Here is a 144179-nt window from a genome sequence, read left to right as displayed (position 1 = left end):
ACTTGCATTTTCGGTGAGCGATTGAAATTGAAATGACGCAAAGAAACACAAAAAGACAAACTTTGGATAACATCGCACTGAAGGTTTATGCGACTCTACTCTACAGTTTGTTACAATACATTTTGTTATGTAATTTTAATAACTCATTTATGATTCAATGTATCAGTAATTCCTCATCTTTATTTTGTAAAACACTGCTAATAATTAGTTATTTTCTAAGTTTAACAGTAGAACTGCTTCAAGATTTGATGTAGGATCCACTGAAAAAGGATGTGCGTTGTTTTTTTTATGTTCACTTGTAAGTTAAGTCGTACTAAACATTTAAATATTAGTTTTGTTAAAGTTAGTATTCGTAAATACGTTTTCCATTGTCATTAACACAGAATAAACAAAGTACTTTATCAATAATATACGATTGATGATAAAAGTAACACGTTGTTCTAGTTACAGTATATGGGCTTTCGCACTAAATTATTTTTATTCAGGTTGACGAATGGAGAACTTTTGTATTATATCAAAATAGAAAAATTTAACCTACAAATTACCACTTAATGATTGAACTTTGATGGAATATATAACTTAACTAATAAATGTACTTTGTCCCCATTTCACGGTGGGTATGGTTGTCCTGCGAGAGAACGTACTGTGCTGGTGATTTGGTCCTGACGGGTGCTGGTGGGTCCTGATTCTGTGCTGGTGGGTTTGTTTACATTGTATCAGAACGGCAATAAAACGACTGTTTTGTTGCTTAATTTTTCTCTGATGTGTCATAAGTACCATGCAAAAGTATATTACAACAATATTATATTGCAAAAGTCGTGCAAGTTCGTTAAACGGAATTGTCCTGACGCTGTGCTGGTGATAAGAAAAACGGTCCTGGTTCTGTGCTCCTATGTCCTGGTTCTGTGCTTTTATATTTTAGTTAAAAGTGGCATATATTCAAGATCATTGATACTGTACTGTTATTGACTTATTAGCTGTTGTCTGCTTTCTTGAAATTGACATTGTTGTGAATCTGTTTAGGTACCAGTCTTGTATTACAACTCCAATTTCCGGTGCATGTCAAAACATGGAGGGAAACAAAATAGTGCATTTTTTTCTGAATTTTTTTCTGAACTCAATTTTTTCTGTTTGATTATAGATTTATGCTGAATTGAAACATATATATAGACTTTAAAAAAAATCTTGCATCTTTTGGGGATATCAATCCAGGAAAGTGGAAGGATATCATGTTTACTGGAAGTGGTGCGGCCTAGTAAAAATAGCAAACAGAAAGTAGAAAAAAAATGTTTTGACTTCAGGATTGCGTAACTTTTTATTCTTCGTGGCAACACCCTCTTTTTTTCGATTAAATCACAATTTCACATTAGTACATGCATGATATGATCATGAATTTTTTTTTCTATGTAGCATTTTATATTTTTTTATTTTCAAAGATCAGCTGTTTAACATGTAAGCCTATGGAGCAGTCAATTACAAGACTGCAACCTTTACTGTTATTATGAGAGAAAAAATACACCTATTTTTAAAATATTTTTTTTAAACTAACTTTTATCTTATTTATTGGCCTGTTAATGGAACCCTTCTTGCCCCCTTTTAAGATAAGACAATATGTTTACGATTTTCAGGATTACGATCATTTTGCAAGATCACCAAAATAGTTGTAATTTATACAATGCTTATATAAAGTAGATGATGTGGTATGTTTGTTGTCAACGGACAAATTTCCATAAGAAAGCAAAGGAAGTATGTGTTAACAACCATACGCCATCGTACGTCCTTCAACATTAACCCATAAAATAAAAATGTAAAAGGTTTTGCATAGAAATGGAGAGCCAAAAAATATAGAACAAAGGACTTTCTGAGCGTTTGAATCATGTCTTTAGCAGCTTAAAACACATTAGTTTGTGAAAACTTGAGTGCTGACTATAAGAATGACAATAGTAATGCGAGTTTGTTTGTTTGGTGTTTTTTTTAGGGGGAGGGATGGGGATAAGTTAGAGCGAGGTTACAGTGAAAGCTTGGAATAGTTTCCCGTAAGATTTAAAAGTTGTATTGTAAAAGAAAAAAATGTATCTTATAGCTATTAAGAATCACTTGCTGTAAGATTTTTCCAACAAATTTGTTTTTGTCGAAACGGTTATCAGGTTTTTTTATTTTAAAAAGTTCGATAGAACACTTAAAAAAAATCACTATTTTATGAAAGGGCAGGCTAGAATATGTCAGAGAATGAAGACGAGATAACCTAGAGAACACTTATAAAATTAAGATTTCTTAGCTTTTTTCATTTCAAAATAAATATTTTTGATAAAGAATTACGGGGGAGGAAGTGAACAATGTGTCCTTCTTTTCTATATATATATTTTTCATGGATAAAAATAAAATGTGCCTTGATTATAATTGAAAATGAGTAAATGGAAAAAATACCCAACTAAAATACACTTTTATTTTAATATTGGTAATATCACTAAGCTTTTAAGTTTTGTGTGTTAAACACACCATCTCTGTAGTATTGACTCCTTACTAAGATATTTCACTTCATTCATTTTTTTCTGCATTTTTTTATATTGTGAATTCATAGAATTATTATGTTAAATTTTATTTAAAAAAAACCTGAATCTAAAGCCAGATATATCAAACATTTTTGTTTCCATCTGTCCGTTTTCAGGACTTTAACATTCAACAATAACACGCCTGGAATGTAAAATGCGTACTCGGCTGTCTGTAATAGACCATTTTTAAACACCTCAGGCTTCTAAAAAAACAAAGATGCAAATTAAGCACTTATATCAATATTTTATCTTTTCGTGTACGGTTTATGACCCCTCATGTGGCCTGTCAATTCCGAAATGTGCAAACTGCAATAGTATCAAAACAGCACAGACAATGAATAATAGAGATATAATTTTGTACATATATCAAGGGGAAACTTCTTGCATTTTTAATTTTTAGCATTATTATTTATAGTTCATTATTGTATTTAGTAGAAAAAGAGAATTTAGTGAAAATAAAATCACTATTTTTGTAGAAAATTCGCAGACCTTTGTACAGAGATTTTTGTTATGTTTAGCATGGGATCAACACAATGGTTCATTACCGAGTAAAAAAAAAAAATGTCTATCTACCTTGCACATTTCAGAAAATTCAGATCAGGTAACAAACTGGTTTCAGCAACATTTATAAGCAATTTAAGATTGTGACCCTCACAGTTTCCATTCACCACAAATATTCTCGTTACAACGAATCATTTTAAATACCAAAATACTGTTGCATGCAGCCTTTTGTTTATCTATTAATATGTGTATACGGATAAAGTTATGAAAGGCAGAAGGGTCATCGGGGTGAGGAGTCCATGTCATCTGAAATAAATGCTAAGCATAGATCTAGAAAACGACATATAATCATGACATTAGAAAAAGTCTCTTCTTTTCGACTTTTTTTCCAACAAATTGACACATGACATGAATTATATAGTATTGTGGAATTTTTAACTTATTATAGATACTAAATATTGTTATCTGATATTGGACTGAAGATGTTGCTCTTTTATGTTATTATGTAATACAAGTTCAGATCATTTGAAAACACATATTAAACAGCCAAATGGATGCACAAGAGTTAAAATAGGAGTCATAGATCCTGTTGGCAACAATTATCTGGCTAATTTTATTGATTTTGTATCATTTGTTTCAAATATGACCAACTTCTTATCCAAAATCACCAGCACCGTATCAGGACCCACCAGCACAATGACAGGACCCACCAGCACAGTATCAGGACATGAATAAATTGAGAAAATGCTTAATTTCAATAAATTGCAATGTTTTTTCACAAAATTGTTTTGTCGTGTGGCTTGCGGTATAGAAAGCGGACTCTATGAGCATTTTTGTTTTATTTTTTCAGTTCGAGATTTTCTGAAAATGAGCATTTTTGAGTTACGCTTACTGAAACAGTTTAGAGGGTCATTTTTTTAATGGTTTATATATGAACCCATAAGAAACGAAATTAAAAAATCTCAACTGTTTTCTTCCATTTTTTATGAGTGAAAACGTCAAAAATCATCATTTTCGTCTTTGTTTACATTTTTTCATTGATCACCAGCACCCGTCAGGACCGAATCACCAGCACAGTACGTTCTCTCGCAGGACAACCATACCCACCGTGAAATGGGGACAAAGTACATTTATTAGTTAAGTTATATATTCCATCAAAGTTCAATCATTAAGTGGTAATTTGTAGGTTAAATTTTTCTATTTTGATATAATACAAAAGTTCTCCATTCGTCAACCTGAATAAAAATAATTTAGTGCGAAAGCCCATATACTGTAACTAGAACAACGTGTTACTTTTATCATCAATCGTATATTATTGATAAAGTACTTTGTTTATTCTGTGTTAATGACAATGGAAAACGTATTTACGAATACTAACTTTAACAAAACTAATATTTAAATGTTTAGTACGACTTAACTTACAAGTGAACATAAAAAAAACAACGCACATCCTTTTTCAGTGGATCCTACATCAAATCTTGAAGCAGTTCTACTGTTAAACTTAGAAAATAACTAATTATTAGCAGTGTTTTACAAAATAAAGATGAGGAATTACTGATACATTGAATCATAAATGAGTTATTAAAATTACATAACAAAATGTATTGTAACAAACTGTAGAGTAGAGTCGCATAAACCTTCAGTGCGATGTTATCCAAAGTTTGTCTTTTTGTGTTTCTTTGCGTCATTTCAATTTCAATCGCTCACCGAAAATGCAAGTAATTATTTTCTTATGATTGTAGTAAACAATAGCTGGGGTAATGTTTTAAATTGATTAATTTTTAATTGAAAAATATGTGAATATCACCTTCGTTTATGTACAAGTTAAGCAGATTAATGGATCTATAATATTATTTATCGGTTAAATATAGAAAACATTTTGATATACCCTGCCGCGGTAGAAGGTCAGTTTTTGTTTTTCGATTTGTGTTCATGTTGCAATCTTCCGTTCAGTATCAGGTAATGTTTTGTTAAGGATCAGTTTTTTACCAAAGATATGTACTTATATAAGCTTGATTATTTTTCATTTCTTGTTAGTATTATGTGAAATTTAATAAAAGAGGGGCGAAAGATAAAAGAGGGACATTAAACACATAGATCGAAACATAAACTTACAACACCATGGCCAAAAAACGAAAAAGACAAACAGACAAATAATAGTACATAAGACACAACTTAGAAAACTTAAGACTAAGATTCACGAATCCCCTCTTTCTCACTGGGGATGATATCAGCTGCTCCGGAAGGTTAAGCTTATCGTGCTCAACATGTGGCACCCGTTGTTTTGCTTATGTTATTACAAACCCGGTAAATAATCTAATTCGGTAGGTTTTCAACTGACCCTCATTGTCAATTTCTAGAGAGGCAGACTTACCTATATCTGTTGTTACTTTTAACTCTAGTTATATAAGATAGATACGTTCAACATAGTCACCAAATTTTGAATTATTTAGTGAGATAACATCATCTATATATCGGCAAGTAAAGATAAAGGATATTGTTAACTTCTTATCTTTCTTTCTAATAGTTCCTGTATGAAGTCAGCCTCATAATAATAAAGAAACAAGTCAGCAAGAAAAGGGTCACAACTGTTTCCCATTGGAATGCCGACAATCTTTTGAAAAACACATCCTCCAAACGTAACAGATATGTTGTCAATCAATAAATCAAGCATCTTGATTATGTCAGTTTCATATATTTTTTTGTTTGAATCAGAGGGATTCTATACAAAGAAGGATTCATCCCTCCTTCAGATAAGATACTTGTATCTACGTTGGTCTTTCATTTTTATTAAACAAAGCAATAACAACTCTTTCAATTTCTCTTTTAGTTTGGAATGGGGAATACTTGTGTAAAGTGAAGAAAAATCAAATTTTAAAATAAGGGGTTTTGTACATGTTTTGTGGTTCACTGGTCTTTGAAATATTGAAATGCGTCTTATGTAGACCAAGTTTTAAGCCTTTGATAACTAGAATACGAAAAGGATTAGTGTCCTTGTTTCTATTCAATACATAATTCTTTTCTGGAGAAAAGTTTACAAGCATACGTCGGCCTACTTATTATGTCAAAAAACTAATTATATAAGTGCTTGTTATCAGTTGCTACAATCATTCTTAAACACTAAATAGTAATTGACGTTTGTTTTGTTACTTGTTTTTTTGTTTTTATCTTCTATGTCGGAAATAAAATTGCCACACACCGTTCTTTTATTCATGCTCCTTTTACCATTTCACTGATCGAGACAAGAACTGAAGACTTTACAAACTAATTTTGCATATTATTTATATAATTTTATAACAATATATATATTTTCTGTAGGTAGAATACGAAGGTGTATTCGAAATTGTAAAAGACGCTTTCCTTCGGGTTTGTATATTACACATAGTTCTTATATAAGAATTTTTAAAAAAACATATGAAGATTATAAACTAGATATTGGAAGATGTGGTGTGAGTGCTAATGAGACAACTCTCTATCCAAATAACAATTTAAAAAAAAAGTAAACCATTTTAGGTCAATGTACGGCCTTCAACGCGGAACCTTGGCTCACACCGAACAACAAGCTATAAAGGACCTTAAAATTATTAGTGTAAAACCATTCAAACGGGAAAACCAACGGCCTAATTTCTATAAATAACGTGAAACGAGAAACAAGTATAAATACAAGTACAAACGACAACTACTGTACTTTAGATTCCTGACTTAGGACAGGTGCACACATTTGCAGCGGGATTAAACGTTTTAATGGATCAAAACCCTCTCCCTTTTTCTGAAACAATAGCATTACATCACAACATAGAAAACCACACGATAAAATATCAATTGGCAGGCTTAATTCAATTAAAAAAAAACGTAAATTAATACACTATGAACGAATAAATTTGATCGGCGATATCTGAATACGAATGCACAGTTAATAAAATAGAATAAAACATTCAAGGCCAAAAAGAAGTACATAAATAGAAAATCAAAAAATCTTAAATCTAATTTTCAAAAGTTTGAATACACACTCAACTGCAATCTTGTTTCATATCTCATTGTTAGAACAAATCCTTCTTCTCCAACACACTTTGACAGCTAAATTCGAATAAGGTTTGGCCACCCATGGCCAACTGCGATGATTCACTCGTTACTCTTATGAAGACAAATTCTTGTTTGGTCACCAAAACATCTGCAAAGAGATCTTTTTAGAGAAGTTTTTTACAACCACTAATACGATGCACATGTTTGTAAACGAGTTTTTACGAAGGTATCAATAGTTCAGTCGTCAGAACACCTTTTTTAAAAATGAAAATATCGTTGAAATGGTAATTTTATGTAAATTTCATCTGATTTGTTAAATGTTTAGAAAAGTTTATTTTTCTATGAGGCAAATTTTAGATTGCCTTAATTTTTACTGATACAAGTTCATCATTTCCAATACTCTTTTTAATCATTTTTTATGTTCCTTTCCAACTAAATGCAAGTAAAACAAACCAGATAATAAGCATTATATATTTGGTTAATTCTTGCAACTTAAAATCACCAACTGGGTCGATACAAGTGCAGAGAAACTTTGACCTGAGAGTATCAATAGCCTAGTAGTCAGCACTCTAGTAATGTTATTGGACATCTTTCGGTCATTTCGTTATATGTAAACATCGTTATACAAACCCAAAAACTGAACAGAAACTCCATTCAATAGGAAAAAAACATTTTTTTGTTTAAATGAATTATGTATTCCTTCAAATTGCCCATCTGTTACATTGACGTTGTGTATTGTTCGAATTTTCGCAACTTCTATAAGATAACACACATTCACCATGTTCACACTTAAAGTCGTGAACTATTTTTGTTATGATTTCATTTGAAAGGGAACTCGAGAATATTTGTTTCGTGTGAAAAATGCAGCTGTTGTTTTGTTCAACCGATTTTATAGGTCAAAAGGAGTTGTTGCTTTAAGAACTGTCTCATCCACTTACAAGATTAATAATGGTTTTGATCAAGTCGTCATTTATACATTTAACACAAGCAACTTAAAAGTTATACATTTGTCTTAAAAATAAAACGCTTGTTTAAATTCTATGTATATTTCCGTTCACTTGGTGTTTTATTTATCAGTAGTTTATTTCAGGGCCTTTAATAAAATTGAAAGTTGCATGATCTTCAAAACTTATAAGAATATTATGAAAAAAAAAACATTTGCAATAACCAATTCATAATTAAACGTGGTTTAATTTTTAAGAATAACTACTTGATGTCTTAAAAAATTATGGAAACTCAGAAATGTTTTTCATTTTTGTATTAGTCAAATTGAAGTTGCGATAGTCAACACTTTGAATTTTATAGTTGTTAACTTTGAATTTTATACTAGTATATATGATTGCATTTTCTTTATTTCTATATTAAAGGTTTTCTTATGTATAAATATATTCTCACGTATCTGGTGCTCATATTAAACTATTGTTTTGATTCGAATGTTTATGAGTAAAATAATGACGAAGACAATTTTAAACAAAACATTAAAAAAAATATATGTATTCAGCGTACACTGATTAATAAAATTGAGAATGGAAAATATGTCATAGAGACAACGACTGACCAGAAGCAAATAAAAATCGAAGTCCACTTATGGGTCGTTTAAAACAACGAGAAAATCACCACACCTGAAGACTGAATATATGAATTTCGATCTTGAATAATGGGATTTTGGTGATAATGAAAATTAATAGGTTTGTCATATTAAAAAAACATTTAACATATTCCTTTAATAATTTATTGCAGGACCAGACCGGAATGAATGCATTGATATATGTGGTACGTTCATTTTTAACTCACTATACGACAAAAGCTATTGGCTGTGCTAATTCGTTCGTAAGTGGCATTAATTGTATGCATATTAAAAAATCAGAAAGGAAAACCACTATGACGCAATTAGCATCTTGTAATTGACGTGTTTGACATACTAAAGCCAACAATTACACATTGTTTATGACAATATCTAAAGGAAAGTTTAGCATAATTCCATGCTTTGAAATTGTGCAAGAAGTGTTATGTCACGAATCGTATACGCAAGACACAATTCAAAAACATAAAATTGATTTATCTGACAATTTATATCTTGTGAACATTTGAGTTTCTATTTCAAGGTTCAAATGGACAAACAAAAAATGCATTATCCTGTCTTCGTAAGAAATCTTGAACGTTAGTGTGAATCGTTGAAAATATTTTCAAACATATATGTTTATAATGAATAGTACCAACAAGTTCCAAGAGTACATCGATCTACCACTCATTCAAAACTAAAAGACAAGTTGAAAAGATGATCCTGCTTTATGTATACAAAAAACAAGAATTGTCAACGTAAACACAAGTGTCTTATCGTAGTCAAGGATAAATTGTACTTCGTAAAAAATTAATATTATTCAAACAAAAAATTATCTGAAACCAGCATTATGCTGTTTTTTTTATTGACATTTGTTACGTTTGAAGGATACGTTTATCAACTTAAAATCAACAATTCAATGTAAATCTATTGAGCTCCTCTTCTTGCCGTCTTTTTCTTTTATTTATATTTAGAATGACTCAATACAGGAACTTCGTAGGTAGAAAAAAGAAACGGTAAGCTGTTTCCCCTAATTTCACTGTCCGCTATATAGATGATGTTCGTTCACTATATAATGCAAAACGCCATAACGAGGTGGTTGACCGTGGTGTAATATTCGTTTAAAAATTACCGCGATAATGAACACATTGTCGTATCTAAAATGATGTACCCCTTTCCCCGAATGCGACCTACCGAATTAGATTTATCACTGTGTTTGTATTAACAAAAGCAACACGACATATGTCACATGGATAGCAGGATTTGCTTACCCTTGCGGAGCTTCTGATATCACCGCAAAAACTCAGTCTTCAGTTTCTTATGTTGTTTGTGTGTACTGTTGTTTGTCTGTTTGTTTGTTTGTCTGATTCTTTTATTAAGCCAAGGCGTAATAAGTTCATTTCTGGTTTTCTTTACAGAGTTTACAATATGTATTTGTATTTAACATCACTGATTATGATCAGATCGACAATTATATGTATACATAAGTTAACTAATTTGGTTGATACTATAAATAATGTTGGTGAAAAAGGCAAAACAGTATTGAAAACGTCTAAAATTTCACTGAACTCATTTATAGCATTTTTTCCCATACTATGACATTAAAGTAATTTGTTTTTGGGCCATATCTAAACATATTCTTTTTTAATTTAAGACATTTTACAGGATGTTATTCCGAAGTGAATGTATAAATTAATAATTAGCGAACAGACTAAACGATGTCTCTATGGAATGTAAAAATTCTTTAATTTTACAGGGATGACTGGATGTAAACTTCCAGACGGAAGTACCATCGCAGTAAGTGATCATTTGTTTCTTTCCTTTTTCATTCCTTTTTAAGTTCCTATGGGATGGAAATGAAAGAAGATATCTTCCTATATCTATACATATGAGATATATTTTGGATGTTTATTCAACTGATATATGAATGGAAGAAGTGATTGTGCCAAGTGCAAAAAGAAAATGTTTTATTTGCAGAATATCTCTTGATTTGTCATGCTTTATAAGCTGTAAAGATTCAATTTTGTCTAGCTTTTAAACACATGTTGGGACTTGCATTGTATCTGTCGTGAACAGTGTAGTAGGGAAAGAAGACTTTTACCTTTACAAACAATCAAGTCCGTGCACATTTGCGTTTATTCATAAATTTTTTTGAACCAATCTTTCGATATATATTCTTTTCTATCTTTTAATATGCTCTTCAACTTTATACTTCTTTGGCTTTATAAATATTTTAATATAATCGTCACTGATGAGTCTTATGTAGACGAAAAGCGCGTCTGACGTATTGAATTATAATCCTGGTACCTTTGATAACTATTAAGAGCAACTGATTTTTATGAGTTTGTGTTATGTCCAAAAGCAATTTAACCATGCTTGAAAATATTTACAAATGTAAGTCCTGAAACAAAGGGTACTTGTATGCTGTGTGGCATGTGCGAGTTGTAATTTAAATGAAGAATGAACTTTTAAACCAAATATAATATTTTGGAAATCTACATATTTAATTGTATTTAAAAACCAATCTTTCTTTACGCTTACACTCCGTGACTTATTTATTTAAAATCGGCCCCATTTTGTTAAAGTCCATGTTTCTCGATATTTAGATTCCTGTGTAGTTATTAGTGGAATGTTGAATGTCTTTGGCTTGTTTTTCCTATGCTTATAACATTTGCAATTCACATGAACTCAACACACAGCATCTCAGGACACTAAAGCTTAAAAATGATAACCAAAGATACATTGTTCCAGTTTTATAAAATACAAGAAAAATATAGACAGTATTGATAGACAAGTATATGTTCTCGTGAAAAGGCGGAGCATTTGGCATCGGTAATCATTTTTCTCTTTGCTAAGAATTTATTCATTAATCCAACGAAATCCCAAATTTTAACTGCGTTTGAAGTACGCTCCAATTCGATTCTGTTAACGTTGATACTATTTTCGCATAGTCAGTGTTAAAAACAACATTATTTGCATAAGCGATAGTTAGTTTAATAACTAAAAATTCGTATTTTTATGCCGGTACCAAAGTACTGTCTACTGGTCTGATGAAAACTATTTCGAGTACCTGTATGCTGAATCTTCCGGAGAAATTGTAATTGAATAAATCATTGAAAGTTTTCCCTTCTATTTTACTACCTAGTTTGAGGCGATTCTAAGTTTTGTAATTAAAAAAGTTATTTGAATATTTTCTAAAATATCAAAAATTAACCTCTTATATTATATACAGTATTTGTTTCATAGTGTTGCTGTCATTTTGGCGAATGCTTTCGTTTTTAGAAGGAGAAATGTTTCCCTTATCTTTAAAATCACCGTCACCTAACCCATGTAAATTATACAGATAAAACCTAACTGTAACCTGTCGCATTCAACTTTGTACTTGTTTGACTTTATAACTATTTTGATATGAGCGTCACTGATGAGTCCTATGTAGGCGAAACGCGTTTTTGGCGTACTAAATTATAATCCTTGTACCTTTGATTACTTTTAAAATATAAAGGTTGGCAAAAGATCTCCTCCGGCACCAGTTTGTGGACAATGTGTCAAATGTGTAAGCGATGGTAACTTAGTGTTGACAACTTGTATGGAATGCATAAAGGGACAAAACAGAGTGTGCGAACTGATGCCACCATCTGGACCCTACTTTTGTATATGTATACCTAACTACAGTGACGAGGATGAAGAGGGAATTTGTACTGAAGGTAAAAAGATTTTCATTAGATTTTATACAATTTTGTCATATGTATATGAATAAATAGAAAGAAGCCAAAAATCAAAAGAATATGTGTTTAACAGATTCAATGGTTTGAAGTGAGTAACTTAACTGTCTTTCATAAGTATATAACGGTTGTTATCCTCACAGAAAGAATTTGTTAAAGGTTTTCCTAATTTGTTTACAATTTTTTAAAACAGAATGAAAGAGCGACGTCCCGTTTTAAATTTTCATCGGCGTTTGATATTCTTGCGATTTTATGTTTTACTATATGGAAACAATCTTCCAAACTCAATTTGGAAATAGCAGGACATGCAACAGGACATGCCTGCCGTTTAATTGTCTTTGTCTTTGTTTTTGTTATTTAGTCTTACGTGTAGACCAAAGGTTACGTTTTACAGGTGTCAAGTACAGCTAAACTTTCCTATCAAACCTTTGTACCTACGAAATAATCTGTTAAAGGATTCAAGAATAGTTTTACATACATGACGTTCATCATTACTTTTAAACCAAAAAAGAAAAAGCAACAATCAGACTTGAAAATTCGTCTCTTTTATTGTTATTATTTGAATTAATATTTTGACTACACAATACAACTACAGCTTTCAAAATCATAAAAGAGGGGTGAAAGATACCAGAGGAACAGACAAACTCAGAGATCGAAAGTAAACTGACAGTGGTGATGTATACTTTAAACAAAATAAATTTTATGTTTGCCACTTCTATAACTACAAACTTTTAATTCAGATATCCCTTCCTAGCATGAATATTGTAAAATAAATGGATAAACCTAACACCTTAAAAGATAGGAACTGACGTATCAATTCGTGTGACAAGATCATACTATTCTCTTAAAAGAAAACAAGAAACAAAGAAACAGTGTTTCTTTGTATGGAACCCATATGTTTTGTTTTACATTATATTTAGTTTTTAAAAATGAAGAAACATTTTTAAATTGTTTTTTCCAATCTCACGTTTAGCTTTAGAGCTTACATCCTTTTCATTTCAGGTACAGTGTGATTAAAAAAAGTACAGATTTGATTAACACTAACGAAAGGCGTACAGTGGTGTCAACCGAACTTGTTGTCTTGTTGTCGATAATGTTGATATAATGTATAAAAAAAAAATCTTTAAAAAATGTAGATCAATCATATCATAATTGATAAGAAAAAATTATGTATCTTAAAACCTTATGCAGAAAGAATATGAATTAATGAAACGATGTTATTTTCCTTAAACAAACACGTTAAACTTTGATAACTATTTAAACGTATATCAAAACACTACCTAGTATATAAAACAACACAGAACAGATCATTTGAACTCATGTATCATGGTTAGTGAATCTATAATATTACCTCACTTAGTGAAAATAGAACACCCAGTTATACATTGAAAGGATCGCGAAAAATATTGAAAGGTTCAACACACCATGCCAACTATTAATATTTGATCCTCATGATGAAATAGTTCCACAAACATAGACAACAAACAACACTTTTTTTTCATCTTACGTTCGCTTGATGTATTTGAGCTTTTGATTTTGCCATTTGATAAAGGACTTTCTGTTTTAAATGTGAATTTGAATTCGGTGTGTTTGCTATTCTAATTTCATCGATTTATCAGATTTCATTGGTAAACTACCTTTGTTTAAACATTTTGAAAAAAAATTCACAAAGCATTTTTGACTTGTGTTTACAGGTGTACATGTATAATGTTTTGAAATAAAATTAGATAAAACACTTAACTGATTCCACTTCAAGATGGACAAAAATGTTTATTTTATGTATTTCATTTTATAAGCCTATATTATGAAGCATTAATTTTGAATTTCGAACAAAGTTGAAGAATACGCTTTTCGGCGGCATATATGAAAGTTGTATGCAGTAAGAACTGAACCTGAACATTCTGGGTCAGTCTCGGAATTCTTTTAAACTGAGTTTCACTGTGCGTGTTGCTATATGTTTCTCTGTTGTACATTGACTGGATGAATAGGGGAGGGTAGAGATCTCACTAAACATGTATAACCTCGCCGCATTTTGCGCATGTCTTAAGTCAGGAGCCTCTGCATTTTGATAGACTTTTTTTTTAACTTTTAGTTCATTATATGTTTTTTTCATTGTGACTATAAAAAAGAAGATGTGCTATGATTGCCAATGAGACAATTCTTCACAAGATACCAAATGACACATATATAAACAATTTTAGGTCACCGTACGGCCTTCAACAATGAGATACACCCATCCCGCTTAGTCAGTTATAAAGGCCCCGAAATTACAATATAAATGAAGCCCATTTTTACTTAACTAGTACACAATTTGATTTACGGGCCAGCTGAGGAACACCTCCTGGTACGGGATTATCTCGTTAAGTTGCAGACCAATAGGTGGCTCCGGCTCTTTGGTCAAGTTGTTGCCCCTTTGGCAGTTTCCTCATTTCAATTCTAAGTTTAATAGACACAATAATGTATGAATCATTTATTTATAAAGAGATGCAAGAGTAAACACAAAAAAATATAATGTAGAACAGTATAAATGTATAGAGTACATGTAAATAAATCCATAAAAATCTTAAGTTGTGATATTTCCATTTAAATGGTATAAACACTATAAGAGCGTACGCTTCGCTGTCATAAGCAGGTAATGTCAGTGTTGTAGGTTACAAATATGTTTAAATAAAAGATGGTACCAAGAGGACAATAAAATTAATGAAAAACTCAAGACAGACAACATTAACTTAAAGAGAAAATGATCAATCAACGTTCCAGAAATTATTCAACGAAACATAGTATCAAAAGCACTTGATGTTCATTGAAATTTTTATGGATGAATTATTACAGTGACGGTACTAATTTTTCTGTACCTGATGCGCGTTTGGACAATACAGAGATATAAGAAGATGTGGTATAAGTGTCAATGAAACACCTCTTCATCCAAGTCACAATTTATAAAAGTAAACCACTATAGGTCAAAGTGCAGTCTCCAACACGGAGCCTTGGCTCACATCGAACAACAAATTATAAAGGGCCCTTAAAATAACAAGTGTTAAAGCATTCAAACGGGAAAACAAACGGTCTAATCTATATAAAAAAAAAACGAGAAACATTTATGAACCACATCATCAAACGACAACTACTGTAAATCGGTTTCCTGACTTAGGATAGTTGAAACAATTGTTGCGAGTTTAAACGTTTTTTATTAATAGGTACCAACCTACACCCTTATCTGAAACAATAGTCAAACATCACAACATAGAAAGACACACAATCAAATATGAATTAAAATAACTTAAACCAATCAAAAAACATTATTTACACAAGTGAACATGCACTTAACGAATACATTTTATCTTTGATATAATGTAAAATACAAAATCAATCGTATTATATATGTCAGCTTGTTTTGAGACTGCTTGCAATTGAATTTACTATATTAAGACGTAATAATAATGACTTTCCCTCTTGAATCTATCCTAAGCGCAATTCTTAAATATAGATTTTAAAGTGTGATAACAATGATATTGAAATGTTTCATGTGATCTTTTATTTCTTCTTTATGATATAGAATTATAGTTCGTTAGTTCGTCAAAACTCTTCCCATGATTTCAACACTGCCCTAGGTATGATGCGTGATTCATGCATTGCTGTTTTCCTGTATCATTTACGTTTGTTTCTGTTTTGAACGAGAGTCAAAACTAGCGTCACTATTGTGTGTATATGTATGTCTTTTTAAACGTCGAACAAACAAAATATAGAAACAGAAACATATTGTGATAAGAATTAGTATTCCTATAAGAACAATGGGTATAACCCAGTTTAAAGAAACTTCCTTACTTCCCGTTTTAATATCATTTATTGGTTTATCAAAAGCTGAAGTAGTCTGTTGGTGCAACAGACGTAGTTGTTGGATCAGCTGGTGTGGTTATTAATGGTTCAGGTCTACTTAGGGTGCAATCAACAGTTTTTTTCTATGACGTCACATTTTGAGGGACCATGCATAAGTGACCCTTAGTGATGGACTGATTTATAAAGATACTTGTTTAAAATTAGATATCACTGGAATCACAATTTTCTCCAGTTTATAAGGAAATAAAAATAATGTGTACTTTTAATACATTAAAAACAATACATCCAATGAACATGGGGAAAAAAGGTCTAATTTTAACAGAAAAAACTTGAAACCAGGTCATGTGCACAGCCATGAAGACATGATCCATGCACATTTTCATAATCAAAAGTGTATGAAGGTAGGTTTTTACCTCGCCTTTCAAAAAAATCTTGTTTCAGGGTACGGTTTCCTGCTCCGAAAAGAGCTACAGTGGCTGCAAATAAGTTTTCAATTTTCACTGCCAAAAAAAAAGGATGTTTACCGTGTTGTCTCCCCTCAAAACATGTAAAGTTAATATAATTTTTTAAATTATTTCAATCATTCAACCTGTTTTAATTGAAAGCTAATAAGCTAATTTTTACAATCATATACAAAAAAAAATGATACTTTTGCACCAATTGAGTTAATAAACAGGGGTTTCCCTCCATGGTTATTTTCAGTCGGGGAATAACCCCTAGTTTTTTGTTTTTTTACGAAACTGTTTATAGCACCCTTAGCTCAGTTGGGGTATTTGTTTGTTCTGCTGGTGTAGTTTTTGTTTAATCTGGAGTTGTTGTCAGTGCTGGAGATGCGGTTGTAATTTCAACAGACATTTTAAGTGTACCCATTATTTCAGTGTATGTATAACTTGGCATTTGTTCAACTGAAGAAGTAATTAGTTCAGATTTTGTCGTTAGAACAACTGGAGTTGTTGTTGATTTGACAGAAGGGGTTGATCGTTCAAATATTGTTGTAACAACTAGCGCAGGAACTGGTTCGACATAAGTGGTTGTTGAGTCCACTGTTGCTGTCGTCGTTTGACTTAAGGTTGTTGATTGTTTTTTAATGATATTTACATTTTTAAACAATTGGCTATAATTAAACACATATTTCCGAGTAGATTTCTTGTAAATATAACAAATGAGAGGGAGTTCAGTTTTATCAAAATATCCAGGATTTTGGTCTTTAACAGAATAGTCGTTAAAAATACCGGCAATAGTTACAAAATCAAAACCTTTATTTTAACATACTTTATTTTAATAAAATGTTTTTTATAATCTTCAGGGCGATCAATTTTTGGAAACAGTTTAGAATAACAATATGCAAGCATACTCAATACTAATTATTTTATAATCAATGAAAATATACACAAAATTTTTATTTTGTTAAAAATCCTCGAAATACATGTACGCATAAATCAAACTTATATTGTTCATTTATAGGAATATGTGGACACAAACAAAAGGAGACAAAATGACTTGGTTTTCAGTAATATTTTTTTTAATAAATATATATATGATTTATAATTTATTTCTTTATAATTAAAATATTAGTTCATGAGCATATCATATTGTAAATAGTAATATCTTGATAGATTTTGCGGTAACGATACATGGAAATCAATTACTTTGATCGACCGGACTTCGATCTGAGTCTTTGTTATATACTTAACGAACAATATTTTTTGCCAATGATTTAAGATATACTATACGCTGAATGTATAATGCCTTCCAACCAGAAATCAATTTTCCTATGAAAACATGACACACAGTTGGTGCGAGTATGTAATACGAAAAGGGAAACTGTTGTTTGGGAAATATAAATCAGTATGTTTATGATGAAGCTAAGGTGTCCGTCAAATAATATTCTATTGTCAGTTCGTTTTTTTTTTGTCAAATTGTGTTGATATCGTTGTTTCTTTACATAAAGGATGCTTCATGTTAAACTTTGTACTTTATTTGGCCTTTTTAACTCTTTTTGATTCGAGCGTCAATGATAAGTCTTTTTTGTAGACGAAACGCGCGTCTGGCGTACATACACAAATAAGTCCTCGTATCTATGATGAATTTATTTGAATCGATGGAGATGCAATTACATTAAAGGCAATATTTTTTTCTGAATCAGATGCACATTTTGACAATTTTTGGGCCAACATATTTATCAAATGGAAATTATTTAATCAGTCCTCGTAAATGTCGCAAATATCCTTTTAATAAGATCCACTATGCGTCGCTAGGTAAACTCATTTTGCGACAGTAAAATCAATTTACATAAAGGCCAAGCTTGAAATACAGTACAGTTATCTCCTAGTTACTTTTGAAAAATCAAAAATCTGTTTATCTTTTGGAATATCATTACATTATTAATTCATGCTTGAACAAATATTGCGACCTTTGCTGGATCCAGTTTCATGATTAAACCATTGACGCTATTTAAGAAAAATATGCTTATTTCAAGGGTAATAATTTATTCTTATACGATACAGTTATGAAAACTCTCAGGCTCACATCATGTCGATACAAGATACTCTTATACAAGTTGTGCTTTTTATGACTGTTTATTACATATCATCACTAAATCTGTTGGGTATGTAGTTATTATTAAGACTTATACATTTTTAGAAATATGATTGGTTAAAAGCGTCCGCGTGGAAACCTTGTATATTTCATATAAGGTTAGTAGGGAGGCGGGGCTTATTTCATACACGGTTAGTAGTGGTGTTATGTCCCTTCATAAAAAAACAAAACGGTACTGAGAAAATCTAAAAGGTTTCAACAGACGTAGAAATTGATGATTAAGATAGAAATAAATTCATAAAACACATTTGAACCTATCAACTTGTTATTGTTGGCATCTGTTTTTGTAGGATCGATGGAAGTAGTTTCTTTAATGCTACCAGTATTAACGACTTGCTCATTTTGATAGGTCACTGGTCTAAATTTCTTAACTTCGTACTTTATGTGGCCTTTCAATTTTATTTTGATTCTAGTGTCCCTGATGAGTCTTTTGAAGACTAAACGCGCGTCTGGCGTGAATTTGTTTTAGTCCTGGTATCTATGATGAGTTTATTTCACACGTTCAGATAGTCGGTAAGATAAATTCGTTAAGGGATATAATATAGGGGGTTAGTAAATTTCATATGGGGATTCGAGCTTTGCTCTCACCCATATGAAATTTACCTACCCCATATATACCGTATTAGGTCACTAGCACACTATGTAACAAATAATATTTTGACCTGGACGAACATGATTTATTTTTTATCAGTTATAATTTGATATCCATTCGTTTGATGTGTTTGAGCTTTTGACTTTCCTTAATGAATTTTCCACAGTTCAGTATTTTTGTGATTGTGCCTTTTGGTACTATGTGCTCCAGAAATGTAAGCAGAATTGACGAGTTCCGTACTTACACTTTGATTCTAAAATAATAAATCCCGATAAAGGCTTGCCGTAGCTCACGTTATTTAGAGTGTTTTAGAAATTGTTCAACTTTGTTTTTCCTTTAAAATGTTTAGTAAAAGCGTCACATATTTTACTTTCTTCTCATTCGTTTAATTTTCTAGACTTACCTCGTCTAAAACTGAATCTGATAATGTTTGACAGACACCTCCACATTCATCATACCTTGTTTTGGTGGACCATCTACATTTTACTATGTCGCTGTCATCGTCGTGAACTGTAAAATATTCAGGATGATGATAGAATTATTATATTACTGAAATATTTATATCTTTTGGTAGTGTCTGTACCAAGTCAGGAAAATGACAGTTGTTATCCATTCGTTTGATGTGTTTGGACTTTTGATTTTGCCTTTTGATTTTTGATTTTCCTTTTTGAATTTTCCTCGGAGTTTCGTATTTTTGTGTTTTTACTTTTTATATAGCAGATCAATTGATATACCTATCCGGTTAAAACAATAAATCAAAAATATTTTTGCTGATAGATTTTTATCATTATCAACGTTTTTGACTCGTGGTATTGTTTGTTGACACAATACTTATTTTGAATTCCCCATTACTTAAATTTGACTATGCTCCTGTCCTTTCTCCGAAATACAAAATTGCAATTTTGTCTAAGATCGTAATTGGATCATTTGTTTAGAACATTGGAGCTAATTTCAGGCAATTTTAAAATGTAACCTTACCTGGTATCTGTATTGAATGATAGCAGCAATGCTTCATTCTAGTAATAAGTTTCATCGCTGATATTGGAGAGGAAATACTTTTTCCTGTATCACTCCGTACTGTTAGGTTTGCTGTCGCTCTCAATGACTGCTTGTTCCCGCCTCCAACTAAATCTGTCCAGCCAAAACTTCTATAACTGCTATTGTAAGACAAGGAAACAAAATATAAACAGAATATCCATACCAGTTAAAATACGAAACTCTTTTGCCTCGCATCTTTTAACTTATAAAAACACTTTTATCTATATATATATATATATATATACAGATGTTACTAAAATACTGTTTGGTAAATAAATAAAATCCGACATCCTTCAGTAGAGAAATATTAAAAGATCATCAACTAATAGAAAAAGGCCCCGACATGATAAAGTGCAAAATAATTCAAATAAGAATTTTAACGGCTTGCCCTTAAAGTTCACACGATTCATTCATATTTGTGTGATTTGTCTTTTCCTACTCGATTTACGAGGTTTGAAAAGCGGCAAAAAGTAAAATTACCAAAAAGAACTCTGAGAAAAATTTAAAACGGAAAGTCTCCAATCAAATGGCAAAATCAAAAGATAAAACACATCAAACCAATAGACAACAGCTGTCATATTCATAACTTAGTACAGGCATTTTCTTATGTAGAAAATTGTGGATTGAACCTGGTTTTATAGCAAATACATTTCTCAGTTGTATGACAGTCGCATCAAAATCCATTATATTAACAACGATGCGTGAACAAAACAGACATAGTAGGTAAAATTGTCCAAAAAAGGGTTTCGGCAGTCGCTTTTTTATGTACAAAAACAATATTCGAGAACAAATATAGAAGACAACTATCGCGACCAACGACAAACATTAAACTACATGCTCTTGACTTAGGACAAACACATCCAGTAAATGGCGCCTAAATTTCAAACTTGACCACTTCACTGTCCGAATAAACCATTGTGTACTTGAACAGATAAAAGCGGATATGTTCCATTACCGTAGATTGTGTCCAATGTTCTTATATACACAGTCACGGACTTCGATTACTGTGGATTCTTTTATTTTAGTGGGTACTAAATTTCGGGGATGAAGGAACAATTATATGTTCGTGGATATCAGATTTCGTGGTTTTGCCAAAAACTGCATAGAAAATATGACTATCGTTGAACATTTAATTTCGTGTTTGAAATGTACCCACGAAATCAACGAAAATAGGTATCCAACGAATAATAATGAATCCAGATTATCATCAGATTTTTAAATGACAGAAGCAACACTACGGATGCCAGTTTTGGAGCAGAAATCACAATAACTTATTCGAAATATGAGCACAATACTTTGTATTTTCTGTGAAGTGTTTATTAACAAATTCTGTCTTCCAAATTAATAGGGTATTTCTGGAAGGATTTTGTTGATCTACAAAAAAACAATTGTTGATCAAAATCGAAATTTTGATTTTGCTCAGACTGTTTATTTTCATTTATAATATGTATGTCGTTTCATATCTTTACCTCTATATGTCTCTTGGAATTTTCTGCATTGTTCTGTAAATGAAAAATAACCCACACGCTCATTTTGTTATAAAATGTTGATATCATAATGGAATAAAATGTAAAAAAAAAATAAACCCGAAGTGAAATATATTGGAAGCAGGAAATGAGTAAACAACTGTACGTTCATCACATGACCAATCCTCATCAACGCTGTAGTATGTACAGTACTAAAACATATGTGTTGATATAGTACTATAACATCCATATAAGCATACCGATGGATCTCCACCAGAGAGCAAAGAAGATCTGGTTGCTGCATCACAATAAAAAATATCACTAAATGATCTGCGAAAGGCTAATCGATAATATTTTAACCTTGAATTTGAAAACAAAATTGACATACATTACATGTTATAAAGCTACATCTGACAGATATTTCCCAAAGCTTCTTGATAATAGTCGTCTCCTATTATGAAATACTAAGGTTTGTATTATTTTTGATCGGTTAGGCCATCAAATGTTTGATATTCGTTCGAGACTACGATCTAGACTTTTACTCCTGGCGCGTAGTTCGTTAAAGGTAAAAGGTAGAGTGTTTTTAAAATTAAAAGTTTCTATTTGTTTTTCTATTTTCAACACAAAAACAGATTATTTCAAGGTGGGATAAGAGCTTACAAATAAGTTTAGTTCGCCTCATACTTTATGGACTTGTCACAAACCAGAAGCTGTAATTAAGTGGTTTTTGTTGCCTGTACTGATTATCGTTGATGGTTTCGTCATAATTCGGTCTGATTATGTCCATCAATTACAAAAGTATGCTTCTTTGACTTCAGAAATAGAAAATCACATCAATTGTTTTGCGTATCGTTTTTTTTTTTAATCTAACTATAATTTGAATCTTTAAAACCAAGAAGTTTACATATTTCATTGTGTAGATACATGGATCCAACGTGCTATATATATATCTCAATAACTGTTATCTACAACTACATGATGTCACTCATATAAATAGAATAAAATAACCTGACTGCCAAAAGATTTACAAGTTATACTACCATCCCTAACAGTTCTAATAGCACACAATACTAGCGTAATGAGGAAGACTTTATAATTCTTCATCAGACACTTATATGCATTGCACCGATATGCTCCATTAAAACGTTGAAATTTATTTGGGCTTACATTTTCACCCAATATAAACGTTATACCTTGTGCGTTTGGAATCGATTTTTCATTAATGTTTTGCCGTTTCAATAATTCCATCATGCCTCTCCTAAACTAATGTTTTAGACTGTACATATATTTTATAAGATTATTATGAAGGTGTTAAACTTTTCAAACGTATTACTTGACATTTGATAAAACGATAAGGATCAAAACGTATCGTTCGTTGCAACAAATCTGTCAAGTTTATTGAATGAATGAATGAATGAATTCTTTATTTGCAAAGCAGTAGTTACATGCTATAGCAACACAAACATATTTACATTGTGACACACAATAAACAACAGAGAACAATTTCATAAGATAGTACAATAGAAAAATTATCAACTTATTAAATGTGATCTAATCTGCCAGGCAGATTTCAAATAATTACATAATTTTCCAACTAAAGATCTAGATTTGGTTTGATACAAATACATAAGTTTTGTCACATTTGGCCATGAACAGTAATAATTTGGTAAAAACTGCAGTCGTTCATGCCTATACGCAGGACACACTAGAGTAAAATGGTACTCATCTTCAACACTTTTCATATTACAGCAAGTACATAATCTGTTTTCTCTTAGTATATTTGTATAACGGCCTATCTCAACATTTAACTTCATAGTACCACTACGTAGCTTTGTGAAAAAATGTGAATTATAGTTATAATCTACGTAATCTTCAAAACAAAAATCTAATTTTAAAATTCTGTACATGGTAAGTTTCTCACAGTCCTGCATAGATGCAGACCAGCTTTGAATATATTGATCTTTTAATCTAGTTTTTATTACATCTAATGATATATTCATACCAGACTGCTGGTACCATACAAAGTTTAAACCAATACTAAACAATAGGTCACGAACATTAGAAACCCAATTAGTTTTACCAGTATTTGCATCTCTGAGTAACAATATATAGATATCATACACAATAAGTGGTTTATGAGTTACAATTTTTAACCAGTATTTTAAAACTTTTTGTTTTCTTATTACATACATTGGCAAACGCCCTAGTTCGCCATATAAAAATACATTTGGCGTACTTTTACCCAGTTTCAAAATAGATCGACAAAAACGGTTATGAATAATTTCAACATCATTTCCACGATGGAAACCCCAAATTTCCGAGGCATAATTTATCACAGACGCAACCATACTATCGAACAAATCACATTTCTTTTTCTTCGTCAAGTATAAACCATTTGTAGAATTATTCAGAGCTGCCAAAGATCGTGAACCTTGTAAGGCTAATCTCTTCTGTGTTTTTAAAAATTTTCCATTACATTGTATCAGCATACCAAGATATATATACGAATCGACAATTTCTAGTTCTTCGTTGTTATAGAAAAATTTTGCAGTTACGGGTTGCCAGCCATTTTTGAATACAACAACTTTCGTTTTGTTAATATTCACTTCTATATTCCATTTATTACAATAAATAAGTAGTTTATCAAGTAGTTCCTGTAGAATTTCAGGAGATTTCCCAAATAATATAGTATCGTCTGCAAATAGTATTAAGTATATCAGAACTTCATTAATGTTAACTATGTCAGCTGAAGGACTGATGTTCATGTCTTCAATCAAGTCATTTATAAAAAATAAAAACAGTAAAGGTGATAAGGGCTCCCCTTGTTTTACACCAAGAAAATTTTCGAATGAGTCGGACAGTAAATCGGCAGTTTTGACACGCATTTTTACAGATGAATATACTGATCTAACCATAGTTACAAATTTTGAGCTAACACCACTCCGTAATAGTTTATAAATGAGAATCCTCCTGCTAATTTTGTCGAACGCTTTACAGAAATCCACAAACGAACAATAAAGTTTTTGTTTATTTTGAAGTGTATGCGAAATTATTCCAAATAAAATAAATATAGCGTCTACAGTTGACTTGCCGGGTCTAAATCCAAATTGGTTATCGATTAATATGTCTTCTTCTTCGGACCAACTGAGTAAACGATTTGTCAAAATAGTAGTATAAAGTTTCGATAAAACACTGATCAATACAATCGGACGATAATTATTAGGATCGGATAGATCACCTCTCTTTGGGACAGCAACTACTAGACATTCTGACCATGAATCTGGGTATATTCCCGAACTATAAATGTAATTAAACAGAGTCTTTAATATTGGCGCAAATACGTCAGGACATGCAGAAAACATTTCACTTATTAGTCCATCGTTACCTGAACTTTTACCGGACTTCATTTTTTTTATTGATGCTACTACTTCGTCTTCAGTTATATCAGAGTCTAATTGTGTAACATTTATATCGCCAAATACCGTATTGTCTATGAGATTACGAACTTCTTCACATAGATCCTCCGAATTGTCTCCTAGTATTGACTCAAAATGTTTCATCATGGTTTCGTTATCAATTTTACACTTGTTGTTCACTTTTCGTTTTAACGACGACCAGAACTTTCGCGGTTCGGTACTAGCTAAGTCGCAAAGTTCGATACCTTTTTGACGTTTGTATTTAAATTGTGCTTTTCGTTTCATTTTATTATAGTTGTTTCGTGAAATAACGTATGCCTTTCGGTTGACGTCTGACGGGTGATGTTGGAAAAAGTTTCTAGCCACATGAAAATCTTTACGTGCAATCGCACAATTGTTATCAAACCACTCGTTGTTAGGCCTAACTTTGATTTCATCTTGGTGTATTAACACAGATCTACCAAAAACTTTATTAGCACTATCAAATAAGATGTTTGTAATTTCCTTAACAGCATGATTTAAGTTATTTTCATTGGTAATGTTACTCACTATAGACAATAAATTATTTTGTTCTTGTAGTATAATATCTATATATTCTTTAGATCTTTTTATATCCCACTTTATGTAATTGCGAATCTTTGGAAACGATAACTCCGGTCTGAAATTTCGAAATTCAAGTTCAAATAATAATGGAGCGTGATCAGAAAATTCGTTGAAATTCAGCACATCAAAATTCTTAATAAGTTTATAATCGCTAGGTGAAACAAGTAGGTAGTCGTTGACACTCCTGCCATTCATTGTACAAAATGTAAATTTTCCAACACAATTTCCGAGTCTTCCATTAGCAATAGTAAGTTCTGTATTATAACATAACTGTAAAAGTTTTCGACCAAATGCGTTCACGGTTTTGTCTACGGAGTGCCTTTTCGGAACAATCGGGGTTTCCACGTGGTCTACACTTTCTAAATACAGATCTAAGTTATCATTTGATAAAACATCATCAATTTCACCAATACGACTATTTAGGTCGCCACACACTAAAAATGAACCCTTTTCTTTATACTCTAAACAAATACGTTCTATAATATCATAAAAATCAACATCACATTTGTTATAAAAGTTTGATTTTTCATGTGGAATATAAGAAAAACATATGTAGATGTCATTTGCAGTATTAAAAAATTCATGATTTAGTTTAATTACAACAATACCACATTCTATCTCCCTATCTATAGAAATACCATCTGATAACTTTGTTTTACAAAAAATAGCTAATCCACCTTCACTTCGAGTACCAATTTTAACATTTCTATTCAAACATATAAGTTTCACAAAACCTTCTATTTCTATAATATTTTTCTCTTGTAACCAAGTTTCACATAAAAACAAAATTTCGTAAGTATTTACAAAATTCAAAAAACCATTGTCTTCATAACAAGAATTTAAACCATGTACATTCCAACTTAAACATTTTAAATTGCTCAATTGTTCCCTGTGATGCCCCTATGGGACATACTCTTTACCACCCACAAAAAGTTTGTCCTTCACAAAATATGCCTTGATATCCCTAGAGCGCAGTTCCTTCAGCAATGGTAATTTTTCTTTTCTACGTTTTTGTATTTCTAACGGTAATTGTTCAGAAATTCCAAAAGGTGAATCTTTCAAATTCTTTGAACTTTTCTTTACAAGATCCCGCATCTCAAAATTTGCAAACTTTACCAGGATTGGTCTCTTTTTTTCAGCTTTTTTTCCTAATCTGAACGAATCAAGTATTGTAATTTTATCTGCAGGGTTTTCAATTTTTAAGTATTTACTACAAAATTCAAAAACCACATCCGCACACAGGTCTGTTTCATTTTCCGGAATATTGTAAAATATAAGATTATTTCTCATAGAACTCATATGGACATCAGTTAACTCATTTTGTAACCTGTCATTTTCCTTTTTTACTTGGTCTATTGTTTTGCTTAACTTTTCATCATTCACATGGTTGTTTTTTAACTTCTTTGCTAATTTGTCAACTTCAGTTTTAATATTTGATATAGAGGTTTTTTGCGTTTCAAATTCGTTACTGATATACTGTGTACTGGACTCGATCTGGCAAAAACGGTCGTCTAATGCCTTTGTTGTGTTTTCTAATTTTGTCACTTTTGAATTCAAATGGTCTAACTTATTTTCAAATCTATCTATTCTACTGAATAGTTCGTCTACCCATGGTGGTCTTTGTTGCATGGTGGAAAACATTTGGGGCGAGACGTGTTGCATAGGCATAGCAATCATTCCAGTATTTTGCTCTTTGATAAATATATCTATACAGTTCGATGACAAAAGGTCTCTTTGATTTCGGTGATTATATCAGTTTCTGTTGCAATGGTATATTTTCATTAATCAGTGAAGGTCAAAAGTAGATTTGTACTTTTTACAACTAGAAACTTCTATTACTAGTACCCATAGTCAGTGCCACACTCTGAACATGATTTATGATATATCTTCTTCAATTTTTGTAAGAAATAACCAAGACTTCAACTACCTTAAGCAAAGTTAAACTAAGTTGAATATTCCGTGTTGGTCCCTTTTGGTATTATATCTCCTCATATTGTTCTCTAGTACTTATACATGATACGATTTCCACCAAAGTGGTTTTTTTCATTTTCCACCCATTTCAGGATAAAATATGGTCAAAATATAAATGAATAATTGTCAATATTCGGTATGATGAAATCAAGAAAAGCTCGTCACCCACATGTAAGTTATTTGTTATTTTTATTTCTTTTGACACGGACATTTTAGCAGAGATTTTATGCAGGCAAACATATAATACCTTATTTTCCCTAAATCGACACCTGTTTTTCCTGTTATCCTAAATTGATAATTACTTCTACAAACAGATTGATAATTTATTATATAATTGAAAAAAAAACACGTTGTCTACATACAGTCTCATACTCACCAGAAAAACACATTCGAGCACTAAATCTTGTACAGCATATTTTTTTACCAAATTGAATATTAAATTTGGTATATTCAAAAGACTCAACAAATTTAACTTGTAAAGAAATATCGTATCACACTCGATACAATTGTAGAATTTAAATCTTTGTTTAAGCATTTATTAGAAACTATTTTTATTTTAAATTTATATTGGGACATATCATTAGATGAAAACTGGTCTAACAATCTTCTAATAATTCAGGGGAAAAAAACAGTAATTTATAGGGTTAGAAATTAAGATCATCATTTACAGATTTCCGTATATTTTACTTACAATAACTTTATTTTATTTTTTTAGTCTTCGCAATTTTTTTTCTCGTTTTGCATGATTTTAAAAGTGTTTTTTTTGTGTTGTTTTTTTACTTTTGGGGGACTTTCATGCAGCAGTAGGGTAGCAATATTAACCAACAGCTTGACTATATAAAGGCAACAGTAGTTTACTGATGTTCCAAAATCATAAATCAGTTGAGAGAAAACAAATCCGGGATACACACTTAAACCGAGACAACACATTTTAAAACTAAAAGAAGAAAGGATAGGAAAAACAGTAACACTGAAGTGCAACAACAACAAACGTCAATTTACACAGAGTCGTACTATTTGACTGCCATATTCTGACTTGGAACCGGACATTTAAGAAAAATGGTGAGTGGAACCTGGTTAAATTACTAGCTTTTACATATTACCTTGCTTGATGTCAGTATGTTATAAATTTGATATGAAAATGATCCTTAACAGCGAGAAAAAAATTGTATTTTCAATATCATTATTTATTTACATTTGTAGTAAATTATTTCAACAAACAGTCATGAATATCAACCCAAATATTTAGACAGTTGACATTCATGACTCCGCAAATGATGGTTAAATGACTAGCTTTTACATATTACCTTGCTTGATGTCAGTATGTTATAAATTTGATATGAAAATGATCCTTAACAGCGAGAAAAAAATTGTATTCTCAATATCATTATTTATTTACATTTGTAGTAAATTATTTCAACAAACAGTCATGAATATCAACCCAAATATTTAGACAGTTGACATTCATGACTCCGCAAATGATGGTTTGATAATATACTTATATTGTATCTACGTTGTCGACTCTTTTAGATACTCTTCACTGTAAAGCATTTCTGTTTTGATAAAATCGTCAGACTTTGTATACATTTCCACAATTGTAACAAATTTGGATGTAGATTAAGATCAAGCTTTCCTCTATTCTAGGCTTATGATGTGGGGTTAGATTTTTCGATCGACTATGAAAAATCTAAAAAATTCTGAACTCCGAGGAAAATTCAAAATAAAAAGTCCCTGATCAAATGTCAAAATCAAAAGCCTAAAAATTCAAACAAATGAATAACAACTGTTTTATTCCTGACTAGGCACAGGCATTTTCTAATTCAGAAAATTGTGGATTAATGCTGTTTGTATAACCATATAAACCTCGCATCTCTCTCTCTCTATGACGATTGCATAAAATTCAAAAGGTAAACAAAGGTAGTCAAATTTGCGATAGAATCTTTATCCCTAAAAGAAATAATTTGTAAACAAAGAAACAACAAAAGGTCATCTAGACACAGCACATTACGAAAGTCAAAAATACACATATTTTCCATTGGAAATTACTCTATGATGGGATGCATAAGTACAAAGTCGTCGTTAGGATTTTGTTTAAGATTGATATGCAATTGCATTTACAAACGAATTTTATGCTATATTCACCGCAAACGAGGTTATACAAGACATTCAGGTAAAAATGTTCAGGTGGATCTCACGTGATTCAGATTGACAAGATACTCACGTGGAACTATCCATGAATTTCACGTGAACTTTACAAAAAATTGAAAAACAAATATTTCTTGAGATTTTAATTTCTAGTACATCAAATAATTTAGATGTTATTTGAACGACATTTTTTTTTTTAAATCATGTGAATTTCACGTAAAACAAATAGTTTCATAAGAGACCAACATATATTTAAATTTACATGAAATTTATTTGAGTGTAATTCGCCTATGAAATGGTATCAAAAAACATACAGGATGATCGTATTTTCTGTTTAAAATCATGATGATGTGAATCATACCAGTCACTCGAAAACAAATGGACAATAAAAACCAGAAGTTGATGCAAAAGGACAACAAAACAGAAAAGACGTACAGTCAAACAACAGTTCACAAATCATTCTACTGAAACCGACGACGATAAGATATGTACACCGAAATCATTGAAATTATAATTATCAATTTGATTCTCATAATTTTGTTTTTATATCTTCAATCATTAGATATAACCATAATTGCTTCTTGTTTTGAATCCATTTTCAGGCGTGATACTATTTTCGAATCCATATCTCAAAGTTTGATAGTAGTCAGTTGGCGGAATTATAACTAGAATAAAACAAAACGTTTTTACCATCCTTCTACTGTGTGCACACTTCACTGTTTGATGTGATATCATTGATTGTCACAACTCTTCCATGATTTCAACTCCGCGTCTGGTATAATGTCCGTTTCATTCATTGAAGTGGTACTGTACGAGTGTATTTCATTATTATTTGTTACTGTATTTAATGAAGGTGTGTAATAGATAGGGTCGTCGTTCTGGTTTCTTCTGTTTCTTCTTGAAACCCTTAATAACATATAGATACAGGAACATAAGAAAATCAGCATTATAGTTCCACAAACAACAATGACTATAATCCAGTCTGTTGTTAGTACAGGTGGGGTTGGTGTCACAGTTGTTGGAACAGTTGATATGGGCGTTGGTTCACAGAAAACTGTTGTTTGTTCCTTAATTAAAGGCGTTGCAGTTGTTGTTGCTTTTTCATTTTTAGTTGTTGTAATAGAACCTTAAATATGAATATATACGAGTTAAAAAAGTATCAATAAGTTTGAAGGTTTATTTATAAGTAATGTAATTCTTTATATGATGTAACAACGTGTGCATTAGTATGTTATCTTGAAGCTTTCATTCTATATACATGTTTATAAATATTAGAATAAAAAATCAGAACGCTACTAAACTGTTAACTGGTTTTTTTTAACATATAATTTATAAAATTGCCCTTAAAATGATAAAGATATTTAATTTTATTAAAGTGCAAAATTGTAACAAAGGGAACTGTGCCAAAGTAGTTAATTTTAATGTGTAGTTTAGGAGTCACCACCAACAGACGTACTCAGAGCAAATAGGGTTAAACGCAATTTTTTTCGAAAGCCAACATTGCGTGTGTATTGCCTCAACCTGATTACTATATAAGAATACATCTTAAAAGCGGGGAAAACGCCCGCTCCTCTACATGCAGTTTCTCCGTTTTCATGTGTATATTTTTTTATCCGTACTTAATTTAGATTTGTTGACAAGTCAATATCATATTGTCTTTATAATGCAATCAAGACAATACTTTTTGGAATTTTGGATCTTCAATGCTCTTCTTCTTTAAACTTGTTTAGTTTTATAAGTAATTTGATATGAGCGTCACTGATGAGTCTTATGTAGACAAAACGTGCATCCGGTGTACTGAATTATATTCCTGGTACCTTTGATAACTATTAACACCACTCGGTCGATGCCAATGCTGGTGGAAGTTTCGTCCCCGAGGGTATCTCCAGCCCAGTATTCAGCACTTCGGTGTTGACATGAATATCAATTATGGGGTCATTTTCATAAATTTCCTGTATACAAAACTTTGAATTTATCGCAAAACTAAGGATTTTCTTATCCCAGGAATAAATAACCTTAGTCGTATTTGGCACGACTTCATTGAATTTTGGATCTTCAATGCTCTTCAACTTTGTACTTGTTTGGCTTTATAACTATTTTTATATGAACGTCACTGATGAGTCTTATGAAGACGAAACACGTGTCTGGCGTACTAAATTATAATCCTGGTACCTTTGATAACTAATTTTACCCATCAGGTATTTTGATAATAAAAAAAACTTAATGTTTTTTTCATAATTAGATATGTTAGCATAAGAAATATAAATTAAGTGCGTCAGAAGCGCTGTTCTAGATATGTATTTATCAGCACAGAACCCTCAAGCCAAAACATTTAAATGAATGGGTATTGAATTTTCTTCCTAGAAAAAAAGACCTGTAACATATAAAGCTAGGTTCACACTGCCGATCAGATCATCTCGATCAAGCCCAATCAAGCCAAATTACGTGATCGGGAGACTAGTTTGACTCAATCGAAAAGAATGTTTGAGATAGTATACATTGCTCGTCATCGAACTGACTTTCTATCCGAAAGTTTTTGACATGTCAAAAACATTCGAGTAAGGATCGAGAAGCAAGTCCCTCGAGAAGGGATTGAGAATCGTCTAGTAGCGATCGAATTGCATGGAATAGATTTTAATACACATCACACACGTTTCTGAGACACAGTTAAGGTAAACGTACGATCTTAAATCTAGATGTAAATATCGATGTGTTAAGCTATTTTCAAACATGAGGTTTTTTCTCTCATTCAGATGAAAAGTCATACAAATGAATCTCATTTCCCTCTCAATTTGCATTTTCATTCAATTCTCAATCGATTAATTTCTGCCATTTGACAATTCAAATTGACAGAAAACACCCGGTATACCTAAATATGATAAAAATGGTAAAACTTTAAAAGGAATAATTCTTTTACCCACTTTTAATCCAATATGTTTTTAAAATAATTAGATACCCTGCATTTATCATGCTTTTTAATAGCATTATATAATCTAAAAGCTCAGAAACCACCTTCGTAAGTTATTGAAAACTATCATGTTGCATTTGCAATAGTTATTAGGTAACAGGATTATTATTTAGTACACCAAACGCGCGTCTTGTCTACATAAGACTCATCAGTGACTCTTATTTCAATATATTTATGGAGCCAAACAAGTACATAGTTGAAGAACATTGTGGATCCCGAATTCCAAAAAAGTTGTGCCAAATACGGCTATGGTAATCTATGCCTGGGATAAGATAATCTTTAGTTTTTCAAAAATTCAAAGTTTTGTAAACAGAAAATTTATACAAATGACCACGTTATTGATATTCATGTCAACACTGAAGTGTTGATAACGAGGCTGGTGATATCATCGGGAACTAAACGTCGACCAGCAGTGGCATCGACCCAGTGGTGTAAATAGTTATAAAAGGTACGTCAGACGCGCGTTTCTTCTACATTAGACTCATCCGTGACGCTCATATCAAAATATTTATAAAGCCAAAAAAGTACAAAGTCGAAAAGCATTGTGGATCCAAATTCCAAAAAGTTGTGCCAAATACGGCTATGGTAACTTATGCCTGGAATAAAAAAAAATCCTTAGTTTTTCGAAAAATTCAAAGTTTTGTAAACAGGAAATTTATAAAAAAAAAAAAGACCACATTATTAATATTCATGTCAACACCAAGGTGTTGACTACTGGGCTGGTGATACACTCAGCGACGAAACTTCCACCAGCAGTGGCATCGACCCGGTGGTTTAAATAGTTATCAAAGGTATCAGGATTATAATTTAGTAGGCCAGATGCGCGTCTGGTCTACACACGACTCATCAGTGCCGTTCATATCAAAATATTTATAAAACCAAACAAATAAAAAGTTGTTTTTGTGTAAAATATCTAATACTCATACATACCAATTACTACAAGCGTGACACATGTTTGGTCAGATGATTGTCTGTAAAAGATTTGTCATAAAATTCAACGATAAAAGTTCTACTTGTTTGTATATCTATATTTCATCTCAGCAAATGATTTCAAAAGTTTTTTTCTATTGAACTACAAATACGATAACATATTTACCTGTATACTTTTTAAAAAATTACCAAAGGTGTAAACGGGAAAGATCAAAACACAAAGAACCATCATCTAATTAAAAGAAAAATATCAATGTCTGATGTCAAAGTCTTGAGGGACAAACAATGTGATATAGAACCAGTATGGATGTATTAGTAACATGCCTTGATAGAAATTATGCAATATTTACATTTAAAGGTTACAATTAAACACGGTTATGAAAACTTACGGTCCTTCGTCCTATCGATTTGATGTGCTTAAAAAGATTTTAATACTCATGCTTGCTCATACTAATTGTGACATCTAAATCCGTAGGGTGTGATAAGATTGATATCTTATTCTGGGAAATACATCGTTTGTTCGTTTTTATTAGGATTGAAACAGATTTCGATAACTGCTCTTAAATTGGGTACTTACAGTGGGTTTTTTTTTGGAAGTCTTTTTTGTTTTGTTTTTGTTTTATGCTTCTTGCCTATCAATTGAATACTACAGTGTGTTGTGCTGTATACATTTGTCACAGGTAAGTGGACGATTGAACGCCCGTAAACATATATAACATTATCATATTCTATATGTGCCTTTCCAAATTCTGCAGTTCTAAATCCAGTTGTTGTCGTTGGTTTTTGTCTTTCATGTTTGTTTTTCGTTACATGTTATACCATTTATGATTTATTATACTTCATGCATTCTGCTTTTCGTTTCATACTAACCCGTTACTGTCAATTGCTGTGTAGCAAAATATGTGGCTCCCTATTTGATCCTCAGTTGGTATCCACTTTACTATGACGAACCATTCCCTTCCAGTATCACCAAATACCTTTAAATTGGATTTCAACATCCCTATAGGAGAAACAGTTTCGATTTCAATAATCCTAAAATGATAAATGAAAATGATTTGTAGGGGAAAAAATAAGCCAATTATTTAAAGAACAATACATGTTCGTCATGTTCGCTATAAAGTTTATGTCCAAAAATGATTCTCTTAGTGACTGAAATACCGTATCATTCAACGCCATTATTACAGTATAACTCAAACATACAAACCACGAAATGCAGCTATCGCCTGTTTCACTCCCTTGCTAATTATATATACTCATATGTGTGGCATTACAAGAAACAACGCAACGGGGATACTTGTTTTACATTGGAACTTTAGTGGGCAAAATCTTGTCTTGCTATTTATGTTTGCTGGACAGACCTTCTGTTTATATATATTACAGTTTTCAAGATTGTAGGAAAAAGGGAAAACAACTAGGTTCAAACTTTGATATAGAGGCAATAGCTCCTACAAGAATGAATTGAAAATTTCAATCATAAAAACATATAAGTAGTTATTCATTTTAGTTTGCTTGTTAGTTCATGTGTTTACATTTTTGCTTTGTCTAAGATTGTTATCATTTAAACGAGGGAAAACCATCGTAATTAGTTATCAAAGATACCAGGATTATAATTTAGTACGCCAGACGCGCGTTTCGTCTTCATAAGACTCATCAGTGACGCTCATATCAAAATATTTAAAAAGCCAAACAAGTCAAAGTTGAAGAGTATTGAGGATCCAAAATTCCAAAAAGTTGTGCACAAAATACGGCTAAGGTAATCTATACCTGGAATAAGAAAATCCTTAGTTTTTCGAAAATTCAAAGTTTTTTAAACAGGAAATTTATATAAAAAAGACCACATTATTGATATTCATGTCAACATAGAGGTGTTGACTCCTGGCCTGGTGATACCCTCGGGGACGTTACGTCGACCAGCAGTGGCATCGACTCAGTGGTGTAAATAGTTATCAAAGATACCAGGATTATAATTTAGTACACCAGACGCGCGTCTCGTCTACATAAGACTTATCATTGACGCTCAAATTAAGATATTTATAAAGCCAAACAAGTCAAAGTTGAAGAGCATTGAGGATCCAAATATCCAAAAAAGTCTTGCCAAATACGGCTAAGGTAATCTATACCTGGGATAAGAAAATAAGTCAACGTCGTAATTAAAGGGCAATCACAGGTATAAGAAGTCCACTGATGATTTCGATCATTTTGCTTTATGTATTAACCTCATTTTGATGATTTTTTGAACGGTAAACAGTTTCTCTCTGTCTTCTAATGTTTTCACCAAAACGCATACAAATATGTTAAATCGTCGTTTGAGATCATTAACGCGTATGATTTGTTGAGTGGCTATGTCTTCCATCTTCACTATTTTTTATTTTTCTCTATCTTTTAAAGGGTTTCTTTTTAGCTACTTACGTTTTCACAAAACAAAATGCAGAAATGAGCCATACGGTGGCTTACAGTTTTAAACTTCTTTAAGGTGGTGTCTGGTGAGAAGTTGTTTCATTGGCAATAAAACACCACCTTCTTATTTATATAAACATCATCATGAACAAAACTCGTATGAACAGTCTTCTGGTGAGTTCGGCCGTGTTATCTAGTTTTAGACCTTCAATGGCAGCTCATGTTTTTTGTTGTCAATTTTTCTATATTTACTTTAGTTTCTGATATAATCACAAAAAGTGTTAAAAAAAGGCTGCAATGGGAAATGACATATATACAGTTGATTGAAAATTTCATGAATATTTCAAGAATTTTAACTTGTTTGTAGATCTTTAATTTCCGTGCAATTTTTGTCATTGATCTATCATAGTTCTCATATGACAATAGACTACCAGTTTCTCCTCGAGTCAGAAGTATGATGATATTGCGATTTTAGATCTCAAACCCCCAGTTTACAATGATCGATTGCTGCGATTATTGTAGCAGACAACGAAGTCGGAGAATAATGCTGAACTCTGTTCATATTTTGTGAAGTCACAGTATAAAGTATTTCTCTCATATGAATAAAAGAAACACTGTTCTTGGTTTTCTAGTCTAGTGTGGAAATAAGTAAGTTACTTCATGCCTACTAATTGTCTCAAGAATACCTCAACGTTGTTCAAGAATTTTTAAAAGGAAGTAAATGTTTTAGTATGGTGAATAATGGAAGCCACTGGAAAATACTAGATTTCAAATATCGACGATATATGATAAAACTGTTTTATCCTTTTGTGCAAACAAAAACATATCAATCTCCAATGTAAATTTTGAAAGTCCATAAAACCTTACAAAACCAAAAGCTCAACCCTATAAACCATTCATGGGGCAACTGGAAAACGACTATCATATTTATGATTTGGTACCTGAATTTTCCAAAGAAACAGGACGATAAATAATGGCAACAGTAGTATACCGCTGTTTAAAACTCGTAAATCTATGGACAAAAAATACAATCGGGGCAACAAACCAAAACCGTGTGAAACGCATTAATTATAAGAGGAGAACAACGACAGAATATTAAAATGTAACACACACAGAAACGACTAAGCATTAAACAAAATCCTATTAGAATAACATATATAACATTAAAACCAAATACATGAATTTGGGAAAGATAAGTACCGTGACACGACTTATAGTGATGTGAATTTTGATTAATAAACCTGATTTATATATACTGAAACCTCCCACATGTATGATCAATGTTTATAATTCATAAGTAGAGGATTCGATACTAAAACGAGATACTTTTTGTTAAATGTAAAAAAAATACGCACACTGATGTGTTTGTTGCACTCTTTGCTATCATGATTTCACATAAAGTTGAATACAGGCTGATTGGAATATTTGTTCCATCGATAAAGTTTGTTTTTATAAGTACCGGTCGGTCTTTACAAAAACCATTCGATGTAAATACTTGGATAAGAAACTGCAACGGCACACTGCTTAACGGTATCATATCATTGGATACAGCAAAATCTTCTAGTTGTACTGCAACTGCATACCAGCCTATGCTTTTGGTAGCATTGTAATGTAAAATACAAGAGATCTAATAAAAAATAACAAATTATATCAAACTTTATACTAAAAACGGGCCTAATAAAAATGAGCCCAGTACTTAGGCAAAATAGTCTGTTTCATGTCATTTACAATACATAAAGTTTTTTAATGTGATTACATCCCTTAGTGGGGCACATTCATCTGTTCGTTTATGGTAATAATTTTAAGAAACACACACATTCGATATGATATCGTCTTTTACATAACAAAACAATTGAGAAGTTACTAAACAATGATGGAATATTTGATTTCGAGAAAACAAAATTATCGTCTTTATTTTTTTTTTTACTAGGACGAATCTCACTTCCAAATTGATTCTAAATGTACCGTTTTAACTGACTCAATGAGATGAGTTTTCACACTAATTTGTTGGGAACGTGTTTGTACGTTGTTCGAAATAATGATTTTAAAAGATTTCTAATATCATTAAACAGTATTCTTCTCAAGTTTAATGTTTTCCAAAATCTGATAATTTGTAGAGATCTTTAAAGGGGCACCAGCTGCTCAAATTTGATTTATAACAATGAAAAACATGTGTCCAAATTATAAAGAGAATAAGAAGCTTCGTTTTGTGTATTTTATACCGGCGTCACACATCAGCGTATAGCTCCGACGTACGCAGGGCGTTGTAAAAAATCATGTACGCTACCAATACGCTATTAATTTTGGATGCATTCAACTTGTCAATCATATCTGTATCGTGTGTACAACGAGCTTTAAGCGTACGAGAAGCGTACATACGCGTGTATCGGGAGTTCAAGTAACGCATAGCGTTTGTCTGACGTAGATGGAATGTACGCTACGAAGAAAAAAAATGGCCCCTGACCGTACTTGAGACGCGTCCCGGTCGTATCTGGGACGATAATCTGTGCTGTCTTGGGTGTTTAATAATGGGTTGTTTGTCACACATTGGCATATAGACCGGCGTGCACCAGACGTACAGAGAAAATTTACAAAGTCGGTATACGTTATTTACATGCCAGTGGAACGCTAAGCAATCGTTAAACGCGTGTTGCATTAGTTTTAAGTACGTCGAAATGCAAAGATACTCGCTTGGTGAACGCTATAACTCCAGGACATTTTTATGTAGCTTAAAAAATTTCATTAAGCTCAAGCGTTTGTCTAGCGTATACCTTCATGCTACAAGCACGCAATACATACGCTTCAAGCGAGTAAAAACGTTAAAGATAAGTTATTTGTAGCGTATGTATTACGTGCGTGTAGCCTACAGATACACTCTTTACAAACGCTTGAGCTAGATAACAACTTTCATGCTGCATTAAAATTTCTTAGAGTTATAGCGTTCACCAATCGTATTTAGCATTTAGTAAAAATACTTATCAAATGTACTATGATTATAATATAAGACACCAGACGCGCGTTTCGTCTACATAGTACTCATCAATGACGCTCAGATCAAAACAGTTAATAAGCCAAAAAAGTACAACTTGAAGAACATTGACGACCCAAAATTCCCAAAAAGTTGTGCCAAATACGGCTAAGGTAATCTATTCCTGGGATAAGAAATTTCTTTGCTTTTCGGAAAAAATTAATATTTTGTCAACAGGAAATTAAAATGATCATATAATTGATATTCATAAAAAACATATGAAGTATTCATTAGAAGTCAATAATAACGTTATACATGTATTTAGATCAATATTTATTTTTCATTTTGAATACATTTTAAATGTATAAAAACTTGTCGCTCTGCGTCCAAAAAAATAAAAATCCGTAGCTTTTGTAGCCCCAGAGATACGATAATAAGTCTATAAATGTTTAAATGTTAAAGGGTAAAAATATACGTAATATAAAAAAGAAGATGTGGTATGATTGCCAATGAGACAGCAATCCAAAAAAGACCAAAATGACACAAACATTAACAACTATAGGTAATCGTACGGCCTTCAACAATGAGCAAAGCCCATATTTTGTTTTGCTTTTAACTGCAATTTCTCAACAACAGTTTTCCCTCAACTGTAATTTACTAACAGCCCATCACCATTCAATTTGACTCTACGTTACCATTCTATTTAAGCAATGTGAAGTCAAAATCAAAGAGCAATGACCCAACTCAGGTTATCAGTTCTATTCAATTCAAATATTTATTGCCATATAAACTTAGACTATTTACCGGATTTGTTATCACATAAGCAACACGACGAATGCCACATGTGGAGCAGGATCTGCTTACCCTTCCGAAGCACCTGAGATTACCCCTGGTTTTGGTGGAGTTCGTGTTGTTCTTTCTTTAGTTTTCTATGTTGTGTCATGTGCACTATTGTTTGTCTGTTTGTCTTTTTCATAATAAGCCATGGCGTTGTCAGTTTATTTTAGATTTATGAGTTTGACTGTCCCTTTGGTATCTTTCGTCCCTCTTTTAAACATTAAGTTTGTGAAAAATTGAAAATAATTAGACACTATAACTAACTGTATACATAAACATTTAATTACAGTAAAAAGTCCAGTGTCGACTGTCCTCAGTTCTGATGACTTTTAGATGAATTTTAATGAATTTTAATGAATTTTAATGAATTTTATTTATTTGTGATGGTGTCGATGGATTTAGTATAAAAGTCACCCTTTTTTTATTCGACAAATCTTTAAAAGAAAAGCATAATTCCAAATTGTCAAAACAATTGTTTCTTAGTTCCCTATTTAATTTACAATCTTAACGATTCTTATATAAAAAAAGTTTACTTTTTTTCATCAATGCTTTGCATCTTATAATGAATAAAATTTTCAATGCAATTTGTATAGCTTGTTTTTATACAACCTTCATATGAATAAAATTGAGAATGGAAATGGGGAATGTGTCAAAGAGACAACAACCCGACCAAAATAAAAAAACACAACAGCAGAAGGTCACCAACAGGTCTTCAATGTAGCGAGAAATATTTATCAAGTATTTATTCTTAGGGACTATAATCTTGTTGTATTTGTGTTATATCTATGCTAAGTTAACGAACAAAACGTCGGAGTTAAACGACGCCCAATGCTGTTCTTGAAATTCCGGAAGACAATACAATTAATATAATTTAATTTTGCATTCCTAAGATCGTATTGCTGTGTTGTAAGATCATTGCTATCCTACTTAGATTCTAATGCATTTTAATAGTAAATATAAGATTATCTGTATCCAAATTTATGTTCGCGAAATTCGTTTATGGTGTATTTAATTTAATTTGGTAAATGTTGTCATTGTTTCATGTGTTTTAAGACATAATTCTCAGTTCTATAATACGTGGAAAAAACTATGCAAAATTGTTTTTCATCACGGCGATTCTTGTTTTGCCATTAAATGCGAGGTTTGGCTAGCAGCAAAACCAGGTTCAACCAACCACCTTTTTTCTTGAAATGTCCTGTACCAAGCTAAGCAAATAGCAGTGCGTTTTTAGTGTTCGTTGCATTGTCGTTTATGTATTTGTTTGCACTTCAATATTTCTGTTGTTTCGTAGTTTTCCTTCTACAGTTGATGGGTTTACCTCAAGTTAAGTTTCTAACCCGGATTTATTTTCTCTCAATTGATTTATGACTTTCGAACAGCGGTATCCTTCTGTTGCTTTTATTTGACAAGTTGTTTTATTATTACAAAAATGCATTGCTATATTCCCTTGAATTTGTTCCTCTGATCAATTAGGATAAAGTCCTGAAATGTTGATAAATTACGGAATTTAACAATAGTTTCCCAACATTTCCACGTGCGCATAACATTAAAATTTCAGTGATTGATTAAAAAAGAAGAACAGATTAATTATAGAGAAAAATGGTAAATTTTACATTTTAAACAATGATTAACAAATCGATAGATATTTTTTTATGGACTGACGAATAAATGCATATGTATATGAAACAAAACATTTACAGTATGATTAATGAGTTGTAAATAAAATTGAGAATGGAAATGGGGAATGTGTCAAAGAGACAACAACCCGACCAAAATAAAAAACAACAGCAGAAGGTCACCAACAGGTCTTCAATGTAGCGAGAAATTCCCGCACCCGGAGGCGTCCTTCAGCTGGCCCCTAAACAAATATATACTAGTTCAGTGATAATGAACGCCATACTAATTTCCAAATTGTACACAAGAAACTAATATAAAAATAATACAAGACTAACAAAGGCCAGAGGCTCCTGACTTGGGACAGGCGCAAAAATGCGGCGGGGTTAAACATGTTTGTGAGATCTCAACCCTCCCCCTATACCTCTAACCAATGTAGAAAAATTAAAAGCATAACAATACGCACATTAAAATTCAGTTCAAGAGAAGTCCGAGTCTGATGTCAGAAGATGTAACCAAAGAAAATAAACAAAAAGACAATAATACATAAATAACAACAGTCTACTAGCAGTTAACTGACATGCCAGCACCAGACTTCAATTAAACTGACTGAAAGATTATGATTTCATCATATGAACCTCAGGCACAATTCTTCCCGTTAGGGGTTTAGTATTATACCATCATAACATGATATAATGAATATTTTCAGTGTAGAGTCGTGCAAATATTTGTGTCTCATGCGCATTTTTCTAGACTTACCTCGTCTAAAACTGAATCTGATAATGTTTGACAGACACCTCCACATTCATCATACCTTGTTTTGGTAGACCATCTACATTTTACTTTGTCGCCGTCATCGTCTTGAACTGTAAATTATACAAGTTGAAATATAATCATATTACTGCGATATTATCTCCTTTGTTAGTGTTATATGGCAGATCACCTGACATAAATATCTATCCATTTGAAGGAGATATCATTATTAATTTATTCTTATTTACTTATACATTTTTATTATAACTAGTTTTGTTGAATGATTTGCGTTAGCGTTGAAAAAAGGGGGGACGAAAGATACCAGAGGTACAGTCAAACTCATAAATCGAAAATAAACTGACAACGCCATGGCTAAAAATCAAAAGGACAAACAGACAAACAATAGTACACATGACACAACATAGAAAACTAAAGAATAAACAACACGCCCCCAGCAAAAACTAGGGGTGATATCAGGTGCTCCGGAAGGGAAGACAGATCCTGCTCCACATGTGGCACCCGTCATATTGCTTATGTGATAACAAAAACAGTAAATAATCTAATTCGGTAAGTCACATTCATGAAAACGAATGGGATTGTAGTTACGACGTTAGGAACATATCCGATAAAGCACTTGATTCTTGCTATTGTTTGTTAAAACTTTAAAAATTTTATTAAGCTACTCTGTTTATCGTTTCCAATAAACACGTTGGTAAAAACAAATAATAGTTCCGTAGTGTTAAAATATGTAAAGATTAAACGTCAATTACTAACAAAATATACGTTTATTTATAGGTATTTGATTTATATGGGGTCACTGCAATCTACATTTCAATGTATAACTTCCCCTGACTACTGTAGTAAATTGTCGGTATAATCTCTGTTAAAACATACTTTACATACACGATCAAAATGATTAAGTGCTGTTTACTCAGCTGAACACAAGATCTGCAGATGGCTGGCGTTACAATAAAAAAATGTTTATATCGATACAGCCTCCTATCGGTTTCTCTTACAAGTCAAATACTAAACATTTTCAGACTTTAACATACTATACTAATGTTTAATATGTAAGGCTTCGTGTTGAATGAGCTACTTTGACCTATAATGGTTTACTTTTATAAATTGTTATTTGGATGGAGAGTTGTTTCATTGACACTCATACCACAACTTTCCATATCTAATCATATAATCAATTGTCTTTGTTTTGTGGCCATACACGTGTGCTGTAATGGGTGTTTAAAAGCACATTAAAAAAACTCCCATAAATGAACATGGTCACAGTTAAAATGATATTGTCATTGGCTCGTTTGTCTTTTTTTTTTCTTTTACAGTAAAGAAATCTTACAAACCAGTGCTCAAAATGTTATCTACATGAATTTGAGCAATACACTGTTAAGGGGGAGTGATCAAGCTAACCATTTTTCAACTTTAATGGACAACCCTACCTGGTGGCTAAATCATGACTTTTTGGAAAGAGAAATTTTTATTTTTTAATTTGTGCCTGGTCGTTGAATTCAAATATGGTGCAACTTTTTTTTAAATAATGTAAAAAAAAAGGGGAATTTATGCTAGCAACAATAAGAATATAGAAGATGGAACAACAATAGACTCTCAATTAATTTTTTTACATCGCATGTTCTTGTAAAGATATATTTCTTAATTGAACGGCTCTTTTAAAAACGAATGGAAATCAATTTGATGTTTTGCTTTTATGTATTTTTATTGCCAGTCACAAATATTTCACAAAGCAATTAAATCACATCCGTTCAATGATTGACTAAAGGTTTAGCGTATATTCTAGCTCTATGAACTTTTAAGCTTTATATGCCTTTGCCTTAAAAAAGCACACATCGGAAAGAGTAGTTGCATGTGGTATTTAAACAAACAAAGGGCATCGTTTTCGTCGTCGTCTGCTTCGAATATTGTTCGGTGAATTAAATTATTTTTACAACCATCAGACCCTTCGCATGAACACATAATTGGTATATGCAGAGTTCTGTTTGTTGTATACACAGTTTTTATTGCAAGCTATTTTTCTCTCTTGCGCAAATACGTACGAACAAGGTCTTGAAGGAAATCTGTTGACATAGGTACCTCAATGAAAAGTGAGAGCAAACGGTTTTCACCCTCTTGACAACCAGAGTTCTTGGAAAGACGGATAACTGGTTGATCAATATACGAGTTCATCCAAACTTGCATTTGAAGCATTCCACATGGGATGTGCTGTTAAAACAAATTTTCACATGCGGGAATTCTAACAAGACTGGCATTCTTTGTGTCGTCAAATTTCACCCTTAGTTTGTTTAGATCATCATGACGGTTCCTGCACTTTCTCATTGGTTCATACATTGACGCGATCAGTGCATTGCCAATGGTATCGACGAATTCCTGATCTCCCGCTTTAAAACTTATTGGAAGAGGGTATCACCAGATCAGCAGTCAGCACTTTTGTGTTTACATTAATATCAATTTTATAGTAATTTTTATAAATTTACCTTTTGCAAAAGTATTAATTATTCGAAAAAATAAGGATTTTCTTACCCCAGACAAAGATTACTTTATTCGTATTTGACTCAACTTTGGAGAATTTTGGTCCTCAATGCTCTTTAACTTTATACTTGTTTGGCTTTATAACTATTTTGATCTGAGCGTCACTGAAGAATCTTATAAAGACGAAACACACTTCTGGCGTATCAAATTATAAGCCTGGTGCCTTTATCATAACTTGAAGATTGAAAGAAGAGCAAATTTTCTCTTCAAGGAGGTGCATTATATCAGATTTCCAACACTTCCACATGGTACCATCATCATGGAATAGAGCTGAAGGTATTGGACCATTAGGATATGCCAAGATCATGACTACAGTTATATTCTCACGAACATTAGCAAGAACTAAAGCACGATGAACTAATTTTACTGGGTTTATGTGGGCATTAAAAAAGTCACATGATTTACATTTAAGGTCTTGGTCGTATCATCAAAAGTATTGAGAGAGACCTCGAAATAGGACTGTAGAAGGCATGGGTTTCAGACTCATTAAAGCAGCCTTCCACAAAAGATTTAACCATTTGGGTGCCACGTTAAAGAGATTTAAGAAGAGAATCCTGAACATCTATTGAGGCTTGCATCTCTGTAGAAATATTAATCAATGACTAAGGATGATTCGCAACGTTATATGGATCGGTTATATCTAAATGCGTATACCCTATCAGATGCATTCTTCTTGTCTCGTTTCATGGCTGTTGGCATGCTTTCTTCGTGTTTAGTTTCTGCATCTATGGCTAATCCCGATCTTGATCTCATTTTGTCTACATAAGACTCGTCATTGACGCTCGTATCAAAATTTTATAAAGTCAAACAAGAACAAAGTTGAAGAGCATTGATCAAAGATGTAAATAAATTGCAATGTCGCTAGGCTTGGCATCTATAACTGGAGCATAGGCTACAGACAAAATTTCAGATTTTGCCTCTTTTAAGAACCGGTCCAAAATGGAATATTTGTTTATTTCTGTCAAAAAATGGAATCGAATCTAAGTTCTGTCTCACAATTTTCCCATAAACATCAGAATAACGCGAAGGTCCATATCGTTCTGTTGGCCTGTCGAAAGGAAAACTTGCCATAAGATTGGTATTAGAATTATTCAACGTCAAAGATCTTTCTAGCCCCCGTTTAACCTAGATGGAACTTATATAGGAGTTTGATGATTCGTTCTGATACTGAAATAAAGCTCTAGCCTTGGAATGAAAGGTATTTGTACCATCGATTGTTTCATTTAGGTTAATGTTTTCTTATCCCTCTTGTATAATACGATCAACTTTTATAAAAAGAGCAATGTCTTGGATTATGTCTATTTCCAAAAAGTTCTATATCAACGTACTTTAGAGTAGGATGCACAAAAACGAGGAAAATTGGAAATTGCAATAAAAATTTAAGAGCCAAACTCATGGTGTAATTGTAATGCCAAAGCAAAATGATATTGGGTAAACAGGTTTTTGTTTAAAGCAAGTATGCATTCTGTTATTTCCAGAACCTTTCGAAGTTTGTCGACAGGAAGTTCAGAAGCATTACTAAAATCTGTCCATGAGCATCAGCATAACGAGGAGTTCGATATCATATTCATTGCACTATAATTCAAAGTTAAATATCCTCATTGAAGTTAATTTGTTTGAAATACTGACTTGGAATGGATTCAAAACTTTATAATAGGAAGTTTTATAACATTTTGATTCCGAAAATCATGAATTTATCGATGTAATATAAATTTATAAATGTCGTAACAACTTCGTTAAAATAATACAGAGAGTGCTTTCGTTAAACTGAGTGAAAATGGAGGAAAAAAAAGATACAAATTAAGGAATACTAGTTTAACAATATGAACAAACAATTAAACTTTGTGTAAAATACAAAATCATATATCAAAAGACAAAAAAAAAATAAAGTAACAAAATTCAAATTTTTTTCCACTGTTGAAGTTTAAAAAAATTTCCAAATTTCTTTTTTCTTTCCATTTTATAAAACAATTGCACCGCAGAAAATGTCTACGACTGGGCTAAAAAGTTAGCTTAAGGGATTTGGTTTGCAAAATAATAGTCTTTAGCCTGCAGATATGCCGGTCCATGAAAGTCATCAAATAAGCCCCGTTTTCTTGATCTGTCGCTCCACTAGTTTACTTTATGGCAAATATGCTTTGGGACAGGACACTTTTTTAAACCCTTGTTTTTTATTTATCCAAAACCGTTATTTTTTTCTCCTTTTTATTTCAATTATTTACTTGTTTTTTTCTATGAATATACTAAATATTATATGTATCTTCTCGTTAATATCATGAACGTATATCATTACATATGTAAATGCAAGACAAAAGTGTATTTATATCCTTCACAACGATGTTTACTGTACCGTTTTTATGATTCTGGTCCTGCCTGAAACAAAATGTACATGATAAAAAAAAGAAAAAGGTTTATTACCATATGAACATTGATATATCAATGTACACTATTGTATTTGTTTTAACCAAATACATTGTAATAGTTTGTGATTTTTTGTTTGTTATTGCTATGCTATGTTGCCCATTAAAGACCTTTAATCTGAATATGAATATTCTCTTATTTTATATGATTTAAACATATTTTATTTATTAATATATGGAAATATTGAGCATCAGGCAAAGTCTATAAAAGCTATTTCCATATTACATGTACAAGGTATGAATAAAATATCAGCAACTCTATTTAAAATAATATAATATAGTCGAACATACATGCTACTGATGGCTGATGGCGTTGTCAGTTTATTTTCAATTTATGAGTTTGAATGTTCCTCTGGTATCTTTCGTCCCTCTGTTATCAGCGCACACAAGCAAATATATGTTTACAGTGTAAATTACTAAATATAAATAAAATTAAGAATATATATTGAGAATAGGTCGCAGAGAGAACAACCCGACCAATGATCAGTATATTTCTGAGCAGATTTAAAAACAGCTATATGGATATCATTTGAAAATAATCTGTATCCAAAAAGATATAAGTCCATAATTATGCCAACATGCTTTATACCTTTAAGCATTTTTTGTCTACTAGTGCAATCTGTGTCGTACATCATTTTTTTTGGGCACATAAAAAAGATTTTTTATTATTCTTATTTACTATTATCATTAAATTATACTAACACAAAAATTTCCTGTTTCAAAATACCTTTAAGCATTTTTTGTCTACTAGTGTCAATCTGTAGCATTTAAAAAAGACTAGGCAAAGAAACTTTTTTCATTTTGATTTGTTCTTTAAAAATACAAACAGTTAATATAGAGTTATGATTAGTTATAAATGAATCGTTTTCATTTTATCATGTTCATCTTGTCTTTTTACCCCAAGATTATAACATTTTCACATAACACGTACCATTTTGAAAAGCGTTACAAATTTCAAATAAGAATCGGAATGTGCAAAGACATTCATGAAAAGCAAGGAGGTTGCAGGTAATAAGTGATTTTAAACAGACAAAGTAATTACTTTATAACCCCGCTATTTCTGAAGGTACAATTATGAGAATAATGAATTGCTTATTATACTAAATTTAAATCCTGGAATCTCAGATTACTTTATTTATTATGGATAAACATCACAATTAAAATATCTCACCACTTTCGTTGAAAATTTTGGGGTATTTAGTTGCAAACATGCGCAAACATGAAACTACATACACCGTAAGGTTCTCAAGAATGATAAGCGATTACTGCTCCATTCTGGCAACCATTTAGCTGCTCACTGTACGTAACCATCAGATTGTTAGAAACCAAGCAAGACAACTTGAGACTACTAGCAATTACTGAAATGCCAGCTCCAGACCTCATTTAAACCGATCGACAAATTCTATCTTCATCATGAAATTCAACCACAATCCTAGATCTGTTAATGTTTTACAAAATACACAAGAACAAACCCAAACTAGCTCTTTGTTAAAACCCCTTGATATTTATATGTTGATTATAGTCTTTTTGCTAAGTTTCTCCTGTTTCCTATTCCAACATCGTCCTGAATATGCATGAAATATTTGCCACTGAACGTTAAGCAATCAACAATCAATCAATCCTATTCCAACATCGGAATCAGATTTATTTTAACCCGAGTTTTACTGTGCGTATTGCAGAGTGTTTTTTATTCCATATTTGCTAGAGGTAGACGGGCTTAACTCCGCCGCCATTTATCTACTAGTATATTATTTATACTGTACTTTTTGTTCGTTATTCTCTCTCCCGTAATCCTGATCAAGACCCTTGTCTACAAAACATATTACTAGTATATGGAACAGTTCCATTATGGGCAGGGTAATTATACTATATTTATTTTTAAGCATAATTTTACAGAACCTGGTATATGTATAGAATATTGACACCCATGCTTCATTCTTGTAATAGGCTTCATAGCAGATATTGGAGATGAATTTATTTGTCCTGTATCCATTCGTACTGTTAAGTTTGCTGCCGTTCTCATTGACCAACCGCTCCCGCCTTCAGCCAAAGGTATCCACGCACTACTTATATACCTGCAAAAGTAAGTAGAAAACACAATAGAATAATTCTAATTTTAAGGAGTCACATAATGCCTACGCGAGTTAACTGATTAGAAATCAATGGAACGTGTTTATCACATACTATTAGTAAAGAGAGCTTCTAAATGGTCGAATGAAGTGTTTGCCAAACTGATTATCATCCAACCAAACTTTTCCTGTTAATTGCATCGTTCAAATTTCTTGATTTTGTTTTATTATTTTCTCGACTGGTCAAAGTAAAAGTAAAAATTGTAAAAATTTTAGAAAAATTCAACTAGCAAATCTATTTTAGTGTTCATTTGAAAATCGAAACATTGTTGTTTTGCATCACTGTGTGAACCATTAAAATGTTGAGTATATACCGGCAAGAATCTTCAGAATATCAAACGTAGAGAAGATATTATACGGAAAATGAGAATGCGGATCAGGATTGGTATTCCGGAGTCGATCAGTTAATATTTTGCTACATGATCGCAGTGTAAAATAAGAGCTGATAGTAAAAACTGATAATGCATTCCCATTGAAATACCTGCGTTGTACACAAATACTCCCCCCTAGCATCTTATGTTTGGTGTATATATTATATTCATTCGTTTATTTACATAATATACGAAATAAATATTCCCTTATGCGTAAGCACAGTGCTGACTGATATGTAGTTATAAGATATTCATGTGTTCGTATGGGTCTTGAAAGTTAACTTGACTTCCACAAAACAAAAACCAACAAACAGGTATATAACGTCAACATTTTATGAACCCTCAGTACCTTGTAAATTTGAATTTAAATTATCAATTTATGCGTAACTCTCGCAAATATATTTACAAAGAAGTATTCTGGATGATATTACGTGTTGTACATTTGCATAGCCATTGACAACACGTATGTGCTACTCACCATGGCAACCATCCAATTTTCTCGTAAACCTATTACCGAATGTTACTCGTCATTTAGGTTTAATTGCAGCAACACGACGTTTTTGTGGAATGTGTGTTTTTCAATATACTTTTGTTCCTAGTGTTTCCATACTTTTTGATGCCAATTTCTACCAAATGTGACGAAAAAGGTTAAATTTGAATGGTGTTTCTTAATCTATATGATCTATCGGGAAGGTTCTGTCAGTATACAGATAGAAATAATTGTTGATCGATCGAAATCGAAATTGAAGTTCTGCTCTAACTATTACTATTACTTTTTGTACATTGAATGTCACCACAATTTTGGATCCTCAATGCTCTTCCACTTCGTACTTGTTTGGCTTTATAAATATTTTGATGTGAGCGTCACTGATGAGTCTTATGTAGACGAAACGCGCGTCTGGCGTACTAAATTATAATCCTGGTACCTTTGATAACTATTTACACCACTGGGTCGATGCCACTGCTGGTGGACGTTTCGTCCCCGAGGGTATCACCAGCCCAGTAGTCAGCACTTCGGTGTTGACATGAATATCAATTATGTGGTCATTTTTATAAATTTCCTGAATTTTAAAACTTTGAATTTTCGAAAAAATTAGGATTTTCTTATCCCAGGAATAGATTACCCTTAGCCGTATTTGGCATAACTCTTTGGAATTTTGGATTCTCAATGATCTTCAACTTTGACTTGTTTGGCTTTTTAAATATTGAGCGTCACTGATGAGTCTTATGTTGACAAAACGCGCGTCTGGCGTACTAAATTATAATCCTGGTACCTTTGATACCTATTACCACATTTTTACTTCGTTGAGTTTTCTTTGTTGTTAGTTTGTTTTCTCATTGAAGAATGACCAGCATTTTTTTTAGATTTGCATTGATGATATGACATATGAACAAAAATGTAAAAAATTAATACCCGAAGTGATATATATTAGAAGTTGAAACAGGAAATTTATAAACAACAGTGTGTTCCCCACTTGACCAATCCTCATCAGCGCTGAAGTCTGTACAGTAATAAGACATACTAGGAACTATATTGCCGGAACATCCGTACAAGCATTGTAATGCCTCTTCTCCTGGTAGCAAAGAAGATATGGTTGCTGCATCACAATAAAAGTTACTACTGAATGATCTCCGAAAGGCTAATCGGTATGATATTTTAACCTGGAATTTAACAAAATATAAACGTAAATAATGCTTTTTATTGTAGTTTTGGTGTACGGCCAGTAATTTCAGACAGCCGGTCAATTTCAATCGATATGGTCAGTGCTTGTACGTTTTATTCTAAACAACAGGTTACGATTTTCTTTCGTGAATTTGACTATTCCAAGATAAAGGTCCTGACTGGAAGGTCGGTATTGGTGAAAAATAAAGTGTGCAAAAAATTTACAATTTCATTTTTCAATTTTCAACTTTTAATTTAGGTTTGGATGAGAGCCCACCGACATGTAGAACCCATCTCATTCTTTATGCAACTAGCACAATCCAGAAGCTGTAATACAATGGTTGTTAACAGTTTCAGATTATATATTATTTGTTATAATTGACAATGTTGAGTTTTTTCACGTCTGATTTGTTTCACAATTTAGCATGTCAGCATTTTATAGCTGACTAAACGATATTGGTATTGCTTATTGTTCAAATCTTATTTAAACACTTTTTTAGTGTTGCCTCATTAATAAAGCATTTTCCCTGTATAATTTTATAATGATTGAAAATAAATTCGTGGAACTTAAGTTTTATTGAATTAAGAATAACACGATAAAAACTACTTTTTGCAAAGTGTAATCGAGTTCTGATATTCACTTGTAACTGTTTATACCCTAATATAACCTTACTTAATTGAAAACCTCACTATGAAAAAGGGACAAAAGATACCAGAGGGACAGTCAAACTCATAAATCGAGAATAAACTAAAATATGAACATACAGGAAACGTTATCACGTTAGTGCTTCTTCATCAAACTGTGACACAAAAACTTAAACATGTTTATTCGAATAGCGTAGCATTACAAGTTTCACAAAAACAGAATAGTAAAACCCTAATATCCCACGCTTAAGATTTGTTTAAGCCAAACGCATGTTCCGTTTTATGAAAAATTACCAGTGATGTTTGAATAAGAATTGTAATTTATATGTAATTCCGTCCATTAGTCAAGAAATGTTGTTTCCATGACTTAGGAAATTGAAAAACACATTACCCTTTCGCTTTTTTGTATTTATTATTTTTTTAAATTTATATAGAGAATATAAATTAGAGACTTTATGAAAAATGTAATCGTCTATAAAAACCAAGAAGTTTACATTTTTCATCGAGTCGAACCATTTATCCAATTTACGATATATATCGCAATAAGAGATATCTTTGACTACATATTACCATATTTGATCGTTCATATAATTAAAATAAAATTACCTGATTGCCAAAAGGTTTCCAAGTTATGATACCACCCCTAAAGTGTGAACATATTACAGTTCTAAAAGAACACAATACTAGTGTAATGAGGAAAATCTTATAAACCTCCATCAGGTACATATATGCATTGCACTTGTAAGTTCTAATAAATCATTGAAATGTGTTTTGGTTAACTTTTTCATCTTTTGTAAACACGACCCAATCCGTGTTCGTCGCGAAGCGATATTTTAGATAACATTTTGCCGTGTATAGTATTTTGAGATATCTCTCTTAAACAAACTTGAGTAAACGTTATGCTGTACATATATATTGTAGTTTATCTGATCAATTATAAAGGTGTTGCACCTTTCAGACTTTATAATTGACGTTTGATAAAGTGAATAGAACCACAACTTACATACAAGGAATGTAATCATACAAAAAATGTTCGTTAAATGCTATATCAATCATTTCAACATTGCTCTTTGATATAATATGACTGTTTAGCTCGTGGACAAACACATAGTGAATCCCTTGCTTTAAAAGGTCATGGTGAAGTTATCAGAAACTTCTTTCCAGTTTCGATTATAGTTTCTGTTATTAACTCAGGGAAAAAATTGACTGAATGTAGACCAACACGTTTGAATTTCAATCCTTATTAAACTACAAGTTTCATCAAAAATGATTTTCAACAAATTGCTTTTTCGCGAGTTCGTCATAAATTGTGTTTTAATTTTCATCCGCATCGTTTTTGTTAACACTTTATCGTAATAGTATTGTGTTTCCTGGGTGAATGACACAGTGTTGACTGCTGTACCTCAATTTTGACAATTTTACCTATTATGTTTGTTTTGTTCACGCAACGTTGTAAATATAATGGAATTTGATGCGACTGTCATACAAGTGAGAGATTTGAGGCTATAAAACCAGGTTCAATCCACCATTTTCTGAAATTGAAAATGCCTGTACCAATTCCAGAATATGACAGTTGATGTCCATTCGTTTGATGTATTTTATCATTTTATTTTGCCATTTGATTAGGGACTTTCCTTTTGGAATTTTCCTCGGAGTTCAGTATGCTTGTGATTTTACTTTTTTCTTATAGTAGGGTGCCCAAATCAACGAATTTGATCCATTTGCTTTAACGGAAAATCACACCGCTATATTTTATATCATTGGAAAGAGGAGAACAAGCCTCGCCGAAATACCGTTGTCGTCGTTGTCTGCCGTGGTCGGTCACGTTTTTTTTTTAAATCAGGGTCAAAGGTCAAAGCAAAAATTACAGAAAAATGCACAGTCATATTCATATGGCTTGTTTATCTTACATATTTGCGTTTGGAGCAAAATAAAAACCAATAATTTATAGAAACATATATTTTGTATCTGCATTTAAAACTTATTTCATATTTTTGTCTCCAAAAATTACATTAGATTGACTTCTTTGCATTAAGGGTGCAAATTTAAAATTTTCAAACAGCTTTTAAATAACAGCGACCTAGACCTATTTCAATTTCTAAATTTTATTTTTTTTATTCAATTCAATACAAGTAAGATCTTAAGATGGAGTGAAGATTTTATTACATATTGTTTAAAGTAGAGACACAAGGAGGAAGTTTGACAAGGGAGGATTTCATAGAAAAATACTGCCTCAAACATGGGAAAACTGGTTCCCGGTACATTATTGCATCTCCAAGCTGAAAGACATGGGAACCAGATCAAATATTTTTAATATGAACTTCTTTCATAATGATGTTTATGCACACAAAGCTTCCATCGAATCTGATGACCCCCCTTGTGGACTGTTTTGCATGGTTTTATGGGAGACTGGGTGGAAAATGTTTGTTGTTGATCTGCGGTTTGCATGTTTTGTCGACTATTATATTATTTGTATGTGCGTTTATTTCTTTTTTTAATTGATTTAATTTTTTCAAAATACATAATGAATAATCATGAAAGTATACAAAGGTTTATAAATTATTCTTTACAGTGCAGATAATCCAATTTCAGATAATTATGATTAAGTTATTTGTTACAATATGTGCGTTTCTTTCTTATGAATATTCTTGAGTTAGTTTGTGTTGTACTTCTGACACTTTGTGTTTTAGCAATAATTTTTTTAACATTTTCATAAAAAAGTATGTTTGGCTAGCCATTAAACCAGATTCTACCCACCATTTATTCTTAAAAGGTCATTTACCAAGTCAGGAATATGGCAGTTGTTATTAAATAGTTGATATGTGAGTTGACGGTTTATTTTTTGGTTTACTTCGGTGTTCCTGTTGTTCCTTTGTTTTCCTCTTACAGTTGATGTGTTTCTTTCGGTTTTGGTTTGTGACTCGGATTTGTTTTCTCTCCGTCGATTTACTGAACAATAGAATACTACTCTTGCCTTTATTGACCCCTCATGAAAAGTTTCGATACAAAACCAAAAGGCGACATTTAGTTCACTTTTATTTTTAAGCAATAGACAGTTGTGTTCTGTCGATATGATTATATTGGAGTCAATCATCGTTCAGTTCTTGATATCGACTCATCTGAAAATGAATAAGATTTTGTTTCTGCAAGTCTGAGAATAAATAAACAAGCATACAATGTTGCAATCCACTAAAAATGTACATAAACTTTAATTCAACTAAATACAAAACAAAAGCGTGAACAATATACATGATAATAGTTGACCGACTAATGTCTGATGAACATTGAAGGACACTTATCTGTACCCAGTCAGGAATTTGACAGTTGTTATCCATTCCTTTAATGTGTTTTAGATTTTGATTTTGACATTCAATAAGGAACTTTCCGTTTTAAAATTTACTTTTGAGATCGAAATAAATGACTCTGTCAGACTTTTTCTTTGACAAGAAAAATATAAAAATAATCATAAAATTAGGTTTAACCCAAAAAAAAAATTTCGTAAAATGTCCTGTACCAAGTTAGGAATAAGGCAATTTATCAAATACATCGTTTGTATTGTTTTGGGGTTTGTTTTTGTTACATTTCAGTGTTCCTGATTCCTCTTATGTATTATTTATAACCCGGATTTGTTTTTTTAATCGATTTAATATGACTTTTGAACAGCGGTATACTACTGTTGCCTTTATTTATATACCACTAATGACTTACATTACGTATGAGTGGGACAGTTATGTGATGTGACTTCTACATGTTGTTGTAAGTCTTTGAAGAGATGGAACTCACAAGTGATGGCCTGAAAATATGTCATATAGTTATTAAAATCAAATACAAAAACATTGCAGTTTGCAAAAATGCTTTGTCTTTTGCATCAATAATATTGTTTATTGATTTAATAGTACAGACATTGATATTAAGTGCCAGTCTTTGCAGGAATCAAGCAATTTATCAAAACATGATATGAAAAAACCCACCGAGCTAATCATGCTATTTAATACTAACCATCAACCTAAGTTAAAAATTGTTAGTCTTTCGTGTGTGTGTGTCTGGTAATGTCAAATAACTTGGTTAGAAAATTGGTTAGAATGATAGCAAATTACAGAGTTATCTCCCCTTATTCGTTAATTTCTAATGCATTTCAACCAAATTGTATCTTCTATTACCAGAACAGAAAACGGAAATGAATGTTATTTTTGTGCATAACTACATATTATGAACTGAAATCAATGTCAAATTGGGTGGGTTTTTTTGGTCATGTTTTCACCACTGCCTGATTCTTAAGCAGACTGGCACTTAAATACAAAAAGAAAAAACTATATAGAGAAGTAAGCAAAATATAATATTCAGTCTTCGATAAGATATATATAGATTCTTACATTGATACCAGTGGATTATCGGATTTATTCAATCGAGATAGTTAAATTATCAATTTTAAAGTTCGAGCCGCCTCGGCGAGTACTTTAAAATTTATAATTTAACTATCGAGATTGGATAAATCCGATAATCCACGAGTAACTATGTAAGAATTTGTTTCTCTAATGATTAAAAAGACATTTTCTTTCTTTGTTTATCGAAAATCCCCTTCGAGTGCCTTTCACATTGCACGAAGTTGTCAATTTCATTAACACCTGTTATTATATTTTGGTTCATCCAGTCAGCCAAAAGGTCATGACCCTTAAAATCATCCAATGATCTTCTGAGATCACCAGCAACCACACGTTGATTAAATTTTTTTATACAATGGGTTCGAAAAGGGATAATTTTCCATAGAATTAGAGAAGCTATTATTAACTCATATATGGAAATGGCATGATACATATTTTGATTTGTAAATGTTAAATACAACTCGTTTATGGAAATTGCATGATACATATTTTGATTTGTGAATGTTAAATACAACTCGTATATGGAAATTGCATGATACATATTTTGATTTGTGAATGTTAAATACAACTCGTATATGGAAATGGCATGATACATATTTTGATTTGTGAATGTTTAGTACAGATGACGTGTTTCTAAAACTTTTATCAGTGAGATAATTAAATAACTTTTGACATTACAGGTATATACTACCAAAGAATTGTAACCTGACAAGGTGAAATTAAAAGTAACTTATTTATCACAAATTATGGTAAATAAAATCTACATTTAAAGATATGGATCTACAACAAAAAGACTTTTTGCTTTTTGTTCTTCTTAATGCATGTTTACTATTATCATAAAAATATTTCAGTGTTTTAACCATATTTTGATATGGTTATCTTGGTGTACAAAACAAAATCCCTTACAAACAGTCAGGTAAACTGTCATAGTGTTAAAATATAAAAAATGTCTTTTAGTTGATCCATAACTTCTGTGATAGCTATATAAACAGTCATACTAATAATTCCTACAAAATATCTGCTGCAAGACTTTCACTTCTAATTAATAAGTAAGGTGTCTGTATTATATTTTTTCACAGTGAAATAACAATTTCTTTTAGATTGAATACATTAACAATCTTACCTTGTGATTAACATGTTCTACTGTTGCATTAAATCTGTAATTATACCCTGCAACAACCTGGAAGAGCAACATTTTTTTTAAATATTGCAATTTAAGATACATTTAACTAATATATCAAATCCAAAAGTAAAAAAATGTCGGCTTGAATGCATGCAATTATGATGAATACTTTTGAAATTCCCCTTTAAAATCGAAGTTGAAATGCTTTTTCCAGGGCCTATATGATCTGTCTCTTCATGTTCGTACTTTATTTGGCCTTTTTAACTTTTTTGGATTCGAGCGTCACTGATGATTCTTTTGTAGACGAACTGCGCGTCTGGCGTAAATTCAAAATTTAACCCAGGTATCTACGATGAGTTTATTTATCCCACATTTCACTTTTTACCTTTTTACACGGAAAACTAAACGATAGAATTTGAAGAACAAATATGTGAAGATATCCCTTTATATAGTCTTTTATCAGAACGATGGGGCTCACAGGATTTGTTTACTTGCTACGCACTAGGTAACTTGCTTAACTTTTTTTTTATGAAAATTAGATCATTAGAGCTTTTTTCCTTTCTTTAGTTTTATTAGAATGAAATTTCAAATTCATCACATTTATCTCTCTATGTTTATCCGATTTACCTTAAGCTCCGACGCGTTTCGCTCAGTCGTTCAGAATTTGGCGTCAACCGTACCAGAAGAAGACTGTTCGAGTAGCCATGTCGACAAAAGTGTATATATAAAATGCTTATTTTCAGGTAAATAAACTCATCATAGATACCAGGACTAAATTTTGTGTATACGCCAGACGCGCGCCTCGCCCACAAAAGACCAACCAGTGACGCTCGAATCCAAAAAAAGTTAAAAAGGCCAAATAATGTACGAAGTTGAAGAGCATTTAGAACCAAAATTCCCAAAATTTTTGCCAAATACAGCTAGGGCAATCTATGCCTGAGGTATAAAAGTCCTTTAAAATCACTTTAAGTTTTATGAAACAATGTATAGAAAATAGGAAATACAAAATCATATGAATAAAAGACTATGCGCTTCATTATTAGCATTTGGTATTAAAAAAAAACCCACATATATGACAGAAAACAACGCGAAGGCAACATTTGTTATTAAAATGTTGTCATTTAAAAAGAGAATATAACTATACTGTACCTGTTCGAGAATGGGGTCCATTGGAATAACATTATGCACTGCAAAATTTTCAGATTCTAGTTTACTTTTGCATGCTAGGAGAATATCAACCCCTAAATGACCTCTAAATGTGTGCCATCCGCCTGGCAGTGAGGGTTGACAGACAACCATTCCTAAAACACCCAATAAGATAATTTTGATCATCTTCAATTCAATTGTAAGTAACGTTCTTATGAACTTTCAGAATTTTAATAGTATGCAAAACTAGTGATTTGTCGCGATTTATATATACAATGATAAGGACTAACAATGACGTTTAACCTTTTGTCTGTACAAGTATGAATAAACAAAGAATGTCTTATCTCAAATCATTGTTCAATGTCGTAAGAAGTAGTGCCATTGTGCAATATCTATGGAAGTACAAACATTAGTCATATCTGTTTAATAAAAATAACACTCGAATGCCGTTACAACAGCACACATAACATTTGAGACACACAATGCATTACTCAATTATGTTTAATACGATAAATATTTCAAAAATGTATTCTCTCAACACGTGGTTATAATCGTCGTATCAATTCAGTTGACTGTTAATTACTTGCACCACATTTCTACACAATGTGTAGGAAACCGAAGCTGTCTTTTACCCGGATTTCTAAATTTCTGATTGAAAATATGTAAACAATGGAAATATTTGTTTCTGTAACGAAAAAGATGAATATAAAAGATATTTAATGCATGATTAAAGGCAGCAGTGGTATAACGCTGTTTATGGTCATATGTCGATTAATGTAGCGTTTACACAGTGCCGGTTTTTGGCCCCCGTTTATTATCAGACAGCGTTAAAACCCGAAAAGAGGGAAAATTAGGATTACTATCCTTAATGATCTGGAATGTCCTATCATTGCCTGAACGCTTTAGTATAGCAGAAAGGTCAGCCTATCATCCTTGACAGTTAAGCTAGGGTCACACATTCACGATTGTAACTGCAATCCTTGACAGGACTATCCCCGATGAAATTTGTCAAAAGTCTGATCAAGAGCCTGTGAATCATGGCTGGAAATTCAATCACATAGTTTTTTTCCGTTTGAAATATTTTACACTTGTTAATTAGAGGTCCTTTATAGATTGCTGTTTTGAGTGAGCCAATGACAAGGCTCCTTGCTTAATGTCATACTTTGACCTAGCATTGTTTACTTTTTACACATTGTGACTTGCGTTGAGAGATGTATCATTGTCACTCATACCACTTCTTCGTATTTATATAACAGATTAATGTGACAATAATTGGGATCGAGCAGCCAAAACTTTGTAAAACATGTAATTCAAAAATACAACATTACTGACTCATAAATTCAAACAAACATACAATTGAATCTAACGTAGACGCCAACAAAAAAGGTGTTGTAGTTGATAATAAATTGACAAAGACGTCAACAAATTAAGTGAAATATAAATACAAGGGCAAACACTTCGAATCTATAACTGAAAACAAATTTCTGAAGTAGACAATGATTATTTATCTATTGGGCCTTGGCACTTTACGATGAACATTTGGGGAATACAAAAAACCCTGGCTCATTATTTGTTTTAGCTCAGTTAAATAGAGAATTTTTTTTTTCATATGTACCACCTTTGGTAAGTATTTATTATGATGATACATTTGCGCATCTGTTTTCATTCTATGAACAACAAATTTATTTATTTTGTATAAAATATTTCCGTACTCCCAACAACAAAAATTATTACATTGTTAATATAATTGTCTTTTTTACATTTTAACATTTCCCTTTTTCATTAAATAATATTGTATTTTTATTGTGTCATAGATCAACATTTATTGGTTCAGTGTATGTTTACTGGTTATTGATTATGTGTCTTTTTGATTGAGTTTAGCCATTTTCATTGATATTTTAAAGAGTGCCTTTCAATGTGGTGTTGCTTCGAGTTAGGGTGGCGCCTGTTAAACTTTAAACCCGCTGTATTTGTTTGTAGCTGTCCCAAGTCATAAACCTAGTGTTCAGTGGTTGTGTTTTGTTAATGTGGTTCATAAACGTTTCTCGTTTCTCGTTTTTTAAATAGATTGGACCGTTGTTTGGGTGGTTTTTTTTTCTTCATTGTTTTACACTAGTCAATTTTGAGCCCTTTAAAACTTGCTGTTCAGTGTGAGCAAAGCCTTCGTGTTGAAGGCTGATAGTGTACTTTGACCAATAATTGTTTACGTTTTACACATTATTTCTTGGATGGAGAGTTGTCTCGTTGGCATTCTTTCTTGAATGGAGAGATTTCTCATTGTCACTTATAACACGTCTTTTATTTCTACTTAGTAGTAGCTGCAAGCTCTTTAATATAGTAAGAATTAAGAAATGTATACTCCATATACGGGTGAAATTGCTATTTTGCTTCTTAGGAGCGAATGTTTGAAATCGTATTCTTTGTCACAGATTTGTTTCTGATATGACCACTATTGTCTAATTCGTTGCAAATATCTAGAATGGTGCATAGTAGAAGCTGTGGTATCTTTAATTTCTAGTTCAGAAACTCAAACGAAAGTTGTAGACGAACGCTATCTGGCAAATCATATTATAAAACTGGTATTTTTGATGAGATTTTACAACCACTGTGTCGATGCACTACCAAATTATCAGCCTAGTATCTTTGATAAAAAATGTGTTTGCTTGGTTAATTATATTTTGAACGACAAGGGAGGTCAAACTGAACATTTTTGTTTGTTTTCGTCACTTGAAATTTCTAGCGATTAATTATCAAAGTAGGTTATATATTTGTACACTTTTTAATTGTGAAATGGATGTTGACCAAGAACGCTTGAACTTCATTGAATTCCTGGTCCCGTCTTTTCATATAAACGTGTCTCACAACTACGCATCGAAAGTTATAAATTTCCATATCAAAATCCACATAGTTTTTCATTCCATGCTCTTTGTTCATGTCATCTTTAGTAAGGCATCATATTTGTCAATATTTTATAAAGATATCGACAATATAATGCCAAACCATGTTAACATAGGCATAGAGCTTGATGCAAAATAATTAATTCTTGATTTATGTAGTCTACACTTCATTTGTCCTCAGTGTCATTTATCATTTTGTAAGTTGTTATTGTGCTGGTAACAATCTAACTGTGTCAAATACTGGCTTACTACTGTGATGTTACATTTAGGTCTTTTAGCTCTTTTACTTACCATCAAGCTCGTGCAAGTAACATGCACTAGAATGTTGATAATAAGTTCATTAATACGATAAATGATACAAACTTTTGAGGATAATTTGCCCAAGATTTAAACTAATATTAAAAATTATCAATACTCAATGTTTTTATATTCAATACAATACTTTTTTCTTATTTTGCTGATTTTATTGCTCTTCAACTTTGAATTTGATTTAGCATTCCATCTGTTTTCATTTTAGCGTCGGTATTGATCCTTGTGTTGCCAAAACGCGTCAAGATTCTTTATTTCTTAAACACCATAAAGATACAATGGTACAAAGAAGTTCATCAAAAGTCATACAACATAACACAAACACACATGACAAGATGAGATGAAAATATAAAAAAAAAACAAAAAAAACAGTACAGTAAAGAAGAGTGGTGATTAACCAGGAAGACTCACTTGAAAATTTATAACCCTGATAAATTTGCACAGCTTTTTTAACTTATTTTTTTACGTCTGACGTACCAAATGAAGTATAAGCCTGGTAATTGTTGATGAGTGTTTTACAGTCGATGTCACTACTGTATGAGTTTCAGCACCCAGTGTATCACAAGCCTTGTTGTATTGAAATTAAACACTTTTGTTGATTCATGTATAAATTTGTAGTTTACAGAAAATTGAATTATTAAAACACTAAGAATTAGGTCCCCATGCATAGATATTTATATTAAGATGGACTCGTTATTTTGAAACTTTTAATATGTTTAAAGGTAAAAGAGAATATAATATGAAGTAAAGATATGTCTTAATGGTATATAAAATGATATTATCTTTTCCAAAATTACATGTATGTATATTTATTGGTTCTGTCAGCAAGTATTGCATCTATATTCAAATAGATAGAATTTGAATTTCATACAGCTTCACGTTTACTGAGAGTTTTAATATTGTATAGATCACAACAGCGAGATTTCAGCATACTTTAAAAGAACAGTTAACATCGATAGACACGTTTTACTAACTGAATCGGTCAATCTAGGCTCATTCCGTTTTAGGGAAAGTAAAATAACAAAAATACTCCAAGAAAAATTCAAAACGGAACGTTAATATCAAATTTCAAAATCAAAAGCTCAAATTAACACATCAAACGGATGAAAAACAACTGTCATGTTCCTGACTTGGTGCAGGCATTTCCTCATGTTGAAAATGTTGGATTAAATCTGGTTAAATAGATATCTAAACCTCTCACTTGTGACTTTTCCCCAAGAAAACAATTAAAAGAGTCCTTAATCTTTACAAATATCTACAAATTGCCCAATTGCTTATATAGAGCTCGAGCCGGTGTATACCAAGGGGTCTTTTAAATCATAAGATATTTGTATACAAATGGACAATAGTATTACACCAAAACGATTCAAAGCACAAAAACACTAACGACACAACATACACCTCTAGGAGTACTCGCAGTTACTTAAATCTAGCGAAAAGCAATACATCAGCACAAATGGGGATAATGACTGGGTATGTTTTCTTTTCCCAGCCTACGATGGTATTGGCGTTATTTTGTTCGGTTGTTGCATTTAAAATTGGGATCAAGATAGAGAAAACGAAAAAAAAAAATCTTTCAAGAACAATAACATAAATTTATTTCTTTGTATTTTCTTCAACGTATTTGGACTGTTGTACTTAATAATGTATAAAACTTGATCGTAAAGTCAGAATGTAAAACAAAGGTAAATGTTTATTCCATGATTTTGGCGTCTTCCATTTGTTTTCTGAAACGAAAAAAAGGGTAAATTATTATTACAAAATAAGTTTATTGAATCTTTAATTTTGTCCAACTTACTAAATCGGAAAATCTATCATAATGAATCGATTGGAATTAAACTTTCAAGTAAAGCATGTTTCTTATTTAAATGCACATTAAAAAAAATTAACATAAAATCATGAGTAATCAATTTAACTATTCAACTAAATCATTTTTAAGAAATGATATAAACTAGACAATGATTATTTTGAATTACAAGAAAATTACCCTTCCCAAAACAAACTGATATTCCGTAGCTGTTAAGCAATAACACATGTATATTAAAAACGCCTTAGTCGTGGCGCTTCTTCGTCATCAAACACACTGTATCCAGACTAATTTATAGATTGTTTGCAGTTTAGCGTCATTTTCTTTATAAGTCTGTATTAGCCTAGTACTAGAACATAATCGAGAAAAAAAAATCGTTGTTTTATTAAACATTCTTGAACTATGTGCCTACTTAATAATTTTAACGTTTGTGTCAAATAAAGGCAACAACAGTATACCGCTCTTAACTGAAAAATCTTATATGTACATGTATTGAGAGAAAACAAATTCGGATAACAAATTAAAACCAAGTTTACATCAACTATAAGAGGAAAACAACAGGAACAAAAACAAATGTCAACATACATAGAAATGAACTAGTTCACTCGTATTTCTGACTTGGTATAGGACATTTTAGGGTGAGTTCAACCTGGTTTTATGACTAGCCAAACATTCCGCTTATAAAGTTCGTATTTTAGTTATACCGATGTACTTACTTATTTCATGGTACATGTGGTGGTATATCTGGGTGTTTCCCAGGCAACATCGATAACTGAACAATGGAAATGCACCTGCAAAATGAAACAAATGTAATGTGTATCAAGAAGGTTACACATCTTATTTTCTGAGTTTGAATATCTTTTCTAATTTCGATTGGAAAAATTAAAGCGATGTGTTTAATATCGACAATGAAGTCGAATTTCGAACGTAACAGAGGGGATTTGTATTCGTGCACACATACATCATTATCATTCTTATCGCCATTTCAAATATTATCAATGTTTTATATTTTCATTTGTAAGAGTTTTGTAGAATATGTGCATGTCGAAAATTAATTATATGACGTGTCCTTTTCATTTTCATCGGAGATCATATAAAATCTAAATCAAAAAGGTTTAAACACCGTTTATTTCAGATATCTCGTTAATCTGATAACTCGAACATCACGAAAGTGTCCACAAAATAACGAATCATAAATAATAAAAAAAAACATTTAAATAGCGTAATACAAGCAAACATATTCAGCTTGTCTGAAAACAGTTAAGGCATCATCTTTTAAACTGTATATTTCACTTGCTAAGGTGTTTTTTTTTCTTTCTAAAACCAAAAGGTGCCATCATTATATAAACAAGAGTTGAAAGATTTTTTAAATACTTTTGCCTCGTACATCACTTAAGAGACATTGATTGTCAAAATGCGCAGCTGGTGAAGAAAATTGATACCCTTTATGTTATAGGAACAAAATGCCAATGGCGGTTCAAGAATATATTTGATACTCACTGTTTGTGCACCGTCAGCTGGTGGGCATTCTGTTAGTGTGGCGTGATAATGCTCTTTTGTGTTTTTACATGCGCTTGCTTCTTTGAATGAGACATCGAATGTATATTTCAATCCTCTAATAACCTATAAGGGATCAATTTCACACTATACTGACATTGAATACGATCTCAACAAATTGATGAAGAGAAACTGTTGAATTTATCATATTAAAAATACATTAGCTGTGTTCACGTATTTGTATAAGAGAATCTATGTGGTCTGGTTGTCAATTACACATATATCCACCCGATTCCAGAGTGGCGTGGATGTAAGCAAATATAATTGTTCACCGTACGATCTTCAATAAAGAGCAGAACCCACACCGTATAATGTCAAATATTTTAAGACCTCTATCTGACGATGTATTGTTGTCAGAGATTTGTCTTTCGTTTTCACTGACTAGTGACCGATCGTATAACTACGCGGACAGTATTGAGTGCAAAACAACATTCCTTATTGCTTGATATAAATTCATTTCTTCAATGTACTAAAAAAAAATACATATTTTTAGAACGTAAATTAATTACATGAAAATTTGCTGTCGTTAGAAATATTTATAATTAAAAAATCATTACTTTCTATGCACGTTCAGAAAAATTGTGTAAACGCATGCGGAAGAATATCTCAAACCTTTTGCGGAAAAATATGAATGCCTACTCAAATCCAATCTATGAGTAAAATAGAATTATTACAGAAGAATGTCAACCATGCATTTGCACTTCACTTTTATTAGAATAGTAGAATAGAATGATAAACACATTAATGAAAATTATTTATCCATGTTACTGTAATATACAAATATTAATATGATATATAACAACAAACCAGAGTAAACTGATTTGTATCACTACAATTTAATAGTTATTACAGTGAGGTTGAATTCCCGGCTATCTCAGAAAAAATTTCTTTACATTAACCTCACTTTCGGGTGTAGAGATGTGATTTTTTCTGAGACAAGTGTGTGTGTGACCATCCACAAGAACTTGCAGTCACCTATGTTCAGTACATCAGTACTTTGATTTAACCTTGACTCGGGTGTATACTTCTGAGGAGCCAAACATTTCAAGAATTAATTTTTTTTTCTTAACCTGATTTTTGGGTTTATGTGACTGTAAAAAACGGCCCATTGAAAGTACCTAATTTTGATGATTTTCCCATTTTTCATCAATTTTACCCATTTTTGGGCTATTACTGTGGAAAGTCACATTTCCACAATTAAACTTTTTTTTCATACTTTTCATAAAGATGAAATGGACCGTCCTGAATAAATTAAACTTAAAAAAACTATAGGTAGGTGTTAATATAAGAAAGGTTTATCATATTTCAATGCTTTTGTGGTCAAATATCATGCTTTTTATTTTGTAAATTTGTGATTTTTCTCTGTTTTAAACACAAGATGCATATTATCTCAACTTCTTTGTTTTAAATGATTGAAAAAATAAATATCTAAGAAGTTTGAAAAGAAAAAAGTGATCTGGGATTTGCTTGTTTCTGGTAAAATCCTTTGTTGTACCCTATACTCATTTTCACAATTTTTTTGCTAGAATTGTGAAGATTTCAGTGATTTAGCATGACTTAAAAATGCTAGTACCCGATATATGTGCACTGTATTGTCAAAAACAGCCCATATTTATGTAGCAGAAGCATTCTTCTGTCCAATAAATAACTAAAAGTTTACTGTTTAACAATTTTGTAAAACTGCTATATTTTGGGGCCAAAAAGGGATCCTACCGGACCTACTCCTTTGAAAAATTAATTACTCAAAAACTGCTTATTTTAAATACATAATTGTTTCACAGAGTTAAGTTTGCTAATGCTATTTGTTAAATTCGTTGTTATTTTCCACTTGCATCACTGTGATCACATGTTTTGGAAATAATTCCAAAACAAGATTTCAACGAGACTAAAACGTCAGAAGAATACATCCTTAATAAGAATAAGCTGATATAATTTATCTAATACTTAAAATGTTACCTGTTTAGTTGCATGAGTGACCTGGAATGTGGTCAAATGCATCATATTGTTTGACATCATATTAACACTTTTACTGGCGTCCTGGACAGCTGCCATGAGTCCTGCATCGCTGGAATCAACATGTCCTACACCTCCTGGAAGGATACTTCCCATATTAAATCCATAAATGGACCCAACTAGAGCTAAAACTATGATCATCTGCATCCTTAGTATCTTAAATTCCTTCTGTAGTAAATGGCCTGTAAATAAGTCCTTTCTATGTTATATAGCCACTAAGTTAAGGCGCCACCTATGTGATTTAATGATAAAATTCCAGCTGTGACTAGAACGATGTCACAGGAAAACCACTTCTTATCTAAAGTTTCGAAATAAATTTAGTCAGATTTGTCCGAAATCTGTCACAAAATACTGGTCCGTGACATAAATGTAGGACACGTTTTCATTTCCCTCGCAATGGAAACTCCAATTAAAAATTTATCAAGTAACAGTTCATCAAAATGTCTAATCAAGCTGACTTTAAATGGCATGTTTTGACCAAGCTGGGCAATTGATAGTTGTAGAATTCGTGTATGTCCAGTTCATTAATTAATTGTTATTACAATATGTCACCATCAGATGGCCTACATGTAAAAATGTACTTGTAGTTGTAGTTACATGTGAATTAATTAATTGTAAACTAAAACAAACATTTCCATTCTCAATTTTATTAAATTAAGGTTATTTTTATGAGTTTCTAGATATATATTTCCTGGTTTTTTTTCAATTTAGTAAACATACTAAGAATGTATAAGTACGTCTGAACCAGTGACAACTCTACGACAAATTGATGCAAGGCGATTGGGTTCCACGATATCTCAATAGCAGGAGTTCGAATGCCGGTCAGGGAAGAACAAATTTTTTCTATCACATTACAAATTGTTGACGTACGTTGTTGGGCTGTAATTTATTCGAACTATACAATATATTATATATTTAAGTCCCTCGTATTGGCACAAGCCACATCTCAGTGATCAGTGACAACGAACAAGTAAATAGCAGAGAAAAAAATCAAAATATAATATTTGAAAAAATGAAAAAAAATGTTGGAATTCACTTAAAGACACAACAAGCTCCATATTACGACTATTTATAAACAAAGAAGATGTGGCCAGTATGATTGCCATTGAGACAACTCTCCACAAAGACCAAATGACCAAGCAATAAACAACTACAAGCCACCGTACGGCTTCAACAATGAGCAAAGCCGATACATCAAAGTCTGCTATAAAAGGCCCCCAAATGACAATGTAAAACAATTCAAACGAGAAAACCAACGGCCTGATAAAAATTTATGTACAAAAAAATGAACGTAAAACAGATATGTAATACATAAACAAGCAACAACAATTACAGGCTCCTGACTTGGGACATGAACATACATACAGCATGTGGAGCAAAAAGGCAGTACTATACATGTACCGTAGTTAAAACAAGGGGGTAAACAACAGGTATTTGGTTTAAATTTAAGTCTAAGCATTAAAACCCTGATACTGAGTAAGCAAGTTTTAGTTTTATAAAACGATATAATAAATCTATCTCAGCATCTGTATAAAAAAGTGTTCACCATACAGTTGCGAAAATATTAGACCGCAGGCACTGATTATTTTAAAATAACTGTCGCAGGATAAATGGGACACCAATATAACATCGACTTGGGATGAGGAATAAGTCATCATAAACCTATAAACTAGTCGTGGTAACGTGTGTGGGCCATTCAGTCTGCATTAAATGAGTCGTCCAATGTATATATACTAGTACTTTATTATATAATCTGCAAGTATACAAATTGTAAAGTTTACAATTATGTTCCAATAAATATGAACAATATATTTGACTGAAATATTTGCATGCAACGGAGCTTTATTCTGACCTTAACTTATATACCAAAATTCGGCTTTCAAGCCATACTGAATTCTATACATGAAATACTAAAATAACTTTACTTTAATTGAAACATTTTAAACGTAGCTAAAAGAATAAATAAATTTACAAATACCTGCAGCGGGGACTTTAGTCTGCCGCCTCCCTGATTGTAATAATGACCGGTGACTAAATCGAAAAGTGAAATTGTATTAATATATATATATGGTTAGTATTGCCGTGCTTTGAGCTCATGCATAACTCATGCTATTTGAATATAAACATATATCATTTGAATAATAATAAAGAATCGCTTTAACTTTCTATTGTACTAATTTAAATAATCCGAGTACGTAAAGCAATATATAGTTTACAAAGCGATAGTTTATTTCAAAATACGCAGCGCAAAACTATTGTCGTCAATCGTTAAGAAACATGAATATGAAATATGAATATGAATCGATATGAATGGGAAACATAACACTGAAAACACAAAATGGATAAATATATCCGGTGACAAAACAAAATATGCATTTTGATCGAGGACAATGTCTTTCATCATTATTTGTTTTAATTTACTAAACTTATACAATTTTGAAATCTGAAATGTAAAAGTGCAACAACACTTGAGATGTAGCATCGTACATATCTCCACAAAACAGTTCGGTGTGAGCCAAGGCTCCGTGTTGAAGGCCGTACTTTAACCTATCATGGTTTACTTTTTAAATTGTTATTTGGATGGAGAGTTGTCTCATTGTCACTCACACCACATCTTCCTATATCTAAGCAATGATTGGTTATTTTTTAAGGAAAAAACAATGTTGTTATGAAATAGTATTATATTCTTCTACCGGGCGCTAATTTTCTTTTCCGGGCGCTAATTTTCCTTTTCCTGGCGCTTTTCTTTTCCGCGGGCGCTTTTTCTTTTCCCGGGCGCTCCCGGGCGCATTTAGTAGGACTGTTTTTTCCAGCAGGTTATTTAAATTAAATCTAAACATCAAAGAAAGCTTTTTAGGATAATACATCATCTCTGATTTGATGACCATAAATATGCTCCATCCTTGATTTTCATTCTGTGGTGAATCCTGCCATTTTCTATTCTTAAAATATAATTTAAAGGGAGTAAATCGAATTTATTACCTTCAAAAGATGAGAAAAACACAAACAAGGAGTTAGACATTGGTTGGATAAGATTATGTCTTGCAGTGGCAAGTATTAAATGCGTATCATGACAAGAATATATAAATATGATGTATTTGATGAAGTATGTTGTAGACAGATATGCGGAATCGGAATATTACACGTAAATGGGACTCTAGTGGTTTTGTACAAAATTCAATTCTGTCATAACAAAATCTTTTTTGTCTTACAAAACTATGTGATACAGACTTGTTTTATGAGAAATTCAATTTAGTGATGACAAATTTCAGTTTTGTAGACAAAATTCATTTTTGTCATGACAAAACGGTTAATTTTGCCAAAAAGGTATGCAAATATATACTTAGGTAGCAACCATTTGATTTTTATGGGGGGGGGGGGGACCGGATAGAGTGAAAAATAAAAAGGAAGGACAGAGATTACAACTAAAAAAAATGCAGGACAATATTTTTCATCCTAGCCCCCCCCCCCCCCCCCCCCCCCATAAAAATCAAATGGTAGCTCCCTTATTTGCATACAAAACTGACTTTTGTTACCTGAAATGGAAATTGAAACACAAAAGTCAATTGTGTGAGACTGAGACTACTATAACACATATGTTATAGTAGTCTCAGTGTGAGACAAGATTCAATTTTGTGAGACTAAATTGACCCCTGTGAGACAAAATTTGATCAGCAATTTAAATTATGAATAACCGTACCATGACATCCGTATGTTTTGTTTGTTTTTATTTTTATATTAATATATGCCTATCCAGAGACATAATTATAGTAACTAAGTATAGCAGCTGAATATGACGTCATGAACAATAAAAAAGGAGGGTAACTTTATTTGACTTTAACGGTCATTTGGTGCTTTAATCGGAACTGTGTACAGGGTTGTAGATATCTATTTTTGTTCACTATTCTGAATATGGCGGGAAATGTAAATGATACAAATTGAAGATGAATCAGATTGAGAATCACGAAACAGAAGAAAATGCAAACTTAAACGTATTTGTAGAATACAAAGGTACCATATTTACATAAGTGGGATTTGTCCAATCGATTGAACAACCACAAAAGTTCGAGCACTCAAAAGTATTTTAATTATGTAGAATTTTATCAGGGAACACTCTTATGAAGTTATGTTCTTATTAATGTTCGATTATTGCTCTTACTTTTACTTCCACCATCAATAAACTAATTATTTTGTCTTGTATTTTTGATGCACATTATGGCAACTTCTGCTACATATATGTAACCGGAGAGCAAGAATTTCATTACAAAATTGCTTGTCTCAACCGGGACTCGAACCCGGGACTTCTGTGTTACAAGGCAGCACGCTTACCAACTGAGCTAAAGAAGTACTTCCTTAGCTCAACCGCTTACGGCTGACTAAGTATCTAATAAGTTTTCTAAGGGAAGCAACCCCGTCACACTTCCCCCACCTCAAGAGTCATTACACTCTATAATGAGGGTAACACGAATTACCGAATAACAGTGTTATTATCCGAATAACTCATGTAATTACCGAATAACTCTTCAAATATTAATATTAACACATTTAAGTGACTTTTAAACATATATTATTGAATAAAATTATAATAGAAGTGTATTTTATAACCTAAAAATAATTTAAAAGTTGCAGGTAAGTTAATATTGATCATTATAAAATTATGGATATCGGTGTGTACTTCCAAGATGGCGACCAAGGAAAACGGAAGAGATGAAGAAAAGAAAGATTGCATATATGCCTTCAAAGGAAAACCCTATGAAAATATAGTATTAAATAATTTACTGTATATACTTTCAGGAAGTCGGTCAGTTGGCTTATTAACAAAGTTAGGAAATGAACTGAACTATTTTCTCAATGACTCCACGTGCAATGTATTTTGTTTAAGAAGAGGGTTTTTTTTAACATCGAATGACTAAAATAATCCAAAAGTTCTTACATATTTTTTTAATTTACAAATTAGAATTTGCCAGAAGAAAGCTTTTTTTAACAGGAAAACTCAAATTAACTTTATTAAAATACCTTTTTAAAATAATTTTTTATTTTAAATAATCAAAAATTATTGGTGAAACATTGAACATTATTACCCTTTGACAGAAAACTAACATAGGATGTACATATTGTATATAGTTGTAAATATTTATTTTATTCTATTTTTCATTATTATAATTATTGGTGTTGGTAATGCAGCCTTGGTATACCAAGACAGTCACAAGCCTGTTTAATGCAGAGTGTCCATACTGTAATATAATTTCATTATCTCTTAATGATTAATTATGTAATGGGCATGTGTCAGTAAACAACAACCGAATTAACAATCTAACAGAAGTGTGAGGTAATGATTATTTTGTTTATTGGAACTAATTAACTCATTATCACTATAAAATTATTCAATGTATGAAAATAAATAAAAGTAGCAATAAATGATGTACTGGTTAAATTTTCAAATCCTTTCTGAAAAACAATTATTAGACAATTCTCTGTACATGTATATACAGTAAATTATTTAATACTATATTTTCATAGGGTTTTCCTTTGAAGGCATATATGCAATCTTTCTTTTATTCATTCCTTACGATTTCCTTGGTCGCCATCTTGAAAGTACACACCGATATCCATAATTTTATAATGGTCCGAGAACACAATTAATTCGTAGTGCATTTCTTTTAGAACATAAATGAAAATAAAAAAAATCCCACCTGCGCTTTCTCAAAGAAACTTTTACAGTGTGTTGTACTACTTTTGGGACAAATTATATCAAAATTATAGAAAACTTCATCGCCTCTAACTCAAAATATGGACAATTTTATGTTTAGGGCGTCTTGAAATCTTTTGACAGCTTCCGAAGTGCTCATTTTCAACCTTTTTCAGCTGGGCCAAATCACTACTTTCCTTTAAAATTCTGGACCCAAATTTTTTTACAGTGTAATTTTATCCCCCTACTTGCAATTTGAGGCATTAAACATGGAGAAATAAATTTGGAAGAGGTATAAAAATTAATGGCAAGTAACCCACTGTCAACACTAGGGACTATATTAGGTTATAAAATACACTTCTATTATAATTTTATCCAATAATATATGTTTAAAAGTCACTTAAATGTGTTAATATTGATATTTAAAGAGTTATTCGGTAATTACATGAGTTATTCGGATAATAACACTGTTATTCGGTAATTCGAGGTACCGCTATAATGATTATCTTTTCATCTTTTTTATATTAATTTATATTTTAACCTGGCTAGGTAATTCTTCTAACCATGGGTTATTATTGTTGGGCGCCAATGTAACCGGAGAGCACAAATTTCATTACAAAATTGCTTGTCTCCATCGGGACCTCTGTGTTACAAGGCAGCGCACTAACCGACTAAGCTAAAGAAGTACTTCCTTAGCTCAACCGCTTACGGCTGACTAAGTATCTACTAAGTTTTTCTAAGGGAAGCAACCCCCTCACATATATATAGTAGACTCCAAGTCTTGACCAAGTAAATACTAATATTTATTATACAACTCAAACAATCGAACTACAGTTACAGAATGATCATAATCCTTATAAAAGCCTTATTAAACTATGTGCAGATAATAAACCTGTGTGTGGTCGTCGAAATGATAAATACATAGAAACTGTCACAGTATCAATTATCCTCGCATGTAACTGTTTATATTAATGTCACTACAGTACACACATGTAAATGTTTAAGATAAAATATGTAAAAGATTTTGTGCTATAAACATGATAAATCTATACTGTTGACTCATATTTACGACCGTCTTATGTTTTCGACCGAATTCTACTTTCACTCCCTGTATGCTGTGCATGCCTGCATGACCACATTCAGCTGCTATACTTGGTAACAATAGCAAATGATACTACGTGTTGTGAAGATTTTTCAAATAAAGTTATTATAATTAAGTCTTTACGTTTATTTTATTTGATATCACATTTTTGTGCCCTGTCACTAATACTAGGTTTACTTTCCAATAGAATCGGTCTAAAATAAACAAATTTTCTAAACTTATGGCAGAGGTCTTTTTGCATGCAAAGTTAACTTTAAGGTCATTAAGTCACATGACTGTCAGGTGGTTAGTTGTAATACTTAAAGTTAGTTTGAATACAGAAATATGCATGCTCCTTGCTGCATTTTAACGAAAAAAAAAAAATATCAGTTAATTTTTATTTACAGAAAAAAACAGTCTGTCAGTGGAAATTATAGACAATACTTGCCAACCCAGTGTCAGATCCAGGGGAGGGGTTCCGGGTTGGAAACCCAAACTTTTATTTGCCAATCAATGCATTTGAATGGGGACATATAGTTGGTTTTAGATAGGTCACTATTTGTCCACCATTACTGGACTTCCTAAAGGTTCCTGTAAAATTTTGAAGTCATGAAAAAATCTTATGTCACAATGGTGATGAAGGAGAAGTTATTGTTGTATAAAGTGCATACAAAATGTACAGATTAAGTGTAGCTGACAGACTTTGAACATTAGTCATACTGAGACTCTTAAATCATTCTTGCTTTGAACCATTAAACTCAATTTGTCAAACAAAATCAGTATCCAGATTTTTCACCCAATAAATCCAGAATTCCTGGAATTTCTAAATTTACAACCTGGAAATCAGGATGAAACTCGCTCTCCAAAAAGGAGATTAATATATATATATTGTAAACTGCACATTCATCATAGTTCTAAAGTGGGAACTTTGATAAGTTAATATTCAAAGTACAACATTAAAGAAAGTTTCCTGTCAAAATGTCTTATGTTTAATATTAATTGTATTTACAAGTAAAATTTGTACCTTTTATCCAGCCATCCTACAAAGATATGTATTAGAACATCATACAGAAAACTTGGTGGATATCTTACTGAATGAGGATAATGAAGATCACTTCTCAGTTACTGTCAAGTAAATATATTATGTAAAACCAGAATGAGTTATTGATGTATTTATGTATTTTATAACATGGTGGTTTGCCATAGTGCACAAGAAATTATTAAGTGGACTCAAAGACAGGGCATACAAATCAGTAGACTTTGTAAATCACTATATTGCTTGAAAGAGGGGGTGGGGGGGGGGGATACCATAGGGACACTCAAACTCAGATTGAAATAAACTGAAGATGCCATTGCTAAAAAAAGAAAATTACAAACAGACAAATAATAGTACACAAGACAAAACAGAGTTAAACTAAAGACTAAGAAATACAAAACCCCCCAAAAAACTCCAGGGGTGAGCTCAGATGCTCCTTAAGGGAGAGATGATCCTGCTCCACATGGGGGACCTGTTGTGTTGCTTAAGTCGAACGAAATATAGTTTGTTCAATACAAAGCCATATTGTATATATATATGTATATAGTAAATTAATCCACTCTACCACTTGTCACAATTAGGAATTGTCAATTTGTGAAGTACTGTTATTTTCAGTGCCCTGTCATTATTTGAACACAACATGTCAATTTGTGAAGTGCTGTTATCCAATCCTGACAAGTTGTTTCCTGTGTTTGATGCAGCAATGGTGGAAAGTCAGAGTGTCTTGATGACAAATCATCCACAGAAAAATGTTATGGTAAGCTTATTTAAATATGTTACATATACATTGTATTCAAGTTTTACATTTTATGTTACTTGTTGTAGACAACCCTGCATACACTAGGTATTCACTTTATCTACCTTAATGGAGATTAGCCAAGCATTTGCTCACAGTCATATATAAATTGAGATTTGGTTGATAATTTTCTTTTTTTCTAGATAATCAATTTTACTTTGTTGAAGGTACAAATGATTATATTTCTATCTTATGAAAGTCAATAGTATAAGAACTTATTTGAATCAGTTGAGTATTTAAGACATCAAATAGTTCAAGAAAATTGAATCAGTGTAGATGTACCAATGAAAAGAATCACAGCTATTTACAGTAAAATATTCCTTTGATCCATGGGGATAATTTGAGATCATTTGGTTCCATTTACAACATTTACAACTTGGTTTAAAGTCGGCAGTGAAAGGAAAATCCTAATTTTGGTTCTATTTAAATAACTTATTAAAGTACAAATTCTTCTTCCATTAACTGCTCCACCATATGCATTGAAATGATATAATAATTGTTATTATATACAAGCAATGATATTATTACTTATCGTCCTTCCCTATCCATATATCACCCTGCTCAGTCGCTCCGTAATTCTCTTATGAGATGACAGCACCAGGAATTTATCAGCAATGTCACAAAGTCTGCCAAAAATTTCTCAGTGATTCTTATGAATATAATATATTTTTTTCAGAATGTAAAGAAGCATATCCATGCAAGAATTATGTCTTTGCCTGTTTGTCCTGAGCTGACCAGAACTACACTACCTAGAACTGCTGATGTAGACAGCTTCTTGTCAATAACAGGTAGACATCATTTAAACTCTGTTGGATAGTTGTCTCATTGTTAATCATACCACATCTCTATATTTTATACAAAAACAGTTTCTAATCTAAAAACAGGTATAAAAACTGTTCTATCTGACATTTTTATGTCAAACACAGGTCTGTTTGACAGTGTTTTTGTCTTATTAGGGAAAAAGCAGTTCCACTTGTCTGTTTTTTTGTCTTTTAAGGAATTAAGCAGTTCCACTTGAGAGTTTAAAAGGGTATGAAACAGTTCCATTAAACAGTTTTCTTTAATTATTTTTCTAGCTGCTGATAACTGTCAACGACCTTCTGACTATAAGTTGTGTAGTTGATATATAATTTGATCAGTTACTAGACAGCTTCCATTGGACCAGGTAGTATTCAGGGAAGCTTTTCCTATTCATCCTAATGTTTTTCTCTAATAATGCATTCTTGATGATTTTTATTGTATAAGATAATTTTGAAAACATTGTATGTGATAATTTTATAGGAACCGTGATAAGAACCACTGTTATGAAGATGTTAGAGTATGAAAAAGAATATATCTGTGCTAAATGTAGAAGTATATTTACAGTAGAGGTATTGACATCTTATAATTAGCATAAAACTAATGTTACTATATAAAGAAAATTATTTTATTTTTTAATATATAAGGAATTCTATTTTCATTGATTTTACACAACTATAATTGAATATGGCTAAAAATAGTACATAGGGTAAAATGCAGTTTTTGGGGAATATCTCTGAAACCAAAGCAAATCCACTGTGCATAAAATTGTTTATTAAGTTAAGATCTATCTGCCCTGAAATTTTCAGGTCACTCAGGCAACTTGTTGTTGGGTTGCTGCCCCTGAATTGGTAATTTATAGAAAATTTTGAAGCTTTTGGTTATTATCTTGAATATTATTATATATAGAGACAAACTGTAAAACAGCATTAATGTACAGCTAAGTAAGAGCTACAAATAAGTCGACATGAACAAAGTTGTCAATTGACCCCTTAAGGATTTATTGCCCTTTATAGTAAATTTATATTTTAAGTATTTTCTATTGTCACATTTTGGGCCAATTTCATTATAGATAGAGATAATTATTAGCAGCAAGATTCTTCAGTAAAGAGAGATTTACAAACACATCACCAACATCAAAACACAATTTTGTCATGAATCCATCTGTGTCCTTTGTTTAATATGCACATAAACCAAGGTGAGCGACACAGGCTCTAGTTATATAATTTGCTGATAAAATGTTTCATTGAAATGTAATTGGATTATAATAATGTAATGAATGTTCTCCTTGAAATTCTATATTTCAGGCTGACATAGAACAGTTTTATTCAGTAGGAAAACCAAGCAAGTGTACTAATGAAGCATGTAACTCCACAAACTTTACACTCGTCAATGACACAGGTAAGTCTTGTTTCTATCTTTCAATCCCATGGTCTGTTTGTTGTGTTTATCTCAGGATCAACAAATCAGAGATTCTACAAAACTGGTATTAAGTTTCATGTTTTTGTGTGTTATATTTTGAGATTCATGACTTTCCTTTTTACTAAATCCAAACGAATATACACATATTTGCAATTTATGACATTTTTGTGACATTTCACTCTCAGAAACTACAAATCTTTTTTTTTGCGCCATTTATCATGTTTATGGTCATTATGTTTTCTGGTCTGTTCGTCTGTCCTGCTTCAGGTTAAAGTTTTTGGTTGAGGTAGTTTTTGATGAAGTTGGAAGTCCAATCAACTCGAAACTTAGTATACATGTTCCTTATGATATGATTTTCTAATTTTAATGCCAAATGAGAGTTTTTACCCCATTTTTACAGTCCATTAAACAGAGAAAATGATAATGCCGATGGGGCATCCATGTACTAGGTACACATTCTTGTTTTTAAATGTGGAATCAAGCTCTTTGTTAGCATGTTATGCTGCGGGATGGGATTGGATTTCCAGTGCTCATCAACTTAGTATTCAGTCATGGTATCTTTGTCATGCTCCAGACTTAGGCAATGCGGGCATAAAGTGTAAACCTTGACAGTATCTTTGTCTTTCCATTCCATTTTCATTTCCCCACTTTAACTTAAGTTATTTCTGATTGAAATTTTGTGAACACAATTCTTAGAACCATTACCCACATTCTGAGTTCACATGATTAAGGCAATGAGTTGCCTACAGTTCTAGAGTTGTGCCCCTTTATAACTGGTAAAAAATAATTATTTTTTTACGTTTTCACCTCTTTCTTTAGTTTGCTACATGCAAATTATATAACACATGCACAATTCTAAGAACTACAATATAGACACAGAGTTTAAATTTTGGGAGTGTGCCATTAGCAGTTCTGCCCTGATTGCCAATTCTTCCATTTCTGCATATATTTAAACTATGAAAATGTTTATTAAGAATGACATGTTACTTAAAACAGAGATTTCTTCCAGGAGGTCAACCTGTAAACTGTAGAAATTATCAGGAAATAAAGGTCCAAGAACAAGTACAGAAACTAGCCGTAGGGACAATACCCCGATCCATGTGGGTTATACTAGAGGAGGATCTGGTGGACACTTGTAAGGCAGGGGATGATGTCACTATATGGTAAAAACCCTTGAGATGTTCGTCAGAAAATGATGTCACTATATAACTATGATCCATTTATTTAGTAGGATTACATAATTTATAAGCAGAAAATTTACTGACAAAATGTATATTCAATTGGAAATATGGACTGTTGGACAAAGTCTATATTTACCTAACTGTTTATCATACAAAATTATATTTTTTGTTTAAAATGAAGTAGTGATGAAGTACGAGAATTAGGTGATTGTGAATACCATTTAATGTATAAGCATAATAAGCAATAATTGTACTTTTTTTTTTACTATCATTTTTTGTCTTAATACATGTACTGATATAAGTAGTCATTTAGAAGAAAAAAATCTTTATTAGGATTTATATCCTTAAAAAAAACCCTAAATAAACAAAATAAGTAAATTTTAAGTTTCAAATTTTCCAAACATTAGAAAGTCTGAATTGATATTTATTACAGTGGAACAGTTAAAAGAAGATGGCGACCATCATCAGTAGACAGTCGATGTGAAATTGAAGTTGTAATGAAAGCGAACCATGTTCTAGTGACCAATGAACAGCGTAACTCAGTTCTCGTCAATCAAGATCTGGTAAATCACTTTTAAGAATCCACCCTTCTCTTATTGAAACTGACATCATGTATATAATTTTATGAGATTGTAAAGCAATTTGAGGAAAGGTCCTATTGAATATTAATTTTGTAAACTGATGATTACAGTAAAAATGAACAAACTTTTAATTAAGGCAGTTAAACTTGTCAAATGTGACTGATTTTTGTAGAATATTATATTGACTAATATGAAAGTTTATTGAACTGTTCGTGGGAAACCAATTTTCATGGATTTTATTGGTAAAAGTAAACCTCAAATTTGAAGTTAAATATCCATGACAATACAATATTTTCTTAATCCAGAAAATTTGGTACCTACGAAAAAGTAATGAATCCACAGTATGTCAGTTTATTATAATTCTGCCCTTTTTTATATATGAGTGTGTAATATATTTCAGAAAAAAGAAATTCTATCATTTTGGGAGAGTCATTCTCATCAACCACTGACAGGGAGAAATCAGATCTTGACCAGTTTTTGTCCACAAGTCTATGGATTATATGTGGTCAAACTTGCAGTAGCTATGGCTTTAGCTGGTGGGGTTCAGGTAGGTGTATATATATATTTAAAAGAAGATGTGGTATGATTGCCAATGCTGCAACTCTTATCAAAGACAAAATGACACAGAAATTAACAGCTATAGGTGACTGTACTGCTTTGAACAATGAGCAAAGCCCAAACCACATAGTCAGCTATAAAGGCCAAGAAATCGCAAATGGAAAACAATTCAAACAAGAAAACTGACAGCGTAATTTATGTACACAAAAATGATGACTTTAGCTTGTTCACTGTATGTTTATGTAAAGGAGATGTAAGTAGTATAAACTATATTTATAACTTTTGTAGAGAGTGGACGAAACAGGAACCAGAGTAAGAGGAGAAATACATATGTTATTAGTTGGGGATCCAGGTAAAGTGTTTTTGTACCATTAAAAGTGAAAAAGAATTGTATGTAAGTCCCTTCTCAATTCAGTTTTGGGCACTGTGAATTTGTTAATTTTTGTTGGTAAAAATTTGTTTGTATTGTGGAAAACTAGCTTTTTCCTAGATATCTGATTTCGATCTTTTTGCAAATTCTGAAAACATTCCTTCAGAAAATTCACAATTTGTTAAACAGAATAGTTATACTGGGGTATCATTAGTAAAGAATAGCCCATAGTACATCTTGTCATTCGTTGATGACATATGTACCATCATAAAGTACATGATCACTAAAGCTAGGTTTGTTGGGATGACAAGAAAAACTCTCAACTGGCAAATACAAGGGCAGTAATTCTGTTGAAAGTTGGTAAACGGTAAACTGCAAAAAAAAAAAGTGAATTAATTGATCTAAAACTCACCATTAAATCAAACATTGAACCCATTTGGTTGGAAAATTTTTAGGACTCAGAATAAATCTTATATGCAGATGCCCTAGTTTTTGTTAAATTGAAAAAAAAGTCATTAACATAAATCCTGCTATATTTTCAGGCACAGGAAAATCTCAGTTTCTGAAGTATGCCACAAAGATAACTCCACGGTCTGTTTTAACAACAGGGATAGGTAGTACAAGTGCAGGACTTACTGTAACAGCTGTCAAGGTAGGCTTTTACAGATAACTCTACGGTCTGTATTAACAACAGGGATAGGTAGACAGTAACAGTGTTGCTATTGCAAAAACTATATAATGGCACCTAAATTATAAAGATAAAATGGTTTTATTGTTAAGGAATTTATCTACTCAGCAATATATCTGAAATTGTGAATTGCAAATGCTACCCATTATGTATTTTCTGATCATCTTATATCTATTGATGAACAGCTATATAGAAATAAGAAGATGTGGTATGATTGCCAATGAGATGACTCTCTACTGTCTCAGCGACCAAATAATGCAGAAAGTTAACAACTATAGATCACTGTACAGCCTTCAACCAGACCCATACTGCATAGCAAGCTATAAAGGCCCTGAAATGACAAATGTAAAACAATGTCTAGCACATTTGCAAAAAATAGACTGAATTGAGTTATGCTGTGCTACTGAAAATACAAGTGATTAAGGCAAAACTACAACACTATGTGATGACTGACTATTTTGATAACTCATTTTAATTATAGGATGGTGGTGAGTGGCAGTTAGAAGCAGGTGCTTTAGTCCTAGCTGATGGTGGCCTCTGTTGTATTGATGAATTCAATAGTATCAGAGAACATGATAAAGCCAGTATACATGAAGCTATGGAACAACAAACAATCAGTGTGGCCAAGGTGATGATATGGATTATTTTTCATTTATAATTTGATTCAAAGTACCTCTCTAAAGTGGACTTTATCCTTTGGTGTAACTGGTTTATCAATTGAAAAAAAAAATACAAAGAGTATGTGTGTCTTAAGTGCTATTTTGGCTTTGGTTCTACTGTTTTATGTAAGCAACTTTTTCTTGGAGTTGGTTTATTTAAGAATTAAAAAATCTACAAAAAAACATTACTCAATAGTAACACAATGTTAAACTTTATTTAGGCTGGTATGGTTTGTAAACTTGACACAAAGACAAGTATCCTAGCTGCTACCAATCCTAAAGGCCATTATGATCCAAATGAGGTATGAAAAGAAATATTAAATTAATATAGTATAACTTTAAAAATTTAAGTTCAAACATGGTAAATTAAACCAAAACACAACTTAGAAAATATAAATCATGTCTGCACCATGCAGAATTATTTTTGATTAAAAAAAATAAAAAAATCCCTCTTTGATATCATCACATCTATTAATTTAATTTGATCTCTTAGATTTAAAATCCAACATATCCATTATCTTCCATTTTGACACTTTTTTCAGTCACTGAGTGTAAATGTTGCTTTAGCCAGTCCATTGTTGAGTAGATTTGACTTAGTATTAGTACTGTTAGACTCCCAGAATGAAGACTGGGATAGAGTTGTATCCTCATTCATACTGGAAAATAAAGATCCTCTAGGTAAGATAGGGCTCCATGGTATCCCCATACCAACTTATATTTATGTCAGACCTGCCAACTTTTGAAAATCTCCATGGGGGATTTAGCGCGCGACAAGATTTTTAAGGATTACAATTTTAGCGACTTTTCTGTGAGCATTGTTTCTTACTCCTAAAATAGTCTTAAGTTCTCTTCTTTTTTCTTTTGGTATACTAATGATGAGCTTATAGGCCTTGATTTCTTTTATTTGCATGATTCTTGTACTTTTTAATTATAAAATTGACAAAAAAACTAAAGAATAGAGAAAATGGCATTAAAAATAAAGGATTCAAAGTGAGACCCCCCCCTTTCCCCCTCCAAAGACCTTCTCATCTATGAACCTTGACTCAAAACACCTAAAACTACATGTCCTAAAGTAAGAAGGATGAAGACAGATTTCGATTTAGTCTTACTCCTGGTCTTGTCAGTATCAATGAGAAAATGGATAAAAATTTGAGTTATCTTTCTTTGTATTCAGAGGTGCTCTTACCGGCGGAGGCTTATACAGTAACACAGTAGAGATGTATACAAAATGGCGTCGATTTTAAATCAACAGACACACGATGTCTGGTTTCAAAAATTAAATACATGTAGATTTCAAGATAAACGATGTTTTCTTGAGAGTTCATTACAGTTCTCATCTTTCAATTAATTATGATTTTGCTGTGGAACTACGGCAAATGTTGCAAATTGTGCTTTTATGATGAATTGATTAAAATTGAAAGGCTGTTTGACCAAATTTGTGTAATTTTGTGGACTGTTACGACCCATTAGGTAATCTGATTACATACAACCTCTAATTATGACACCTATTGTGACTGTTGATTAACGTAGGGTCATTAACTTGTCATAATATGTCCCCAGGTAAAATGATTGATTTTTTAAAATTGATCAGAAAAACTTCAAAATCGGTAAACAATAATTTTTTCGGGTATATTTGTTGAAAATCAGGATTTTGACTAATTTTACGATCCCGATATCGGGATTCGGGTTGAGGGGTAAAAATAGGTGATACCGCGAAAATCGGGATAGTTGGCAGGTCTGTTATGTATACTTTTATGCATATAGATATTTAAATAAAATTGAGAATGGAAATGGGGAATGTGTCAAAGAGACAACAACCCGACCAAATAAAAAACAACAGCAGAAGGTCACCAACAGGTCTTCAATGTAGCGAGAAATTCCCGCACCCGGAGGCGTCCTTCAGCTGGCCCCTAAACAAATATATACTAGTTCAGTGATAATGAATGCCATACTAATTTCCAAATTGTACACAAGAAGCTAATATAAAAATAATACAAGACTAACAAAGGCCAGAGGCTCCTGACTTGGGACAGGCGCCAAAATGCGGCGGGGTTAAACATGTTTGTGAGATCTCAACCCTCCCCCTATACCACTAACCAATGTAGAAAAATAAACGCATAACAATACGCACATTAAAATTCAGTTCAAGAGAAGTCCGAGTCTAATGTCAGAAGATGTAACCAAAGAAAATAAACAAAATGACAATAATACATAAATAACAACAGACTACTAGCAGTTAACTGACATGCCAGCTCCAGACTTCAATTAAACTGACTGAAAAATTATGATTTCATCATATGAACATCAGGCACAATCCTTCCCGTTAGGGGTTTAGTGTCATACCATCATTACATATATGAGAAGAACATAACCCGTGTCTTGCCAACAACTGTTTTTAGAATAAATGTCTTTAGTTCCGACGCAAAGACCTTATGAGTGACTCAATATTAACGCCAAAATATGCAATCTTTAATGACTTGACAACAGTATCGTAATTGTATCCCTTCTTAATCAGTCTATTTAAAGGTTTTGTAAGTTTCTGAGGTGAATACTGACACCTTTGCTTTATAAAGAATATTTCCATAAAAAATTGGATGTGAAATACCTGAACGTATAAAAAGTCTGCATGTTGAGCTATATTTACGAATGATGTCTTTATACCGATGATAAAATTTAGTAAAAGTTTTGACTAGTTTGTGATATCGAAAACCCTGGTGTAATAATTTTTCAGTAATACATAAATTTTTCTCGTTAAAATCTAAAACATTGTTACAAACACGAGCGAATCGTACAAGTTGAGATATATAAACACCGTAAGATGGTGACAAGGGAACGTCACCATCTAAAAACGGATAATTAACGATAGGAAATGAAAAATTATCCCTTTTATCATAAATTTTAGTATTCAGCTTTCCGTTAGTGATATAGATATCAAGATCGAGGAAAGGGCAGTGGTCATTATTAGTATTAGCTTTATTTAAAGTAAGTTCAGCAGGATAAATTTCATTAATATACATACTGAAGTGGTCATTATTGAGAGCCAAAATATCATATAAATATCTAAAAGTATTATTGAATTTGTTTATCAGATGTTGTTTTGATGGGTCTTTGCTTATTTTTGTCATAAATTGTAACTCATAACAATACAAAAAGAGGTCCGCAATAAGTGGTGCACAGTTAGTCCCCATTGGAATTCCGATAATCTGACGATATACGGAATCCCCAAAGCGAACAAAAATGTTATCTAGTAAAAATTCAAGGGCATATATAGTATCAAAGCATGTCCAATTAACATAGTTTTTTTGTTTATTGCTACTAAAAAATGACCTAAAAGAGTTTGAACATATATATTCACATTCTGATTTTTTGAATGCCCATTTAATTAGGTGTGTGAATTTTTTCTTAATGAGAATGTGAGGCAATGTGGTATACAGGGTAGAAAAATCAAAACTTTGAACAGATTCAAAATCCCCAAAATGAGCATGCAATTTATCAAGTACTTCCAACTAGTTCTTGACACTCCAAAAGTAATTTATTCCACTATTTTCGAAGGCCTTATTTGAACAATTTATTATAAGGTTTTTAATTGTACCAAGTGTGCTGGTAAGAAGAATAGACAATTTAGTAGTTGAACAATGGCTTGAAGACGAAAAAAATCTATATTTGTAAGGGGTTTTGTGTAGCTTTGGAAGCCAATACATAGTTGGGACTTTCATTGTATTTGGCTCTGCTTGTAAAGCGGTGCCTAAAAGTTTATGTTTGTTACAGATTTCGTTTTCTGAAAATGGAGTCAGTTGGAATGTTGGTGAATTGGTGATTTCCTTTTTCAGAACCTCAATGTAAAATTTACGTCAAACAATAATAATATTATTAGCAGCTTTATCGGCCGGGACAAAAACAAATTCCTTGGCTAGTTCTTTTAGTTTATGTTTGATACGAGAAATAGGTTTATTGTGGTTATTGTTAATAGTAAAATGTTCTTTAAAATGTTGAATACGTATATCAACTATCTTCATTACTGAATTAAAAAAAGAGTCCAAAGATTTTTTGTCAGCTTTTTCCCGTTTTATCCATTTCATACAGTAAGTATGGAGTGAGTCGTGGATGATATTACGACACTCATTCCAATCAATAATTGACGGGGGACGATATTTAGGTCCTTTACTGAGGAATGATTTTAACTCTCGGTCTTGAACGATCTTAAGATCTCCTGTTATAACATGGGAAATGGGTCCATAAATATATGGGGAATTACTGCAATTACATGAAGTAGGTGTATTTTCACTGATATTAACATCTGTACACAATTGACTATAATTAAACACAAATTTCTGGGTAGATTTTTAGCCTTTTTAGTTGTGATTTATCTTCATGATTTTCTAAATTTTTTTTGTTAGTTCACATAATAGATGAGGAGCGGTCAGACCTTTATCGGGACTCAAGGATATCTCGGTTTTGAGCTTGGAAATGATCCTTTCAGGATGCAGGAATTCTGTTTTCAAATTTCAGGATGTCAGGATTTCAATTTCTTTAAATTCTGGAACTCTGGATTTTATTATTTACAAAATGTTTTTTGTATTTTTTAAAGAATTAAAGCTTCTGTAATGGTGTATGAATATTTAAGTCATTACAAATAAAAAAAACTATAACTAGTAAATTTTGTAAATTAGTTCATTTAAAATGCTTCAAAAATTGTCCAGGAAATGTATAACACAAAATTCTGAAAGAAAAGAGTCAAATAAGTGTAATTTAGTATTTATGTATAATTAATGTTGTCTCTGTAGTGAACTTTGAAGGCTAGTTTCTGTATCAAATTATTACTTGTAGGTGATGTTGACCCCAGATCTCTTTGGAGTATGGAGAAGATGCAGGCTTACATATCACTGATTAAAACCAATAATCCAGAACTTACTGAAGATGCTAGCAGGTATTTCTGTTAAAATTTACCCTTAAACCATTAATCCAGAACTTACTGAAGATGCTAGCAGGTATTTCTGTTTAAAGTTACCCTTAAACCAATAATCCAGAACTTACTGAAGATGCTAGCAGGTATTTCTGTTTAAAGTTACCCTTTATAAACAATGCTATATCAACAACTTTATTTGAATTGTTTGATAATGTGAATCATGGAAGATGAAGTTTATGACAAAGAGACTGTTGGATTATGTGAATCAAAGGAGATGAAGTTTATGACTAAGAGACAGCCACTAATCAATATCCAAACATCACACAATCAATTTCATAAGGGTTTCAAATACTGTAAGAGCATACACTTATAAAAAATAGGTATTTTTTTATCTTAAAGAATTACTGCTGTCTATCAAAAAAAAGTCATACAATTGAATAAAAAAATGCAAAAGTAAAGAAAAATACTATAGGTCAGATGTAAAGCAGACAGATCAATTACAATGATTCAGTTTGATTTATGATAACATTTTTACAGGGTTTTAAGGGAGTATTACAAGGCACAAAGAGGAGCCGATGATAGAAATGCTGCTAGGACTACCATGAGGTTACTCCAGAGCATGATAAGATTATCCCAAGGTAAGGCATGCTTTACCCCAGAACATGTTTAGATTGATGTAGGGCACAGTTGTTACATGGTGAGAAATGAGACTTGATTTGGTTACTCTAAATAATGATAAAAAAGTCTAAAGGATTGAGAACTAAAACAATCAGATTACCCGAGTATAAAAATGTTGTACTCAGGTCAACTCCAGGTCAGGATTAGATTGATACAAGAACAATGATATTACTCCAGAACATTAAAAAGCTGTTTCTGGTTAAGAAATTCTATTATGCTATGTCAAAGTTGTCATCCTTAATACAAGGTTTAAAGTTGATACTAAGATTGAACTATGAACTACTGTAGCATAATCTTCTTAAAAAATCGTTAAAAAAAGAAAGAAGAGGGAATGAAGTTTCTGCAGAATTTTTAGATAATACTGACACAACATATATACTCCACAGCAAGTTTAGAAAAAAGAGGCAAAATATACTCATACCAGTAGCCCTTTGAAAACAAATAAGCAGTGTTAAAGTCGATGTTCTGTTTGAATTGTGATAGTTAAAGTTGATTTCACAAGTCCAAATAATCCCCCCTTGGAAATTCCAGGCTACAGGCATGATACCAAAGGTACATTTAAACTCATAAGTCATAGAGAAAACCCAGCAACATGAACTCAACCAAAACTAATGGTTATCTTATATCCTGTTATCTGGAAGGGTAAATAGGTTCGGCTCCAAAAATGGCACTTGATTCTGTGAACATGACACAATTAAGGAAATGAGTTTAGGGTTGTGTTTACATATTTGGAACATTAAATAGATTCTAAAAACGGTGAATTAACTTGTAATGGCTTTAAAAGTACCACTTGGAAACCTTGTTTTTTAAGCATCCATGTAAGTAGCAACCCTTTACCAAGGAAATCATGATAGAAACAGAAAGATAAAAGAAAATTGGAAATACTGCTTAAACTACTCTGATGTCCTTCAGATTGTAAAGGGAAATAGTTAAGGTCTGACATGCATTCAGGCAAATATTCATCATGTTTATTATTTTACTTCAGAAGTTTTCTATTTCAATACATGCATATTAATATGAGTTAATATCTTTTATTTTAGCTCATGCCAGACTTATGTTCAGAAACACAGTAACAGTACAAGATGCAGTTGTTGCTGTCACATTGATGGAATCAACCATGCAGGTCGGCATTACTCTCTTATGATTTCATTTTAATGGGATTCAAATTTATCTATCTATAAGCAAAAATTAGATTTACTGAAATGATTTTTTTTTTTAAAAATTCAAAGTTTTTCATTTTTATAAGAATTTGCAAAATAACAAATTTAATGAAATAGCTGTATATGTGATCACAAATTAAAGTAATTTATTTTTGAGATGCATAATTTAACATGTCTTTTTGTTGTTCAGGGTGCTGCATTATTAGGAGGGGTCAATGCTTTGCATACAGCCTTCCCAGATAGTGCTGAGGAGGAATATAAATTACAAGGTTTGTACATTTGCATACAGCTTTACTTGATAAGATGAAGAATCAGATTCTTTTACAAATTATGACTTGAATGGAGAGTTGTCTCATTGGCACTTATAACACCACATCTTTTTATATCTTTTAACAAGTGAACAGACCACTGAATTGTAAATATCCAAGGTTTTATTTTGAATTGAACCAACAGAAAATGTTAGAATTTGCTAATAACTGCATAGTGGTTTCAACCATGTATACTAAAAAGGACAAGGTACAATAAGGGCCATTTTTGCCCCCTCTCCAAATGAATTGAATTTTATAATTTCAATAGACTAATTATAGAAGCTTTATTGTAATTATCATTTGTTGGTTGCCTAGCAACAGATATAAAATCCGCTAATTATGCACTATTTTTAACCATAGTCATTAAAAATGTGTCTCAGATTCATATACATCAGATTAAAATTGTATACATTGATCATATAAAAATGCACTATTTAAAAAGTATCAATGTTACATTTATTTGTTTTTCACAAAAATAAGTGCATTATACAAATATTGAAAGTTTTACAATAAGCTGTGACTATAAAGAAAAACATATTTTTCAGCTGAACTGGTACTTAATAGATTGAGTTTAACTGATATTTTGGAAGATGAGATGAAAATACTGGAGAACTACAAAAATTTAATTGTAAATGAGACGGTGGACATTAGCCAAAGGAGTAATACACAGAATAGTAATGTAACTCACACAGAAGTTATCTCAGAAACTATGGGCACAATAACACAGAACACTGTAGATTCACAAACAAGTAGTATTATCCAATCACAGAGCTCTATTGATTCACAAACTAGTCATATTAACCAATTACAGAACACTGTCCATTCACAAACAAGTAACATTAATCCATCACAGAATTCTGTAGATTTACAAAACAGTAGTATTTCACCATCACAGACAACAAGGGACATAACCCAGTTATCTAATTATCAAAGAGAAGTATCACCTGAAGCCGATGACAATTCAACAGATGTCAGAAAGCAGAAAACAATTACTGAAAATGTAACAAATAATTCTGTATCTAGTGAATTACCTGTACCCGATAATTCAACACAGAAGCGAACATCAAATGCTGAGACTTTTCATCGATTGAAAAGAAGAATAGAAATTCATACAAATTCTTACAAACAGTTCCCTAGTGAGGAAATTGATAAAAATGACAAAAATAACAAAACAGAATCAAATTTACAATGTAGATCAAGAGAAAACAGTTCTGATAGCTCTGTTAATCATGAAAACGTGTCATTAGATTTACTGAATTGTAGTGGAACTGAATCGTTCTCTCTCTCTCATCCTGTAGTATGTCCAACTGTTGGACTAACTCCAGGTGAATCAAATGATACACCTTTCACTTCAACACAACTGTCAAGGGTATCCCCTCAAGGTCACAATGATGGAATACAAACTTTGGACATCTCATCTGTCCTTGATGACAAGCAGGCAGTTACACCTGTTTCTAAAAATCATGTCGCTGGTGTTATCAAGAATAGGAATGATAGAACTCACAAACATCTAAATAGCAAAACTAATGAAGTACTAGATGAGAATATAGATTTTATAGATGAAATTGATGTTGAGCTCAAAAGTAAAGGTAAACTGATTTATGTGAAAGATAAAGGTGAAACAAATAACAAGTACTTTAAAGGGAAGAAACTTGTTGAAAAACTTAAATCTAAAATTGGCAATAAGGAACCAGGAGGAAAAATGGATTATTTGGAAGAAACTGAAAGTCAGGAAAAAACATTTAAAAATGGGCACAAGAAAGAAACTCCCTCAAATACTACAGAAAAAGTCCATGAACTGAAGGAAAAGATTCCAGCAAGTACTATTTCAAAGTTAAAACAGTTTGCTTTTAATAAAGCTAATTCGTCTATTGTAAGAAAACAGGAACAGTCATGTGATGAATCCGATATGTGTGTGGTGGATGTACTTCAAAATCAGGGTCAAAAGAGTGGAAGGAAAGTGAGCGGAGAAGATAGCGGACTATCTGAAAGTATGATGTCTGGACATCTGTGGACAGATACTATTCAATCACAAAATAGTACTAATTCTAATGGGGGTTCAAATTCTCAAATACGAGACACCACAATTGACAATTCAACAAAAATAAAACGGGCATGTGATTTATTAAATCTTGTACGCAACACAACAAATAGTAACTCGAAAGACTCAACACCTTCAAGTTCACAATCACCAAAATTACCTGTCAGTAGCCAGTCATCAAACAATGGTTCAAGTGAGATTGTACCTCAGTGTTTACAAAGCCCTTCATGGCTAACGACATTAAATTCTAGGAAATTATCTACTCCTGTATTCAGTGTAACTAATGATGATGATGATGATTTAGACGATCTTGACCTTGAATTAGATGTCCGTTCAAATCCTTCGAAAAGACAAAAAGTGTCATGAAAAATAAATACATTTTAATATTTGCTTGATTGATATTTTAAAGTTCATTTGAACTAGTACAAGGATCTTGAATCATAGCATTTTCATATTTCATTGATCAGCAAAAAGTTTTCCACAAAGAGGATTTTTTCAGTTAACTGTTACATCATAGATGATCTATATCAGGTATAAATGGTCATGGAAAGGTGTATGGTTTTGTGTCTGATGTAAAGTTCACATGGCTTAACCCCATGTTCATGGTTCATTGATTCACATTATGTTAATGATAATGAGAACTTATAAGAAGCTGATTGTTAAATTTAACTCAATATCTAAAGTTGAAACATACATAGTAAATATAGGGTGTATGTCAATAAGAAAACAATTTAACAGCACATTAAAACCAGATAAAACATTTTTCATATATCAAAAAGTAAAATCACAAAAATACAAAACGCTGATGAAAATTCAAACTGGAAAGTCTCTAATCAAATGGCAATTCAACAGCTCAAACACATCAAAGGTATGTCCATCTCAAATTGCAACAATAAATTAAAGGAAATATCAATTTGATTATTTAAAAACCAAAACAAAAACATCCAGAAGTCAAATTATTTTCCCTAGCAATTGACAAATATCAGTACAAACTTAGTATGATAAACACTGAAATGTCCAGAGTATAGACACAGGGTATCAAAATTGTGCCATCTAAGAACACCAAAGTCATCCAAAGGCAATAAAGACTACTAAGACATAAACAAACTTAGACAAAGACAAAGTTTTCTGTAATTGGAAATGCACATTTACATGTGATGGATGATACTTGGTTTGTCCAACCTGCTGCATTTATCCTAGAATGCCAAGCTCATGTTAATCTGGCAGTGGTAATGGTGTAAACTATTTGTACAAAGATTTATGAACTCGAGTTTCTATCTGGCATATATCCATTTTCTTTGACCTCATTTTAATGGTTTGGTGACTCCTTCAAGAAACTTTTTATTTATATCTCGCATATTTGGGTAACATGTTACTGTGCTTATCCAGTGACCTTTGGGGTATCACATTAGCAAAGACCAAAACAGTTTACCAAATTGCAGTCAGATTTCTACTTCAACTAACTGATCAACTGGTAAAATATTTTAGCAGATTGCTAAAGTGAATTGTTGTTAGTATGAAGTGAGTGCTGTAAAATAAAAAAGTTATACTTACCATGTAGAACCAGTTAGTTGATACCTTTGTCAATCATTTTTAACACAAATAATATCTTACTATAGTATTGAGTCACTGGATAAAAAGGTATAATTTTGACATGGAAACTTCTCTCATAAATAAATATTATAAATGAATAGTTCAAAACATTGTTTTGTAGGTGTATATTCTATAGCTTTGTCTTCTAAGATGAAGTTATTGTGCAATTGTGATTCGAATAACATTTTGTATACAAATTACTGATCTGCTGGCAATAAAGGGAAATAATTTACATTACAAATAATCAGCAAAATTTTGTTCTGTCTGACAAATATCAAATTTCCCAATTTAATTTGTTGTAACATTATTTCTGTTATTATTTAACTTTTATCCTCTGTTCTAAAACTAACAATGAAACTTATTTAATGATGAAAGACGATTAACAGCTGTTTTGCAAAATGTTGAATTGTTCAAAGTATAAAGGATTGTCTACCAAGGAGTACAAGATATCTTATAAGCAGTATTTTGCAAAACCTTTCTAATTTGTGTTTTACATGCCCTTCAATTTCATTCTAATTTTGCATTTCATTTTTTTTTATGAATCTTTTGTAGGCAAAATCATAAGCCTCGTATCATTGATTAAATTTTATGTGTACATTTGAACTCAATATAAATTATTTCCCTTTAATGACAGCAGATCAGTAATTTGCATAGAAAATGTTATTCGAATCACAATTGCACAATAACTTCATCTTAGAAGACAAAGCTATAAAAATATACACCTACAAAACAATGTTTTGAACTATTCATTTATAATATTTATTTATGATAGAAGTTTCCATGTTAAAATTAGACCATTTTATTCAGTGACTCATACTATAGTAAGATATTATTTGTGTTAGAAATGATTGACAAAGGTACCAACTGACTGGATCTGGATGGTAAGTATAACTTTTTTATTTTACAGCACTCACTTCAAACTAACAACATTTCACTTGAGCAATCTGCTAAAATATTTTACCAGTTGATCAGTTAGTTGGAGTAGAAATCTGACTGCAATTTGGTAAACTGTTTTGGTCTTTGCAAATGTGATACCCCAAAGGTCACTGGATAAGCACTGTAACTACATTTGGTATTCTTATTCATTGCAAGGTCTACATGTCCATAAGAATTGTCCTGGTTCATTGGTTAAAATTTCTTGTTTTATGGTTACAGGTAGGTCAAATTTAGATACAATAAATTCTCTACAAATTTTTTGAATTATTACTTTAAGCAAAAGGTAAACAATAGTTAAAAATATTGTAAGGTGTAACAAATCAGTCTGGCAGGATAACATATATGATATTGCCCCTTCTCCGTCGCTCATTGATCAATGCTACCTTCTGGTGGTGAGGTCCATTTCCCAGACACCTCTTAGATGCCAATATTTGGTGAAGCAAATGATTTTAAGATGTCTGTCTTGAAGGGCTTATCTGATCTTGACTATAACCATTGAAGTCTATAATGATAGAAAGTGATACCTGTAGTAAAACAGTTTAATCTTAAAAGACTTAAACAAAGCAAGAAAGGTATTTAAATTGTGATTAGTAAAAGATTAGGCAAATCTATCGGAGGAACATTCAAACTCGTACAGTAAAATAGAGGTAAAAGATACTAGAGGGACATTCAAACTCATACAGTAAAATAGAGGTATAAGATACTAAAGGGACATTCAAACTCATACAGTAAAATAGAGGTAAAAGATACTAGAGGGACATTCAAACTCATACAGTAAAATAGAGGTATAAGATACTAGAGGGACATTCAAACTCATACAGTAAAATAGAGGTATAAGATACTAGAGGGACATTCAAACTCATACAGTAAAATAGAGGTAAAAGATACTAGAGGGACATTCAAACTCATACAGTAAAATAGAGGTAAAAGATACTAGAGGGACATTCAAACTCATACAGTAAAATAGAGGTAAAAGATACTAGAGGGACATTCAAACTCATACAGTAAAATAGAGGTAAAAGATACTAGAGGGACATTCAAACTCATACAGTAAAATAGAGGTAAAAGACTTAGTATGATTAACACTGAAATGTCCAGAGTATAGACACAGGGTATCAAAATTGTGCCATCTAAGAACACCAAAGTCATCCAAAGGCAATAAAGACTACTAAGACATAAACAAACTTAGACAAAGACAAAGTTTTCTGTAATTGGAAATGCACATTTACATGTGATGGATGATACTTGGTTAATCCAACCTGCTGCATTTATCCTAGAATGCCAAGCTCATGTTAATCTGGCAGTGGTAATGGTGTAAACTATTTGTACAAAGATTTATGAACTCGAGTTTCCATCTGGCATATATCCATTTTCTTTGACCTCATTTTAATGGTTTGGTGACTCCTTCAAGAAACTTTTTATTTATATCTCGCATATTTGGGCAACATGTTACTGTGCTTATCCAGTGACCTTTGGGGTATCACATTAGCAAAGACCAAAACAGTTTACCAAATTGCAGTCAGATTTCTACTTCAACTAACTGATCAACTGGTAAAATATTTTAGCAGATTGCTAAAGTGAATTGTTGTTAGTATGAAGTGAGTGCTGTAAAATAAAAAAGTTATACTTACCATGTAGAACCAGTTAGTTGATACCTTTGTCAATCATTTTTAACACAAATAATATCTTACTATAGTATTGAGTCACTGGATAAAAAGGTATAATTTTGACATGGAAACTTCTCTCATAAATAAATATTATAAATGAATAGTTCAAAACATTGTTTTGTAGGTGTATATTCTATAGCTTTGTCTTCTAAGATGAAGTTATTGTGCAATTGTGATTCGAATAACATTTTGTATACAAATTACTGATCTGCTGGCAATAAAGGGAAATAATTTACATTACAAATAATCAGCAAAATTTTGTTCTGTCTGACAAATATCAAATTTCCCAATTTAATTTGTTGTAACATTATTTCTGTTATTTTTTAACTTTTATCCTCTGTTCTAAAACTAACAATGAAACTTATTTAATGATGAAAGACGATTAACAGCTGTTTTGCAAAATGTTGAATTGTTCAAAGTATAAAGGATTGTCTACCAAAGGTACAAGATATCTTATAAGCAGTATTTTGCAAAACCTTTCTAATTTGTGTTTTACATGCCCTTCAATTTCATTCTAATTTTGCATTTCATTTTTTTTTATGAATCTTTTGTAGGCAAAATCATAAGCCTCGTATCATTGATTAAATTTTATGTGTACATTTGAACTCAATATAAATTATTTCCCTTTAATGACAGCAGATCAGTAATTTGCATAGAAAATGTTATTCGAATCACAATTGCACAATAACTTCATCTTAGAAGACAAAGCTATAAAAATATACACCTACAAAACAATGTTTTGAACTATTCATTTATAATATTTATTTATGATAGAAGTTTCCATGTTAAAATTAGACCATTTTATTCAGTGACTCATACTATAGTAAGATATTATTTGTGTTAGAAATGATTGACAAAGGTACCAACTGACTGGATCTGGATGGTAAGTATAACTTTTTTTATTTTACAGCACTCACTTCAAACTAACAACATTTCACTTGAGCAATCTGCTAAAATATTTTACCAGTTGATCAGTTAGTTGGAGTAGAAATCTGACTGCAATTTGGTAAACTGTTTTGGTCTTTGCAAATGTGATACCCCAAAGGTCACTGGATAAGCACTGTAACTACATTTGGTATTCTTATTCATTGCAAGGTCTACATGTCCATAAGAATTGTCCTGGTTCATTGGTTAAAATTTCTTGTTTTATGGTTACAGGTAGGTCAAATTTAGATACAATAAATTCTCTACAAATTTTTTGAATTATTACTTTAAGCAAAAGGTAAACAATAGTTAAAAATATTGTAAGGTGTAACAAATCAGTCTGGCAGGATAACATATATGATATTGCCCCTTCTCCGTCGCTCATTGATCAATGCTACCTTCTGGTGGTGAGGTCCATTTCCCAGACACCTCTTAGATGCCAATATTTGGTGAAGCAAATGATTTTAAGATGTCTGTCTTGAAGGGCTTATCTGATCTTGACTATAACCATTGAAGTCTATAATGATAGAAAGTGATACCTGTAGTAAAACAGTTTAATCTTAAAAGACTTAAACAAAGCAAGAAAGGTATTTAAATTGTGATTAGTAAAAGATTAGGCAAATCTATCGGAGGAACATTCAAACTCGTACAGTAAAATAGAGGTAAAAGATACTAGAGGGACATTCAAACTCATACAGTAAAATAGAGGTATAAGATACTAGAGGGACATTCAAACTCATACAGTAAAATAGAGGTAAAAGATACTAGAGGGACATTCAAACTCATACAGTAAAATAGAGGTATAAGATACTAGAGGGACATTCAAACTCATACAGTAAAATAGAGGTATAAGATACTAGAGGGACATTCAAACTCATACAGTAAAATAGAGGTAAAAGATACTAGAGGGACATTCAAACTCATACAGTAAAATAGAGGTAAAAGATACTAGAGGGACATTCAAACTCATACAGTAAAATAGAGGTAAAAGATACTAGAGGGACATTCAAACTCATACAGTAAAATAGAGGTAAAAGATACTAGAGGGACATTCAAACTCATACAGTAAAATAGAGGTAAAAGATACTAGAGGGACATTCAAACTCATACAGTAAAATAGAGGTAAAAGATACTAACTAGAGGGACATTCAAACTCATACAGTAAAATAGAGGTATAAGATACTAGAGGGACATTCAAACTCATACAGTAAAATAGAGGTATAAGATACTAGAGGGACATTCAAACTCATACAGTAAAATAGAGGTAAAAGATACTAGAGGGACATTCAAACTCATACAGTAAAATAGAGGTATAAGATACTAGAGGGACATTCAAACTCATACAGTAAAATAGAGGTATAAGATACTAGAGGGACATTCAAACTCATACAGTAAAATAGAGGTAAAAGATACTAGAGGGACATTCAAACTCATACAGTAAAATAGAGGTAAAAGATACTAGAGGGACATTCAAACTCATACAGTAAAATAGAGGTAAAAGATACTAGAGGGACATTCAAACTCATACAGTAAAATAGAGGTAAAAGATACTAGAGGGACATTCAAACTCATACAGTAAAATAGAGGTAAAAGATACTAGAGGGACATTCAAACTCATACAGTAAAATAGAGGTAAAAGATACTAACTAGAGGGACATTCAAACTCATACAGTAAAATAGAGGTATAAGATACTAGAGGGACATTCAAACTCATACAGTAAAATAGAGGTAAAAGATACTAGAGGGACTTTCAAACTCATACAGTAAAATAGAGGTAAAAGATACTAGAGGGACATTCAAACTCATACAGTAAAATAGAGGTATAAGATACTAGAGGGACATTCAAACTCGTACAGTAAAATAGAGGGACATTCAAACTAAAATAAACTGACAGTACAATGGCTAGAAAAGAAAAAAGACCATCAGACAAACAAGAGTACATTACACAAAAAAACAATATCAAAAACTTAACAGAAACTCGAACCCAACCAAAAACAGGTAGTAATCTCAGGTGCCCTGGAAGGGTAAGCAGATCCTGCTCCTGGTGTGGCAATTGGCTTTTTCTCCATGTTAGTACAAACTGGTAATAAGTCTTATTTGGTAGGTCACAAACAGGAAAAGGGGACAAAATTGTAGGTTTTAAGTAGTAATGCAGGTGATACATTTCAGCATGTGCACCCTTGTTTAAAGAACTCAACTTTTCCCTTTTTTTATTTTGGTTGTTTAATCTTTATGGAGAGTTGACAACAGAGAAGATCAGAGGTTTGTTCAAATGTAGATCAATCAAATTGAAACACATATGAGTTCAGTAAATTGGGGTCATCCTGAACATGCATGAAATATTTGCCACTGGTTTGTGAAGGCATAAACAACCAACAATGTCATTTCCATTCAAAATGTCAGCATATAAATACATTTCTGACAGCTTTAATACAGGGGGAGGGGTCTTGGGGTTTGACCCCCCTATTTTTATGTTCAATGCATTCGAAAGGAGATTATATTTGAAACCCCTCTTTTTAGCTCACCTTTCCTAAAAGGAAATGTGAGCTTTTCTTATCACTTGGCGTTCGTCATCGCCGTCGTCTGTCGTCGTTAACAATTTTTCAAACATCTTCTCCTTTGAAACTACTGAATGGATTTGGAAAAAACTTCCTTAGATTATCCTGCACAAAGTGTGTGCTTCGATTTTTTATCCGTCAAAAAACATGGCCGCTGTTACTTAAAATAGAACATAGGGGTCAAATGCAGTTTTTGGCTTGTATCTCAAAAACGAAAGCATTTAGAGCAAATCTGACATGGGGGTTAAAATGTTCATTAGGTCAATATCTGTTAGCACTGAAATTTTCAGATGAATCAAACAACCCATTGATGGGTTGCTGCCACTTAATTGGTAATTTTAAGGGAATTTTGCAGTTTTTGGTCATTTATATCTTGAATATTATTATAGATAAAGGTAAACTGTAAACAGCAAAAAATGATCAGCAAAGTAAGATCTACAAATAAGTTAATATGACCAAAATTGTCAATTGACCCCTTAAGGGGTTATTGTCCTTTAATGACAGTTTTTCACAATTTGTTCATCATATTTGCCAACTTTAAAAAATCTTCTCCTCTGAAACTACAAAATGAATTTGGATGAAACTTAGCAAGATTGTTCCAAATAGATTATCCTGCACTTAGTGTGTGCTTCGATTTTTGATCCGTCAAATAACATGGCCGCCGTTACTTAAAATAGAACATAGGGGTCAAATGCAGTTTTTGGCTTATATCTCAAAAACAAAAGCATTTAGAGCAAATCTGACATGGGGGTAAAAATGTTCATTAGGTCAATATCTATCAGCCTGAAATTTTCAGATGAATCAAACAACCCATTGTTGGGTTGCTGCCACTTAATTGGCAATTTTAAGGAAATTTTGCAGTTTTTGGTCATTATCTTGAATATTATTATAGATAAAGATAAACTGTAAACAGCAAAAAATGATCAGCAAAGTAAGATCTACAAATAAGTTAATATGACCAAAATTGTCAATTGACCCCGGGTTATTGTCCTTTAATGACAATTTTTCACAATTTGTTCATCATATTTGCTTACTTTAAAAAATCTTCTCCTCTAAAACTACTCAACCAAACTGAATGATCATTAGGGTGTATTAAATAAAGTTTGTGTTTTATTTTCTATTTCGTCAAAAAACATGGCCGTCATGGCTAAAAATAGAACACAGGGTAAAATGCAGTTTTTGGCTTATATCTCAAAAACTCCAGCATTTAGAGCAAATGAGACAAGAAGTTAAAGTATTTATTAGGTCATGGTCTACCTGTCCTGAAATTTTCAGTCAAATTGGGTAACTGGTTTTTCAGGTATAAAGCCCCTGAATTGATGATTTTAAAGAAATTTTGCAGTTTTTGGTTATTATTTTGAATATTATTATAGATACAGATAAACTGTTCATAGCAAAAATGTTAAGCAAAGTAAGATCTACAAATAAGTCAATTTGACCAAAATTGTCAATTGACCCCTTAAGGAGTTATTGCCCTTTAAAGACTTTTTTCACAATTTGTTCATCATGTTGACTTACTTTAAAAAATCTTCTCCTTTGAAACTGCTGTATCAATTTCAGCCAAACTTAGGCTAAATGAGTTTCAGAGTATCTAGTATAAGTTTTATCTTTTATTTCCTTGTATGTCAAGGAACATAGCTCCTATGGCTAACATAGAACATAGGAGAAAATGATTTTTTTTTTTGCTTTTGAAGAAAATAGGACGGACGATTCAAAGAACATTTAAATAAATTGAAAAGCCAAAATAATCATTGATGAGATATTTAACCAAAAAAATTAAGGTGAGCGATTCAGGCTCTTGAGAGCCTCTTGTTTTCTCCTGGGTTGGAAGCTGGACCCCAGTTTAAAAACAGCTGTAGTTGCCCTTGGAATGTGCATTATCTTATATGTTATGTACTTCCATAAAAAAAACTCACTATTTATTGCAATATCCAATTAATAAAATCCTTAGTTCAGACTGATTATCAGGTTCTGATGGTTACATGATTACTTTGAGAACATATGGAAGAATTATCTAAAATTCTAAATCAAAGAAAAATAAACATTTTGTTTATATGTTTTCTGTAGGCAAACAATTTTGACATGGTCTGTCTGCAATTCTAGAAATTCATCCTTTTGAATGTTTTATAAAAACTATGATACAAGAGATGAATCATAGACAGGCTGTAATGGAAATATGATTTTTTGGAAAATAATACATTCTGTTGAAGCCAAGATATTATCATATACAGGTTTATCAAAAACCTTTTTAATTGTGCTGTGGAATAAGATGAGATCATATATGTATTTTTATCACCAATTAATCATATACCCTGTGGAAGAAGAAATTTCTGGTAAAGAATTTCTGTCCGTCGCGTTCCCTTTTCATATCTTTTATTTCTGGTTATCAGACAAAATTTTAAAAACAAATATGGCAGCCTCCATGGTTTGACAATCGTAAAGTTTGTTTTTCCTTACATTTTTCCCAAGAACTTCACATTGATAGTTTATCAGAACTTTTTATTAGTTGAAGACGCAAATAAGTAAGATGTTATAGTTGAAATGTCACATCAATTTTGTGTGGTATAAATTTTAGCATGAAATAAAGACGGAAAACGAAGGTTTCCTCCCCCACTGATCCCACTGTCCCAGGTCCGAAACGGGAGGCAGATATGTGGTACATTTAATTTTAAGGGGAATCAGGAACTAAAAGACATATTTTGACTTAAGTAAAAATCTGTCTACAGTTACTTAAATCTCTTGCTGCTTCTTATTTCATATTGTTGCATTTTGTGTACCGAAAAATATGACAGCTGTCTGGATATAATATTTGATATGCATATAAAATGCACTTTATATTTAATATTAGGCAGGCATAACCTGTGAATGGGGACAAAGTCTGTATGCATTATTTTTTTTTTATTCAAACATGTATATAAAAGAAGGCACTGGCTACGGTTACATGGAAATGTAACAATAATAAAAATATTATTGTTACATTGGAGACTAATTGCTGGAATGCAAAGTTGGGTAAGGAACCGATTAATTACGAATGTAACAATAATTATTGAGGCTACGGTTACATTGCGTTATTGTTACATGAAAAACAGCAATGTACGCTAGATTTATTAAACTTAAATCTTCTGCTTAAATAATTCTTTTATATGTATAAAAAAAAGGTCGCCGTCACGTAAAATTGGCACCATGGTTTTTGTCAAAATTTTCTAAAATATCGACCGCGTTTACTCCAGATTATGTTTTTCAATTAGCGGGATAAAAATCCAATCCAAATATATACTACTGTCCTACCTTTTATTGTGTTTGCACAGTATAATCCTGACCTTCACAAAATCCAGGATTATTTTGTATGGTGGAATCCGACATTGTTATTACCGGAAGTGTTGCCGTGGAGTCCACGTGCTCTCAATTTTCTTGTGTCTCTCGGAGCTGTGCGTCATCTCTATGTAAAAAGCGCGGGAAATGGTATCATCAATGACAATGATATTACCTGGAGAGTAACGAATGTTATGTAGTAAGGGATCCTCATAGAAACCAAGATGGCGGTTTTACAATGAAAACAATCTTGAAAAATGTGAAGGTCAGGATTATACAGTGCAAACACAATAAAAGGTAGGACAGTAGTATATATTTGGATTGGATTTTTATCCCGCTAATTGAAAAACATGATCTCGAGTAAATGCGGTCGATATTTTAGAAAATTTTGACAAAAATCATGGTGCCAATTTTACGTGACGGCGACTATACTACTACTACTAAATAATACTTGACTGTAATAATGATAATTGATAAATATTATTATTCAACAAATGGTGTATACATAGTTTTACGAATTAATTTTTGATGTTCTCAAAGATACTACTCCAGGTTAGGAGTGCCAAAGGCGAAAATATACTAGTTGTTCAATTGTTTCACTTTCAAACTGCACACTTACTCTTAATTTACTGTTCAAATATACTTTGAACAATTGATGAAGAGATTCATATTATCAGTTTTGTCTAGGGTGAAAAATTTGAAACATGGGATGCGTTTGAAACGAAACTGAAATAATATCAAGACACACATTTCATTCAACTATACAAACGCACTTCTAAATAGTTTGATACATCAAAAGCAAAGTTTGCTAACTGTGAACTTAAATACTGGGAACTTCTGTATAGATGTAATCATGGAGGACGTAATTTCGTTCATCAAAAATGTGTTGGATTTAAGCATTCTTTAACAACCACTTCCTGGACATGTAGAAAATGTCACTGTAAATAAAAGATTAACGAAATTTATATGTAATAATTGTATGTATTGTAAACATAAAATAAGCCTCCAACTTTTATTATTTAGTAATTATTACTAGTCCCATCGTACATTGCTGTTTTTCATGTAACAATAACGCAATGTAACCGTAGCCTCAATAATTATTGTTACATTTGTAATTAATCAGGTCTCTACCCAACAATACATTCCGGCATTTAGTCTCCAATGTAACAATAATATTTTTATTATTGTTACATTTCCATGTAACCGTAGCCAGTGCCATAAAAGAAATGGAAATACCGTACATAACATTCCCTATTTTGGTTCTGTTGTTAGGGATTTAGCTGTGACGTTCTTTAACTTATGACATCATATTCGATGTAAACAAAGGTAACGCTTTCATCAATCAGTAACGTTTTTTTTCAAATCAAACAATTATTAAAATTGAATTTGTATTGAGTTCCAATCTTATATTTTACTAGACTGATAAATATAAAAAAATCAAAGTCTCATGCAAACAAGACAGATTTCTGCGCAAATGCGGGGAAAACCGGAACAGGAAGTAGATCTATAAAAAAAGTTACATTAGTAGAATGAAAAATTCGCGAAATTTTCCCATTTTCCCATTTAAAAAAAAAAAAATGGCCAAGTGAGCTTTTCTCATCACTTGGCGTCCGTTGTCGTCCGTCGTCGTTAACTTTTACAAAAATCTTCTCTGAAACTACTGGGCCAAATTAAACTAAACTTGGCTACAATCATCATTGGGGTATCTAGTTTAAAAAATGTGTTGCATGACCAGGCCAACCAACCAAGATGGCCGCCATGGCTAAAAATAGAACATAGGGGGAAAATGCAGTTTTTGGATTATAACTCAAAAACCAAAGCAAATCTGACATTGGGTAAAATTGTTAATCAGGTCTAGATCTATCTGCCCTGAAATTTTCAGATGAATCCAACAACCCGTTGTATGGTTGCTGCCCCTAAATTGGTAATTTTAGGGAAATTTTGCTGTATTTATCTCACCTGGCCCAAAGGGCAAATTGAGCTTATCTCATCACTTTGTGTCCAGCGTCCGTCGTCGTCTGTTGTCGTTAACTTTTACAAAAATCTTCTCCTCTGAAACTACTAGGCCAAATTACTCTAAACTTGGCCACAATCATCTTTAGGGTATCTAGTTTAAAAATTGTGTCAGGTGACCCAGTCAACCAACCAAGATGGCCACCATGGCTAAAAATAGAACATACATGTAGGGGTAAAATGCAGTTTTTGGCTTATAACTCAAAAACCAAAGCATTTAGAGCAAATCTGACACGGGGTTAAATTGTTTATCAGGTGAAGATCTATCTGCCCTGAAAATGTCAGATGAATCGAAAAACTGGTTGTTTGGTTGCTGTCCCTGAATTGGTAATTTTAAGGAAATTTTGCTGTTTTTGGTTATTATCTTGAATAATATTATAGATAAAGATAAACTGTAAACAGCAATAATGTTCAGCAAAGTAAGATTTACAAATAAGTCAACATGACCGAAATGGTCAGTTGACCCCTTTAGGAGTTATTGCCCTTTATAGTCATTTTTTAACCATTTTTCGTAAATCTTAGTAATCTTTTACAAAAATCTTCTCCTCTGAAACTACTGGGCCAAATTGAACCAAACTTGGCTACAATCATCGTTGGGGTATCTAGTTTAAAAAATGTGTTGCATGACCAGGCCAACCAACCAAGATGGCCGCCATGGCTAAAAATAGAACATAGGGGGAAAATGCAGTTTTTGGATTATAACTCAAAAACCAAAGCAAATCTGACATTGGGTAAAATTGTTAATCAGGTCTAGATCTATCTGCCCTGAAATTTTCAGATGAATCCAACAACCCGTTGTATGGTTGCTGCCCCTAAATTGGTAATTTTAGGGAAATTTTGCTGTATTTATCTCACCTGGCCCAAAGGGCAAATTGAGCTTATCTCATCACTTTGTGTCCAGCGTCCGTCGTCGTCTGTTGTCGTTAACTTTTACAAAAATCTTCTCCTCTGAAACTACTAGGCCAAATTACTCTAAACTTGGCCACAATCATCTTTAGGGTATCTAGTTTAAAAATTGTGTCAGGTGACCCAGTCAACCAACCAAGATGGCCACCATGGCTAAAAATAGAACATACATGTAGGGGTAAAATGCAGTTTTTGGCTTATAACTCAAAAACCAAAGCATTTAGAGCAAATCTGACATGGGGTTAAATTGTTTATCAGGTGAAGATCTATCTGCCCTGAAAATGTCAGATGAATCGAAAAACCGGTTGTTTGGTTGCTGTCCCTGAATTGGTAATTTTAAGGAAATTTTGCTGTTTTTGGTTATTATCTTGAATAATATTATAGATAAAGATAAACTGTAAACAGCAATAATGTTCAGCAAAGTAAGATTTACAAATAAGTCAACACGACCGAAATGGTCAGTTGACCCCTTTAGGAGTTATTGCCCTTTATAGTCATTTTTTAACCATTTTTCGTAAATCTTAGTAATCTTTTACAAAAATCTTCTCCTCTGAAACTACTGGGCCAAATTGAACCAAACTTGGCTACAATCATCGTTGGGGTATCTAGTTTAAAAATGTGTGGCGTGACCGGGCCAACCAACCAAGATGGCCGCCATGGCTAAAAATAGAACATAGGGGTAAAATGCAGTTTTTGGCTTATAACTCAAAAACTAAATTGCATAATTAATTGTTATGTAATAGGTTGCCATATTGTGATGTCCATACTTGAATGAATTTAGCTTCTTTGTTATTCATAGCATCCAAAAATATTTTATAGATTCTAGCTTGCACACAACACAGTTTGACCTCCAAAACCGTGTCTCAGATTTTTCTATTGTATTTCATTCTCTCATAAATCTTCAATGAAGTTTGTAACATCAATTCATAAGAGACCACTAAATTCAACTGGGTATAAAATTTGTTCTATTGATGTTTTTGGAAATCTGAGACACAGTTTTGGTGGTCAAGCTGTGTTGTACAAGAATCTATAAAATATTTTGGGATACTATGAAGAACAAAGATGCTAAATTCATTCAAGTGTGGACATCACAATATAGCAACTAATTACATAATAATCAATTATGTAATAATTATGTCATAATGAAATTATCACAATTTGAAAGACTAATCTTTCTTCCTTCTTTTGGTATCTCATTTATAAAATATAAAAAAGGATGAAATGAATAGCATATTCAGTTTAAAGTTGTCTGATTGGGAGTGAAAAAATCTTTGTATTGGTACCACTGCCTAGAGACTGGTGACATGCAATGACTACTGTCAGAATAAATATTATTTAATAGATCCCTACATGTAACAGTTTATTTATATTAATGTAGTTACTTTTGATTTAAATCAGTGACTAAAAGTTATACCTCTGAAATTCTGAATCTATTGCAGCAGTTGATACCTGTTTTTGAACCATGGCCTCAATTTTGGACCAATATGAAGAGGAATCTGCAAGAGCTGCCTCAGTCAGAGTAGCACCAGTACAGGAACCAGTAAGTCAATATGCAAATGGTTTATTTACAGCTGATTTCATTGTGTGGGTAGCCAAATGTAATATCTTTGGTTAGCTTGCTTGTTAGCCGAATAGTGAAGTCATTATTAAGATAGGTATACAACCCTCAGATGAAGGTAGCCTGGCCCAACAGACAAATAGATTGGTTATTGGTTGGACTAGACTACTCTTAAAGAAGGGAGGTTAACCTTATAATCTATAAATGACTTCACTGTTCACCTAACAAGCAAGCTAACCAAAGATATTACCTTTGGTTACACACTCAATGAAATCAGATGTAAACTCTTTATAACTATTGTAAAAGTAAGATAATTTTTAATTTTACATGAACTATGCAACAAAGATTTGCATTGTGTACTGATCAAAATCTGTATATAAATGGTTATTCTTACATGTTCATTAAATACCAAAGAGAAATCTATTTTCTAAGTTTTTATGACGCATTGCTTTTGCTTGTAATATTTAATACAATATTTTAAATAATGTCATAGCAAAACAACACACTATGGTAACAGTCTTATTTCATTTCATTTTGCCAGAATGTAAATTTATTTTAGTGCCAACAGTTTTAGAAATATTTCATCTGGCATTTTTATGTTCAGGATTATATCATTTTTTAAAGATTTATTTGACAAGTGGAAAAATTATGCAGAAATTTGTGCATTCTGCCCTCCAACATCACAACATAGGGGTCCAACTCTTAATTCATTAATCCTTTTATTTAATAGATTGGTCCAGGTTTTATAGATGCAAGATTAGAATCGGATATGCCTATATTTAGCAAAAAGAAGGTGAATTTTAAGTAAGTATGATACAACTTTAAAACACCCTAAATAGAGGTATAGCTCTGTAGTAACACTGTCTCAATTCTTCAGTAAAAGTTTTTGCTTACAAGAGGAACATAAATGTTTTTTGAGGTGGTATGCACTTTCAGCACACATATAAGCGAAGGATTGTCAGGCTCTCTATGTCACTTATTGCAGAAAAAATTGGTCTTTTTATGATTTATTTATTATTTTCTAACTGTATACTTTCTCAACTACTACTTGATAGTGATTGAATGTTTGCTTAATAGATTTTTAACACCACTTTAATACATATCATGGTAAGCATTCATGTACATAGGGGAGAAAATATGTATCAAAATCTACTATAGTTCACACTGAGTTGCTCAAACATCAATGAACATTAATGTCAGTAAAAAGTTTTAAGTGTATTTGTGATCGAGACTGAGAAAATGGGTCCAGATGAGATTTAAACATATTTTCAGTTTTTTGCATTTATTCAATTAAGGATTGACTGTAATATTTTTTCTGTCTATGAAGAAATAACATAAAAAATGTGGTGCCATTGAATAACCCACGCAGCATATTATTTTTAAAGTTTGCACCACATTTTTTATGTTATTTTGGAATAGACAGAACAAATATTACAGTCATGTCTTTTAATTTAATTCTGAATTCTATTTTAAACTGGAGTAAACCATGAGATAATGTTGATGATGTCTGGGTCACATGACAAAATCATGTCTATGAGCTGGTAAATATAACAACGTCAGCCAATCAGAAGACCCGGTACATCCAAAATTAAATTATATTGAATTGTTGATAAATATAACAGAAATAATTAATGCATAAAATTGAAAAGGGATTAACAACATCAACAATAGTTTACATTTGTGCAATCTATTTTAGATTGTAATTAAATAGTTAGAATTACATGTTTAATATGTTTTTGATATACAGCATGTTCCTGTGTGTAATTTTACTTAATCATTTCAGACCACCAAACCCAATCACACACCTTGTTGTCTGTAATAATTTCTTAGTAATGGCAATGAACAGTAACATATTACTACGCCTTGACCTTGAGCATCCAGAACAACCAGATGGTAAGGTCAAACAAATGATATTTTACAGAAAACATTCATAATTGATTTATATTGTGATAGCTGTATAAGCAATAAGAATATGTGACAACTCTCCACCAGTGACCCAATGATTAATGTTGGTTTGAATGAAATATAGCAATAAAATCACTGTTTTTGGGATACGATTGCTGTCAAGCAATCTGTAGACTTTTACCATTGACCCTATGACACACTCCCTCACGTCATTCGTTTTATTCTAAACATTCGGCAACATCTCAGATTCTTATGATTGTCTTGCTTTAAAAGGTAAAAACAAGCAAAACAATTGAACATAAACAACTTTCCTGTAATGTTTTACTCATAATCTTCATGTGTGATATTTTCCTTGACTTGTATGCGTGTTTTTAACAATACGGAAAATCAGAATTAAACAGTATTTATATTTAGTGTTTTTATAAATTTAGAAACACGTCAGAGGGAATTCCCAAATTTTGATTCTCTGAAAGCCGATCGATAATTCTATTTCTGTCACAAGAACTGAAGTGGAGTATTTCTATATTTTACCGTTATGAAACTAATATTTGATACTGTACTCTCATAAAGAAATGGAGAACCATTCATCATATCATTTAATAAACGTTCTTGTTCCAAATCGCAAGTCGCGGTTTGTTTATGTATTAATGTCCATGCGTGGTCTCACTAATTAGAGAAAAAAAAAATTGTAGAGACAAAAAGCGTCAAGAAGCGACAAGAAGAATAATATTAGCAACAAGAAACTATTTAGCGACAAGAAAACATTTTTTTATTTATATTACTTATTCGAAATAAATATTAAAAAAATATGCAAAAGAAAACAATTTCAACGACAGGAAAGTTAATTTTGATAGGGGGAAAAATGAAACTTGTAAATCTAATTCAGTTGCTACATTTATTTACATGATATTTTATAAGTTATCACAGGAAGTATATTTTGTCTTTTTATTTGTTTTTAAAACCATTTTTGTACAATATATAATTAACTTGCAAAATGCATTATTTGTGCATAATTGTCCAGAAAATACATACACAAATTGTGAAATACAAATTAAGAACTGAAATCAAACAAGAGGAAAACATAATTAAAATGTGAATATTTTTCATCATTTTATTTAGTGTATTGTCTCATTTAACGATATTTATCATGTTTATGCATATAGATTGAAGATTAAAGGAAACTGATGACAATCTTGAGATTTCAACAGGTGTTCACTATTCGGTACACTAATTTTATATTCTGGTGCGTGTAATTGATGAAGGTGTTAATGGATGTTATTGTTGCAATAAAACAAAGGACACGCACCTAGTTAATCTCATTTGTTGCTCTTAATTGTGTATTACCTTAGAGTGAAGCCACAGCTAATGTTGGTCCTATCAGGAAAAAATAATTGTACAGTTAGGAAGGAAATAATATTTCATGTTTTTGTTTTATTAAATCCTTCACAAGGAAGGTGACAAATCTTTGTTTTTATTTTCATTTTATAGCGTTTACATTTCCTTTGCTCTTACACATGTTTAATTTCTACATCTATCAATATGATAATAAAAAGTACACAATCTCTTCATCGAATTTTTTTATTTCTTCATCTTTCAATATAATCCTAAACTATATTTTAATGTATGTGATAACAAAATGTATTCTTGTCGCTAAATAGCTTCTTGTTGCTTTTTGTCACTTATTATTTTTCTTCTTTTCGCTTCTTGACGCTTTTTGTCGCTAATTAGTGAGACCCCACATGCGTGTAGTTTTCCTGATTTCAAGGGGTATCAGATTGAGTGATTCCCCACTTCATTGATTAATTTGAAACTCATGGGATTCTTTCTATGTCTGTCTGCATATGGAGGGCTATTGTTGTTGCATAATTTTAAATCACATGCATAATTTAAATTAAAATAAATGTTTCATCGTAAAAATTACCTATAACACCCCTTCAGCAGAAATGGAATCTTCCATGTTAACGTTTCGAGTTGTCTCCCTTTTCGAAGTATTCGTCAAGAAGAATTAACTCGTTAATGCCGGTAAACGTCGTATTATATTAAGAACGATCTCAATGTAAACAGAGGAGTGTGTACGGAAAGGAGTCATGCCCTCTGACCCAAAGGAACTTCAATAATTAAAGAGTAAGAAATGGGGTTCCTAACTGGTCCGCCATTCTATATATAGCTTCGCACCGAAGGTCAGTGTAGCGATAAGTGAACACAATAGGGGTCCAGTTTAGGGTTCCTCCTAGAATAACGGTGATAAGATACAGAAGCAAGTTAACTCGTACCACGGCATTGGAACCAAAAAAGTTAACTTGTACTACTGGGAAGTCGTAACATTCAGAAAAATATATAAGAAATATGATGTTTTATGGGTTTCTGTTTGTAAACTTAATAGAAATAAAGTTGAATTACTTGAATTTTACACAGGAGTTAAATGAAAACTTAAACAAAAATAAAGAATGTTTTAAAGCATTAATGTTTTAACTGATCTTTCAAACTAGAACATAGGCGGATCCAGCCCCCCCTTTTTTGTGGAAAAAATTTGGTTGATAATAAAGGGAATCATTGAAGCATGACTGGAGCGGGCCCCCTCTTAGGTCAGTCAGCGGGCCCCCTCTTAGGTCAGTCAGCGGGCCCCCTCTTAGGTCAGTCAGCGGGCTCCCCCTTAGGAAAAGTTCTGGATCCGCCACTGTAGAACTTAATCCAGAGGAAAGTTAAAACATTGCTTTAACTATACCTTATTAAAATTGAACATGTTGAATATGTATATATCCAATTTAAGTTAATTAAAGCTGTAATCCATGATCACAAATTGAATGCTATGTTTACAATTGTTGAAAGCCATGTGCTTTTTTTGCGGGGAAAATGCGGACCCCCTTAACAGGAATCAGTTAAATTTCATTGTTACATTTATTTATTGACAGTAAAAATAATTTTGGCAATCATTTTGACTAACTGCTAAGATTTAATTATTCATGAAAAATTTTCTTCTGGTGAAACTGTATATAACTTAATTATCTACATCTGCCACAGAATTTTCTATCCAATATACAAGGAACATAAGCTACAAATTGGTCATTGTACTTTCAAATTATATACATTTTACAGACTTAAGAGGTATTGGGTGAAAGTAACGTATATCATGTATATTCATCATTTAACACCATTTGAATGCATTTAAATAAGTTGGTACAAGTTTTTTTTTAATGGTACGAGTTTACAATGGTACAGGATAACTATAATTCGATAAAACACAATAAGTACATGGCTCATACACTTGTAACGGGGATTGGCTATTCTTTAAGTTGAGTGACTATTCAGATTGTTACATTTTGCATGTGCAGTTGAATTAGTTTAGAGAATAATACTATCCAGCTGTACCAGGGTTACCGGCCAAAAATGCTTGAGACTCGCGCATGTTCATGCTTTTTCTGCAACAGTATTCTTGGATCTATTTCTTTCCTCTTTGATCTTTTGAATTTTTGCCAAATCTCATGCATTTGTTTAATGAAAATTTGGCAGAACTGCTATACATGTGTCAATGAAAACTATGGCAATCGTATCCCTCAGAGCATTCTGCTCTTTGATTAGATAGCTGAAATGAAACTACACCATCTTGTAATTATGACTTTTCGACATTCTAGTATCTGCGTTATGACAATAATTAGCGAAGATTATTATTTAAGTACTAAAAAACATGATGCAGAAATTTGTGCATTCTGCCCTCCAACATCACAACATAGGGGACCAACTCAGTCACAGACTTTTGGCAGAAAAACTGGCAATACCTTTCAATAAAATTTGGAGGGAAACACACCTCACCATGAGTAATGTTTAACTCACAACTATAGATCACTGCAAAAAGAGTACTTAGACCACTTGGCATTTAGGCCATTTTATGATTAACACACATGCTATGAAGCAGTACAAACACTATTGATTAGATATAACCAACTGTTCTAGATCTTCTATATTATCTCTCTGTATATCTTTTCTTATCTTTTCTTGAAGACTTGCACTGATCCAGAGAATTACTTTCCATAGAGAAAAGTAAATATGGAAAAGACTCTTTTTGTTATACCCAGATTTGTCATGTCTATTAGCTCTTGTTACTCTTTTGCAGAGGTAGAAATACCAAGAGCTGTGGAGGACAAAGTTCATCAAATATTCCTGGATCCTACGGGACGTCATTTCATCATTAGTATGGAATCCACAGAAAATTATTACCTGTCCAGAAATTCAAAGAGACCAAAACCTATTGGAAAAATCAAGGTACAAAAAATGTATAATAATTGGTGATTATATTAATGCAAATAGATGCCTCAATGAAAAGTTTTCCATTATCATTAAAATCTCTAAGCAGAAGGTTAGCAAGAAGTAAGTTTTGATGTACTCATATTATTTTTCTAAGCTTGATAAAATTGCAAACAAATTGTAAACTATTTGTTGTGCTGTTGTCATATATAGGTATTCTAATAGTTTTATTTCTACAACATAATGTGTACTTCTATATTTGGTTAAAATTTTCTTTACTACTGAAATCAATGGGAACAAACTTATGACGTTTGAAATATGATTGATGACCCCAGCTTCTATAAGGTAATTTGTTGCTTTACTCTGTCTGTTTTTATTTGCAGGGTCATCACATAGATTCTGTGGGATGGAACTGGCAAAATGCCAATGAATCAACAACTGGTGCTATTTTATTAGGAACCAGTAAAGGTATTTATTAAACATTTATATTCTTATTGTATAGACTTTGAAATAACTTATTTCAAGGAATTTATTAAGTTATTATATTTTTCTTCTACTCTGTTGTAATTGATCTTATAATATGATTATGATGAATACCACATGAGAACATTAAAAATCAATTTAGAGTCGTAAAGAATACCTTGTTTAGTAAAGGCCCTTATGTGAAGAAGATATCTAGGGACTTTGATGTTCAAGGTCAAGGTCACAACAGTAATTGACTAAATGTTGGAAAATGTGTGTTTCTATGTGGTATCTTTGGAACAGTATGGTCAACCTTTACCAATAATGTATCTTGAAATGCCTTTAACCTTGAAATGCCTTTAACCTTGAAATGTCTTTAACCTTAAAATGCCTTAAATCAGATGATTGATATAGTGGCTAAAATTGAAACAACCAAAACATAAAACATACTGAAACAGTTATTTGATATAAATAAACAAAAGCCTAATACTTTTACCTATTGTTAAAATAGTTATATGATGCATATGTTCAAAGAAAACAAAGTAAAGGAGCAGACATAAGTTAATATGTTTACTTTATTACAATAAGTTAATATGTTTACTTTATTACAGGTTTGATATTTGAGACAGAACTTACAGACAATGAGAACAGTAGATTTTTCCAGGGAAGTCTAGATCAGTATCTCAAACAGGTAACAATTCATACCATGATGTTCAATACATCTGTTTATACACAGACTTTATAACGAACTTATTGGTATAAAACTTAGAGTCTTCATTATTAAAGTTGTAATGTTAAAAAGTCATGGAAAAAAAAGAAAAGCTGTTTTCTCATTTAAATTGGATTTTGTATGTTTATATAAAGAATAACCATACATTGTCTCGAAATATCAATGTTATTTGTACAAGGCTTAGAAACAGGTAGAAAGCAAGGCTGTGCCGAGCATTTCTACCTGTTTCGAGCCAAGTACAAATAACAGATTGATATTTCGAGACAATGTACGGTTATTCTTTATATACTGCAATTCTTATAACTGTTCAAAATGAAGTATTTAGGGTCAAAACTGTCATTCTTTAATTGTGAGCGGACAACGTATAATTGCCGCGAACCTGTATGTTTTATTGACGTCATTTATAAAACTGTACGGAAAAGCATTGTCAGCGTCATAAACAAGGTGATATACGGTCAGTGACTGTATATCACATATAAATATACAGTCAATGCAATATGACTGCTCAAATAGCACAGCTGCAGTATATATTATAATAATACACTGAAGATGCAAAAAAAGGCTAGAAATTGAATATTTATATATCTACACTATGGCTTCAATAAAGGGTAATTGACTCCTTATTTCAATATCAGCTTTAAAAGATTCTAGGTGTACTAGATAATTGTAGAAACAAAACAACCCACACCCCAAAAAAATACATGACAAAGCAACACAAAAATAAAATTGAAACAGGAATGTATTCAGTTTGTATATGAATTTCTAGTTTAAGCTGCTTTCTAAATCAGAGGAGGTATTTTTCAGTGTTTTAGCTTCATTGTGTTTTATTATTTTTTTTTATTTAAAAAAATTAAATGAGAACCTTTTCTGATGTGTGCATGAGCCTGCATTGTTATTTACATGTGCCTTATTTGTATCCATAACTGTTTGAACTGTTTTGTGACATTTGCTATGCATTGGCTTATTTATATCGAGATGCTATGGAAATTAGCTGTGTTGTAAATTTTTTAAAGAAGGCATACTATAGATATGTGTATACTTTCAACTTATCAAATTTGTTTGGTCTGTACTTTTTTAGGATATGTTATTTTCAAAATTTGTGAAGTCAAAGAAAAAAAGTTGGTCCATATGAACTCAAGCCAAGTTTTTTCTCGTCCTAGTCATTCTTGTTTTGTGTGCAGAAAATTGGTTCAAACAAAAGAACATATCATAAACAACTTGATGCTTTTATTTTTCACAATTATCAAAAAGAAATGTTTAAATTATTATAAAATAAAACACATTATTATGGAATTACACTGTTCTGCTAGACCAATGTCAATAGCTGACTATTTTACATAATCTCGTCAACCATATGTTGTCAAGAGATGAAATACATACTTTTTTAATCAGTTGCCAGAAAATATATTTGTGATATGCTGGTGATACATTGTAGAAACTGATAACAGCTGTATAAGACATGTCAGTTATAGATAAATAGTTCTAAGGGATTGTATATTGAGAAATGAAAAGAAAGCAAAATACTCTCACAATTTTTTTTTACTTATTCCTAATTCTGCTGATTGAGATTTTGTTATTTTCTATGATGATATTGTCTTTGAAATTCAATTAAAACAATGCAATGTTTCTCATATTTACTGTGAAGCAGATGAAACAAAAATTGTTATGAATAGCTGTTGACTGCCAATAAATAATTTTAGATATCAGTATTTAGTTTTCAGTGACAATAATGTTGGAGAAATTATTTTACCAATGCATGCATATATATACTAAACTATTAAAGTCATTTGTGCAAATGTATTACATTTATTACCAATCCAGAACAATCCAAATTCAGACATTATCAAGCTTGAATATTGTGCCAAAATTTGCCCCAACTGTTCAGGGTTTGACCTCTGCAGTTGTATCGGGCTGCATTCATCGAAGTATTTTATTTATAATTTCCTTGTTGTCCCATGTATTATTTAACTTTGTCCTAAAATTGAGAATGGAAATGGGGAATATGTCAAAGAGACAACAACCTGATCAAAGAGCAGACACCAGCAGAAGGTCACCAATGGGTCTTCATCACAGCAAGAAAATCCTGCACCTGGAGGTGGTCCTCAGCTATTGTTTAATCAACCAGTGTATTGATTTAGTTCTCTAAATCAGTGAAATACTACCTTCCTTCCATGTTTGTTCACTTTTTCTGCCATCATAGTTTTCCCCGTCTAACTATAGGATTACCCTAATGAGAGGTACAATGTATCATGGTTAAGTTCACGGTAAAAGGAGTTGTCTAAGTTAGAGTTCAGAAAGACAATAATACAATGGCAGTACATTACATAACTGAATATTTGAATAAGATAAAGGATATTCCTTTAAAAGTCTATGAACATATGTTTTATAGTTAATGTTAGCCATTCAAGCATATAAAACATAGTCATCTATTTTGTTAAATTTGCAGGATCATAATACTTTGAATGTTTTGAAGGGAACAAAAATATATGGTACTTGATGATTACTTCCCTAAACATTGGAATGTCACTCACAAACCTTAAAATCAAGAGTAAATATTTCTACTTGTACTTATATGGCTAGTAAGGATGCTTTTAAAGCAAATTTTACTGGCCTGGCAAAATGTTTTACCAGCCTGGGCCTGTAGAGCTTGTTGTTAATTCTAAATATTGTTTTTTGGTTGTCATGAATTAATTGAAGTTATGTACTCGGCTATTATTGGTAAACTTGTACAACCCATAATGTCACTAAAACAGAATTACATAACTTATTTTTCAGTTATTTAACTTGGGAAGTGAGAACGCAGTATCTGTGACGGGTTTAGAGTTTGATAGGATGCCATGCGAGTCTATGACAGAATATAAATATTTTATCCTAGCTACAACTCCTGGGTAAGAAAATTACTTTATATGAAAATAAGGAAATGTCATACAATTGCCTATTAGACAACTACCTACCAAAGTCCAAATGAAGTGGATGTAAGCAATTATAGGCAACAACATTGAGAAAAAGTTATACATTATAGTTGGTGGCTGTAAAAGGCCCTGATATGAAAAATATGAAATGAAAAATATGAGACAATTCAATTGATAAAACTATAGTTGGTTTCATCTGTACTGTTAAAGGAATTTTTTTTCAAAAGTTTTATATGCACTTTTAAATTAAAAGAAAAGGACTGTTGAACAATAAACAGTTTTATATTCCCTTTTTTTTTTTTTTTTTTTTTTTTTAGATTTTTTAGATTTTTTTAGATTTTAAACATTCTAAGGAATAATATGGTTTATATCTGACAAGTTAATCACATTTTTTTTCAGACGCTTATATCAGTTTTTAGGCAGTGTATCAAAGTCTGCAGAGCCTCCAATGTTTCAACAGTTTTTTGCAGACTATGAAAAACAAAAAGGTAGGACCATTTATGATGTAAATGACAGGTCCTGTTCTTCTATTTTTGCTCCCATCTGCCTCACAACATAGGAAAATAATAATTGTATGCCTCAATGTATTTGTATGATGAATATGCAATTTAAAATCTAAGGGGACTTGAAAGGTTATGTTGTTAAATTAATGATTTTACCTAAAATTGTTTAAAGAAGTTATGGTCTTTTTACAAATGGAATGCCTATTCATATAAGCTGATGAAAACTGTGTTCATTTGGACATTAAGTCAGCATCTATGTAGGATTTATTATATTATTTTAATGGGTAATAGGATCGTTCCGTTCTTTTCTTTTCTATATTTTAACCAGATAACCCATTTTTCAAAAAGGTAATGGTAATATCATGTTTTAAAACGTGACCCTTTTTCTAAACAAATATAAAGAATTTCCATTCTATTTTTAGCTCCCTTCTTAGAGTTGCCAGGAAACATGGGCTACAGTGAATTAAAACTTTATTTTCCAAAGTTTAGAGGTTCTGCAAGGACATTTGCCTGGATGACAGGTATGCTGAATGTAGTTTAGTAAAAGTAGTATATAAAACTTTGATAATGAATAACAAATAAAAAGCATCACAACAAATGTTCATGATAGTTTATCAGTACTTAGTGAATACTGTATTTTAATGATATTTTGTGTAATACATGTACTGTTAAACTTGGGCGTCTTTTGCCTAATTTACTGAAATAATTAAAAGGTATAGACTAGAAAGTTTATGTAAGTGTTTGGAAACTCATCATGATGGAACATATAGGTCAACTTGATTTTGAACATGGCTCTATCATCCAGATATGATCTTACTTACCATACACTTGAAATGGCTCTATCATCCAGATATGATCTTACTTACCATACACTTGAACATGGCTCTATCATCCAGATATGATCTTACTTACCATACACTTGAACATGGCATGGCTCTATCATCCAGATATGATCTTACTTACCATACACTTGAACATGGCTCTATCATCCAGATATGATCTTACTTACCATACGCTTGAACATGGCTCAATCATCCAGATATGATCTTACTTACCATACACTTGAACATGGCTCTATCATCCAGATATGATCTTACTTACCATACACTTGAACATGGCTCTATCATCCAGATATGATCTTACTTACCATACACTTGAACATGGCTCTATCATCCAGATATGATCTTACTTACCATACACTTGAACATGGCTCTATCATCCAGATATGATCTTACTAACCATACACTTGAACATGGCTCTATCATCCAGATATGATCTTACTTACCATACACTTGCGGTATTGATGGTTTATCAGGGCTTTGATCATTATAATTCTTCTTCTGCCAATCAAATGTTGAGGAACACAGCCGTTGGTTTTGATCAAAAGTCATAAGAAGCATTTGCTTGTCTCTCATACATGATCGATTCATAATAGTTTTTATTTAAATTGTGCACATATGCCTTAGAATATATGCATACATTGGTTCAAAAATTTCTTGAACATTATAACCTCTGGAAACTTGTTTCTTATGACTTTAAAACTGGTGTTTATAGATATATATAGAAATGCATAAAGATTTTTAAACATCTAGAAATAAAAAAAGTTCAATCATGTTTTGATAGTTAATACTTCTTCTTGGTTTTTTTTCAGGACCTGGTGTGTACTTTGGAAATTTGGATTTCACAGGTGAAGCTGGACCAAAATCTGTGACAACTCAAACAAAACTTATACCGTATCCTAATAAATAAGAACGAGAAACTAAATGGACTGGATACATAGTTTATTACATATTGCTAGACTCATAAAATATTTTCAGTGAATGCATATCTAAACTAGAATTTACACTTGTCTGTTTTTCATGCCCCTAAGTAGGGACATTTTGTTTTTGGGTAAAGACTGCATGAAATGTAATCAAAAGCCTATGTAACTGACTTGATATCTAATCTTACAAGGCTTATCACTTTCTTTTTGATACACAAAATATTGTGCATTGATCATAACATTCTATACATCTATCAATGAACATTTACAGAAATTTATAAATGTAAATGTACCGGTATGCTAAGATATTCAAGTCACAAAACGATGTTACACTTGTCAAGAAAATTAAATAACTTTTGCAAGGTGCAGGAATCTAATATCTGTTCTAAAAATATAAATGATGTCATTGTTAAAGTCATCTTTAAAAATTAGAATAATTTCCCATTGTTCAGAATTGTAATTGAATCAACTACAACCCATGCTTTATTGACAATGCAATATTTAATTTAACTTCCCACTAATAAATTAATGCAATATCTAGCCTTCAGTGCTTAAGATTGCCTTAACATTTCTATCAGATACCCTAAAGACAGTGATGGAGAGAAGACACATCCTATCTCCATGGTTCTGACAGAATTTCATGTTCTATTACTATATCAAGACAGGTAGGTTATATTAACATGTTATTCAAATGTTTTGTTCTATCTGGACTATGCATATTTTCCCCCTTGCAAGTACTTGTATCAAATCCAGAAAGTTATTATCAATTTCAGTCTTCAGGATAAACTTTTGAACCGGCAAGCCTAAAGCTCAATTTTATGTTTATTTTTGTTGGTTCTGTTGGCTTGTAGAGAATATTTTAACAGGTCCAAAAGCAATTCTACAAGCCTCCACGAGGACTGTGGTTAAGTGTGAAGACTGCATCATTTCTATTTGTTTTGTCTTTTAATATATCATGGCTTTCCTAAATTGTCTCTATAGTTTAAGACATTTGATCTATTGTAAACATGTGCGTTTTTTGTCTGCATTTTTTTTCTCTCACTTTTTTCGCAACCAAATAAAATTTTATGAAAATATTTCTCTTTTGAATACCTAATTTGTACAGATCAACATTATTGATGCAAAATGTTCTATTTTACAATTAAACCCCAAGTGAAAGGTTTATGCATTGCAGGTGTGAAAATATTAACTTAAACAATATGTTATTTTCATTGTTTTTTTGCAGAATAAAAGTAGTATGTGTATTAAATGATCAACTGATATATGATGACGTGTATGCTGATGTAAGTTTGTTGTAACTTTGTAGTCAATGATTCTCAATGGGACTAGGGTTGAGGCAGGGGCGGGAGTCAAGAGGTTAATGTAGGCAGTTTATTTATATCTTTACAGATTACAACAACTTCCTGTAGTCGTTATTTTAAAGAAGGGGAAATGGAGTATGACACTTTATTTTTTGCATCCAAGTTTTTTTTAATTATAAATTTTAAAATATAAACTTTTGAAATATTCACTGAAGTATATTTTTACAAAATCATATATATTTGGTTTTAAAATGTTGAAAGATTTATTAAAATCATTGTATCTTACAGAGGCTTGGAAAACTAATGGGATTATACAAAGATCCACTGAAAATGAGTATCTGGACTTATACCTCACAGAATGTCTTTAAATATAAGGTTACTCGAGAGGCAAGGTAAGAGGGTATTAAAAGGTTACTCTGTATTAAGATATAAAGTCAAAGGTTTGGAGTATGAACAGGCATCACTAATTGTATTCAATTATCAGGTCACCAGACAGGCAAGTTAAGGGGATAGAAATAGACAACACTATTTAATTATAAAATTGCCAGATAAGTAAGGTAAGGAGATCTTTTAAAAAAGACTACAAAGGACCAAAGTATGTGCTATAAGATTATTGTTCCCCAAAGCAACGTATTGCAAAGGGATATAGAAATACTAGGTGTCTGTCTGTCTGTCCATACCATCTTGTTAGCATGCTCACTAGTGAAATTCATACCAGATTTAACCAAACTCATATCATAGGTTAATATTTGCATTATCACAGACAAGGTTATAAATCAGTGACAATCCACAATTTTTGAAAGGGCTGTGACTGTGGGAAATATAAATTATATGTAAAATTCTAGACAGATTGGAATTTATGTCATAGGTTTGTATCAGCAATGTCTCGAACAAGTTCCAAAATCAGTGTCAATCAGTATTTTTTACATACTAAAATTAAAGATTAGTTTTATTATTTAATCTACAAATTTTAACGTTAAATTGTATTAATCTTTGTAATTTAAGAGATGTGTGGCAGATGTATTTAGACACAGAGGAGTTTGAAAATGCTAGGGAATATTGCAGTGATAATCCAGCTCAGGTTGATCGAGTATTAACAAAACAGGCAGAACATCTCTTTTCAAAGAAGAGGTAAGGTCCAATACATGCTAAATGATGGTTGTGATTTCATAATTCACTGAAAACTGAAATGTTATAGCGCTAGAGGCATCATGTCCTATGGTTACACTTTCAGTGGCGTAGCTTGCATGTATGCTCAGATGCTCAAGCATTCACATCATTTTGACAAAAAAAAATAAAAATAGCAGCAGTTTAACCAATATCCAAATATAACAAGGATATGAGGATAACGTACAGTTATTTTCGAAGCAGTATGCCTGGTCCTCTATTAAGGATAATTAAGTTTATGTAAACAAGATAGTTATATTGCAGAATATTGTTTCAAGTAAACTTTTGTTTGTAAAAAAGTCTGCGTCATTGGCTAAGGCAAGCCGAGAGGACTGATACGCAGACCCGTGGACATGTTTCATCTGAAATTGAAACTAGTGGAGTGATGGCTACTCATTTGATTATAGCAACTAACAACTAAAACACCATATCTGATATCGTTTCTTGCGACATGGTAAACGACGTAGAAAAAAACCCAATTTGTAATAGACTGTGATAAGTCCTAGGCTTATGAATTCCAGTTTTTATTAACCGGATTTTTGTGACAAAAATGTCGGTTATTGATTTGGGAATGTATGGCGGGTGCCCGGGCGGTCAGTCGGTCAGGCGGCAATCAAATGTTGTCCGTGCATTAACTCATGAACCGTTCAACCAAAGCTTTTAAAATTTCATGCATTTACGCATGAACTGTTCTACCAAAGCTTCCCAAATTTTAATATGTTGTTACTGATAACAAAATGGAGGTCAAGTTCACTAATGACCATTTTGACTTTTACCGTTCAGGAGTTATGGTTCTTGAAAGGTTAAAAAATGGTGTTTCCAGTCGTGTCCGTGCATTTTCTCATGAACCATTCAACCAAAGCTTTTGAATTTTTATATGTTGTTACTGATGACAAAATAGAGGTCAAGTTCAATAATGATGATTTTGACTTTTACCGTTCAGGAGTTATGGTTCTTGAAAGTTTGTAAAATGGCTTTTTCATTCACGTTGTTGCATTTACTCATGAACCATTCAATCTAAGCTTTTCAAATTTTAATATGTTGATACTGATGACAAAACAGAGGTCAAATTTGATATTGACGATTTTCACTTTCACCATTCATCAGTAACGGTTCTTGTGATATTGCCAGGACACAGATAAATGTAGATAAATCCGGTTTGCTGTCGTTGTGACAAGCCTCTTGTCTAGGTTCAAATACTAAATTTATTTTCAATCAGTAAAGAACAAAGATCCAATGTTCCTCGCCATACCAAAAGACATTTCATGGTTTAGGTTTTTTTTTAATTTTCAATTTCATTTACCTGGTTCTTTTGGAATTGTAAGGCCAAGTATTTTAAAACTTTAAAAAAATATTTGCTTCAAAGATACCTCATTTTTTGTTGAGCTTATAGATAACAGCAATGATTCAATATATATGCAGGATTCAAATCTATTTGGGGTTCAAGATCTATATCAAATTTCAATATCTATGGCAGATGTGATGTCACAAATCCCTAATTTATGGAAGACTTTGAAATGAAGAAGACAGCAGTACATCAATTCAACCATCAACACTTTTTTTTCACTTTTAGATATGAAGAAAGTGCTGTTCTATATGCACAGACCAGGAACTCATTTGAAGAAGTGGCTTTGAAATTTATCAGACTGGACAGAAAGGATGCTTTACGATCATTTATAATGAAGAAATTATCATCTCTCGGCCCTCAGGTACTACAAAAGTGATAATTTGCACAACATTAAATATTTTGTATGTCTTTGATAGTTTCTTTCGATTCATTATTTTTTGTCAGATATTTGGAAGACAATAATTCACGAGCATTACATTTATGAAGATTTTGATAATATAAAGGAATTTCTTTTACATCTATCTATCCATTGTATTTATTTTATCATAGAAGAAGAAAATCACCAATGATAATGCTGAGATATTGGAGTACAATAATTATAAAGTTATGATGCCTGTGTTGTTTCAATTATTGCTGATGTGCTAACTTTTTAGGGAATATCATTCAGACATAAAATATATGCTATAAATTGGCAAAGAAACTATAAAAAAAACTATGCAGAGTAAGGTTCTTCCTTGTTTACTTTTGTTTACAAATACCCGCCTCATGGACCTCTTTATTTATCAATCAGCAAAAATTCAGAATTAACCATCACTTCTGCAAATATTTAAAAAAAAATATTTGATTATTGGAGGAAGTTAAAAGTACCGTCCTGACTCATGTAAAAGGATCATGAGAAACCAATTAGATTTTTTTTGTGGCCTTAAAAATAAACCTCAATCAAACATTTCAAATTAATTTGATGTTAGGATGTTAAAACATTGATATTATGTTTTTCTACAGGACAAAACACAAATGACCATGCTAGTGACTTGGTTAATTGAAATATTCCTGAACCAGCTAGGTGAACTAAAGGAAAATATGGAAGAACAACCAGAAAAATATGAAAAAATTCAAGAGGAATTCAGACGCTTTCTCAAGGAACCAAAAATTAAGGTATTCAGATCTTTATGAAATGCTAACTGTATTTTATGAATGATGAATTAGTAAATTCCTTCGCCTGCCCTTATATTTGTTGTTCACTGCATTTTAATGTTAAACCTAAGAGTAATTCTACGTTCAGAATACTATTTATCTTCAAATCTGATTGTATTTTATTTTTATCTTTTGTATCATTTTTCATAATGGACGGAATAGTGCTTGATAAAATAAAAAGCATTTTTGTTGTAAGTGTCAAAATGTGAAATAATAGGCTGTATTAGATCAATAATGTTTAAGAACCAAATTCTTTGTAAGAGCTGATATGATATTATCTTATTACAGGAATGTGTAAGTAATAACAGAGGAGTGGTGTATGATCTCATTGCAAGCCACGGAAACGTAGAAGATATGGTTTTCTTTGCCGTTCTTATGCAAGGTAAAAGGTCAAATCAGTGATTATTTAAGTATGTTTTCTTTGCTTATATATTTCCTTAGAAGCAATGCAAGAGGGGACAACGAAATGTCTGTTTTCTGCATTGTTAATCTTCTCCTGCATTTGGTAATATGTTTTCAAAGGTTTTTGACCACACTATCTTTTAAAGTTGTTTTAAGTTGAAAATTGTTATGATAGTCTAACTTGTTAGTAAGTAAATTATGCTGTCCTATGTTTTGTAAGCGCTCTCCATCTTCATTTTCTCAACAAGTTATTGTTGAAAAATTTCTAAAGGGTTATATTTGCATTGTTTGGAAGTTGGGATAAGATATGAAATAAGATATAAAAATAACATGTAGATTCTGCAACTCAATCTATTGATTTAATATTTGATATTGTTGATAAGACTTGGTTTAAGATTATTTTTACATATTATAAATGTTTTACTGTATTTCAGATTTTGAGAAAGTGATATCCCATTACCTTCAGCAGGACGATTACAATGGGGCATTATTAATATTGAGGAAACAAAGTGATGTGGAACTGTATTACAAGTTCTCTCCCTTGTTAATGCAGTATATTCCAAAGGAAACAGTCACTGCATGGATTGCTAAGTCATCAGAATTAGAACCAATGAAATTGATCCCAGCTCTTGTTCAATATGATCATGATAAATATAGGGAACAGGTATTTATCATTAGTTCTTACCCAAGTTTTGATTTACTAAACTTGTTCATTAATTTTATTATGACACAAAGTTTTCATTCTCTCTGTTGAATATCTACTGTGATGTCATGAGAAAAGGTGACAATATCTGTTATTATACTTCACGTTAAAATGCCATAGTTTGATTGGCTAAGACGTGGGTGTCAATTTACTCTTATCACATGGCTGAGCGGGTGACAATTTTTTGTTACCCTCTCGTCTAGACCAATCAGAAATCGATAATTCAAAGAACAATGAATTGAATTTACATCAAAGAATTAAATACAATGCTTAAGTTCTACATTTTGGCTCAGATTTTATTATCGACTGTTAAAAAAATAAAACAAAACATCTTGCTTAACTTTTGTTGTTTTTTCTAATGCCCGTAACGTTGTTATGAACGTGACGTCATAGAAAATACTTTTGAATTAAAAGTAATCTGTAAAGGCCAATAATGATAGGACATTCAGTATAATAAATTAAATAACACATAGCTGAGAGGGTGATAGAGCAGATTTGAACCCCTCGAAAAGACATTGTCAACCTTGGCTTCGCCGCGGTTGACAATACACCTTATCGCTATTTGTCCGCCATTACTGGATATCACACAGGTTCCCGTAAAATTATGACGTCATAAAACAAAATAGCTGACGCCACAATGAAAAAGTGATTGTTGTATGCATCAAAAGTTCAAGCGGCAGGGTCTGCCGGGAATAGCGATAAGGTGTATGTTTTCTCGGGGTACCAATCTGCTCTATCACCCTCTCAGCTATGTGTTATTCATATAATGTCACATAGAAAAAATACCTCTTTTGCAAATGATTGACATATCTTTTATAAATCTGAGGAGAAACAGATTGAATCACCCAATTTCATGCAAAATGATATTTCTCAACTCTCAACAATTATTTTTAATTATTTAGAGAAACAGAACTCATGCAATACGAAATTCCTTCACTCTAAACAGCTAAGTTTCACATATTTTAAATGCTTGGCAATCCTCATTTTTTTATAGGAAAACATGTCTCCAGCAGAGAAATTTGATATCACTTGCACCCAAGGTAGAATCTATATATATGCAACTACACAAAAGATAGATTCCCTCATTTTACCGTTGGTTTACAATATCATATACAAAGAAATTGTGTTTTTCTTGCTGATTAGATGATCATCTTTCATCTTATTTATATCAAACTATAATTAAATAGAAAACAAGTTTGTTGACAATTATTTAATTTAATTTAATATTTTAGGGTAATGAAGCAATAACATACCTAGAGTTCTGTGTAGAAAAACTGACTAACAAAGAGATGGCCATACATAACTATCTTCTCTCTCTATATGCTATTCTTAGACCTGACCGACTCATGCAATATCTGGACATACAAGGAACAGTAAGTAATATTCTACCTTTGATTTAGAGAAATTTAAAGAAATTTTGATACAGTGAAACCTGCTGTCTGTCAAGGGACATAGAAATTATATCGAAAGAATATTGCATAAATACAATGAAACCTGTCTGATCTGAATTATGTCTGTGGAAATGTATTGTCTTTGAACTCTTCATTTGTGATATACTAAGAATAATTACACCTTATCTAAGAATCCTGGATTTTGATTGGTTGATAGCAATTGTATTTTTCACCAATTTACTGTTATCAAATGAATATAGTTCATTTTTTAACACCACCCAGGTATTTGCTAAAAGGATATGCATTTTTACCCTCTCTGTCGTGGTATTTGCCAAAAAATACTCTATCCGACTGAAAGCTTGTAACGTCACGATCATCAATGCGTTTTTGAAAGTTAACATTCGGTGTAATACCAGATATACCATGTTCTTGAAGGGTATTTGCGAAAAATACCAGTCTTGAGAATGAATTTCCCTCACCTTACGGCTCGAGAAATTTTACATTCTCTCGACTGGTATTTTTTCGCAAATACTCCTCCTTAACATGATATATCTGCTTATACCTCTATTCTAATTAGTTTAACTGTGAACACTACACCATTCTAATCTTCAAAAAAACTCATAGTGGTTTTATAAGATTCTTAAATAATATTTGAAAAACAAACCCTTAATATGCAAAAGGGATATGGGTAGCTACTTTCATCATGATATCAATTTATACCATTAATTTGAATACTCTGAAATTACTCTCATTCATGGGGTATTGATTTTCATTGTTTTTATGAATTGCTTCATTCATTATAACTTATAATATATAACAGTATAAATCTGACAAAAAAAAGTCAAATATTATAGCACAACAAAATAGAGAAATAGACATTGCATTTTCTTTCTTAAATCTTTAATTAATAAATGGTGATTTATCAGTCATATCAAGACTTAATAATATTTTTATTTTGTTTCCAGGATCCGGATGAGATCTGTTATGATTTGAAGTATGCATTAAGACTGTGTATGGAACATGATCGAAAGAAGGCCTGTGTACATATTTATTCTTTAATGGGATTGTATGAAGAAGCTGTAGATTTAGCTTTAGATGTGAGTATACTTTTATTAGAATAACAGTCTGATTGTTTTATAGAGAATGTGAACGTAGCAAAGTAAAATACATAGAATATTAGTAATTTCATACTTCATACAAAATATACCTGGGTCAACGCTTTTACACTGAAATGAATTTACAAAAAGAAGCATTCAAATCTTAAAAGAAAAATAAATTTGTGCTGAACTGTATGTTTATACAAGGTGCAAATGAAATCATGGCAGTTGAAATTTAACCAGCATGCAGTAGTCTCTTGAATGTGTCAAGACTTTCTGCATGGGAAATGAAGGGATAATAGATCATACTGAACTAAACCAGAAAGAAAAATATAATTGTAATATAAGCATTTATTTTACACCAGAAGTAAGAACAATGAAACATATGGAAACACACATTTTGCATGGTCTGTATTTATTTAGGTTGATGTAGAGTTGGCAAAGACCCAAGCTGAAAAACCTGAAGATACAGATGATGAGTTAAAAAAGAAACTTTGGCTTAGAATTGGTAAGTGAACTAAACAATGTTATTCATTGGTTGCAATGAATTACATTGATTTCCCAGTTAAATAAAGACCAATAATTTCACATGCCAAATAAACAAGGTTATTTCACTCCCTGACGTCATTCAACAATATACAATTATGGCCTGTTGAAAAGGTGAATATCCACAATTGTCAACACGAGAAGGTTATTTCAATGAGGGCGCAGCCCGAAGTGAAATAACTTTTAAGGGTTGACAATTTTGTATATTCATCGATTCTAAGGGGCCACAATTGATTTATTATACCGAATTAACAGTGGAAGGGCCTTTTGAATACCATATAATATATTTTACATAACAAACACAAGCTGACGTTTGAAAATAGCTCAGGAAAATATATTTGTCATATTTGTGTTCTAGAATTTCTCGGATGTACAACAAAGGTAGATTTTTTTTTTTTTTTTAAATTAATGGCCCTGAAAAGGACCGTTTATAGAAGATAACATCGGCTGCTGGCACTCATTTTCAAAGCCTTGTAAAAAAATATTTCCTCGTCTCTAGATGGCCTGTAAGTGTAACGTGAACGCTGCCATCTGTTTTTTTTACGTCTGACGTCATTTTCATGTAAGGTTACTCGAGTGCAAATCTAGACACTAAAAAAAGGTTATTCGCCGGTGAATAATAGGGTTATTCACCGCTGGTGCAAAATTTTAAGGGTTATTCGTCCTCCCTTGCAATTAAATGAAAATCAACAGAATTATTCCATGTCAGGTGATAAGTTGTTATCCAATAGAATTGTTTGAAATATATGTAAGGTATAATAATAGGCGTTGTCATCCGGTTGATAACGTCGGGTCAAAACAAATTGTGAATGCATAGAAAAAAATAAGTTCTTTACATTTTCTAAATTGATTTAAAAAAAAAAGCCATTGGCCAATGTAATAAAAAGAATAACTAATTAAAGAATTCAGGTATAGAAAAATATTCAATTCATGACCCTACAACACTGATAATTAACTCATGCGCTACGCACATTCGTGAATCAATATGTTGTTCTGTCACTCTTTGAATATTTTTCTCTTTTTGAATTCTTCGATTAGTTATTCTATAAATAATTTGAAGAAAAAGGTATCCTAAAGATCCTGTAGCCCATCATCTCACTGTCTACTGGAATAATACAATTATAAAGACAGCATGTGACTGATGGCTTATAGTTTTTAGGAATCAAACTAGAATGATTAATCGGTTATTCTCAAAGAGTTTTATTTTTTTTTCAATACTTTGTTTTAAAGATAGTGTTAGCAAGTCTTCATAAATATTTTGTCTTGACCTTAATTGAGAGAGTTTTGGAAAAAGAAAAAAAAATGTCCTTTGTAAAGTTTTAGTAATGACAGTCAATGTTGAGTTACTTTCCTTTGTCCTCATTTTGTAAACTTATTTTGTTTCATTGTTTTGCAGCCAGGCATGTTGTAGAAAAAGAGAAAGATGTAAAGAGAGCCATGGAATTTCTCCATGAATGTGATTTACTTAAGATTGAAGATATCCTTCCATTTTTTCCTGATTTTGTTACCATTGACCATTTCAAGGTATTTAATAATAGCTATTATACCCCCATAAATGGACTACACAGTTTAGCAATTTCATGTTCTCACTTTTAAATTTCTTTTAATGAAAATAAAAATGCTTATATTTTATTTACTTCTGTTAAAGAGTTTTAGCTTAATGTATTATTGACTTGATTTCCTTGCAACCTTGTTCCCTGATGTCCACCCACATTTAACATTACATCCTTAGAAAAAAAATAAAGTAGCCATACGGAAAACCACTTAACCAGATCAAATCAATAATTTATTACACTACAAAAATTGTCTGACAATAGACCATTCAAATTATGTAATTATAAATCTTATAACTTTGACATGTTGTCATATTCTTTTACATGTAAAGAATATCAAAATGTTTACAAATATATGTGCAATTTGTTTTACAATCAATAAGGCATCACAATTATTGTTAAAATTATTGCTTTCCATTCAATAGTCTTAATTTTTCTAAATTTACTCATTGAATGTTCCACTGTATTATTGCGAAGCCTATCATAGTTTTCCACAGATTTACCTGCAAGTTACCTGTCCATTTAAACTTGTGTAAGTTCTTTTGTCCCATCTAACAAATACAACACCTTTTGTTCTCTGTTTAGTTTATTCAATGGGACCTTTAAATTTCTTGCAAGAGAAATCTATCACTCACTGATTAATTTACCTGAACAAAAAATTGAACTGTCAATGATGGAAATACATGTACATGGTTGGGTGGTTGTCGCTTTGACATATTCACAATTTCCCTTCTCAATTTTACAAATAAGTAATTATTAAACTGCATGTGATGTTGTATTTATTCAATCAATAACACATTTTCAATTTGTTTGATATACACATTGATTTAAAAATTAAAAGTTGATTTCTGATCAAATTTCAACATTTTACCTATTATCATTTGCTATTTTTTAGTCTATTCACAAATAAAAACTTCAAATGATAATGTTTAAATAAAGGTCTTCATAGATGAATTCTTTATAACTGAAGAACCATGAAAAACATGCAGATTCTTTGAAACATAAATGCATGCAGTACTTAAAAAAAATCAGATATATACTTTTTATAATTAAATCAGTGCTTATATTGAACAGATTGAATATATATATTATTGATATTGAATAAATATTGTATCACATGCAGTTTATGTGAGTTTATACATGTATTTCAATCAACAAAGAAGATATTTTGTTGGTCAGGCAAATTAATCAATGAGTGATATATTTCTCCTAGAAGAAATTTAAATGTCCAAGTGAATAAACTACACAGAGAACAATAGCTATTGTATTGATTCAATGGGACAGGTAAACTTGCAAAAGTTTAAATACCTTGGTAAAGAGCAGAAGACTCTGTGGAAAACTTTCATTTGGTTCGCTATAACATTTGTGCCATAAAAAACACTGGATATGAATCTTATATTTTTTTTGTTGTTCCAGGATGCCATCATCACATCATTGCAAGAATACAACAGTCATATAGAAACATTGAAAGAAGAGATGGATGAAGCGACAGGAAGTGCAGAAGAAATTAGAAAAGAAATACAAAGTTTTAGGAATAAGTATGTTTCATGTTTTTTTAGTTGAGTTTAGATGACAAATCAAAGTATAGGTTTATTTTTCTAATCAAATTACTAACATTATAATATAACATAACAAAGAATTTAGTATTTATTAAGTTTTATGCATTGCCATGCAAGTTAATAGAGTAAAAGGTCCATGATTTGACCTGAAGGTTATGAACACTAAAAAACATATTTAAAGAGTTACATTGCCTTGCCCCAATGATTAATAAAACACAAGTAAGATTCAATAGTTGCCTTTGTTTTGTGTTTATTACATATATATACAGTAAAGTGTAGGAATAGATGAAATGCTATTAATTTATATTACAGATATTCAACAGTGAAGTCAAGGAATAGATGATATGTTATTAATTTATATTACAGATATTCAACAGTGAAGTCAAGGAATAGATGATATGTTATTAATTTATATTACAGATATTCAACAGTGAAGTCAAGGAATAGATGATATGTTATTAATTTATATTACAGATATTCAACAGTGAAGTCAAGGAATAGATGATATGTTATTAATTTATATTACAGATATTCAACAGTGAAGTCAAGGAATAGATGATATGTTATTAATTTATATTACAGATATTCAACAGTGAAGTCAAGGAATAGATGATATGTTATTAATTTATATTACAGATATTCAACAGTGAAGTCTAGGAATAGATGATATGTTATAATTTATATTACAGATATTCAACAGTGAAGTCAAGGAATAGATGATATGTTATTAATTTATATTACAGATATTCAACAGTAAAAGCCAATGATAAATGTGCAGCTTGTAATTATCCATTGATGACCCGAGGATTCTACTTATTCCCATGCCAACATAAATTCCATTCAGATTGTTTGATAGAAGAAGTAGGTTATTTATTTAATTTGTACATCTAAAGAACAGTCTGTACTTTATTTAAAATGAAAATGAAAAATAGGTTGAGTTGAAGCTATGCAGTTTGTTGTATTGGGCACTATACTATAATGAGAGAACAAGTGAAAATATGATTTAGGGGGGGGGGGACAAACAAACTCTGAATCAAAAGACAATTGTGAAAGTTTTGATTAAATATATTTAAACGATGTGTGGTTTGAATGATAAAAGTACAGTATGGTTAACTTGTTTGAGGTTTTCAGCAAAGAAATGTGAATAAAAATGATATGTGGTGTATGTCATTTGTACTTAGTTTCAAACAAAATTTAATATTTGTAAGACAATGTCAGTTTTAACAGGGTTCCAGTCACTAGTTAGCAGTAGATCCAGGATTTTCAACAAAAGAGGGGGCATCAAAATGTAAGGGATGGCAGAAGGGAAAAAAATGTTAAAATAAACAAATGTTAACCTTTAGAAATCCCATATTTGCAACTAAACACTATAATTCAATATAAAATGTATCGACAGGTCCTATGTTTTCATACACCATATCAATTCACACTATGCATGCTTTTTCAATGGAAATTGTAACGTCACAATGCATTCTTAATAGTATGAAAACAAAAGAGATGAGGATAGTGATATTCGATAACTTTTTTCAGGTGATACCAAATTTAACAACTACAAAGAAAAACCGTGTGGTTGAGTTACAAAGGAAACTTGCAGAACATGAAAGCAGTAAAATACAACAACAACAATCAAATGATTTATCATCACTGAATATTCCTAAACATTTAGATATAAAGGTAAGAATGCTAACTCACTGATGGTGCTGTTATAAATAGGATCTAAATAAATGTATGTTATTTTTATGCCCCACTTAGGTGCATTTTGTTTTTTGGTCTATGCATCCATTCATCTGTCCCTCTTCAGATTAATGTATTTGGTCAAGGTAGTTTTTGATGAAGTTAAAGTCTAATCAACTTGAAACTTAAGTACACATGTTCCCTATGATATGATCTTTCTTATTGTAATGCCAACCTAGAGTTTGGCTAGCAATTTCAAGGTCCACTGACCATTAAAAATGATAGTGTGAGTGGTTCATCCGTGTACTATGGACAAATTTTTGTCAACCTATCAAATAGAGCCATGTAGAAATCATGTGGTTATAACCATTCAAACCAAGTATGATACTTCTAAGTTGTCTAAACCACAAAGTGTAACATATTCACGCTTTTCATGTCAAGGTCAGGGGACAATGTCATACATTTAGTTCATATATTTATCAAAAGATCAAAGGGTCAATGTTCTGTCTGTTGTTTCTATTTTTAACTCGTTGGAGGATATTTAAGATATTTTGGTATGTTGTTTCACAACCAACGGACATACCTACCAACTGTCACTATTTGTGGGGGATTTCACCCATTAGAAATTTTGAAAGTGCAATTTTGTCAACGATTTCAAACAAAACAATTGTTATTATAAACAAAGAGGTTGACTTTGGCTTTTAACAGGAACTAAACATGGAATATCTTGTACATTGACTACACCTATTGGGGTGATTAACAACATTGACTACTATTTAGGTAAAGCTTAGCAGTACTCATTTGATAGTAAGGTATGAATCATGTGTTTGAAATTTGTATATTATTTTTACTTTCAGGCAGAATTAGATGATCTTGTAGCATCAGAATGTCTTTATTGTGGTGATTTTATGATAAGGTAAACATTAGTATATTGTATAGCAATCTCCAATACACATGTTTGTTTTCTTTTTTTTTCTCATTTTAATGTTCATCCACACTAAAAATAAGAATATATTCCCTGGTGAAATACAACTTGCCCCACTTCAAGCCTATACAATGTAATATTTCAACCATTGACATTATACAATCATCCTTAATTTCCAATATAATTTAGAATTTGAGATAGGTGACAAGTCTTTTTAAGAAAAAAAAAGAAAAGAATAGATATGTTAGATAAAGAAATGGGTAGATAATGGTAAAAAATAATTTAAGATTAAGTTTTGAGAGTTTGAAACATTACCAAGTCATTTCCAATTTCTAGTTCAATAGAACCAATTAAATGGCTGTGTTTTGCTCTGTCATTTGACAGAATTTTGTATACTTTGCTGAAATTTTTAATAAAAAAACCAGACACTGCTCTCAGGTTTAGTCTGTACAGCTAAAACTTAAAATACATAGGAGTAGGAGTACTGTAAATTCAGAAATTATTTCTCTGTATTGGACACATATTGAAATCACAATAAAAATCTCACATTTTTGTCCTTTCTGTGAAAAATGCAATAAAGAACTTGATTAATTCAGTTATTTTTTTTATGTCTGTACAAAGATTCTTATTTTGGTTTTGTCCATTTGATGCTTTCACATGACATGCCCTCTTATTAACTCTTACCTTGTGACACAGCATTTATAAAAACTTGCTTGGTTTGTTTGTCTTTAACAAAGAAGGGTTTATTTTCAAAGCATATAGATTTGTTCTCATACTGGTGTCAATTCAAGTTTCTGGACATGGTCCTAGTGTTAAACATAAATTTATCCAAACATTACAAATTAAAAAAAATACTTATATCATGTCATTTTGTAAATTGAATCTTAAATACACTTTTAACCATTAGGAACACAAAAAGTCACTCAGCCAACCATAGTCATTTATATGTCTATTGTGACGGCTAGATTTGAACTTTTGAAAGGAAGTCAAACAATGACACTGATATTGATTATGAATATATTTGTACATTTTTATGCTCCACCCACAATAGTAGAGGGGCATTATGTTTTCTGGTCTGTGCCTCTGTTCGTCCGTCAGTCTGTGCGTCCATTCGCTTCAGGTTAAAGTTTTTGGTCAAGGTAGTTTTTGAAGAAGATGAAGTCTAATCAACTTGAAACTTAGAACACTTGTTCCCTATGATATGATCTTTCTAATTTTAATTCCAAATTAAAGTCTCCACCATAATTTCACAGTCCACTGAACATAGAAAATGATAGTGCGAGTGGGGCATCCATGTACTTGGGACACATTCTTGTTTTTTTAAACCTAAGTTTAATTTAAGGCAGTTATGGAAATAATTCTATTACTGTGGATTCATTTGATTTCATGGATAAAGGTAAAGCTGTACTTTAGTGGATATTTTTAATGGTTTTGTGTAAGTTTACATATAAGCCTGTAGAAAATTTGCCTTTTGTTAACCATTCAAAATGGTGGTTCACCTATATTTAAAAGTCTCACAAATAGTGGTTAATCAAGTACAATGATGATTCAAAAGTAAACATTCACAAATAAATTATTGATATTTCTTATCCTGGCAATTTTTCTTTTCTTTCAGATGTGTAGATAAACCATTTATTGATGAAGAGGAAGAAGATCAGTCACATTCTAGCTGGAATTAAAACAGTATAACCATCATTTTTCCTCTTGGAAATAATTTAAAACAGTATAACCATACTCTTTCTAACTGGAATTGAATTCAAACGAGATAACCATCTTATCTCTAGGTAGAAATAATTAAAACAGTACAACCTTCCTCTCTCTAGCTGGAAATTAGTAAATCATTCACAAATGATTGGAAAAAAAACAGTGGATAAACAATTCAATTATATTTTCAGTAATTTGTACCTTTTCAGACAGCTTTATAAATGTATTGCTTAACTGAGTTTGGTTTCAATGTTTTCAGCCATTTATTATTTGAAATTTTGTTGAAGTGATCTACAAATTTCTATGGTTTTGTCTGATTATTGTAATTTGAACATCATAAAAAAGTGACTTCATCTGCTGACAACATTTAGGAGCACCTATTAATTGATTCTAACAAAGAGACGACAATGATTAATTAAATATCATGTAAAAAAACATTAAAGAAAAAAATTCTAACAAAGCATAATGTGGTGTACAATATTGCTCAACTCTCAGAATTTTCATTTTTAAATATCAATGATGATGTTTGAAAATAAAGCCTAAAAAAGCTTATTACACTTATATGAGTAATTGAGTGAAGACTGGCATAGGAGGTCTATAAATGAAATAGCTCCAATGGAGCCTCAGTTAGTTGTAGCTATATCAATAAAGTAAATCAGTGGGAAAAAGTTCATTACTTAAGCATTACCTTATTTTTATTGTCCTATTAATACACTATATCTTCATTATAATTAAAAAAAAAATTGAGTCACATTGCATTCAGTTAGGAAATATAAAAAAAATCAGCCATACATTTTTGTACAGAAGAGGGATTCACTGACTTGAAGAAGAATTGACTACTTTCTATAGCCATAGGGGGAGTCAAATACAATGTCTAATGTTTGTATTAATGCTGTAATGTTATATGATCGTTTTGTTATAATTTATTATGTTATGTGCAATATTAATATTTTTATGATAATAAAAATTTGAATTTTTTTAAATGATTTATGATTTATAATGAGAATGAAAAAGAAAAAAAATAGTAACCAACCAATCAACATGTTCAATTGTACATTTGGAAAGACTATTAATTTTTTTGAAGTATTACTTGCATAATAGGTGCATAGCATTTTCTACATTTTGAATGCTAGGAAGTTTTCATTTTGCTGGCTGTTTGTAAATATATTAAAGGTTTGCATGTGATCAGGGTTTTGATTTTTATTAATATTTGCTCTTTTGGGAAATAGTTGAACTTGGTCATTTTTGGTGTGCTGATTTGTATAAGAGGAGATATTCTGACAGTGAACCATAAACCTATGTGCTCCCATACTCAATTTTGTGTATTTTAAAATAAAACTTTGAATCTGCTGGGACATCATTTGTGTCTCCCAGACACATTAATATCTCAAATAAAGTCTCACACTGACTATGTTATAATACAGTTACTTTAGAATGGAGTGTTTTTTGGGGCGGGGGTCACTTTGTCTAGTTTTTATTTCTAACAATGATAATTCTGCACAATATTTTGAAAAGTGCAAATCTAACAAAGACTAATATGGGAAACACATGGTGATATTATACCTTTTATGTGAGCAAACATCACCTTTGTTTTTTATACCATTCATACATGTTATAGTATTCTGCAGAGTATATGGAATTTGTTTTTCTCTTGTTCCCTTGATTGGTAACATTTGATTTTGTCAATTTTCAAAGACTTCCACTGTTTAGCTCACCCAGGCCCAAAAGAGCCCCCTGTGAGCGTATGTCATCACTTAGCGTCCTTCGTCGTCATCTGTCTTGTCTTCGTCTGTCGTCGTAAACTATTTCAAAACAATAAAATCTTCTCTGAACCTACTTGGTTAAATACCTTTAAACTTTAACTGATTGTTCCCTAGGGTATTTAGTTTATAAATTGTATCCGAAGTTTCGATCCTTCAACAAACATGGCCGCCATGGCATGAAATAGAACATAGGGTTCAAATGCAGTTTTTGGCTTATGTTTTAAAAAACTAAAGCTTTAAGAGTAAATCTGACATTGGGTAAAAATGTTTAATTGGTCTGATCTTTCAGCACTCAAATTTTCAGACGAATTGAACAAACCATTGTTGGAATGCTGCCACTAAATTGGTTATTTTAAGGAAATTTTGCAGTTTTTTATAATCTTGAATATTATATTAGATAGAGATATACTGTTACGAGCAATATTGCTCAGCAAAGTAAGATCTACAAAAGAGTTTATCTGAACAAAATTGTCAGAATAAGGAGTTATTGCCCTGTACAGACAGTTTTACACAATTTGTTCTTCGGGTTGTTTACATTTAAAAAACTTCTCATCTGAAATTTATGTGCCTAATACTTCTAAACTTTAGATAAATATTCCTGTAGGAATCTGATTTATCCGCTTTTTTTATCCATCAACAAATATGGCCGCCATGGCTTAAAATAGAACATAAGGATCAAATGCAGTTTTTGGGTTATATCTGAAAAAACTAAAGCTTTTAGAGCAAATCTGACATTGGGTAAAATGTTCAATTGGTCTGATCTTTCAGCCCTCAAATTTTCAGACGAATTGAACAACCCTTTGTTGGGTTGCTGCTCCTTAATCGGTAATTTTAAGGAAATTTTGCAGGTTTTGGTAATTATCTTGTGAATATATTAATATATACAGATAAACTGTAAACAGCAAAGTAAGATCTGCACAAAAGTCAACCAGACCAAAATAGACAAATGACCGCGTAAGGAGTAATCGTCATTTAAGGACAATCTCGCACAATTTGTTTATGTTTCTCATTTTATAAAAATCTTCTCGAATGAATCTATAGTAACTATGGGTAAAATGCATTCATTTGCTTTTGAAGTGTACATGACAGATACAACGACATTTAAATGGCATCCTTTAAAGCCACTCAATTAATATACATTGAAAAGCAAAAATAATCATTGATGAAAGATTGAAGCAAAAAATAACAGGTGCTCGATTCAGGTTACTAATATTTTGAGCCTCTTGTTTTATTTGCATTCGAGTTCAGTATTTCTAACATTTTTTTCACAAGGATATTATTTGGAAATACGAGATTATTTGTGTCATACATGTATTTTATACCAATTGGTTATTTCCGAATATATCAACATATTTTGATGAGAAAATAATTTGAAACATTAAATTTGAAAATCATACCGCTTTCCAAGAATAATATTAATTGTTATCAAAGGTACCAGGATTATAATTTAGTACGCCAGACACGCGTTTCGTCTACATAAGACTCATCAGTGACGCTCAAATCAAAAATATGTATAAACCCAAACAAGTACAAAGTTGAAGAGCATTGAGGATCCAAAATTCCAAAAAGTTGTGCCAAATACGGCTAAGGTAATCTATTGTTTTGAGTGTCTTTTATGTAATGAAACTTTTCATTTCCTCGAAAGTACCAAGGTATCAAAGTCTATCGAAATAACCACGACCACTTCTTACTATAAATAACTAAAGAAAGACAATTGTCAGTGCCAATTGCATTGCCAGTTTGTATATTTAGATAAATCTAAACGTATAAAGTTTTGTTATCAAGTCATATTTTGTTGAATGGATAAATCATACTTTTTTTTAAATTTTAAATTAGCCATTATATCTTCAAGGTGTTGTCGAGTAAGACGCTGAAAAGCTTTTTTGTTATGTCAGAATCTATAGTCTATACTTTGATAACTGTGTATACCCTCGGAGACGAAGCATCCACCAGCAGTGACATCGACCCGGTGGTGTGAATACTTATCAAAGGTACCAGGCTTATAAAGCAGACTACATTGAAGTGACATTGGAACAGCCCAAACAAAACATAACGATGATGATCAGCTGACATCTCCAATATATTCATATTTTACCACGGTGTGCACTAAAAGCGTTCGAGAAACGTCACCTTATAGCTCTTATTTATTAATTGAATTTTATGAACTCTTGTCTTAATAATAATGTAGTATGATGACATTATTTTTGTACTGGTAAACACAGGCCTAAGGGGAAAAATTAAGCTTAAAAAGTAATTTTATTTAAGAATGATTCCAATATAATATATACATAATATTTTTCACATTAACATACAATATATACATTTATAGTTTACTTTAAACATATTATTTATAGTGGATTTGGAAACAAGATTTGCAACTTTCCACTTTGCGGTAGCGAGTGCTGCCTTATAGCGGCATTATCCTAGTTATCTCTTAACATGGATAAGCCATTTATCGTCCCCTTCCGACGGACTATTATTGTTTCCTCAAGACCATACTCGCAAATGGTGTCAAAGGAGAACCGAAAATGCAGTCCCCGAAATTTTGATCTTGATATATATATTATAGTTATGCATATCACCACTGACGGTGAAATATTCCACAAACCACTGCAACTGATCATTTACGATTACTTTGCATCCTGCAGATTGATTGATTGTTGCTTTAAAGTCCAGTGGCGTAGTTCGTGCATAATCAGGACCAACCAGAGAGAACAGAATAAATAAGTTATGCAAGGTAGAATGGGATTCGACGCGAAGTTAGGGCTACCACTGGCAATGCGGGTGTAATGAATAGAGGTAGATTTCAGTTTACTTAATGAATTTACTAGAATTTTCTAGCTGTGTTGAAGACCAATTGGTGGCGTGGACTGTTTTCTGCTCTTTGACGCATTTCTCAATTCCATTCTTTATCATTACGACAAGTTTTTACAAAAACGTTTCCCCCCCCCCCCCCCCCCCCCCCGTTTTTTTAATGTTCAAAGAAACTTTAAAATCAAAGTATACAATGGAATCCAATGTTATGATTAAATTTTATTTTTCATTAAATGTAATCGATTACATTTGAGTTTAGGAGTAATTGTTTTGTTATTGAATTTCAGTAAATTCTGAAAGCAATCGCAATTTAATCATTGTTTTAAGTGACCAACCATATGTCTGATGAGTACTCACTCTGAAGACTTAAAACTCGCTTGCGAATTCCGTACTCGTATACTCAAATAAAATGATTTTAAAACACCTCTCTCAGCAATATCTGCATCTACAATTTTATTATTTGAAATGTTCCCTTTGTAGCAAAATGAGAAGAGTGTACCGTTTGCGTTGACAGTAAAGTTAATATATTAAAACCAGTTAAAATGCTCATACCAAATTAGGCAGTGCAATTGAGTCTCTTGAAATCCAGGCAACGTGTTTATGATTGAATAAGTAAACTAAGTTCTAAATCCAAATTTGTCTTCACACTTTATTGATCAATTTGTACGACCCAGAAACTATCTACCTTTGTAAAAATAACTTTCTCAATTCTGTTCTAAACTTCTCATCGAAGTAACTGTATATAAAGGGATTGACAATGTGGTTTAGAAAGACAAAACGCGCAAGTTAGGTACAAACAAATGCTGCCTCTCTGGATATAGAAATAAAATTTTGGAGATCATCAACAGCATATACTAAAAATAATATAACTAATGAAGGAATATACGATAAAACATAAGCAACAACGATGACAAAAAACATAATTGTTATTTTTCTTGTTTTCTTTCCTTTTCCATTCTTTCGCTGTCCCCGGTATGAATTTCATGATTTTTTCCTACATATTTTCCCATTTGTATATCTTTTGTTGATACTGCATCTGTAGTAGGTGGTGAATTTCTATGTTTACTTGCCTTACGCCAACTTCTGAATTTCCTTAGTAAGGAGAGTTTTGACGTCTTTAAAACTGGTATGAACAAACTAATGGTTACCAGAATATTGACAATCGTTAACAAGAGAAGAAAACCGAAGTACATTGTTATATTAACTGAAGTTTCTGCTGTGGAAAATTTACAGACTGTAATTTGAATTGTATGATTCTGAAAAGTTTCATTTGATGTTTTAATTCCAGATACCGCAAGCATGGGTGCAGAGTAAGACAATGTGAACAAACATGCAATAACAATGGCATTCCTTTTCCAACGTAATGTCATCTTTGGTCCGAAAGGTTTGCAAACTAACATATATCTTTGAACACTAATTATGAGTAATAAACTCGCCGAAGTCCCTGGTACAAGCAGCTGCAAAAATGTCAGAATACGACACATCAAATCATAGGGATAATTAAAGAAAAATGTATTATCCATAACGTAGAAAATAGAACTTGTAAAACAAGGAACTATGTCTACGACTGCCAAAACTGGAATAAAATAACGCCCTCCGCTCTTTTCAATCCGAAAGAAGTAACATATTATAACTGAACCATTTCCGAGGATTCCAACAATACCTCCGATGATTATCAGAATGGTACTGCTTAAAGCGAGATCGGAGTATTTCAGCTCCCAGAGAACCTGAACATAGTCGGTGTTATTCGCCATACTATTATTTATGCCTATATGTCAGAATAAAAATAGGTAAACGAATATATATTTCTTTTCTATATTGTATTACTTTACTTCCCATTCCAGAAAACCTTTAAGTTATGTTTTCCGTATGCCCTTTACTGATTATATATCGGCAGATGTCACGGGTGGAAGATTTGATTAAATATACATACATATGTTTGTAAGTTGGGAGAAGTTAGTGACTGTTCTGTTGGTTTGTTTTTTGCAAGTGTCGTGTATTTTGAAGCAAGTATCATCCAAAGATAATCTTTGGGATATTTATGTAGATATGTGTTATTTTGTTGGAAATTTCATAAGAAAATTCTTTTTATTATAATCTTATTTGGAAGCAATTTTGTGAAGATAAAATTGTACTGTTCTGGCAAAATCATACTTCGTAAAAATATGTTTCCTGATTATACGTATTCACTTATTCTCTCATGCGAAGAATGAAAATATGATGTTTAAGCTTTCCGTCTAATAGCGAATATGTCATACATTTTCAGGACGAGAGCAAATTTATAATAAACACGATAGGTTTGCTCTGCTATTATATATTACTATATAGGAAGTCCATCGATATGATTGGTGTGAAATATGAAATACCACTAGGAAAGAGAGTATATAAGATCGGGATATAATTAAGCCTTGCAACTGGCAACCTACAAACCCCTAAAGAATTTGTTGCAATGTTTCTTAGCGTAAAAAGAACATAGTACTACCTCTACTCGATGCATAGAAATTAATGTTCATATTCTGACCAGACGTTTATGGATACATCACGTGCAGCCAAACGGAGGCCCCACTTTGGCAAGAGTTTAATTGTCGGTCGGCAGAAAACCATTAGGTGATCATGCATACTTCAGCCAACCTCTATGGTCTAATGATGAAAAAAAGTCCAGCAACAGATTGATTATTTTAATCAAAGAAGTAAAATTTTGCATTTAATCTGAAACTAGGTCAAAATGTGTTTGTTGCTTAAGAAAGTTGACAAAGATAGCAGAAGCTGTATGTTGATAACATCTGGTCAATGCAGTGTTCATATTGTTAACAGGAACTCATCGGCAGCCAGTCTGAACATGCACAGTCAAAATATACCTGCAAATTGACATCATGGTTAAGATTTATTATTAAGCTTGAAGCCTTTTTATATTGGTTGAATTGTTGGTGTTTTTATGGTGACGATTGACCTTTTGAATTGTTTTAAACTTTTCCCAAATGTATATATTAAAATTCATGAGTTTGACTGACCCTCTGGTATCTTTCGCACCTATCTCTTGCAGATAACAACAATTTGTTAACATTTGATCCAACTGTCATTAAGAATTCCACTTTTGTATTTTCACCGTTAGGTTCTACTGTTAAAGATATTCCGGAAAAGGTGCGGCCGTTAAGTTCCGAATCACCTAAATCTAGTATATAGTAGACACCATGTTGTAAAAACAAATTATGAATGATAGTTCAGGTTTACCCAAATTATGCATAAAAAAACAAGATGTTTTTATTTACATGTTTGTATTTTCTATGGTAACAATGGCCATTTAAAATTCAAAGATAAAACTACACATCAACAAATGATATCTCTCGTTGTGATAAACAATGTATTTTTATAAAGATTAATCAACTAGTATCTTAGAAATTGCAAGGACAAAGATCATTGAAAGAATATTATTAATAAAAAAAATATGGAGTAAGAACAATTTGTCATCCGTTTGGAGTAACTTAATGCCCTGGTACATACTGCTAGTAAAACGGAATAAATTTCATTTTGCATGCACATTTCTTTTTCTGTGAATGATTACATATAACTATTTGATTTTACCTAGATTAATGCGT

At 31.8% G+C, this 144179-nt stretch overlaps 5 protein-coding genes across 10 annotated transcripts; 2 read left to right on the top strand and 3 right to left on the bottom strand.

Moving 5' to 3' along the window:
• Window positions 1-30282: 30282 nt before the first annotated feature.
• On the bottom strand, window positions 30283-53010 carry LOC134683591 (uncharacterized). Its single transcript, XM_063542898.1, has 8 exons — window positions 52880-53010; window positions 51380-51627; window positions 49365-49540; window positions 42499-42605; window positions 37676-37947; window positions 34794-34955; window positions 33924-33964; window positions 30283-31151 (listed from the first exon to the last, which is right to left on the bottom strand). The coding sequence occupies exons 1-8, from the start codon at window positions 52997-52999 to the stop codon at window positions 30757-30759; spliced, it is 1521 nt and encodes a 506-aa protein (XP_063398968.1). The 5' UTR covers window positions 53000-53010; the 3' UTR covers window positions 30283-30756.
• A 2286-nt stretch (window positions 53011-55296) lies between these two features.
• On the bottom strand, window positions 55297-59178 carry LOC134683590 (uncharacterized). The gene is made up of 4 exons (XM_063542897.1): window positions 58928-59178; window positions 57779-57835; window positions 55982-56066; window positions 55297-55392 (listed from the first exon to the last, which is right to left on the bottom strand). Exons 1-3 carry the CDS (start codon window positions 59108-59110, stop codon window positions 55983-55985), a joined length of 324 nt encoding a protein of 107 aa, XP_063398967.1. The 5' UTR covers window positions 59111-59178; the 3' UTR covers window positions 55297-55392; window position 55982.
• A 4526-nt stretch (window positions 59179-63704) lies between these two features.
• On the bottom strand, window positions 63705-67764 carry LOC134685119 (uncharacterized). Its single transcript, XM_063544576.1, has 4 exons — window positions 67451-67764; window positions 65438-65560; window positions 64654-64728; window positions 63705-63857 (listed from the first exon to the last, which is right to left on the bottom strand). Exons 1-3 carry the CDS (start codon window positions 67652-67654, stop codon window positions 64654-64656), a joined length of 402 nt encoding a protein of 133 aa, XP_063400646.1. The 5' UTR covers window positions 67655-67764; the 3' UTR covers window positions 63705-63857.
• A 3630-nt stretch (window positions 67765-71394) lies between these two features.
• LOC134685118 (DNA helicase MCM9-like) lies at window positions 71395-91840 on the top strand. The gene is made up of 19 exons (XM_063544575.1): window positions 71395-71518; window positions 75313-75409; window positions 75929-76070; window positions 76786-76897; window positions 77391-77479; window positions 78215-78308; window positions 79339-79492; window positions 79944-80073; window positions 80492-80638; window positions 80938-81001; window positions 81562-81671; window positions 82189-82335; window positions 82588-82668; window positions 82909-83044; window positions 87194-87293; window positions 87810-87910; window positions 88991-89073; window positions 89301-89379; window positions 89964-91840. The coding sequence occupies exons 1-19, from the start codon at window positions 71452-71454 to the stop codon at window positions 91823-91825; spliced, it is 3795 nt and encodes a 1264-aa protein (XP_063400645.1). The 5' UTR covers window positions 71395-71451; the 3' UTR covers window positions 91826-91840.
• A 4678-nt stretch (window positions 91841-96518) lies between these two features.
• Window positions 96519-136965, top strand: LOC134685117 (vacuolar protein sorting-associated protein 18 homolog). Of its 6 annotated transcripts, none has more exons than XM_063544572.1 (28): window positions 96519-96538; window positions 106808-106908; window positions 107657-107730; window positions 108710-108819; window positions 112943-113091; window positions 113457-113541; window positions 114147-114226; window positions 117041-117153; window positions 117577-117665; window positions 118103-118201; window positions 119332-119413; window positions 120021-120107; window positions 120668-120725; window positions 121032-121135; window positions 121749-121874; window positions 123484-123619; window positions 124261-124413; window positions 124741-124834; window positions 125289-125518; window positions 126790-126930; window positions 127914-128045; window positions 128469-128553; window positions 129988-130115; window positions 131561-131682; window positions 132447-132564; window positions 133234-133377; window positions 134235-134293; window positions 135918-136965. In XM_063544572.1, exons 2-28 carry the CDS (start codon window positions 106831-106833, stop codon window positions 135979-135981), a joined length of 2940 nt encoding a protein of 979 aa, XP_063400642.1. In that variant the 5' UTR covers window positions 96519-96538; window positions 106808-106830; the 3' UTR covers window positions 135982-136965. The 6 variants fall into 6 exon arrangements, with proteins under 6 accessions (XP_063400642.1, XP_063400639.1, XP_063400638.1 ...); XM_063544569.1 differs by lacking the exon at window positions 96519-96538 and adding an exon at window positions 101541-101659 and having other exon boundaries at window positions 106811-106908; XM_063544568.1 differs by lacking the exon at window positions 96519-96538 and adding an exon at window positions 101541-101659.
• The last annotated feature ends 7214 nt before the right edge of the window (window positions 136966-144179 follow it).

Source organism: Mytilus trossulus, chromosome 9 (genome assembly GCF_036588685.1).
Source record: "Mytilus trossulus isolate FHL-02 chromosome 9, PNRI_Mtr1.1.1.hap1, whole genome shotgun sequence".
Taxonomy (NCBI): domain Eukaryota; kingdom Metazoa; phylum Mollusca; class Bivalvia; order Mytilida; family Mytilidae; genus Mytilus; species Mytilus trossulus.
This window is presented reverse-complemented; position numbering and strand designations above follow the sequence as displayed.

Coding starts and splice junctions, on each gene's coding strand:
- LOC134683591 (XM_063542898.1), bottom strand. CDS start 52,999: ATGTACCTGATGGAGGTTTATAAGATTTTCCTCATTACACTAGTATTG. Junction 51,628..52,879: donor GGAAACCTTTTGGCAATCAG/GTAATTTTATTT, acceptor GTTAAATTCCAG/GTTAAAATATCATACCGATT. Junction 34,956..37,675: donor AGTGCAACAAACACATCAGT/GTGCGTATTTTT, acceptor TTATCATTTTAG/GATTATTGAAATCGAAACTG.
- LOC134683590 (XM_063542897.1), bottom strand. CDS start 59,110: ATGATCAAAATTATCTTATTGGGTGTTTTAGGAATGGTTGTCTGTCAA. Junction 57,836..58,927: donor TGGACCCCATTCTCGAACAG/GTACAGTATAGT, acceptor TTGCTCTTCCAG/GTTGTTGCAGGGTATAATTA. Junction 56,067..57,778: donor TAGAACATGTTAATCACAAG/GTAAGATTGTTA, acceptor ACATATTTTCAG/GCCATCACTTGTGAGTTCCA.
- LOC134685119 (XM_063544576.1), bottom strand. CDS start 67,654: ATGCAGATGATCATAGTTTTAGCTCTAGTTGGGTCCATTTATGGATTT. Junction 65,561..67,450: donor TCACTCATGCAACTAAACAG/GTAACATTTTAA, acceptor GATCCCTTATAG/GTTATTAGAGGATTGAAATA. Junction 64,729..65,437: donor CAGCTGACGGTGCACAAACA/GTGAGTATCAAA, acceptor TTCATTTTGCAG/GTGCATTTCCATTGTTCAGT.
- LOC134685118 (XM_063544575.1), top strand. CDS start 71,452: ATGAATCAGATTGAGAATCACGAAACAGAAGAAAATGCAAACTTAAAC. Junction 78,309..79,338: donor TACACTCGTCAATGACACAG/GTAAGTCTTGTT, acceptor GATTTCTTCCAG/GAGGTCAACCTGTAAACTGT. Junction 89,380..89,963: donor GGAGGAATATAAATTACAAG/GTTTGTACATTT, acceptor CATATTTTTCAG/CTGAACTGGTACTTAATAGA.
- LOC134685117 (XM_063544572.1), top strand. CDS start 106,831: ATGGCCTCAATTTTGGACCAATATGAAGAGGAATCTGCAAGAGCTGCC. Junction 106,909..107,656: donor TAGCACCAGTACAGGAACCA/GTAAGTCAATAT, acceptor TTTATTTAATAG/ATTGGTCCAGGTTTTATAGA. Junction 126,931..127,913: donor ATCTGGACATACAAGGAACA/GTAAGTAATATT, acceptor TTTTGTTTCCAG/GATCCGGATGAGATCTGTTA.